General features: G+C 44.7%; 1 protein-coding gene across 1 annotated transcript; it reads right to left on the reverse strand.

Annotated features, from left to right (window-relative positions):
• Positions 1 to 16,504: 16,504 nt before the first annotated feature.
• LOC139264094 (sodium-dependent dopamine transporter-like) lies at positions 16,505 to 107,471 on the reverse strand. The gene is made up of 19 exons (XM_070880185.1): positions 107,174 to 107,471; positions 106,548 to 106,679; positions 102,638 to 102,869; positions 94,223 to 94,361; positions 93,001 to 93,135; positions 88,139 to 88,242; positions 82,644 to 82,768; positions 78,288 to 78,400; positions 70,566 to 70,694; positions 65,726 to 65,825; positions 63,608 to 63,708; positions 52,539 to 52,706; positions 46,210 to 46,281; positions 44,011 to 44,071; positions 41,463 to 41,485; positions 40,633 to 40,721; positions 35,015 to 35,034; positions 29,171 to 29,362; positions 16,505 to 16,533 (listed from the first exon to the last, which is right to left on the reverse strand). Exons 1-19 carry the CDS (start codon positions 107,469 to 107,471, stop codon positions 16,505 to 16,507), a joined length of 2,262 nt encoding a protein of 753 aa, XP_070736286.1.
• Between the last annotated feature and the right edge of the window lie 36,708 nt (positions 107,472 to 144,179).

The following is a 144,179-nucleotide window of genomic DNA, read 5'->3' on the forward strand; positions in this document are numbered from 1 at the left end:
GTGCACTCCCCAGATGGCAAAACACAAAAGTCTTTGGGGTGGTCTTCAGGTGGGGGGAGAAGATGTCTTCACCTGGGGTAGCTGGAGCCACCAGGCACTCCTAACGATCTTTAATTGGGTGAATAAGAAAAACAACAATCTTCAGCCTGGTAGCTCCAGCTATCCCAGGCTAGGCAAATGTGGGGGGTGGGGGAGGTTCCAATTGTGGGGGGGGGCCTAGTTGTAAGCACGGCCCCCACGCACACTACCACACACACACACACCCCCCCGCGATGTTCCGGCCCTCAGTGGTCTTCTTTCCTCCCCCCACCGATACAACAAAGTCTTTTTGGGGAAATGCACCCACACCCACCTGTTGAAATGGTAGAGTCTCCCTCCTTCCACACTGACTGGATGTTGTTGGTCTTTCCCCCTCTCTCCAACTCCTTGCAGAAATGATGAATTTGTTAAAGTTTTCTTTTTTTCTCCTCCTCTCCCTCTGGGTAAAGTTGAAGGTGAAGCCCCTTCCTTCCTTCTGTTCCTGGGCTGGTCTCAGGGCTCCCCAGGCAGGAGCTCAAGTTGCTAGCTGCTTCTCTCACTGCTCACAGCTCCTACTGTGCAGGACACGCCTCCACTGCTCCACGATTGATTCCTTGTGCATGAATCCCAAAAGGTTAGTTTGCAGGTGCAGCAGGTAATCAGGAAGGCAAATGGAATGTTGGTCTTCATTGCGAAAGGGATGGAGTACAAAAGCAGGGAGGTGTTGCTGCAACTGTATAAGGTATTGGTAAGGCCGCACCTGGAGTACTGCGTGCAGTTTTGGTCACCTTACTTAAGGAAGGATATACTAGCTTTGGAAGGGGTACAGAGACGATTCACTAGGCTGATTCGAGAAATGAGGGGGTTACCTTATGATGATAGATTGAGTAGACTGGGTCTTTACTCCTTGGAGTTCAGAAGGATGAGGGGTGATCTTATAGAAACATTTAAAATCATGAAAGGGATAGACAAGATAGAGGCAGAGAGGTTGTTTCCATTGGTGGGGGAGACTAGAACTAGGGGGCACAGCCTCAAAATACGGAGGAGCCAATTTAAAACCGAGTTGAGAAAGAATTTCTTCTCCCAGAGGGTTGTGAATCTGTGGAATTCTCTGCCCAAGGAAGCAGTTGAGGCTGGCTCATTGAATGCATTCAAGTCACAGATAGATAGATTTTTAAGCAATAAGGGAATTAAGGGTTACGGGGAGAGGGCGGGTAAGTGGAGCTGAGTCCACGGCCAGATCAGCCATGATCTTATTGAATGGCGGAGCAGGCTCGAGGGGCTAGATGGCCTACTCATGTTCCTAATTCTTATGTTCTTATGTTCTTATGTTATGTTCTTATACTCTATCCCCCTTGCAATAAAGGCCAACATTCCATTTGCCTTCCTGATTACTTGCTGTATCTGCATACTATCTTTTTGCGTTTCATGCACAAATACCCCCAAGTCCCTCTGTACTGCAGCATTGTGTAATCTCTCCCCATTTAAATAAAATTTGCATTTTTATTTTTCTTGCCAAAGTGGACACTTTCCCACATTATACTCCATCTGCCAAATGTTTGGCCACTCACTTAGCCTGTCTATATCCCTTTGCAGATTCTTTGTGATCGAGAATTCAAGCTCTGCAGCCCGGCTGCAGTTTTGAAAAAAACACAGACCAGATTGCATTAAGTCATCAATCAACTTGACATTTTAGGACCTTGGGTAGCGAGCCAATTAAAGGCTAAAAGACTATCAATTGAGCCAATAAGGTCAAAGAAGGCGAGTTCTTTTCTGTAAATTGAACCAGGTATAAGTACAGCCATTTTGGCCATGTGGTCTCAGAAGGACAAAGGCCTGGCTTAAAGCCAGAAGCTTGTTGCTGCTGCCAGAATAAAGTTACATTAAAACTACAATCGGAGTTCGTATTTCATTGGAAATTAAGAGATCTAACACTTTGTGTCCTCCTCACAACTTGCTTTCCCACCCATCTTTGTATCATCAGCAAACTTGGCTACATTACACTCGGTCCCTTCATCCATGTCATTAATATAGATTATAAATAGTTGAGGCCCAGCACTGATCCCTGATGCACCCCATTATTTACCGTTTGCCAACCAGATAATGACCCATTTATCCCGACTCTCTGTTTTCTGTTAGTTAGCCAATCTTCTATCCATGCGAATACATTACCCCCAACCCCATGAGCTCTTATGTGGCACCTTATCGAATGCCTTCTGGAAATCCAAATATACCACATCCACTGGTTCCCTCTTATCCACCCTGCTCGTTACATCCTCAAAGAATTCCAGCAATTTGTCAAACATGATTTCCCTTTCATAAAACCATGCTGACTCTGCTTGACTGCATTATGATTTTCCAAATGTCCTGCTACTGCTTCCTGAATAACGGACTCCAACATTTTCCCAACAACAGATGTTAGGCTAACTGGTCTATAGTTTCCTGCTTTCTGTCTCCCTCCTTTGTTAAATAGGGATGTTGCATTTGTAGTTTTTCAATCTGCCGGAACCTCTTCAGACTCTGAGGAATTTTGTAGATAGCCCCTTGATTATCTATTAGATATCTCTACAGCCACTTCTTTTAAGTCCCTAGGATGCAGGCCATCAAGTCCAGGGGACTTGTGAGGCTTTAGTCCCATTAGTTTGCCTAGTACTTTTTCTCTAGTGATAGTTTTAAGTTTCTCCCTCCCAATAGCCCCTTGATTATCGACTATTATTGGGATGTTTTTAGTATCTTCTACCATGAAGACTGATACAAAATATTTGTTCAAAGTCTCTGCCATTTTCCTGTTCCCCATTATTAATTCCCCAGTCTCATCCTCTAGGGGACCAACGTTTACTTTAGCTACCCTCTTCTTTTTTATATACCTGCAAAAGCTCTTACAATCTGTTTTTATATTTCTTGCTAGTTTACTCTCATAATCCATCTTCTCTCTCTATTATTTAATTGCCTGTGGACAGGTTTCACACAATTCGTAAAACCCGGCAGTTAAACCGAGGCGAGGACTGCTGGATCCAGGAGGTAAGTGGCTTTATACCTCCCTCCTGGTTCCAGGGTCCCTGCCTAACCTATCCCCCACGATCAGAGACCCCACCACGATGCCTCTGATCCCCACCATGAGGCAACCTCCCTGCCACCCCATCGATGATACTGAAGCCAGCCACAATCCTCCAGTGGCCGACCACGAACCCCAGCCAACCTTCTCCCTGCTGATCCCCCTAATCTCCGGCTGACACCCCCACACCAATTCCCGACCCCCGGCATCTCCGCTCCTCCACTCCCGCAATCTCCGATCTTACCCTGCTGATCCTGACATCTTCCAACGATCCCCGACTGAGCCAGTCAATCCCCGATCCCCTACCATCGATTTGCGACCGAGCAAGCTGATCCCTGACCACCCCCACCCCGCAACACTCCCTTGGACCGAACTCTCGCTCCCTCTCCACATCTGCAGGCCTACCTGTGCACAGCCACCCAACCTATCAATCTAGCTAGCTGCGGGCGGGAATCCAAGGCCTCACAGGCCCTGTCAAAGTTTTGCGCCTGTCTCGGAGGCCAACCTGCCTACCTGGTGAAAATTCCGGCCAAAAAGTTTACAATGAAGCCAGATTATTTGCTGCATGGCCTTTAAGTTGCTAACATTAGAAAAAAGTTGACTGAGGTCTCCACAGCTCATTTTCAGAATTACAGGATTTACTGACAGTTTGAGATTGATGAGCAGAGAGCAAATGTAAGTGTTTAAATAAAAGATTGGTAAAGAAATCTAATTATTGTAATTTAATTTCATGTAATATTGGCCTAAAAATTGGGCCTTATAGTGCATGTTTTTAGGGCGTTACAAAGCTGACTACGGCTCCTAAATGGCGGTCAGGAAGTCTGGACAAATGTTTGCTGACTGCCATATTGGGGTTAAGGACAAAATGTGGCTTCTTTTACCTATGCTTGAAGCAGGCATTAGGCTTAACACTTTTTTGAGGACCCCTTTTGTCCATAAATCCAGATTTATTTGCCATATGGCAACCTGTGCCATCGTAGGCTGCACTCATGGAAACCAGCCCTAAAGAGCATCTGAAACAAAGAAGGTAAGTAGCTTACTTGAATATAGAGCGGGGAGGAGCAGGAGTACTTCTCCAGACCCCACGTTAACGGACTCAAACACCGCTCCATACCTGTCCACCCCTGCCTCTCCTGACTTCAATCCTTCCCTACCCGGCTTCAATCCTCAATCTCCCACCCTTTTGGCCCTCTGACCCCGAGATTTCTGACCTTGATTTCCGTTCTCTGGCCCCTAGGATTCTAGATCCCCCGACTCAATCCCCAGCCTGATCCATGCTTCTGGGTTATCTCAACCACCACCCCTGTCATCCCTAACCTTACTTACTTGAGGGCCGCTGCGATTGAGTTTTTCCAGACTTCATCCATGTCTTTGCCGGTGACTTATCGGGAGCCTCGCACCTAATCATTCTTGCGTAGGATATTTACACATCACCAGAGGCCATCACAGTCCCCCCCGCCACTCCTCCTCCCCCCGCTCCCGAGCTCTCCCAAATTTCTGGGAAATTAAATCTGTTTCAAGTAGCAATATAAGAAATGTACCCACAATGAAGACATTTCTAAAAACACAAAGTATTTGCATCAATTATTATGACATTTTGGAGATCTTTTTAAGACCATAACTGTTTATTTTGAAGTTTCTTGTTGATTTTGGCCATTACAAGTTACCATTCTCTATTAGCTGGTAAATGAGACAACTTTTTATTTCAATACTGAAATTAAATACAAGAACTGAAAAGGAAACTGGACAGCACTTACTTTACAGGAAACATTATCAAGACACTGAAATCTGCAACATGTATTAGAATAACAGATAACGAATATACAGCACATAAAAATTACTGGATTATGTATACAATTCACATGTTAAACCAGAAGTACTATAAATAATTCATATACAACAATATCACATCAACAGTCTCCTAGGTTGGGCACTATCATCAAAACATTGGCAGTGCGTACATAAAAGTAAACTTGTTTGCTGCTTAATTAAACCAAAATTACTGTTGTTCAGATAAATCTGTATAGGGGCTATTCTTGAGACTGTCCCTTTATATTTTCTTAGATTATGCAAAGGGAACATAAACATATGTTCCTTAAGAATGTCTCTTTGTTTTCCATAATTATAATTTGAGTTTGAATTTAAAAAGATGGTTGAACTGAATCTTAAAAAATAAGCTACATAGCCTCTAATAAAAGGCTTTTGTTATATTATTCCTGAAGAAAGAGAATTGTGTTTTTTTATTTAGAATTGGTAACTGTGATTTCATGGCAGTTCTGCAATTGACAATGGGCATAACCTTTGATAAACTCTTGGGATGTTGAACAAAGATTAGTGTGGAGAAAGCATCTAAACTGAAATTATGTAAAATACTTGTTGAATATTAATAGAACAAGATGAAACAGGAAAAGTGAGTTAGTGTTGAAATTGCAGAAGATCTTAAATTGCTAGGGCTGCCCTGCATAATGGGCAAGACTTCAGACATGACCAGGCGACCACCGCAGTATTAGCTGTGACTCGAGCAGTTGAAAGACCATCTCATGACTCAAAACAAGGAGGCACTGGAGCACCAACATCCCAACCAGCACACATGGACCTCTTAAGGCATATGTACCACAGTTTCAGAAAGGGGAAGAATGGGGTAAGACACACCAGGGGGAATTTTAACCCCCAAAATTGGGTAGGTTTGGGTTGGGTGGGCGGTTAAAGTGTTAGAAATCTGAATCCAGACCCCCAACCCGCCTCAAACCCGCACACTTCCAGTTTTAACGCAGGCGGAGCGGGTGGCCAACACACTCCCAGGAGGCAGTTTGGAACTTTAAATATTATAATGAGACAGCGTGCCTCATTTTGAAGCATCATTTTAAATTTAACTCTGGGCAGCCAGGTTTCCCATGTCTCGGGGAACCTAGCAGCTAAAGGAAGGTGAGGACTCCTGAATCCAGGAGATAAGTGCCTTTCCAATTACCTGCTAGATACAGCATAATTGCGTTGCCAACACCCTGCGATTGGATCCTCCCCACAGACTCTTTCAATCTCCTATCGAACTCCACCACGAGGCCTCCAACTTCCCCCACGAGACCCACAATCTCACCACCCACCCCCGGCCTCCATCCCCGCCCTAGGCATCTGATCTCTCCCCTCTAGCCTCCAACCTCACCCCCCCCTGAACTCTTCCCCCTATCCGCCCCCCCGCCCCCAGCCCCAGATCTCCCACCGTCCCATTCAATCTTCTGATCTCCGACACCTGAATCCCCGATCTCCCCTCCGGCCTTCCTAATTCCGATCCCCAGTCCCCGACAGCCCCCCTCACCCCCGGCCTTCTGATCTCCAGCCCCCGACCCCCATCTCTGACCTTCCGATCTCTGGCCTCCAATCTCCGAATCCCAACTCCCCAGCCTTCTGATCTCCGATCCCCTCCAGGCCTTCAATTCCTCTCTCCCTCCTCTCTGCTCCCCAACTGCAGCCTTGTGGTGCAGGCCTACCCATCCGACAAGCAGCCAGCCTCGCAATCTGGCAGACTCGGGCGGGAAACAGAGAAAAAAAATGTAAATGAGGCCCTGCTGTTAAATTCGACCTGTCCTCCCTGACTTGCTTAAAAGCTGTTGCATGTCTAACATTTTCCAGCTCTGATGAAAGGTCATTGACCTGGAACGTGAACTTTGGTTCTCTCTCCACAGACACTGCCTGACCTGCTGAGTATTTCCAGCATTTTCTGTTTTTACTTAGCTGAAGGTCTTCAGGCAAGCCTTTAGGCCGAGTCAGTGGCTCTTCCGCCATTGTTGCACCAGCACCTCCTCGTCTATCTACCTCCTTGTATAGCAACGTTGTGCAATAGGCAACAAGTTACAATGATTTTTGAGATTTTAGTGGAGCTATGTGCAGTATCCCTCCTGATCTATCCAAACATCTGAAACTTTGTTTAAAATTCCAGTACAGCACAATCGTGGTGCCAGCTATTCTGCTCTTTTTTGTGGCTCTTATGGGAGTCACAAACCAAAGCTGAAAAGGATAAAGGATGGTTTCTGATTCTCCTATTGCCTCTTTGGTAAAGTGCACTCTTCTCATGGACAACTCCTCAGGAAAGTCTTCATACAACCTGTATGTTTAAGGTGGAGGATTGCATCTTCCTTAAATGCTGCCTAATTCTCCTTTGTTCCATCCCCCCCTCAATCAAAATGATAGAAAAGGGACTGCCAGACCTGGTCCTGAGATGCCCTCACTGTGGGTACGGCTGATATGGGGTAGGGGCCAATAATCTATCTGTAGTATGACACTATGAGAAGCGCTTGGAAACAAGTCAAGGTGTCTGTAGACAAAGTGGCAAAAATGGCTATAAAAAGCATTTACCAGCTGTATTCAAAATCTCCAGCCTCTTCTGTTTCAGAAACTCCTCACTTCCGCCTTGATCAGCTGATCCTGGCAGCTGGTTCACTTCATAAATCTCAGTCTTAGTTTTCCCAGAGTGTACTGGGATTGTGAAACCTGGCAGTGGGGCCACTGACCCTCACTTTGACGTATGCAAACCAGGTCAGTTATGACACAGCAGTCGGATTACGGAGAGGCTCAAAAAGTGTGAAGGAACTTGGGAGAAGCATTTTAATGTTTAAAACTGGGCAGTTTCCACATGATTTTCCAACCTAAAAAATTTCCTGTGCATTTCATACTTCACTAATGCACTGAAAAGGGCAAGAAATGTCACTCCAAGGTTTGTGGTTGAAGAGGGTAATTGTCCTGTTTCATGCTCCAGGTGAGGCTGCCTTCCAGGAGTACAAAATCAGAAAATGACTTCTTACGCATTATGACCTCTATACTGTATGTTTTCTACTTATATCGAATGCAGTGATCATAGTTGCTCTGATTTATCTGCAGATTGACTCAAACATTGAATAGAAATTATGATTTCTCTGATATGTTGACTATTAATCGAATACATCTGCAGCTAACAATTTATGATTATGGGTGACATTAATGTCGGATGTACTACTTTTCTCTACAATGAATTGTCCTGATGGTTCCTAAGAAAAACTGCAAAGAATTGAATACAATTTATAGTCATGGTACAGTCTCGTTAAACAGCTGCCAGAAATTCTGAGAAACAACAAATTTATAAAGCTAACAGTCTTGTTCAGCAGGCTGATGCTGATTCATGAATGAAAAATCTATATGTAAAGTAGGATACCCATTCATCTACTTCATTGTGAAAACATTAGATGTCTGGCTCAGACTGGTCTCAAATCCTTGTGACTTGTGATTTAACCATGCCTATATCTTTTATTACAGTGAAATCTCAATGTATTGAAACTCAAAAGATTGGCAAAAGACTTAGACACATTGATACTTTAAGATGTAACCAGACCTTGAGTTGGTGCCCTGTTGTTTCAGGCTGCTGCATGTAGGTGCACTATGTTTGAAATAAATACAACTCATTCGCTAGAAATGCTGTGGTCACCAACCCTCCCATTACTCTCTAGTGCTGCTCTCCCTCTCTACTGGTCTGCTCTCTCCAACCTCCAGTCAGTATGTGAAACAATCAGTGCAAAGTCGAGAAGTAGAACTGTTATGTTTTGAATAAAGAATCTGACCAAGTACTGTAAGCTTAAAGTAATGCGTGACCGTAGTCCTTTATTACAGGTCTCCAGAGTGCCTCTCCAGCCTGTGAGGCCTCCTTATGTACAGGTGCTCCCAAGGGATTTTGGGATCCCTTGGGACTCGACGGTATGTGTTCTCTGGTGGTTAAACAAGGTACATACATGTTTACATATATAACAACACTTCCCCCCCCCCCCCCCAAAGTCAATAGCGCAACTATTTACAATGTGAGTCGATCTGGGGCCTTCCTTTCCCTGGTTGATCGTCTCGGTGCAAATGCTGGTTTTGGTGAGTCGTTTTTTGGGCCCTCGCTGGGCTGCTGTATAGCTGGCCTTGCTGGTTCTGCTGGGTGTGGTGAGCCCTGCTGGGCTGTTGCAGGTGATGGGTTCTGCTTCGTGGTCAACCGCTGGGTCGGTTGCCACTTGTGTGTGTGTTGGAGGGTCGAAAAAGGTAGAGTCTATTGTGGGTTGTTCTGGATAGTCCGTGAATCTGAGTTTGGTTTGGTTCAAGGGTTTTCTGCAGGTGAGTCCATTTGAAAGTTTAACCTGAAACGCCCTACTCCCCTCTTTGGCCACGACAGTGCCGGGAAGCCACTTGGGACCTTGTCCATAGTTTAACACAAATCATTACAGGATCATTAATCTCGATTTCGCGTGACACATTTGCGCGATCATGATATGTATTCTGTTGAAGCCGCCTGCTCTCTACCTGTTCCTGCAGGTCAGGGTGGATTAACTAGAGCCTTGTCTTAAGTCCCCTTTTCATGAGCAGTTCAGCGGGGGGGACCCCAGTGAGCGAGTGGGGTCTTGTGCGGTAACTAAGCAGGACTCGGGATAGGCGAGTCTGTAGTGAGCCTTCAATTACCCTCTTCAAGCTCTGCTTGATTGTTTGCACTGCTCGTTCTGCCTGACCATTGGATGCTGGTTTAAACAGGGCAGATGTGACATGTTTGATCCCATTGCAGGCCATGAACTCTTTGAACTCGCCACTGGTGAAGCACGGCCCATTATCACTCACAAGGACATCGGGCAGGCCGTGCATGGCAAACATGGCCCGCAGACTTTCAATGGTGGCAGCGGACATGCTTGCCAACATTATCTCGCATACAATCCATTTGGAGTACGCATCTACAACCACAAGGAACATTTTTCCCAAGAATGAGTCTACATAGTCGACGTGGACGCTGGACCACGGTTTGGAGGGTCAGGACCATAAACTTAGTGGTGCCTCCCTGGGTACATTGCTTAACTGTGAACATGTGTTATATTTGTGCACGCAGGACTCTCAGTCTGCATCGATACCGGGCCACCACACGTGGGATCTGGCTATCGCTTTCATCATTACAATGCCTGGGTGGGTACTGTGGAGGTCACGAATGAAAGTGCCCCTGCCCTTTTTTGGCACCACTACCCGATTACCCCATAGGAGGGAGTCTGCCTGTATGGACATTTCATCTCTGCGCCGCTGGTACGGCTTTATTTCTTCCTGCATCTCTAACGGGATGCTAGATCAACTCCCGTGGAGCACACAGTTTTTTTTACTAAGGACAGTAAGGAGTCCTGGCTTGTCCAGATTTTAATCTGTCGGGCAGTAACAGGTAATTGCTCACTCTCGAATGCTTCCATTGCCATAACTAAATCTGCGGGCTGTGCTATCTCCACCCCAGTGGTGGGCAGTGGCAGCCTACTGAGAGCATCGGCACAGTTTTCTAATTTTCTCAAAGGCATTTTCTTGGCTTTTATCCCATACCCATTCATCTCCTTTATGCAGTAAAGAGTGCAGTGGTTCTAACAGTGTGCTAAGACCCGATAAGAAGTTACCAAAGTAGTTCAAGAGTCCTAAAAGTGACCGCAGCTCCGTCACGTTCTGTGGTCTTGGTGCGTTCTTGATTGCCTCTGTCTTCGAATCAGTGGGCCTGATGCCATCCGCCGCGATTCTTCTCCCCAGGAACTCCACTTCAGGCACCAGGAAAATGCACTTCGAGCATTTTAACCTGAGCCCCACATGATTAAGCTGACTAAGTACCTCCTCCAGGTGCTCGACGGTGTCCCGACCTGTAACCAAGATGTCATCCTGGAAGACCATGGTGCGTGGGACCGACTTCAGCAAGCTTTCCATGTTCCTCTGGAATATCGCCGCGGCTGAGCGAATCCCAAACGGACATCTGTTGTAAATGAAGAGACCTTTGAGCGTGTTGATGCAGGTGAGGCCCTTTGATGATTCCTCCAGCTCCTGTGTCATGTCGGCCGAGGTCAAGTCCAGCTTCGTGAACGTTTTTCCTCCCGCCAGCGTCCCAAAACGGTCGTCTGCTTTTGGTAGCGGGTATTGGTCTTTCAGGGAGAAACAATTGATAGTTACTTTGTAATCACCACAGATTCTGACGGTGCCATCTCCCTTGAGGACTGGAACAATCGGACTGACCCACTCATGAATTCAATCGGCAAAATGATGCCCTCTCGTTGCAGCCAGTCCAGCTCAATCTCCACCCTCTCTCATCATATACGGTACCACTCTCATCTTGTGATGGATCGGTCGTGCCCCTGGAGTCAAGTGGATCTGCTCCTTGGAACTTCCCGATGCCCAGTTCGAACAGCGAGGAGAACTTGTTTAAGACCTGGGCACATGAAGTGTCGTCGACGGACGAGAGCGCTCGGACGTCGTCCCAGTTCCAGCGAATCTTTCCCAGCCAGCTCCTGCCGAACAGCGTGAGGCCATCGCCCGGTACCACACAGAGTGGTAAATTGTGCACCGCTCCATCGTAGCACTGCCAATTACGGGAATCAGTTCCTTTGTGTACATTCACAGTTTAGTACGAATGGGAGTCAGGACTCGCCTTGAGGCCTTGCTGCACCACAATTTATCGAAAGTCTTTTTGCTCATTATGGACTGACTTGCGCCCGTGTCCAGCTCCATTGACACTGGGAGTCCATTTAATTAAACCTTCAGCATTATCGGGGGACACCTTGTGGTAAATATGTGCACTCCATATACCTCTGCCTCCTCTGTCTGATGCTCTGGTTCGTTGTGATCTATCGTGGATCTGTCCTCCTCTGCAACATGGTGGTTTGCAGGATTATCAGGGTTTGCAGCTCGCCTGCACATACGTTGAAGGTGTCCCACTGTTCCACAGCCCTTGCAAACATATCCTTTGAGCGGCATGAATGGAAACGATGATCACCGCCGCAGCGCCAACAAGGTGTTAATGGCCTTGCATTCACCACCCTTGATGGTGGACTCTGAGACATCCGCGGACATACACTTGCAGGCATGTGAGTCCTGCCCTGTACATTACGATTCGAAAACAACATTACTTTGTTCACAATACTCGCAGCAGCACTTGTGTGCTGAGAGATTTGTTTGGTATTGTCACTGGTGGCGATGACCGCCTGGGCTATCGCTATAGCTTTACTCAAGGTTGGGGTCTCTACAGTCAAAAGTTTGCGAAGAATTAATTCATGGCCAATGCCAAATACAAAGAAGTCCCTGAGCATGTGCTCCAAGTCCTTCAAATTCGCAATGTCCTGCAAGGCGCCTTAGCTCGGTGACGTAGCTCACCACTTCCTGGCCTTCAGACCTCTTGTACATATAGAACCGGTACCTTGCCATCAGAACACTTTCCTTCGGGTTTAGATGCTCCCGGACCAGTGTGCACAACTCATCGTACGACTTCTCTGTGGGTTTCGCTGGAGCGAGCAGATTTTTCATGAGGCCATATGTTGGTGAGGTGAGGAGGATCGCCCTTTGTTTGGCAGCGTTCGCTTCTCCTTCCAGCTCGTTGGCCATGAAGTACTGGTCGAGTCGCTCCACGAAGGTCTCCCAATCATCTTCCTCTGAAAATTTCTCCAGGATGCCCACAATTCTCTGCATTGTTGCGGTGGGATTCGTCATCTGTATCTCATCGCCAGTTGTTATGTCTTGAATAAAGAATCTTACCAGATACTGTAAGCTTAAAGTAGCGTGTGACCATAATCCTTTATTACAGGTCTCCAGAGTGCCTCTCCAGCCTGTGAGTCCTCCTTATATACAGGTACTCCCAAGGGATTGTGGGATCCCTTGGGACACCAGAGGATGAGCCCTCTGGTGGTTAAACAAGGTATTTACAGGTTTACATATATAACAAGAACAATCAACATTAATCTTTTCTAACTCATGGGGTTTGTCTGTTCCAATGTGGCAGCCTTTGTGCCATGGAAAATGGAGAAACCCACCAGTGAAGGAACAGCACTGAGACCTGAAGTTTCCAATGCTGCTGGGCTCACCAAATGGAAACAGATGAACCCAGCCATAGAGAGAATATTGGGCCAGATGTTGCTGACAAAATAATGGTGTGTGAACAACGCATGCTGTTATTAATGCACAAATTGGCCAGCAATTTGATGTGCGGAAAAAATATCCAATGAATTGTAAATCGGCATAAGTTGCTGGCCAATTTGTGCCGCTCTGCCATTAGCTTCACAAAAACGGCATCTTGCCCTTAACCGTCCCATGATTTTCATCAAGTTTGCATATTAATTACCCATTAAATGCATCACAGAAAGTCATGTCTAGCAATTAACAGTGTAAGTATCCTTTTAATGATGTGATAATTGTTCACGACTGCCAATCAACCATTCTTGCCCAGATAGTGAACAATTATAAGTGTGGAGTTTCATTGCTTCAGGTTTTAGGAGATTTTAAAAATGTCAAATTTTAAATTCAATATTTTGTTTACTTTTTCTTTGTCTCTTTTTTCCTCTCTCTCTTAATCCTATCTTTCCTTCCCTTTCTTTATTTCTCTTTCTGTACCTGATTTGACATTGAATGCACCCACTCTAATTCACTCTCCTTCTCAATCCTTCCTCTGTTTATTTCTCAATCCTTTAATCTAATTGGTTAAGGAGATACACAGTTGTCCCATTGTTCATCAAGGTCCCAGGTGCCCTGTTTCCCTCACCACGCCGTTATCAGCTCGCGCTTCCAGCAACTTTGTGGGCAAAATTTTTAAAACCTAAACGTGCACGAACAAGTTTAACTGGGCACTCCACAAGATGCCCCACTACAGCAAAATCTGGCCCAATGTTAGGACTCCTGATCTCACACTGACCAGGGGTTGAAGAAAGGAGAGAGCAAGACTGGTGCGGCAGAGTTTTTGTGGGATGGAAGGGATAAACCACCACAGAATTTATAACTGACAAATTGGGCGAGTTTTAAACACAGTATGTGTAGCAGCCTGGGATTGCAGGACAACAGGTGAACCTAATAGAGTAGAACCACAAAACTTCTTAAATATGCTATATTTTAGGGACAGTGAACCGGCCTAAACTCAACATATCAAGTTATTCAATGTATCCAAATTTAGCATACCAAGACTCCACTATATGTCTTTCGTGCAATTTAAACATCTACAATTTCTAAAGGAACTTGTTATTTTTAATCACCTACAAATTAATTAACATTAAATGTGTACTAACTATCAACAACACATATTTGTTGTTGTAACATATAAAAGTGTCTTTTAAGATGAATTCTTTAAAAACACCTAGATACAGCATATTATTTAATGGGCCAACCTTTAATTCAAAGGTGAAATAATCCAAGTGTCTCTTGAAACCAAAATGCAGAAAAATGACATCTCAACAATAGCAGTCCTTGAATTTGTATTGTATCTTAATACACTAGATAGAAAGAAAAATTGCACTTTAATATTCTGGATTATTAATAAATAAATGAAGTATTAAGTTTGCATTCAAGAGTTGAAATATAATCTTCTCTAAATAATCCTATTAATGTAAATTAAGCGTTCTTAAACTAAGTACCCAGCACTGTTTTAAACTCTTATTCTGATAGTGCTCATTCAACTTATAAGAATGGAACATCTTCCATTTACTTTTGACAGATGCAGCTTGCAGTGTCAAAGAAATGGCAGAATGTCCTGTGTCACAGTACGTGTAGCATCACTTACAGAACAAATTTCACGTTTTCACTTTTTTAAAGTATAACTTTCTGAGCTGTTTTGTCGTAATCCACTTGTGTTGAGGGAGCTGATATTTTCATTATAACCCCTTTCTGTCTGTATCTGCCAATTTCTTTCCTTTGTTCCATGTTTTCACACCATGAGCCAGTGGCGCAGCTGCAAATAGTAAGAAGTCAGTTTTTAATTTTGACACATTTAGGCTAAAATTCGATTGGGCACGAAATCGCGATGCATGATCAGCCTGCGCCCGTTCAAAATAATGCAAGCAGCACACGACCTTTGTGCTGCCTTCTAATTACTAGCTGAGCGCACTGCTGAATGGCTGAGTGCTCAGTAGGGGGCTGAAGTTCGTGCGAGGCTAGCTCTATTTAAAGCTAGTCTCCACTTCTTAAAGGCAGTCTGCACCTCTTGAAAAGTGAGGTGCATTCTGCCATCAGCAGCTGCTGGAACTACTTGTGAAGGCAACTGTGAGTTAATAATGGCTCAACAGGGCATAGAAAAAGGCACCAAGATTCTTGGACGCAGAACTAGAGGCCTTAGTGCAGGCGGTCGAAGGGAGGAGACTGGTCCTCTACCCCCAGGGAGCCAGGAGGCCCTCCATACACAGAATGAGTAGGCAGTGGAAGCAGAAAGCCGAAGATATCACTGCCGGCAGTGTTGCTCGAGGACCTGGATCCAGTGTTGAAAGAAGTTCAGTGACCTCACATGAGTGGTCAAGGCCAATGAATGCATCTTCAAAAGCTGTCTCCATCAACTGCACCACTAGTCTCACACACTGCTCAATGCAACACACCCCCATCACTCACCTACCAACAATCTCTATCAATCACAAATCATACCTCACATTTATAGTTTCACCTCACCCTCACACACTTACCACTGCTGCAAACCCCTCACTCAACCATAGCAGGCACATCACATAAACACATTGCACCCCACTCACTGACACACTTCCCTTTCTCTTGCAGGGAAAGGTGGCTCATAATGACAGGCAGCAGTAGCTAACCAGCGGGGGACAGGCAAGTCTGCATACCCTTACTCAGGTGGAGGAGACCGTGCTTGACATCATTGGCGGGGCTGTTACGGAAGCCGTGCCAAGCGCGAGGTTAAAAGCATTGTTGATAATGACCATATGCTCATGCCTAATCCTTCTTCTCACATCGCCAATACCCCCTCATCCCACAATCTTTTCTCACTTGCATACTACTGATGCTGTAAACATGCATATCTTACTTTCCCCCAGCCTCCCTTCATCACAACCCCTCCCCTGTACTTTATCCTTTCAGATACCCAAGAACTCCAACCTGGCGAGCCAGAGCAGGAAGAGGAGAGACACTGTCACTCGATCCGACACTCACAGGCACCAGCTCAGATACTGGCACAGAGCGGACCTTAGAGGATAGTATAGAGGCAGGATCTGCATGTGGTGAGTCATCGGGCATGAATGGGCTCCAGCCAGGGCAGCGGGAAAGGATAGCGCAGGTGCCAGCTCCCCATAGAGCAAGGTCGCACACGGGTTCTACTGCAGAGGACTCAGATGAGAACTTCAATGGGGCGTCCTGCAATGGAAGGCTGATGGCCATGCACACAGAACTGCTTGGTGCATTGGCAGGCCTGCCAGAAAGCCTGTTGTCACTGTCAAGGAACACGGAAGATTCCGGCACCAACTTTGCACAGGGCTTTGTGCACAGCTTGGAGCCCATGATTTCCAGGATGGAAGTATTGGCCAACTCCATTAGTGCTCTTGTGGACCCAACCATGATGCAGCATGTGATGGCCAATGTCTCAGCTTCCACTGCAGCACAAGTGGAAGCGACCTAACATCTGAGTGCTACAGTGTAAGCTCAGACTTCTGTCATGCAGGCTCAACTTGCTGCCACGCAAGCTCAGACTGCTGCCATCGTAGCTGTGTTTACTAATGTGGAAAAGGGCTTTCAGAATGTCACAGCAGTCCAGCAATTTGTCCTCCAACAGATTACTAGGATTACTGAGGCGCTGCCCAGGGGGAGTGGCAATTGTTCCATGGAGTGAGCACCTACAGCCCTCTCTCTGGATGACAGCGTTCGTTCTCCCAACGCTGCCACTCCACCAGTGCCGTTGCAGTAGCCTGTCAGCCAGCCAGCCCAGACTGCTGCAGCCCATACCTGGGTGGTGTAGTTTGCTGCTGGGTCTTCTAGGCTCAGAGCTGCTCGAGATCATCCTGCAAAACTATCTGTAGTCTCCTCCACTAAAATTCAGCAGCCTTCTCCCAGCCATGCTGCAGCCATTGGGGTAGCACTTCATAGGAACACTAGGACAGGCAAAGGTACATGCAAGACAGGCACTGAGGGAATGTACAAGGGTGATTAGTTGACTTTGTTTTGTAAGATTGGATTGATTGATTTTTAAATTTATCTTTAGAGGCTCTGATAATGACTCCACAAGGTAATGTGTTGTACTTGAACTGTAGTGACCTTAGTCCTTTATTGATAACTCCAGAATGAGGATCACACATGGTGGCTAGCCTTTTATACTAGGCCAGGCACACCTATACATGTAACCTGCAAATCTCCCACTGCGGTGCCCTCTGGTGGCAGACCTTGTAATAGTACAAGCAATAACCATGTAGGATACATGACATCACTCTCTCCCAAGCCTTTCGTGCAAATCGCCTCTGCAGTGACTGTGCTCTGGGCTTAGCTCTATCTGGTTGATCCTTGGTGGGTTGTTTCTATCTTGGGTGAGTGGTTGGTGTTTCGTTGGCAGTAGTGCTGGTGGTTTCTGTTTGTGTGTCCATGACCACTCCATTCTCTCCCCCCCACATATAGATTATGCCGGAGGCTCATTACATTCATTTACATTCAAGTCCAGAAAAAAATTTGCATTAACATCATTAAATTTGTGGTTCAGTTGTGAGGCAAGTACATTTGACTGGTGAGATACATTCTTGATACATACTTGGAATCAGTACTGGTGTCAGCACCGGTGTGTGAGAACAAGCTAGTTCCAGAACTGCTGGATGGTGTCCACGTAGTCTGGTGGCGGCGTGGTGCCCCGTGCTGGCAGCAGGAACCCGTTTGGCTCAAGTTGCCTGCTCTCTGGACCTTTGCCATTGCTCCTAGCGTCGGGCAGGTCCACAGATGCCTGTGTCCTCCCTGTCCTTTCTTTGCGCCCTGGTTCGCTGCTGCTCCCTCAGGAGCCGTCGTCTAGCAGTACACAGGGAACTGCTGACTCGATTGCCTGGGGGTCATTTGGATTGGGATCCTGGCTGGTCCCAGTCCCATTTGGGACAACTGTTGCGGGTGACCCTTCGTTCCCGGGTATGGCCTTGGTGACGATATGGTCTGGGGACTGCGCCTTCCCACAGTTTGCTCTTTCAGACTCATGGCAGTTGATGCCATCGGGTGCCTGAGAGGTGGAGCCGATCAGGGGCAGGGTATCGATACCGGTGCCATTGCCCTCCTCAGATCGCTTGCTCTGCAGCTTGTATATATTGATTGCTTGTGGCCACACTCCATGGTGCATAATTCTGATCCCAAGGACGCAGGCTACTTCAGTGGGTAGCTCGCTGGACCTGTGTGCTTCCGATTGGTGTCTGCCCACTGCATTGACTGAATGCAGTTGAAATCCTACATCGTACAACATTTCATTACTCATTGTAACTACCCTGTAGCTCCGATCGCAATCGCGCGCTTTTTCTTTGCTTATTGTATGTACACAATTCTGATCATCAATTGCACATTTTACATATAACTCTCAGTTGCTCTGACATTGATTGAAAATGTGGAACTGTCCCTTTAAGTGTGGTGGGTTGCAGGCCTCCTTTAAGAGAGCCTTGCCATCTTTACCCCAATCCTCGTCTCTGTTTGATGCCACGTGTTGCTCCATTAGCGCTGCACCTCGTGGTCTGGCCACCGCCATCTTTTTCTTCAGCGCATCACCTCGTGGTTTGGGCGCCATCTTTCCTCCATCCACGATGTCGACTGTGGTGATCCTTTTCCCCCAGGTTCTGCCACTGGAGCTGGGAAGTTGCCTTTGGATCAGATTGTTTTCCTCCGGAGTCCTGCCACTGGAGCCTGGAAGGTGCGTTCGGGTCGTCTCAGCTGGATCATCTCCACGCAGTCGTGCTGAGCGGTCTGTGCCTCAGGTGCTGTGCTGGTCTGCTCTCTGGTGTCGGGTTCACCCTCAGGTGAGGGCTTGCTTTGCCTCTGAGCGCGGAGGACATCGATTGCTGGAGAGATGAAGTCTTCCCAACTCCAATGGATCTTCTCCATCCACCTTCTTCCGAGTAGCGTTGGTCCATCACCTGCAACAATCCATAGAGGTAACTTGTGCACCGCGCCATCATGGAGTACCTTCACATCCGCACTACCAACGACTGGGATAAGTTCATCGGTGTAGGTGTGCAGCTTTGCCTCAACCGGGACCAACTTGGGTCATTCAGCTTGACTGTCCATAGCCTCTCAAAGGCTTCTTGATTCATTACTGACTGGCTCACCCCCGTGTCCACTTTCATGAAGACTGGAATGCCATTTATCTCGACTTCCATCTTCAACAGGGAACACCCGGTGGTGCAGGTAAACATGCTATATACCTGAGTTGCCTCTCTGTCTATCGTTTCATAATCCGCGCTGGATTCATGGCCATTTGCAGACTCTTCATCAACACAGTGAGTCATATTTCTTTTACACATTCGTTAGAGGTGGCCCTTTGTGCTGCAGCTTTTACACACATAGGGCCCAATTTTGGCCATGACTTGCATCAATTTTTTTGGAGTAAGTTGTTTTTTCTGGCGTAAGTTAAAAAATACCATTTTTCCCCAAAAATTTACTCCAGAGTAAGTCAGTTAGGTACGATTTTTTTTAGTTCAGTTTTTTTTTCAAAAGTTCCCAGACACTTACGCCAGTTTTGGCCATTTATTCCACTTTGGCCAGCTAAAACTTATTCCAAATCAACTTATGTCAGTGTATGTGGCCAGCTCTGAAATACCTTGCGGGAGCAGTTAAGAAATCGGCGCAGGCTAGTACATTTAAAGCACCAAGACTTACAAAGCACAAAACAAAGGCCAAAAAGTAATAAGCAATCAATCAATAACAAATAAAAAATAAAAGTCCTACCTTTATGCCAGAATCAAGTCCCCCCCTCCCAAAGCGCTTTCTCCCCCCCACCCCCCAAAACACTCTTTCTCCCCCCCAAAATACTCTTTCTCCCCCCCCAAAAAAACACTCTTTCTCACCCCCCCCTCAAAACTCTCCTCCTCCCCTCCCCCAAGCTGGACGGAGAAGGAAGCGCTGCAAAAAGGAGAGCAGTCCTCCTCATGGTGTGTGGGGCACCGACCTACAGCCTCATGAAGAATCTTCTGGCTCCGGTGAAACCCACAGATAAGTCGTATGAGGAGCTATGTACACTGGTTCGGGAGCATCTTAATCCGAGGGAGAGCGTGCTTATGGCGAGGTATCGGTTCTACACGTGTCAGCGATCTGAAGATCAGGAAGTGGTGAGCTACGTTGCCGAGCTAAGGTGACTTGCAGGACAATGTGAGTTTGATGGCTACCTGGAGCAAATGCTCAGTGACTTTTTTGTACTGGGCAATGGCCACGAGACCATCCTACGAAAACTTTTGACTGTAGAGACACCGACCCTCAGTAAGGCCATTGCAATAGCACAGGCGTTTATGTCCACCAGTGATAACACCAAACAAATCTCTCAGCATAAATTAACTGGAACTGTGTTTGCGAGCAGAAAGGTACAGGGCAGAAACCATGAGCCCGTAACTGCCAGCAGGCCTCAGGTTTCCCAGATGACTCAGAGTCCGCAACAAAGGATGAATGCAAGGCAATTCACATCTTGTTGGCGTTGTGAAGGCTTCCATTCAGCCTATTCATGCCGCTTCAAAGGGTATGTTTGCAAGAACTGTGGAACAATGGGGCACCTCCAACGAGCTTGCAGATGAGCTGCAAGCTCTGCAAAACCTGCTAACCACCACGTGGCAGAGGAAGATCAGTCCATGGTGGATCAAAGCAATTTTGAGCCTCAGAGAGAGGAGGCAGATGCTGAGGTACATGGGCCGCACACATTTGAGACGAAATGTCCACCTATAATGCTAAATGTAAAATTGAATGGCTTACCTGTAGCCATGGAACTGGACACTGGCGCTAGCCAATCCATCATGAGTAAAAAGATGTTTGAGAGACTGTGGTGCAACAAGGCACTCAGGCCAGCCCTGAGCCCCATCCACATGAAACTGAGAACATACACCAAAGAGCTTATCACTGTCCTGGGCAGCGCCACGGTCAAGGTCACCTATGAGGGCACGGTGTACGAACTGCCAATCTGGATTGTCCCGGGCGATGGCCCAACACTGCTTAGAAGGAGCTGGCTGGGTAAGATCCGCTGGAACAGTGATGACATCCGAGCACTATCACATGTCGATGAGGCCTCATGTACCCAGGTTCTGAACAAATTTCCTTCCCTTTTTGAGTCAGGCATTGGAAACCTTTCCGGGGTGAAGGTGCAGATCCACTTGGTCCCAGAGGCATGACCCATTCACCAGAAGGCGCGAGTGGTACCTCACATATAAGAACATAAGAATTAGGAACAGGAGTCGGCCATCTAGCTCCTCGAGCCTGCTCCGCCATTCAACAAGATCATAGCTGATCTGACCGTGGACTCAGCACCACTTACCCGCCCGCTCCCCATAACCCTTAATTCCCTTATTGGTTAAAAATCTATCTATCTGTGACTTGAATACATTCAATGAGCTAGCCTCAACTGCTTCCTTGGGCAGAGAATTCCACAGATTCACAACCCTCTGGGAGAAGAAATTCCTTCTCAACTCGGTTTTAAATTGGCTCCCCTGTATTTTGAGGCTGTGCCCCCTAGTTCTAGTCTCCCCGACCAGTGGAAACAACCTCTCTGCCTCTATCTTGTCTATCCCTTTCAGTATTTTAAATGTTTCTATAAGATCACCCCTCATCCTTCTGAACTCCAACGAGTAAAGACCCAGTCTACTCAATCTGTCATCATAAGGTAACCCCCTCATCTCCGGAATCAGCCTAGTGAATCGCCTCTGTACCCCCTCCAAAGCTAGTATATCCTTCCTTAAGTAAGGTGACCAAAACTGCACGCAGTACTCCAGGTGTGGCCTCACCAATACCCTGTACAGTTGCAGCAGGACGTCCCTGCTTTTGTACTCCATCCCTCTCGCAATGAAGGCCAACATTCCATTCGCCTTCCTGATTACCTGCTGCACCTGCAAACTAGCTTCTTGTGATTCATGCACAAGGACCCCCAGGTCCCTCTGCACCGCAGCATGTTGTAATTTCTCCCCATTCAAATAATATTCCCTTTTACTGTTTTTTTTTCCAAGGTGGATGACCTCACATTTTCTGACATTGTATTCCATCTGCCAAACCTTAGCCCATTCGCTTAACCTATCTAAATCTCTTTGCAGCCTCTCTGTGTCCTCTACACAACCCGCTTTCCCACTAATCTTTGTGTCATCTGCAAATTTTGTTACACTACACTCTGTCCCCTCTTCCAGGTCATCTATGTATACTGTAAACAGTTGTGGTCCCAGCACCGATCCCTGTGGCACACCACTAACCACCGATTTCCAACCCAAAAAGGACCCATTTATCCCGACTTTCTGCTTTCTGTTAGCCAGCCAATTCTCGATCCATGCTAATACATTTCCTCTGATGCTGCATACCTTTATCTTCTGCAGTAACCTTTTGTGTGGCACCTTATCGAATGCCTTTTGGAAATCTAAATACACCACATCCATCGGTACACCTCTATTCACCATGCTCGTTATATCCTCAAAGAATTACAGTAAATTAGTTAAACATGATTTCCCCTTCATGAATCCATGTTGCGTCTGCTTGATTGCACTATTCCTATCTAGATGTCCCGCTATTTCTTCCTTAATGATAGCTTCAAGCATTTTCCCCACGACAGATGTTAAACTAACCGGCCTATAATTACCTGCCTTTTGTCTGCCCCCTTTTTTAAACATAGAAACATAGAAACATAGAAAATAGGTGCAGGAGTAGGCCATTCAGCCCTTCTAGCCTGCACCGCCATTCAATGAGTTCATGGCTGAATATGTAACTTCAGTACCCCATTCCTGCTTTCTCACCATACCCCTTGATTCCCCTAGTAGTAAGGACTTCATCTAACTCCTTTTTGAATATATTTAGTGAATTGGCCTCAACAACTTTCTGTGGTAGAGAATTCCACAGGTTCACCACTCTCTGGGTGAAGAAATTCCTCCTCATCTCGGTCCTAAATGGCTAACCCCTTATCCTTAGACTGTGTCCCCTGGTTCTGGACTTCCCCAACATTGGGAACATTCTTCCTGCATCTACCTGTCTAACCCCGTCAGAATTTTAAACGTTTCTATGAGGTCCCCTCTCATTCTTCTGACCTCCAGAGAATACAAGCCCAGTTGATCCAGTCTTTCTTGATAGGTCAGTCCCGCCATCCCGGGAATCAGTCTGGTGAACCTTCGCTGCACTCTCTCAATAGCAAGAATGTCCTTCCTCAGGTTAGGAGACCAAAACTGTACACAATACTCCAGGTGTGGCCTCACCAAGGCCCTGTACAATTGTAGCAACACCTCCCTGCCCTTGTACTCAAATCCCCTCGCTATGAAGGCCAACATGCCATTTGCTTTCTTAACCGCCTGCTGTACCTGCATGCCAACCTTCAATGACTGATGTACCATGACACACAGGTCTCTTTGCACCTCCCCTTTTCCTAATCTGTCACCATTCAGATAATAGTCTGTCTCTCTGTTTTTACCACCAAAGTGGATAACCTCACATTTATCCACATTATACTTCATCTGCCATGCATTTGCCCACTCACCTAACCTATCCAAGTCGCTCTGCAGCCTCATAGAATCCTCCTTGCAGCTCACACTGCCACCCAACTTAGTGTCATCCGCAAATTTGGAGATACTACATTTAATCCCCTCGTCTAAATCATTAATGTACAATGTAAACAGCTGGGGCCCCAGCACAGAACCTTGCGGTACCCCACTAGTCACTGCCTGCCATTCTGAAAAGTCCCCATTTACTCCTACTCTTTGCTTCCTGTCTGACAACCAGTTCTCAATCCATGTCAGCACACTACCCCCAATCTCATGTGCTTTAAATTTGCACATTAATCTCTTGTGTGGGACCTTGTCGAAAGCCTTCTGAAAGTCCAAATATACCACATCAACTGGTTCTCCCTTGTCCACTCTACTGGAAACATCCTCAAAAAATTCCAGAAGATTTGTCAAGCATGATTTCCCTTTCACAAATCCATGCTGACTTGGACCTATCATATTACCTCTTTCCAAATGCACTGCTATGACATCCTTAATAATTGATTCCATCATTTTACCCACTACCGATGTCAGGCTGACCGGTCTGTAATTCCCTGTTTTCTCTCTCCCTTCTTTTTTAAAAAGTGGGGTTACATTGGCTACCCTCCACTCCATAGGAACTGATCCAGAGTCAATGGAATGTTGGAAAATGACTGTCAATTCATCCACTATTTCCAAGGCCACCTCCTTAAGTACTCTGGGATGCAGTCCATCAGGCCCTGGGGATTTATCGGCCTTCAATCCCATCAATTTCCCCAACACAATTTCCCGACTAATAAGGATTTCACTCAGTTCCTCCTCCTTACTAGACCCTCCGACCCCTTTTATATCCGGAAGGTTGTTTGTGTCCTCCTTAGTGAATACCGAACCAAAGTACTTGTTCAATTGGTCCGCCATTTCTTTGTTCCCCGTTATGACTTCCCCTGATTCTGACTGCAGGGGACCTACGTTTGTCTTTACTAACCTTTTTCTCTTTACATATCTATAGAAACTTTTGCAATCCGTCTTAATGTTCCCTGCAAGCTTCTTCTCGTACTCCATTTTCCCTGCCCTAATCAAACCCTTTGTCCTCCTCTGCTGAGTTCTAAATTTCTCCCAGTCCCTGGGTTCGCTGCTATTTCTGGCCAATTTGTATGCCACTTCCTTGGCTTTAATGCTATCCCTGATTTCCCTTGATAGCCACGGTTGAGCCACCTTCCCTTTTTTATTTTTACGCCAGACAGGAATGTACAATTGTTGTAGTTCATCCATGCGGTCTCTAAATGTCTGCCATTGCCCATCCACAGTCAACCCCTTCAGTATCATTCGCCAATCTATCCTAGCCAATTCACGCCTCATACCTTCAAAGTTACCCTTCTTTAAGTTCTGGACCATGGTCTCTGAATTAACTGTTTCATTCTCCATCCTAATGTAGAATTGCACCATATTATGGTCACTCTTCCCCAAGGGGCCTCGCACAACGAGATTTCTAATTAATCCTCTCTCATTACACAACACCCAGTCTAAGATGGCCTCCCCCCCTAGTTGGTTCCTCGACATATTGGTCTAAAAAACCATCCCTTATGCACTCCAGGAAATCCTCCTCCACCGTATTGCTTCCAGTTTGGTTAACCCAATCTATGTGCATATTAAAGTCACCCATTATAACTGCTGCACCTTTATTGCACGCACCCCTAATTTCATGTTTGATGCCCTCCCCCACATCACTACTACTGTTTGGAGGTCTGTACACAACTCCCACTAACATTTTTTGTCCTTTGGTATTCTGCAGCTCTACCCATATAGATTCCACATCATCCAAGCTAATGTCCTTCCGAACTATTGCCTTAATTTCCTCCTTAACCAGCAATGCTACCCCACCTCCTTTTCCTTTTATTCTATCTTTCTTGATTGTTGAATACCCCTGGATGTTGAGTTCCCAGCCCTGATCATCCTGGAGCCACGTCTCCGTAATCCCAATCACATCATATTTGTTAACATCTATTTGCACAGTTAATTCATCCACTTTATTGCGGATACTCCTTGCATTAAGACACAAAGCCTTCAGGCTTGTTCTTTTAACACCCTTTGTCCTTTTAGAATTTTGCTGTACAGTGGCCCTTTTTGTTCTTTGCCTTGGGTTTCTCTGCCCTCCACTTTTCCTCATCTCCTTTCTGTCTTTTGCTTTTGCCTCCTTTTTGTTTCCCTCTGTCTCCCTGCATTGGTTCCCATCCCCCTGCCATATCAGTTTAAATCCTCCCCAACAGCACTAGCAAACACTCCCCCTAGGACATTGGTTCCGGTCCTGCCCAGGTGCGGACCGTCTGGTTTGTACTGGTCCCACCTCCCCCAGAACCGGTTCCAATGCCCCAGGAATTTGAATCCCTCCCTGTTGCACCACTGCTCAAGCCACATATTCATCTGCGCTATCCTGCGATTCCTACTCTGACTATCACGTGGCACTGGTAGCAATCCCGAGATTATTACTTTTGAGGTCCTACTTTTTAACAGAGACGTTACATTAGCTGCTTTCCAATCCACTGGTACCTCTCCAGAGTCCAGAGAATTTTGGTAAATTATAACGAATGCATCTGCTATAACTTCTGCCATCTCTTTTAATACCCTGGGATGCATGAGGGAGAGAGTGCAAATCGAGCTGGACAGGCTGCAACGCGATGGCATCATCTCCCCAGTGGAATTCAGTGAGTGGGCCAGCCCGATTGTTCCAATACTCAAAAGGGATGGCATGGTCAGGATTTCAGGCGATTATAAAGTAACTATTAATCGTTTCTCGCTACAGGATCAATACCCGCTATCTAAGGCAGACGACCTATTTGCGAAGCTGGCAGGAGGCAAGATGTTCACCAAGCTCAACCTGACTTCGGCCTACATGACGCAGGAGCTGGAGGAGTCTTCGAAGGGCCTCACCTGCATCAACACACACAAGGGACTGTTCATCTACAACAGATGCTCGTTTGGAATTTGGTCGGCTGCAGCGATCTTCCAGAGAAACATGGAGAGCGTACTCAAGTCGATACCACACACGGTGGTCTTTCAGGACGACATATTGGTCACGGGTCGGGACACAGTTGAGCACCTACAAAACCTGGAGGAGGTCCTCCAGCGACTGGATCGAGTAGGGCTGTGGCTGAAGAGGTCGAAATGCGTCCTCATGGCAATAGAAGTGGAGTTTTTGGGGAGAAAGATCGCGGCGGACGACATTCGGCCCACAGACACCAAGACAGAGGCTATCGGGAATGCGCCCAGGCCACAGAACATCACGGAGCTGCGGTCGTTCCTGGGACTCCTCAACTATTTTGGTAACTTCCTACCTGGGTTAAGAACCCTCTTAGAGCTCCTACATGTGTTATTGCATAAAGGTGAGAACTGGGTATGGGGAAAAAAACAAGTAATTGCTTTTGAGAAAGCCAGATACATTTTATGCTCCAACAAGCTGCTTGTATTGTGTAACCCGTGTGAAAGACTTGTGCTAGCATGTGATGCATCGTCGTACGGATTCGGGTGTGTATTACAACAAGCTAACGTTGCGGGGAAGTTGCAACCTGTTGCCTATGCTTCCAGGAGCTTGTCTAAGGCCGAGAGGGCCTGCAGCATGATTGAGAAAGAGGCATTAGCGTGTGTATTTGGGGTAAAGAAAATGCATCAGTACCTGTTTGGTCTCAAATTTGATCTGGAAACCGATCACAAGCCCCTCATATCCCTGTTCGCCGAAACAAGGGGATAATTACTAATGCCTCAGCCCGCATACAAAGGTGGGCACTCACGCTATCAGCGTATAACTATACCATCCGCCACAGGCCAGGCACCGAGAACTGTGCGGATGCTCTCTGTCGGCTACCATTGCCCACCACGGGGGTGGAAATGGCGCATCCTGCAAACATGTTGATGGTGGCGCAGCCCGCAGACTTGTTGATGGTCATGGAAGTGTTTGAAAATGATAAATCACCTGTTATGGCCTGCCAGATTAGGACTTTGACCAGCCAAAATCCTCTGCTGTCCCTAGTAAAAAACTGTGTACTGCATGGGAGCTGGGCCAGCATCCCCGTGGAAATGCAAGAGCTAATCAAGCCGTTCCAACGGCGAAAGGACGAGCTGTCCATTCAGGCAGACTGCCTATTGTGGGGTAACCGCGTAGTGCTACCCAAAAAGGGCAGGGAGACGTTCATCTCGGATCTCCACAGCACACACCCGGGTATAGTAATGATGAAAGCGATAGCCAGATCCCACGTGTGGTGGCCCGGTATCGACTCTGACTTAGAGTCCTGTGTACGGCAATGCAGCGTGTGTGCTCAGTTGAGCAACGCGCCAAGAGAGGCACCGCTAAGTTTGTAGTCCTGGCCCTCCAGACCGTGGTCGAGGATCCATGTCGACTATGCGGGCCCGTTTCTCTGTAAAATGTTCCTGGTGGTGGTGGATGCTTTTTCAAAATGGATTGAATGTGAAATAATGTCGGGAAGCACCGCCACCATTGAAAGCCTGAGGGCCATGTTTGCCATCCACGGCCTGCCTGACATACTGGTCAGTGACAACGAGCCATGTTTCACCAGTGCCGAATTTAAAGAATTCATGACCCGCAATGGGATCAAACATGTCACCTCAGTCTCCAATGGGCAGGCAGAGCGGGCAGTACAAACAATCAAACAGAGCCTCAAACGAGTCACAGAAGGCTCACTCCAAACCAGCCTGTCCTGAGTACTGCTCAGCTACCGCACGAGACCCCACTCGATCACATGGGTGCCTCTGGCAGGGCTACTCATGAAAAGGACACTTAAAATCAGACTCTCGCTCGTTCACCCCAACCTGCATGATCAGGTAGAGAGCAGGCGGCAGCAACAAAATGTAAACGATGGTCGTGCCACTGTGTCATGGGAAATTGATCTGAATGACCCTGTGTATGTGCTAAACTATGGACATGGTCCCAAGTGGATCGCGGGCACGGTGATAGCTAAAGAAGGGAATAGGGTGTTTGTAGTCAAACTAGTCAATGGACAAATTTGCAGAAAGCACCTGGACCAAACGAGACTGCGGTTCACAGACTGCCCTGAAGAACCCACAGCAGACACCACCTTTTTCGAGCCCACAACACACACCCAAAGGATCAACGACACCACCCCGGACCAGGAAATCGAGCCCATCACGCCCAACAGCCCAGCAAGGCCAGGCTCACCGAGCAGCCCTGCAGGGCCAACAACACGCCAGCCCAGCGAGGGCACAGCCAAAACACCAGAACAGACATTTGTACCGAGGCGGTCCACCAGGGAAAGAAAGGCTCCCGACTGCCTCACCTTTGACTTTGGCGGGGGGGGGGGGGGGGGGGGGGAGTGATGTGTATCTGTAAAGCATGCACTCCCATGTTCCGCCACCAGGGCACGCATCCCCTGAAGTCCCAAGGGATCCCAGCATCTCTTGGGAGCACTGTATATAAGCCCCTAAGACTTGTTCCTGACTCTGGAGTGTCTTAATAAAGACTGAGGTCACTGTTTCTTTAACCTCCCTGTGCGCAGTCTCATCTGTGTTAGGAACACCATAGTAATCATGTAGGATACATGACATGTTTCGTGGTGGCTTTTATTTCAGTTTCATGGCCAACAAGATGCTGTGATGTTCCATGATAGAAGGATGGTAAGGTGGGGAAGTGTTGAGCAATGGGGATCTAGGGTTTCATTCAGGGGAATCGAGTCTGATGATACACTCATACACAGCCTGTCCGGAACGTGGATTGCAGGCTGCCTCCTCCCTTCCTCTTCCTCCTCTTCGTCCTCTTCATCCTCGTCCTCCTCCTCCTGAGGTGGTCTCGGAACCCATGGTGGCAAGGACTCCACCTCATGATCGCCAAGTTGTGGAGGATGCAGCAGACCACCATGAACCGAGTAAGTACTGAAGGGCTCCCCTGAGCGGTCAAGGCAGCAAAATCATTACTTCAGATCCCCGATGGTCTGCTCGATGATGGTCATCATGGCCATAGCCCTCATTATATGAGTGCTGGCCATGAGTGGTGAGGTTGCAGAGGATAGTCATTAACCAGGATAGCCCTTGTTGCTGAGCAGCCATCCTCAGATTCAATGTGGTGGTTGGAAGATTGCTGGCACAGCGGTTTGGTGCAGGACGAATGCATAATGACTGCTGCTGGGATAGCGGGCATCCATCAGCATGATATGCTGGGTGTGGTCGCACATCAACTGCTCATTAAGTGGTATCCCTTGGGGTTATGGTATATCTGACCATTAAGACTTGGCGCCTGCAAAGCCACATGTGTGCAATCGATGGTACCCTACATCATGGAGAAGCCCGCTATCCTGGCAAAGTCACGTGTGCACTCCTCCTGCTTCTCTGTTTACAGAGAAGACAATGAAGTCCCCTCTCCCAGTGTACCTGTGACTTCCTAGATGCAACAATGTACGGCGAACTGCGAGGTATTTGGTTCCAGCCTGGAAAGGATCCACTGCCAAAAAACATCCACCCATGGTCACCTTGAGGGCCACTGGCGGACTGTCATTGCCCAGCTCTGAGGCTGCAGGTCTGGCACCAAGAGGTGGCAGAATTCTGTGACCACCTCCTTGGTGAAGCGGAGCCAATGAACACACTGCTCCTGGCATAGGTGCAAAGAGAAGTGCTCCATGAAGATCCCAGGTGGGTCAGACCACCTACTGAAAGCCCTCCTTCTTCTCCTCCTCCTCCCTCTGTGAGCAGTTTGTATTCTTTGTTGCCTCTGCTCTATCTTCCTGTCACACTGCAGTTCAAGGGGGATTACAAGTAGAGCCCCCATGACTGGGAGCAAGTAATGTACTCAGAGGCCTTCCAGTGACACCAAATGTGCAGCAGCACTCCCTGAACACTTTCTGAAAGGGAAACCATGCTTGACGAATCTTTTGGAATTTTTTGAGGATGTAACTAGTAGAGTGGACAAGGGAGAACCAGTGGATGTGGTGTATTTGAACTTTCAAAAGGCTTTTGACAAGGTCCCGCACAAGAGATTGGTGTACAAAATCAAAGCACATGGTATTGGGGATAATGTACTGATGTGGATAGAGAACTGGTTGGCAGACGGGGAGCAGAGAGTCGGGATAAACGGGTCTTTTTCAGAATGGCAGGCAGTGACCAGTGGAGTGCCGCAGGGCTCAGTGCTGGGACCCCAGCTCTTTACAATATACATTAACGATTTAGATAAAGGAATTGAGTGTAATATCTCCAAGTTTGCAGATGACACTAAACTGGGTGGCGGTGTGAGCTGTGAGGAGGACGCTAAGAGGCTGCAGGGTGACTTGGACAGGTTAGGCGAGTGGGCAAATGCATGGCAGATGCAGTATAATGTGGATAAATGTGAGGTTATCCATTTTGGGGGCAAAAACACGAAGGCTGAATATTATCTGAATGGCGGCAGATTAGGAAAAGGGGAGGTGCAACGAGTCCTGGGTGTCATGGTTCATCAGTCATTGAAAGTTGGCATGCAGGTACAGCCAGCGGTAAAGAAGGCAAATGGTATGTTAGCCTTCATAGCTAGGGGATTTGAGTATAGGAGCAGGGAGGTCTTACTGCAGTTGTACAGGGCCTTGGTGAGACCTCACCTGGAATATTGTGTTCAGTTTTGGTCTCCTAATCTGAGGAAGGACGTTCTTGCTATTGAGGGAGTGCAGCGAAGGTTCACCAGACTGATTCCCGGGATGGCAGGACTGACATATGAGGAGAGACTGGATCAACTGGGCCTTTATTCACTGGAGTATAGAAGGATGAGAGGGGATCTCATAGAAACGTATAAGATTCTGACAGGACTGGAGAGGTTAGATGCGGGAAGAATGTTCCCGATGTTGGGGAAGTCCAGAACCAGAGGACATAGTCTTAGGATAAAGGGTAGGCCATTTAGGACTGAGATGAGGAGAAACTTCTTCACTCAGAGAGTTGTTAACCTGTGGAATTCCCTGCCGCGAGAGTTGTTGATGCCAGTTCACTGGATATATTCAAGAGGGAGTTAGATATGGCCCTTACGGCTAACGGGATCAAGGGGTATGGAGAGAAAGCAGGAAAGGGGTACTGAGGGAATGATCAGCCATGATCTTATTGAATGGCGGTGCAGGTTCGAAGGGCCAAATGGCCTACTCCTGCACCTATTTTCTATGTTTCTATGTTTCTAACATTTTTTGAAATCTCTTACAGTAACCCAGTACTCCTACAAACTCTGCAAGTGTTCAGGAGAGGGCATTGAACGGAGTGGCGATGTCGAAAATGCAAAGTCATGCCTCAAATCAGCATTACACGCTGACTGACATCACAACTTGCCTACTCTGCATACTGCTAGTGCAGCACATACCACCCACGCTATCGCCCTCACCAAGATGTTTATTGAATTGTGGTCTGCAGAAAAATGTTGATCTCCTTTGGTGTTGCTTATGGACAGTTTTCTTTTTACACACAGAGGAACATTCACAGGAAGAAAGATTTTCTTTCTACTTTTGTCCCATGCTTTTGCTCTCCCTCCCTCTCTGTATGCCTCACATACAGAGCTGTGAAGCTCGGAATTCGGCTCCGTAGCGCCCTATTTTTCGGAGCTGCGGGTGCCATTTGGTGCGTGCCATGCCAGATGCCACCTTGGTGAGTGCAATAGGACGGGCGTGAGGAACGTGCACCAGAAGTATGTTGACTGGGCAGATCGTGACATCAATCAGTGTGCAATGCTGATTTGATGCCAGCGATGCCAATTTTATCATCATCGTTGGAGCTGATGCCCTCTCCTAACCTCGCACAACTGAACATATGTTCAGCAGCAGCAAGGACCCTCCCACCAGTGCAGTTAAAGGGATTAGCAACCACTCTCAGGTTAGTTGCTGATTAATTTTTACTGGCTCAGTGTACGTTTGTAGAAGTGTTTGGTGCTTTCCAGAGTTGTTTAAAGTTGGTAAGGTGACAGGGAGTGGTGCTGCAAGAGGAGAAGGCCTTGCTTCTGACTTCAAGGTTTTGGTCAGACCACTGGCCATGGATGCTCTAGTTGTCATCCCTAGTTGGCCTGCATAGAAACATAGAAACATAGAAAATAGGTGCAGGAGTAGCCCATGCGACCTTCGAGCCTGCACCACCATTCAATATGATCATGGCTGATCATGCATTTCAGTACCCCATTCCTGCTTTCTTTCCATACCCCTTGATTCCTTTAGCCGTGAGGGCCACATCTAACTCCCTTTTGAATATATGCAGTACGACAGGGAGATGTAGCAGAGACAGCAATGAAGAGGACAAGCTGCTCACAGAGAGAAGAGGAGAAGGGGGAGCAGGGCTCTCAACAGGAGGCCTTACCCACCTACTGTCTTCAGAGAGCAATTAACTTATCTCCGCCTAAGCTGGGAGCAGTGTGTGAGGTGTCTGCGCTTTACGAAGGAGGTGCTCACAGATCTCTGCCACCTCTTACAACTCGGCCTGCAGCCTCACACCAGGGCAAGGACAGCTCTTTATGCCAGGAGAGGGAGTTCATTGTCTTTTCTCTCACCTGAGAGAAGCAGGTGGAGCGTGCACATGGCTTTGCCAGGATAGCAGGCTTCCCCATGGTGCAGCACTCCATCGACTGCACACACGTGGCTTTACGTGCACCGCATCTAAATGCTGAGATGTATCACAATCGCAAAGGTTACCACTCGCTGAATGTGCAGTTGGTGTGAAACCCATGCTCAGCCCATCATGATGGTGAATGTCTGGTATCCTGGCAGCAGTCATGATGCTTTTATTCTGTGCCAGTTCACCGTTCCCTCAGTCTTTGAGCCACCAAGGCAAACCAGGGGTTGGCTACTGGGCGATGAGGGCTATCCGTTTACCACCTGGCTCATGACTCCGCTCCGCAACTCACGAACATGTGGGCAGCATGCATATTACGAAAGCCATTTAAGAATAGCAATGTTTTTTGAAATTCTACATTTAAGAATAGCAATGTTTTTTGAAATTCTACATTTAAGAATAGCAATGTTTTTTGGCACTATTTGCGAACAACATCCGTTTTTTTAATGCCAAAATAACATCAAAAATTAAGGCCTAAGTTTCGCCAAAAGTTTTTAAAATTTTGCCGTAGCGTTAAAATGCCACCGTTTTTAAGGATGGAGATTAAAAAATTGCACTAAAAATAACGCCTAGTTTGCGCATGCGCAAAAAAAAAAGAAAATCATCCGTTTTTCATGTGACGGTGTGCTCACACATGCACAGTACACTTCATGGTCTGGATCAGCCATTTTTAGTTTCAGGAGATGTGTGAATACTTCCACACAGGAGCTGAAAAATGAAAAATAGAGTGTGACTTGGAAAGGAAAAGGACCAGGAAGTTTAACCGAGATGTCAATGAAGCCCTGGCAGGACCAGTGGAGAGAGGATGGCGCCAGATTGGCAAGAAAGCTCCTGGTAAACTTAAACCAGCAGCAATAGCTCAAACTTGGGAATGCTTTGCAGAGAAGGTTTTCTCAGTAGGGTCCATCAAAAGGACTGGCCAGCAGTACCAGAAGAAGTGACAGGACCTTTGTCAAGCAGGTAGAGTAAGTAATATTTTTATTTATGTACTACAATTACTTGAATTGGAAATGTGACGATCTGTGTGTCACAACAGCAGAAGGCCCCTTTACAGAAGGTGGCCGACAACCACCGAGAGCGGATGAAGACTGGTGGAGGTCTGCCAAGTCTACACCCACTAACAGCCTTGGAAAGTAGAAATGCAGGTATTATTGGTGAGTCCCAAAGATCGACTACCTGTGTGGATGCTGGACCCAGGTTGCAGAGAGGGTAAGGCCTGAAAAATCCAGTCTGGGTTGGCACAAGTGGGCTACGCTTCACTTTATGCGATGTAATATATCGCCTATTGTTAGATATTAGAAATTAGAATTAAGAAGCTTATTTTACACGTCTTTAATTAAAGAATAACCTTTAGGTTTGTAACTTCCTTTATATACATTGATTGTATGTAAAACTCGCTTATAAATGATAGAAAATGCCCGTATAACATAAAATGGGTTTTAAAATGGAGAAAGGCTAAGAAGAAAAGCTTTGATGGTAAATGAACCATCCTAAGTAACCAAAAGAATGTGTTGAACTTTAGTACACAATAACAAGATTCATCAGGTTCTGTGTAGCTCGACATACCTTATCAGTAGAAAGGCAGTGTATCTTGAGAATGTTTAGACTGGTGGGAGGTACAGAAGATGGAACGGACCCTTTTCAATGTTCAAAGCTCGGACATGGAAAACATGAGGTATCTTGCTAGCTTGCCACGTTGGCACAAAAAGGGTATAAAGAAAGCAACTCTTCTACCAGGAAGGCAGTCCGAATCAAAACAACAGGAGATAAGGAGTCGGCACCACGGTCAGCTCGAGAGGATGCTATCGAGATTCAGGCTGTGACTTTTTGTAACAGAATGTAATTTACTTGATACATCTGTTGTTTTTACTCAATATACCTGTATTAAAAGCATTTGTTATAATCTGAACAAGAGTCTCCTGGTTTGAATTAAATATAAACCGAGAATAGTTGAATTGCTATAATTAGCAAAGCGGCAAGAAGTTGCTAAGTATTTAAAAACTACATCTGGCGTCCACGAAGGGACTAAACAAAGAGATAAAAAATTTAGTCAACGTAAGAGACAGGCCATAGCACAAGCAATAGTTAAAACATTGAATAAAGGGAATATAGGCAGTCCGGTAGAAAGGACATATCTTGTATAACCTTGATGGGAAAGCTAACAGGGGGTCCTGCAGTTCGTGAAATAGCGCTACCCAAGCAAAAGGACAACCCTGGAGGCTCATCCATGAGGAATCTATTGGGAAATGGCCTATCTTGGGCATATAGCCAAGGGCCATAAGAGGGGATTGTAAGGGGTAAAGTATTGTCACCAAAGTGGAAATAGATAGGTGGTCACTAAAGTGGATACTGAAGGTAGTGAATTAATCGGACACATAAAATAGTCCAGATTAAAGGGCTTATCAATATTAGGAGGTTTTGAGGAGTCGGAAGTTCCTCCACCTCAAGGTAGGGATTGTAATATATCGCTTATTGACAGATATTAGAAGTTAGAATTAAGAAGCTTACTTTACACGTCTTTAATTAAAGAATAACCTTTATGTTTGTAACTTCCTTTATATTCATTGATTGTACATAAAACTAGCTTATAAATGATAAAAAATACCTGTATAACATAAAATGGGTTTTAAAATGGAGAAAGGCTAAGAAGCAAAGCTTGATGGTAAATGAACCATCCTAAGTAACCAAAAGAATGTGTTGAACTTTAGTACACAATAACAAGGTTCATCAGGTTCTGTGTAGCTCGACATACCTTATCAGTAGAAAGGCAGTGTATCTTGAGAATGTTTATACTGGTGGGAGGTACAGAAGATGGAACGGACCCTTTTCAATGTTCAAAGCTCGGACATGGAAAACATGAGATATTTTGCTAGCTTGCCACGTTGGCACAAAAAGGGTATAAAGAAAGCAACTCTTCAACCAGGAAGGCAGTCCGAATCAAGACAACAGGAGATAAGGAGTCGGCACCACGGTCAGCTCGAGAGGACGCTATCGAGATTCAGGCTGTGACAATATTTGTTAATTATTACGTTTTGTAACAGAATGTAATTTACTTGATAAATCTCTGTTGTTTTTACTCAATATACCTGTATTAAAAGCATTTGTTATAATCTGAACAAAAGTCTCCTAGTTTGAATTAAATATAAACCGGGAATAGTTGAATTGCTATAATTAGCAAAGCGGCAAAAAGCTGCTAAGTAGTTAAAAACTACAGCGATGTATTATCATTCATCGTGGTCCTTCAAATGAGCCTGTGATATATGTGCCTACTCATGTCACCCTGCCCCTCTCCGGCTGCTAATCATTCGTCTGTTCTGTTATATTTTGTAGATGTTTCACAGATATCCAATAATGAAGGAGAAGACCTTGCCACCTTACCACAAGCAGAAGTGGATGAGCCCGATGACTTCGGCCATACTGAACAAGTTCCACAGGGCAATCAGGAGGAGGATGAGGAGGATAATGAGGAGGAACAGGAGACCAACAATATTTTTCATGAGGGGGAGGGGGAGCCAGAGGAGGATGATCAGATGGTGCTATTCAATTGGAGGAGGTACAGGCCACGGATGTACCAAGCATTTTCAACAGCTCTATGTGCAAGGGGACATTTCTAGGTTGTCCATCCAACGAGGTCATGGGTCCCAGTGGGTTGCAGGAAAGCACACCCAGGGCAGCAGCAGGCCCTCTGTATGGGGAGGAGGAGACCTGAACAGTGCTCTCCTGAAATGCAGGCTCCACAGGAGGTGGTAGAGCTCATGGGACTGAGTGGGGAGAGAGTTCAGCTTACAAAATTGCTCCTTGAGGCCTTGGGTGGGATCAAGAGAGAAATAGCAGCACTATCTGCTGACATTAGAGAGGGCATGATGGGAGGAATAGCAGCACTATGCAGGCATGTCGGAGATAGTCGCTGCAATGCAGGAACACACCCAGGCTGTCATTGCCCAGCACCAATTGATGGTATCAAGTGATGCCACTCCCATTCCAATCCCCAGACCAACCTCAACAGGTAGTGTGCAGGTTGATCCACAGGCTGAAGGGGCCGAACCCAGGCCTTCCGGATTGCCGTCTCCTGGGTCTGTCCCCCAACAAGCGGAGCGCCGTACCCGAGACACGAACAAAAACTTTGGCCACATTGGGAAATGACCTAAGGCTAAGGAAACGACCAAAGCTGGCGGCAAGTCCAAGAAGGGCGAGGGCAAGAAGGGCACGCAGTGCGGCGGTTTATAAATAAGGGGGGGGCGGAGGGTGTGCTGGCAGCAGCTGAAGTTTGTTTGCTGCTGTTGTTGTTGTTATTTTGCTGTCCTTTTGTTCTTATATTGTTATTTAAGTGATGTTACTTTAAAAGTTTTAGTTTAATATCAATGTTTTTATTAAAGTTAAGTACAAGTGTACAAATGTTTAATAAACTACAAATTATTTTTCTACTAAACCAAACTTATGTAGTGTATCATTCGCAGAATAACAGGTGGAAATGAAGGAGAGTATCAAATTAAAAACCAATGCGTATAAGGTGGCCAAGGTTAGTGGGAAACTAGAAGATTGGGAAAATTTTAAGCGACAGCAAAGAATGACTAAGAAAGCAATAAAGAAAGGAAAGATAGATTACGAAAGTAAACTTGCGCAAAACATAAAAACAGATAGTAAAAGCTTTTACCGATATATAAAACGGAAGAGAGTGACTAAAGTAAATGTTGGTCCCTTAGAAGATGAGAAGTGGGATTTAATAATGGGAAATGTGGAAATGGCTGAGACCTTCAACAATTATTTTGCTTCGGTCTTCACAGTGGAAGACACAAAAACCATGCCAAAAATTGCTGGTCACGGGAATGTGGGAAGGGAGGACCTTGAGACAATCACTATCACTAGGGGGGTAGTGCTGGACAGGCTAATGGAACTTAAGGTAGACAAGTCCCCTGGTCCTGATGAAATGCATCCCAGGGTATTAAAAGAGATGGCGGAAGTTATAGCAGATGCATTCGTTATAATCTACCAAAATTCTATGGACTCTGGGGAGGTACCAGCGGATTGGAAAGCAGCTAATGTAACGCCTCTGTTTAAAAAAGGGGGCAGACAAAAGGCAGGTAACTATAGGCTGGTTAGTTTAACATCTGTCGTGAGGAAAATGCTTGAAGCTATCATTAAGGAAGAAATAGCGGGACATCTAGATAGGAATAGTGCAATCAAGCAGACGCAACATGGATTCATGAAGGGGAAATCATGTTTAACTAATTTACTGGAATTCTTTGAGGATATAACGAGCATGGTGGATAGAGGTGTACCGATGGATGTGGTGTATTTAGATTTCCAAAAGGCATTCGATAAGGTGCCACACAAAATGTTACTGCAGAAGATAAAGGTATGCGGAGTCAGAGGAAATGTATTAGCATGGATAGAGAACTGGCTGGCTAAAAGAAAGCAGAGAGTCGGGATAAATGGGTCCTTTTCGGGTTGGAAATTGGTGGTTAGTGGTGTGTCACCAGTATCGGTGCTGGGACCACAACTGTTTACAATATACATAGATGACCTGGAAGAGGGGACAGAGTGTAGTGTAACAAAATTTGCAAATGACACAAAGATTAGTGGGAAAGCGGGTTGTGTAGAGGACACAGAGAGGCTGCAAAGAGATTTAGATAGCTTAAGCGAATGGGCTAAGGTTTGGCAGATGGAATACAATGTCGGAAAATGTGAGGTCATCCACCTTGGGAAAAAAAACAGTAAAAGGGAATATTATTTGAATGGGGAGAAATTACAACATGCTGCGGTGCAGAGGGACCTGGGGGTCCTTGTGCATGAATCCCAAAAAGTTAGTTTGCAGATGCAGCAGGTAATCAGGAAGGCGAATAGAATGTTGGCCTTCATTGCGAGAGGGATGGCATACAAAAGCAGGGAGGTCCTTCTGCAACTGTACAGGGCATTGGTGAGGCCGCACCTGGAGTACTGCGTGCAGTTTTGGTCACCTTACTTAAGGAAGGATATATTAGCCTTAGAGGGGGTACAGAGACGATTCAGTCGGCTCATTCCGGAGATGAGGGGGTTACCTTATGATGATAGATTGAGTAGACTGGGTCTTTACTCGTTGGAGTTCAGAAGGATGAGGGGTGATCTTATAGAAACATTTAAAATAATGAAAGGGATAGACAAGATTGAGGCAGAGAGATTGTTTCCACTGGTCGGGGAGACTAGAACTAGGGGGCACAGCCTCAAAATACGGGGGAGCCAATTTAAAACTGAGTTGAGAAGGAATTTCTTCTCCCAGAGGGTTGTGAATCTGTGGAATTCTCTGCCCAAGGAAGCAGTTGAGGATAGCTCATTGAATGTATTCAAATCACAGATAGGTAGATTTTTAACCAATAAGGGAATTAAGGGTTATGGGGAGCGGGCAGGTAAGTGGAGCTGAGTCCACGGCCAGATCAGCCATGAACTTTTTGAACGGCGGAGCAGGCTCGAATGGCTAGATGGCCTACTCCTGTTCCTAATTCTTATGTTCTTAAATAGTCAACATGTTGGGATACAATGGTGAAACGTGCCGTTCAGCCTTCATGCAAAGCGGTGAAGTATCAGCTGCTGACGCCAGGCTCTTGCAATGGCGTAAGGTGCATGAGGTCTCCTCCCCCGTCGTCCTGCGGGTTGCAGTGATGCCATGGGTTTGTCATCCTTCTCCTCCTCCTCCCTAACCCCCTCTCTCCTGGGGTGGTTCTGCAATCCCTGTAAAGTCCTTACTCTACAGTATGAAACCACACGAGGCACATTCTGGGGACAAGGTCACTCTGTGACCTTAACTCTTTATTCACAGGACTCCAAAAATGATGACCCTGCATGGGACCTCCCTTTTTTTACCTGTGTGATCAGGTAAGGAGTGTCTCCCACAAGTTCACCCCTTGTGGCCAAGGTATGCATCTAGGTTGAGTGTATACAGTAATACAGTGGTGTTACATTGTGGTTACATACATGACAATCCCCAGTGGAAAATCCTGTTCCCTCATGATGGTTAAGTTGTGTAGCATGTAGCACACCACAGTGAACTCACCGACCTGCTAAGGGGAGTATTGCAGGCAGCCTCCAGAGTGCTCCAGGCATCGGAAGCGCTGCTTTAGCACTCCAATTGTCTTCTTGACGATGCTGCATGTGGCTATATGGCAGATATTATAGCGATGCTTGGCTTCTATCTGCGTTTTGCGGAGGGGGGTTAGGAGCCAGGTGGCCAGCCCATAACCTTTGTCCCCCAGTATCCAGCTCTGGTCTTCTGGCTGCTGCTCAAACATCTGTGAGACACTGCTCTTACGCAAGATGAAAGCATCATGGATACTCCCTGGATATTTTGCATCTACTGCCATGATACGCTGAGTATGGTCGCAGACGGTCTGTATGTTCAGCAAGTGGAATCCTTTTCGGTTTCGGTTTGCTGGTTCTCAAAAAAAATCGGCCATTATTTTTTAAGGATGGCATTAAACCACTGGCGAAACTAAATTTATTTAGCTCCCCAAAAACCTTTTAGCGACAAAAAATGGAGCTAAAGCGATCGTTACGTTGCCGAACTTCTTGCCCTAATACAGCAGACTATTAGCATCATTAAACAACACTTCCGCTGCCTGGACCACTCTGGAAGAGCCCTGCAGTACTCACCAGAGCATGTCACAAGATTCGTCGTGGTCTGCTGCATGCTCCACATCCGTGCCATTATGAGGACACAGTCCTTGGCATACGGTGACCAGCTGAAGAGGAAGAGGAGAAGGGAGAGGAGGAAGAAGAGAAGAGGAGGAAGCGGAAGAGGGGAGGCAACCCAGATAGCTCCTTTCTGCCCGCGCTGTCCATGATCGATTCATCTGACTATGGTACCAGTGCACACAACCCCAATTCCCCATTCAACAATACGTTTCCTCTGTTACTGACCATCACAGCGTCCTCTTTGCCACAGTACTGAAATAAAAGCCACCACAAAAGAAATATTCCAATCCAACTTTATCTCTCAATCCATTCAATATTTCATAACAATGTCAACTGATCACCCTTGTGCATTCCCTTGGTGCTGATCTTCAGTGTGCCTTTGCCTATCCTAGTGCTCCAACAAAATAGCAGTGGCTGCAGCATGGCTGGTGTAAGGCTGGTGACTTTCAGTGGGGGAGTCTGCAGATGGCCTTGCAGGACGACCTCGAGCAGCTCTGGGCCTAGAAGCCCTGGCTGCGAACTGCACCACCTCGGCATGGGCGGCAGTAGTCTGGGCTGGCTAGCTGACAGGCAACAGCAAGGGCACTGGTGGAGTGACAGGGGTGGGAGCTGAATGCTGTCATCCAGATTCGTGCTCTACGGAGCCATGGCCACTCCCCTATGGTGGCGCCTCAGCCACTTTGTAATCTGTTGGACTACTGTGACACCCTGCAAATCCTTTTCCACACTTGTAAACACAGCCACGAGGGCAGCAGTATGAGCTTGTGTGATAGCAGTCCTCGCCTTACTTTAGCTGGCAGTTTCACGAGGCCTGCAAAACCCAACCAGCTACAGTTAAATTCAAAACGGATATTAAAACAGAGGCTTTCAGCCTCATTATAATATTTAAATAGACGACCCGTCTCCTGGGAGTGGGTTAGCTGCCCACCCTCCCCCACCCCGCCCCCCCGCATCCCCGTTCCACCTCCGCTAAAACCCAAAGTGGGTGTTTTAGAGATGGGTCCTGGTCGGGATTGAGATTTTTAACACTTTAACCTCCCACCCGACCACAACCCACCCATTTTTTTAGGTTAAAATTCCCCCCATTAAGTCACACCATAATTACCCCATAAATATAATGGCCCAGAAATCGTGGCCTCCTCGGGTCCTTACGTAGTATGTACGGACCTGGGAAGGCATCGGAAAAGCTGGTTTTCGGCGTACAATGCACATTCGCTGAAAGCCGGCTTTTCCAATCTGTCAAGTTTCTGGCTTGACAGATCTCCCGCATATCGGGAGTGAGGACATTTCCACGGCGGAGATTGGGTTATTTGTCCATCTCTTGCCCAGCCAATGTCCTTAAAACTCTTGCGCTTAGTGAAAGCCTACTTTTACCAGTGTAAGAGTTTAAAAACATATCAAAAATATATTAAAATAAAATTAAAAAATACATATTTATGTTAAAAACCTTGCCCACTCAGGTAATTTTATTTTAAACCATAATTAAAGCTTTTTTTTAAAAATCGACAAATATTTTTTTTTCAAAAACATTTCTATCGACTTTAATTTCTAGAGTGAATTTATGTGAAGTGTTTTTTTAATTGGTTTATGTAATGTTTAGGTGTTTGGGGGTGTTTCTCATTCATAGTAATAGGAGTTTCGGACTTACGAAACTTCTACTACTAGAATGAGAATATATTATATCTGATTGGCTGCCCAGAGCCAATCCAGCTCCAGGCCTGCGCACGTCCAGACGTGCATGCACTGCAACGCGCAGTCAGGAGAGGCCTCCGGACCGGGGTCTCATGTGGGCGCAGCAGCTTCAGGTAGGTGCACTTAATACATCCACCCTTGTGAGCACTTCTGGTGACTGCCGGAAGTGACATTGCATGATGGATGTGAGCATACAATGGAGGAGGGAAACCAATGGAATGGACGCTCACTGAAGTTCTGTCCTGACCTGCTGCACATCACTGGCAAACCGGTGAATCGACAGCAGAAAATCTTTCCTCTATTCCCAAATCAAGGTCCTTTGGGCTCAAATTTCCCCAAGAGTTGCCCCGCTTTTTTTGGAGCAATTGTTTTTTTTTGGAGTAACTTAAAAATTGCAAATTTCCCCATTTAACTTGCTCCAGTGTAAGTCAGTTAGGTTTTGTTTTAATTTAGCTTTTTTTCTCCACACGGGGGCGAGACCAGCCACTTACACGTGTTTTGGCCATAGAAGCAAATTTGGCCAGCTGGAAGGTACTCCAAACTAACTTAGGTTAGTGTATGTGGCCACATTTGTAGCCACAGAAAAACCTTACCTACATTTAAGAAATCAGCGCAGGTAGCCAGAGATAGGTGGGGCGGGGGCAGAGGTGAGTTAGAGGATCCCAAAGCTCTAAAGACCTTCAGAACATCAGCACAACATTACAACATCTTCAGCATAACAGCTGCACAACATCACTACAAATAAATGAAAGATAAATCAGCTACAGAAAATAGAGCAGCCCTACCTTGCCGACTGCAGAACACACCGGCTAGCCCTCCCAGCAGGGCTAGGAGCGGTAGGCACGCATGACTGTAGGGGTGAGGGATTTTAACTTTTTACAGTTGACTCTAAATGTTGCGTGGTCCTAAAGGAGGATGATTCAGTTTGGATGCAAAATATCTTTTACTGTAAATTTTACAGTGCACTTCAACGATACAAACAACAACATCCAAAGCAGGAAAGAAAGTCTGCACCCATCCCTCACCCACATCTCGGGGAAAGTGCACTTCCTTATAGGGTCGGTGATGGTGGTGGGGGGGGAAGGGGGTTGGGGTCCCGGCTTGGGTCTGACCGGTGGCTGGTGCGTGGAGTGACGTGGGAGTGGCATTTGAGTCTCCGGCCTTTGTGCCCTTATTGCAAAAGCCAGCTCCCTCATGGCATCTGCCATCATCTGCACACCCTCTGCAATGCCCGCCCTCAGTTCCCGTCTTAGTGCAGAGATTTCACCCGATAGTGTGGCGACCTCATCACACACTCCTGTGACGGCCGCCACGTGTGATCTTGTGAGGGCATTGGTCTCCTCACCCAATGAAAAAACCTGATTAACTTCTGCTGAGGGCTGCCTCTCAGGAGAGGCCGTGGGTCGACCTAGTGGCACCCCTCCAGTGCGAGGCGCAGGCTGGGACGGTGGGGGACTGGGTGTCCCAAGATGTATTTCCCAACCGCCACTCGGACCCGCGACCTCGGAAGGTGTGAACCCATGGAAGGTTGCCAAGGAGCTAATGGAGGGTTCTGGCATTGTGATGCCCTGTGATATATCCTGATCGATATCGCTGTCAGCATTCTCCTGAGCACACATTTCCATGTACCCCTCCTCCCCCCACCTGCCTTGGTCTGGAGCACACGCATCTGGATCCTCAGGATCTTGAGGAGTGTTGTCTTCTTCTGCAAAAGACAGCACAAGAGTCAAATAGTTAGCAGCACAGGAGGGGACAGGATGGGTGGCATGAGTAGTCTCACGCGTAGCAGGCCAGTCAGCAGGTTGATTTGAAGGGCCACAATGCATTTTAATGACTCACCCTCACCCCAGCTTGTGCAGGGCTTATTCTTTTTCTGCCAGTGCGAGTCAGAAGGCAGAAACCCTCTGTTCTAGAGGTGTCAGTTGGTGCAGATTTGGTGGACCTCCTCCTGCTCTAGTTCTCTCCCTCTTGTTGTGGGCCAATTTCTTCTGCAAAGATGAAGATATAAATTGTCAGACATGGTGCGCTTCTGATAGGTCGGACACATACAGATGCTCACATTTTCCACTGCAATTCAAGTTAAAGATGAAGATATTACTTACACTCACTACTTGATCAATGTCCTGCCATTTCTTCTTGCACTAGCTTCGAGATTTTGCAGTGTTGACCCCAGCGGAGAATTCTTTGGCAACGAGGTTCCACCTTTTCCTCATTTCCTTGGGGGAGACCTTTGACGGACCACTCTTGTTTATATCTAGCCATTTCTCTTCAATAACCATTACTAATTTCTCCACTTCCTCATGGAGGAAATTCTTGGTTCTTCTTGCACGCTCTTGCGCCATTCGTCTATTGGACTTCAACGCAGGTAATGTTCAAAGATCACACTTACACCTCTCTTACACCTATCCAGCACTCCTTTCCATTCCCTCAGCCACACAAAAATCAATATTCAGACCTCACCTTTATATATACTCCATAGCCACTTATTCTGAGGACACTCTCCCTTTAATTGGCCGATTGCCAAGCTTCCTGTTACACTGCGCATGCGCACAGACTGGAGCACCCATTGCGCATGTGCGCACACTGAAACAGTCATGCGTGCCCCTGCCGGCACTGCATGACACGCTGGGCCCAAGCCCCGTCCCCCTGCCGGCCGTGCTGTACAAGCGCGGCCGAAGCTCTGCACCCCCCCCCCCCGACACTTTGCTGCGCAACGCCGATGGATGTGGACGACGAGGGAGCGGCCACATTCACAGGTCGATTTTTGCCGCTTTTTCTCCTCCAGGAAGTCGGCGCACCACATCGAGATACACCGCTCTAAGTGGCTGGGGAAATTTGGGGCCAATATATGTAGAGTAAAACACTATTAATGTTAAATTCACTGGCTTGTAGTTATTTGTTTTGTCCCTTCATGCCTTTTTCTCACATCTGATCTAAAAAAGTTATTTATATTTTTTTTTGTATCCACAGTAAAGACATAAATCATACTGGAAATCTAACATGCCCATCACAAGACATGCTTCATTAAACCATTTCTGATATATATTCCACGATATATATATTTTTTACATAATTTTGGTGGCACAGTATATGTAACAATAATGTGCCCTCCCACATTCTACCCTGCGTGAACTTGAGGTCATCCAAAACTCGGCTTCCCATGTCCCAACTTACACCAAGTCCCACTCACCCGTCACCCCTGTGCTCACTGACCTACAGTGGCTTCTGGTTGAGCAACGCCTTGATTTCAAAATTCTTATATTTTTTTTCCAAATCCCTCTATGGCCTCGCTCCTCCTTATCTCATGTATCTCCTTCAGCCCCACAATCCCCGAAATATCTGCGCTCCTCTAATTCTTCCCTCTTGAGCATCCCTGATTATAATCGCTCAACCATTGGTGGCCGTGCCTTCTGTTGCCAAGGCCCTAAACTCTGGAAGTCTCTCTCAAAACCTCTCCATCTCTCTACCTCTCTTTCCTCCTTTAAGATGCTCCTTAAAACCTATCTCTTTGACCAAGCTTTTGGTCACCTATCCTAATTTCTCCTTATGTGGCTCGGTGTCAATTTTTTAATGTCTTATAATACTTCTGTGAATTGCCTAGGGACGTTTTACTACATTAAAGGCAAAATATAAAGACAAGTTGTTGTTGTTACAGGCTAACTGATCCAACTAGTTTCTGCTGTGCTATTTCATTTTTAAAGCATTTAATATTTCAGGTAAATACAAAGAAATAGCTGTATGTTTTATAAATTCTGCTCTTTCTAGTAGCATTTATTGTTTTCAAAGATGTTTTGTTTCAGTTACCATCAATACAAGATAAGACCACTGAGGTCCATTACTCACAGTAAACTGCCGAACCTCTCCATTTTCCACCAGATGATGGTCCTTCTCAGGTGTCATTGCATTAGCTAACCTCTGAAATGATAAACAAGATTCCATGCATTATTATCTAACAGGAATTTTATTACATCATATGAAAGACATGAAAGCAACTGGCATAATTACTACTGAAAATATATTTTTCCCATTCCTCTGGCTTTTTCGCCACATTTGAATATTCTGCCTCTTCTTTCGCTATTTCAGAATCCTCCTCATTGTCTTCCTCAATGAATTCTCCTCTCAGACATCTACCCTCTGTCTCTGTACTTTATCCTCAATAATTGAGCAGTATGTAATGGAACCAACCAGGGGGCAGGCTATCTTAGATCTGGTCCTGTGTAATGAGACAGGATTAATAAACACCCTAGTAAAGGATCCCCTTGGAATGAGTGATCATAACATGATTGAATTTCAAATTCAGATGGAGGATGAGAAAGTTGGATCTCTAACCAACGTACTAAGCTTAAATAAAGGAGACTATGAGGTATGAGAGCTGAGTTGGCTAAAGTGGACTTGGAAAATAGATTAAAATGTAGGATGGTTGATAAACAGTGGTGTACATTTAAGGAGATATTTCACAACTCTCAAGAAAAATATATTCCAGTGAGGAGGAAAGGGCATAAGAGAAAAGATAGCCATCTATCGAAATAAAGGACGGTATCCAATTAAAAACAAGGGCATACAATGTGGCCAAAGCTAGTGGGAGGACAGAAGATTGGGAAGCTTTTAAAAGCCAACAAAGAATGACTAAAAAAATGATTAAGAAAGGGAAGATAGACTATGAAAGTAAACTAGCACGAAATATAAAAACAGATAGCAAGAGTTTCTATAGGTATATAAAAAGGAAAAGAGTGGCTAAAATAAATGTTGGTCCCTTAGAGGACGAGACCGGGGAATTAGTGATGGGGAACATGGAGATGGCAGAAACTCTGAACAAATATTTTGTATCAGTCTTTACAGTAGAGGACACTAACAATATTCCAACAGTGGATAGTCAAGGGGCTATAGGGGGGGTGGAACTTAACACAATAACAATCACTAAGGAGTTGGTACTCAGTAAGATAATGGGACTAAAGGCGAATAAATCCCCTGGACCTGATGGCTTTCATCCTAGGGTCTTAAGAGAAGTAATGGCAGGGATTGTGGATGCATTGGTTTTAATTTAGCAAAATTTCCTGGATTCTGGGGAGGTCCCAGCAGATTGGAAAACTGCAAATGTAACGCCCTATTTAAAAAAGGAGGCAGACAAAAAGCAGGAAATTATAGACCAGTTAGCCTAACATCTGTGGTTGGGAAGAAAAATGTTGGAGTCCATTATTAAAGAAGCAGTAGCAGGACATTTGGAAAAGCAAAATTCGGTCAGGCAGAGTCAGCATGGATTTATGAAGGGGAAGTCATGTTTGACAAATTTGGTTGAATTCTTTGAGGAGGTAACGAACAGGGTAGATAAAGGGGAACCAGTGGATGTGGTGTATTTGGACTTCCAGAAGGCATTTGACAAAGTGCCTCATAAAAGGTTACTGCACAAGATAAAAGTTCACAGGGTTGGGGGTAATAAATTAGCATGGATAGAGGATTGGCTAACGAACAGAAAACAGAGAATAAGGATAAATGGTTCATTCTCGGGTTGGCAATCAGTAATCAGTGGGATGCTGCAAGGATCAGTGCTGGGATCCCAACTATTTACAATCTATATTAACGACTTGGAGGAAAGGACCAAGTGTAATGTAGCCAAGTTTGCTGACGATACAAAGATGGGAGGAAAAGCAATGTGTGAGGAGGACACAAAAAATCTACAAAAGGACTCAGACAGGTTAAGTGAGTGGGCAAAAATGTTGGAAAGTGTGAGGTCATGCACTTTGGCAGAAAAAATAAAAGAGCAAGTTATTATTTAAATGGAGAAAGATTGCAAAGTGCTGCAGTACAGAGGGACCTGGGGTACATGTGTATGAAACACAAAAGGTTAGTGTGCAGGTACAGCAAGTGATCAGGAAGGCCAATGGAATCTTGGCCTTTATTGCAAAGGGGATGGAGTATAAAGGCAAGGAAGTCTTGCTACAGTTGTACAGGGTATTGGTGAGGCCACACCTGGAATACTGTGTGCAGTTTTGGTTTCCATATTTCAGAAAGGATATATTTGCTTTGGAGACAGTTCAGAGAAGGTTCACGAAGTTGATTCCGAAGATGAGGGGTTGACTTATGAGGAAAGGTTGAGTAGGTTGGGCCTCTACTCATTGGAATTCAGAAGAATGAGAGGTGATCTTATCGAAACGTGTAAGATTATGAGGGGGCTTGACAAGGTGGGTGCAGAGAGGATGTTTCCACTAATAGGGGAGACTAGAACTAGGGGGCATAATCTTAGAATAAGGGGCCACCCATTTAAAACTGAGATGAGAAGAAATGTCTTCTCTCAGAGGGTTGTGGATCTGTGGAATTCGCTGCCTCAGAGAGCTGTGTAAGCTGGGAAATTGAATACATTTAAGACAGAAATAGACAGTTTCTTAAAGGATAAGGGAATAAGGGGCTATGGAGAGCGGGCAGGGAAGTGGACCTGATTCCATGATTGGATTCAGCCATGATCGTATTAAATGGCGGAGCAGGCTCCAGGGGCCGTATGGCCTACTCCTGCTCCTATTTCTTATCTTCTTATTTCAATCTCTTTCTTAACTTCCCTTCCCCTACTTTAGCCAGCTTCCTTGCCATCTACCTCCCTTAACCTACTTTCCACACAGACCTTGCTCACGCCCCTCCCCACATACACATGGCCACCCCAGACCTTATCCTCACATTTAGCTTCAAAACCTCACCATTTTCTCACCTCTGTTATCCTGCAAATCCATGTGCCTGTCGCAAACCATCCATTATTAACTTCTGCCCTGTGAATAATCAACACCAAATTCCTTCACATATACCCTCTCACATTCCAACTTTTCCTGACTTTGTGATATTTTTGTCAATCTCTTCGGAAACTATCTTACGTCTTCCTGTGACACCTATGCACCACCAGCTCTGAACTTCATCAACTTCCCCGACTGTCCAGCTGCTCTACTGCATAAACCTAATCTTAGTTTCCTCCATACTACATGCAACCCATCACCAAGACTGCTTTCTTTCACCTCTGTAAAATCATTTGTCTCGATACTAGCTCTTCTTCCGTGGTATTCAAGCTATGCCGTTGTTACCTCAGCTCTACAACAAATCCAAAATGCTGGAGCTTGCATCTTCACCTGCACCAAGACGGCAAACCCCCGCTACCCCCGCTCCAACAGCTCTCCGTACTCAATGAATTGACTCGTTTCTCATCCTGTGTTCAAATCTTTCCAAGACCTCAACCCATCCTACCCAAGGAATCTTCTTCAGCCATGTTTCCCTTCATGCACCATCTGCTCTTCTGATACAATTTATTTCTTGTTCCATGCTCCCTCCCAATCACCATTGGTGGCCATTGCCTCAGTCACAATGCTCAACCATTAGAATTCTCTCCTGGCATTTTACCCAGTCACCTCCTTCCCTGTTTTCAAAAAACTTGCTTAAGATCTTTTTTTTTAAAGGTGCTTTCATCCTAACTCTTTTCCTTTCCTCTTATGCTTGACGTTTATTCTTTGTCTACTACCTTGTCAAGTGCTTTTAGACATTTCTGTATATGTAGGAAGCCCCAAAAAAGTGCAAATTCTTCTCTTACTGTTCAGTAAAATGTAATTCTACGATTATTTCTGAAAATTCTTAATACATTGGAATGCTATTCAATAATACAAATACATTGCTAATGATATTCTTTCTTGAGATATTTAAGACAATTTCCTTTGAGATTATAGATTAAATGTGTGGCTGTAACACTAGCAGTGCATGTCCAGAATTTGGGCACAAAAATAAAAGGACTAGCATTAAAAAAGTGCACTGAGAAATTTTGTACATGTTAATTGTTCATTATAGATCAGAAAATGTACCATAATAAATAACATTTGCATTTATATAAACTTATCATATTGGAACATTTCAAAATGTTTCACATCACAAATTAATGTTAAAGTGCAGTGACTATTGTATTGCCGAATAGTTGCAGTTCTTCTGCAATACTTTCAGAACCTTATTTTTAACTAACCTGCCACTTTTTCATTATTTCTCTCTCCATCATTGGGAGCATCCATCATTCTCTCGTCAGCAGATACCAACTCATCTACTCCCAGGCACCCACCAATGCTACTTTTCAACTGGCTGCTATGAAATGTGCATGAATTACCGGGGGTGATTTTCTCTCAATTGTGCTTTGGGTGCAGACCTTTGTCAGAAGACAGTTTTGGTGGGGTGGGATGTGGAGGAGTGTCTGCTTTTTATTTAGGATAAGCAAATTTACTGAGGGCTGGATATTCCTTTTAAATCGTCTCCGTCTCTTTCAACCGCCGGAATGCCACTGGTGCGCGCTCTCGCGGTTTTCGGGTGCTCCATGTTGGCGGTGGTGAAGCAGTGCGAGAGCGAAGTGCAGCGGGCGGTGTGCAGCAGAGGAGGCCGATCGACTCGGGAATCTTCGGCTCCCAAGTCGTGCGCATGCGCGCGCAGCTGTCAAGCTCTACCCCACCGAGAGGCCAGACAGATGGCCTGAGATCGCTGTGGTGGGGGCGGGGGGGGGGAGGGGAGGGGAAGAGTGAGAGCTGTGGGGGGTGGGGAGGGGGGGAGAGAGTGAGATCGCTGTGTGGGTGGAGAGTTAGTGAGATCGCTGTGGGGGGGGGGTTGGGATCACTGTAGGGGATGAGACAGACTGTGAGGTGAGGTAGACTGGGGGGGCGGTGAGGGAGACTGGGGGGAGGGGATACTGGGGGGAGGAGAGACTGGGGGGGGAGGAGAAACTGGGGGTGAGAGAGACTGGGGGTGAAAGTGACTGGGGGGAGAAGAGACTGAGGGGAGTGAGAGACTGCGGGGGGGGGGAGAGAGACTGCGGGGGGGGGGAGAGAGACTGCGGGGGGGGGAGAGAGACTGCGGGGTGAGAGAGACTGTGGGGGGGAGAGAGACGGTGGGTGAGAGAGTTTGGGGGGGTGAGAGAGACTGGGGGGGGGTGGAAGAGACTGGGGGGGAGTGAGTGAGACTGTGGGGGGTGAGTGAGACTAATCTGACTGAGACTAGTGAGTGAGAGAGACTAAAGGAGTAAATAAGGCTTTGTTAGACTATTTATATTATTGCCTAACACTAGAAAATTCTAAAAATACATGAAACTGTGGAGAACTATAAAGATCTGTGTAATATCAAACAAACCTGTCAGATCTGTGTCCATACCGCCCACTTAAGATCCACTTAAGATCCAATGAGTCATGCTTTTTCAGGACAGTATTAAGGTCTGGTGGTAAATGGATCTTAATGATGTAACTTCCATTTTGGGCGGCAATATATGAGTGAACAATATCAAATACCACACGGCAGTAATGACTAGTGAATTTATCGCCGGGCGGTATCTGGATGGTAAATGGGCGATTTGAGAGGAAACTTGTATTTCTGGGCGGTAACTGGGTGGCAAATGGGCGATTTGAGAGGAAATTCTAATCCTGAGTGTTTCCAGCATTTTTTATTTTATTCCCCCCATTTCAGACCTTTGTGCCTGCTTTCCCCCCTCCCTAATTTCATCTATCTACTTGCCATTTCCTTTGTGGACATCTCCCATGCTTTTCACCAACTCAACTATTTTCACATTTCTTTAATGCCTTTCCATTGCCAAACTGAAATGATATTTATATCATCTAATTGTTTTCTCTTAAAGCACTTGCAGGTCATTTAATCAATCTGTTTGCTCCCTGTGATTAGAGTAGTTGTAGTTTCTTCCCTCTTGCCTTTCTCTTTTACTTTTCCAACCATACTAAGGGACTTAATTAGCTTTCAATTTTCAGTTCTGATGAAGGATTATTGCTGAAATATTAACCTGTCTTTTATGTTTGCAGATTCTGGCTGACCTGTTGCATATTTCTAGCATTTTCTATTTTTGTACCAAATTATTGCAAACAGATGTGATGCAGCAAACACCTAATTTATGTTCGAAGGTAAAATTCACTCCAAGGACCTACAGGACTTGTCTTGCCATCAACCCTTTTCGTTATAACGGAATTTATCAAATTTGGTGAGACTTTTGAAATAGGATCCATTAATGTCAATAAATGGCCTTTGGGATGCTTGTTATCATGGCTGAAGCATGAAAGCTATTCTCTGGGTTTCAGAGATGAAAGACATTAACATCCTTCAAGTCGATAAAAAAGAATAAAAAGAAATCTGAAAACAACTACTAATTAATGAAACCTCACAGATGTACTCACCTCACGCAGGGGCCCACGCAGACTGATACATTTGTACACTGCATAAATGGGTACGATTGCCATTGAAGATATAGCAATACACCATCCAATTACATTGGCCCAGTCTGGAAAGATGTAATTGTCATATTCTGGGGCTTTAAATGTTGAAATGCTGACGATCACAACAAACTTCATTTAACAAGCAGACAGGAAAGATGGAAAGAGATAAAGCAGATGTTAAGTACAGACTAAAACAATTTTTTTATTTTGAGAAACAGAAACATAGAAAATAGGTGCAAGGCAGGAATAGGCAATTCGACCCTTCGAGCCTGCACCACCATTCAATATGATCATGGCTGATCATGCAACTTCAGTACCCCATTCCTGCTTTCTCTCCATACCCCTTGAATCCTTTAGTCGTAAGGGTCACATCTAACTCCCTTTTGAATACATCTAACAAACTGGCCTCAACAACTTTCTGTGGTAGAGAATTCCACAGGTTCACAATTCTCTGAGTGAAGAAGTTTCTTCTCATTCCAGTCCTAACTGGCTTACCCCTTATCCTTAGACTGTGACCCCTGGTTCCGGATTTCCCAATATCGGGAACATTCTTCCTGCATCTAATCTGTCCAATCCCGTCAGAATTTTATATGTTTCTATGAGATCCCCTCTCATTCTTCTAAATTCCAGTGAATATAAGCCTAGTCGATCCAGTCTTTCTTCATATGTCAGTCCTGCCATCCCGGGAATTAGTCTGGCGAACCTTCGCTGCACTCCCTCAATAGCAAGAATGTCCTTCCTCAGATTAGGAGACCAAAACTGCACACAATATTCAAGGTATGACCTCACCAAGGCCCTGTGCAACTGCAGTAAGACCTCCCTGCTCCTATACTCAAATCCTCTCGCTATGAAGGTCAACATGCCATTTGCCTTCTTCACCGCCTGCTGTACTTGCATGCCTACTTTCAATGACTGATGTACCATGAACACCCGGATCTCGTTGCACCTCCCCTTTTCCTAATCTGCCGCCATTCAGATAATATTCTGCCTTCTTGTTTTTGCCACCAAAGTGGATAACCTCACATTTATCTACATTATACTGCAGCTGCCATGGATTTGTCCAGTCACCTAACCTGTCTAAGTCACCCTGCAGCCTCTTAGCATCCTCCTCACAGCTCACACTGCCACCCAGCTTAGTGTCATCTGCAAACTTGGAGGTATTATATTCAATTCCTTCGTCTAAATCATTAATATATATTGTAAATAGCTGGGGTCCCAGCACTGAACCCTGCGGCACCCCACTAGTCACTGCCTGCCATTCTGAAAAGGACCCGTTTATTCCTACTCTTTGCTTCCTGTCTGCCAACCAGTTCTCTATCCACGTCAAATAAATTACTCCCAATACCATATGCTTTAATTTTGCACACTAATCTCTTGTGTGGGACCTTGTCAAAAGCCTTTTGAAAGTCCAAATACACCACATCCGCTGGTTCTCCCTTGTCCACTCTACTAGTTACATCCTCAAAAAATTCTAGAAGATTTGTCAAGCATGATTTCCCTTTCATAAATCCATGCTGACTTGGACCGATCCTGTCACTGCTTTCCAAATGCGTTGCTATTTACATCTTTAATACTTGATTCCAACATTTTCCCCACTGCCGATGTCAGGCTAACCGGTCTATAATTCCCTGTTTTCTCTCTCCCTCCTTTTTTAAAAAGTGCGTTTACATTAGCTACCCTCCAATCCATAGGTACTGATCCAGAATCTATAGAATGTTGGAAAATGACTACCAATGCATCCATTATTTCTAGGGCCACTTCCTTAAGTACTCTGGGATACAGACTAACAGGCCCTGGGGATTTATCGGCCTTCAATCCCATCAATTTCCCTAACACAATTTCCTGATTAATAAGGATATCCTTCAGTTCCTCATTCTCGTTAGACTCTTGGTCCCCTATTATTTTCGGGAGTTATTCATGTCTTCCTTAGTGGAGACAGAACCAAAGTATTTGTTCAACTGGTCTGCCATTTCTTTGTTCCCCATTATAAATTCGCCTGATTCTGACTGCAAGGGACCTACATTTGTCTTCACTAATCTTTTTCTCCTTACATATCTATAGAAGCTTTTGCAGTCACTTTTTATGTTCCCTGCAAGCTTACTCTCATATTCTATTTTGCCCCTCCTAATTAAACCCTAAGTCTTCCTCCGTTGGATTCTAAATTTCTCCCAGTCCTCAGGTTTGCTGCTTTTTCTGGCCAATTTATATGCCTCTTCCTTGTACTTAACACTATCCCTAATTTCCCTTGTTAGCCACGGTTGAGCCACCTTCCCCGTTTTATTTTTATGCCAGACAGGGATGTACAATTGTTGTAGTTCATCCACGTGATCTTTAAATGTCTGCCATTGCCTATCCACCGTCAGCCCTTTAAGTATCATTCACCAGTCTATCCTAGCCAATTCACATCTCATACCATCGAAGTTACCTTTCTTTAAGTTCAGGACCCTAGCCTCTGAATTAACTGTGTCACTCTCCATCTTAATGAAGAATTCTACCATATTATGGTCACTCTTCCCCAAGGGGCCTAGCACGACCAGATTGCTAATTAATCCTCTCTCATTACACAAGACCCAGTCTAGGATAGCCTGCTCTCTACTTGGTTCCTTGACATATTGGTCTAGAAAACCATCCCTTTGATAAATAACTCAACAGAGATTCTTCACATTTTAAGCCACTGATTGCTGCAAATGAAATTCCATTTGTGATATACTGTAATATTTAACCTGTTTTGTGTTACAATGGTGTTGAAATTTCCCAGCTCATATTTAATTCAGTCCTACATTTCAATTTAGTTTTCCTTCTCTAAGGATTTCTGGAAAAAAATGTGGTTCCGTTTTGTGACAAAAATGGCGTCTGCACTGCGCGTGCATTTCTGGTACTTGCCGCGCCGGAGGGCATCTTGGTGAGGGAGATAGCATCGGCGCTGGGAGCGTACGCTGCAAGATCATGATTTGACAGCAGCAATGCCAATTCCGTCCTCAATGCTGGAACAAACACCCTGGTTTAACCTCTCATATGCGTTCAGCTACAGCAAGGACCCCGTACCAGCAATATTTAAAGGTGGGGGGGGGGGAGGCTGGTGGGTACTTGATAGACCTGTGAGGGAATAGGCAACATTAGCTTTATGCACATGATGACATCTCATTGACTGCTGACATCAGTCATCACATGGGTGACCGTTGTATGCCATGTGGCTGTAAGAGATTTAATTCTGTCACCAGGTTGCTGGGAGGTCTCCCTCTCTCTGTCTCCCACCTCTAGCAGCTCTGCAACTCCCTCGATCTCCAGGGCCTCCTCCCCTGCTGGAGTCAATTGAGTGAAGACTGGAGGACCACCTCCGGTTCTCTACCTCTCCCGATTGTTGTGGACTCTCTTCTCCTGCAAGGAGGGAAAGAGAACTTTGAGTGAGATTGATGGAATGAGTCTAATGAATGGATGGGCTACATCTGTAGAGGCTGACTATGAGAGAGTGTGTCAGTGAGTGTGGAGCAATGTGTTTGGGTGATGTGCCTGTCATTTATGAATAGCTGGCAATGTGTGCAAGCTGTAAGATGTGGGTGCGAGGCTTGCAGCAGTGGTAAGTGTGTGAAGGTGAGGTGAAGCTTTGAATGTGAGGTATGAGTTGTGTTTGGTAGAGATTGTTGGTAGCTGAGTGTGGTGCATTGAGCAGTGTGTGAGGCTAGTGATGCAGATGTTGCGATATGGCATTTGAAGATGAATTCACTCACCTTGACTACTCGTGTGAGGTCATTGAACTTCTTCCTGCACTGTGTTCCTGTCCTTGGGGCAACACTGCTGGCATTGACCACAGCGGCTATCTGCTCCCACTGCACTTTGGTCTGTTGCCTGGAAGACCTCCTGGCCCCTGTGAAAAAAGTACCTCTCTCCTCCTGCACCGAAGCCTCCAGGCCAATCATTTCAGCTGCAGGACATCACTGCAGGAGATCCTTAGGGCAGTGCCCTAGGACCAACCATCTTTAGCTGCTTTATCAATTACCTTCCCTCCATCTTAGGGTCAGGGTGGGGTTATTCGCTGATGTTTGCACAGTGTTCAGTTCCATTCACAACTCCTCAGATAATGAAGCAGTCCATACCTGCATGCAGCAAGACCCGGACAACACTCACACTTGGGCTGATAAGTGGCAAGTAACATTTGTGCCACACAAGTCCCAGGCAATGGCTATCTCCAACAAGAGAGAGTCTAACCACAGCTCCTTAACATTCAATGGCATTACCATTGACAAATCACCCACCATTAACATCCTGGGGTCACCATTGACCAGAAACTTAACTGGACCAGCCACATAAATACTGTGGCTATTAGAGCATGTTAGAGGCTAGGTATTCTGTGGTGACTGACTTACCCCCCGAGTCCCCAAAGCCTTTCCTCCATCTATAAAGCACAAGTCAGGATTGTGATGAAATACTCTCCACTTGCGTGGATGAGTGCAGCTGCAACAACATTCAAGAAGAACACTATCCAGGACAAAGCAACTTGTTTGATTGGCACCCCATCCACTACCTTAAACATTCACTCCCTCTACCATCGGTGCACCGTGGCTGCAGTGTGTACCATCTACAAGCAACTCACCAAGGCTTCTTCGGCAGCACTTTCAAAACCTCGACACATCATCATCATCATAGGCGATCTCTTGAATCGAGGATGACTTGCTTCCACGCCAAAAAGTTCACAGGTGTTTCAATGAAGGACCTAATATTCCAGGTCCAGAACCACATCCTGAAGGGTGGAAGATGCCTGTGCATGGATTTTTTAACGTATGGTGACGGTTGCATACCAGCCACCACACGAGCTTGACAGAGCCAGGTCTTGGTCCAGTGGCAAGCATTACCCAAGACGACTGGAGACCAGCTCTGCTGCACGGACCTAGTGTGCACACATATCGTAGTGTGGGCTGGCCTGTGCTGCCCCTGGGCCCTCGCTTCTTCTGGCTCCGAACTCTCGCCTCTCCCGGGCTCCGTGATAAATTACCAGATTATCTGTTTTTGTGATGTCAATCCCGGGATAAATATTGCCCAGGACACCAGAAGAACTCCCCAGCTCTTCTTCCAATCAAGCCATGGGATCTTATACTTTCACCTGAGGGGGCAGATGGGGCTTCGGTTTCACATCTCATACAAAAAATGGCACCTCTATAGTACTGCACCTTGCGTGTCAGTTGTGGCTCAGTGGGCAGCACTTTCGTCTCAGAGTCAGAAAGTTGTGGGTTCAAGTCCCAGTCCAGAGACTGGGTCACAAAATTCTAGGCTGCACTTCCAGGCCACGACTGAGCGAGTGCTGCACTGTCAGAGATAATGAACCGATAATCTGTTTTTGTGGTGTTGGTTGAGGAATAAATATTGGCCAGGAGAATGGAGAGAACTCCCCAGCTCTTCTTCAAAGTGGGATCTTCTACATCCACCCGAGAGGGCAGACCGGGCATGTTGAACTAACTACAAACTTACCTTCTTTAAAAGGAGAGTTCTAAAAAGAAACACTCAGTTGGGTCTGCAGTGGGTTATTTAGAAGGGGTACACTATTGGGGTCAAATTATACTCTTAGACAAAGGTGTCCTTTCCATACAGATCAGAAAGCGTGAAGAGTCAGTCCCCAGAATATACAGCACAGAAACAGTCCCCTCCACACAAGTCTCCGACCTCGCTCCGTCATAGCCCATCAGCCCATCCTGCTATTCCTTTCGCCCTTACGTTAGCTGCTTTGTACTATAGAAGCAAAATACTGCGGATGCTGGAAGTCTAAAATAAGAACAGGAATTGCTGGAAATACTCTCTGGGTCAGGCAGCTTCTATGGAGAGAGAAACAGAGTTAGTGTTTCAGGTCGATGATCCTGGGTCAGAACTGGAAATAGTTAAAGATGGACTACAATTGGTCTCAGCACCCAAGGCTAAAGTGGGGGGGGGGGGGGGGGGCAGTGAAATACACAGAGGAGGCACCATGAAGCAGACCTCAGTTATCTGCTTGGGCCAGTGACACTGAGGGTCAGACTTCTCCCAAGCCACCCCGTAACAGGCCACTGGAGCAAGGGCCTCCTGCATCAGGCTGGTCACTGGAGGGTGACAGCTCAACATATGGGGGGCGGGGGTGATGCTGGGGGCTGTGGCTCGCTGGGGGGGGGGGGTGGTGTCTGGGGTCCACGGCTCACTGGGGCGGGGGGAGTGTCTAGGGTCCATGGCTCACTGAGGGGGGGGGGTGTCTGGGGTCCACGGCTCACTGGGGCGGGGGGAGTGTCTAGGGTCCATAGCTCACTGAGGGGGGGGAGGGTGTCTGGGGTCCACGGCTCACTGGGGCGGGGGGAGTGTCTAGGGTCCATGGCTCGCTGGGGAGGGGGGGGGGAAGAGTCCCGCAGACAGCACTCCTCCCACTCCGCTGGCAAAATTGTTACAGTCATAATTGTTACTTTGTGTCAATCCTGGTTGTTTCCCCACCCCCCGGTGCACACTTCCCGGTCCTTCTCTCCCCCCGGGGCACACTCCCCCCTCCCCCGCCCCTGGGGACACACTCCCTGGTCTCCCTTTCTCTCCCCAGGCACCCCCCCCAGAGCACACTTCCCAGTCCCTCTCCCCCCCCCGGCCCCCGGGGCACACTCCCCCCTCTCCCCCCCGGGGGCACACTCCCTGGTCTCCTTCTCTCCCCCTCCCCCCGGGGACACACTCCCTGGTCCCTCTCCCCCCAACTCTTTGTTGGCCAACCCGGACATGATGGACCGAAAGGCCTCCTTCTGTGCGGGGTATAAAAGGGTTGTCCGGCCTAAACCGCCTTGTTCCTGCTGCTCAGGCTAGGTTAAAGTCGGAATTCGTAGCTAGCTATTGCTGTCCTTAACATTGATGGGTACAAACCCAGAAACACGCAATATTAAGAGAAATTAAAATGATTTCAAAACCTCGACATTGCAAGCGGGAAATACCCAGAATACTAGGCGCCTGCATGTTAACTATGCATAAGGTGTATCAAGCTCCTGTTAAGCAGCTGGTGCACCTGAGAAACATACCCAGCTGCTCATCACCTGTTGCAAATGGGCACTTCAAAGGAGGGCAGTAGGAGAAGGTTATTTTTCTTCGGCTCTGACCTTCCTCTGAGGTAGGGTGAATAGATCATATGTCTCCGTTTTCCAGGGCACAGTCCCTGGATTAGGTACTATGTCCCCGGGCAAATAATGTCCCCGGAAGCATCTCCAGTTCAGGAAACTTGTCCCCGAATAAAATGTTCAGTGACCATAATTAGTTATTGCAAGTATGGTCTGATGTTTACAATCAACAACCTTGGTCATCACATGTTGGTGGCGCCGCCCACCATGTCATCAAACCATGGTAACTGATGATTGATGGCAGAACTGACCAGTCAAAGCAAGTGGAATTTGAGCTGCATCTACATTGTAAATAAATTGGACGAGTAAAGTGCGGGCAGAGGCGGGATTATCTGGGGAAAGATGAAGGGCTAGTGGGTGGTGTATTTGTGAAAGAGCAGAGTAAGAATGGAGCAAAGAAAGCACGCCAAATTTTAAAAAGTATGTTTATTTAAGCAGTATCTTTTAAGTACTTGGATATGTTGTGTTCTTATTAATTGAGGTTATTCAACCCTAGTGCTAAAGAACTCTGGTCTCCCAAAAATTATTTATTTTCATAGATGCTGATTGAGCTGTTTGTTTTTACTCCAAATTTCTAGCACATCGTTTTTTTTATTTTATCTAATCAAGCTTTACCGCCCTCAGATTTATTTTTTAGATCCTTTTGTCTTTGTTTTTAGCTCGTGTATAGTGATACTGAAATAAACTAGTAGTACATTAGTGACCAACAGTTTAGTGGGAATGGGGTCAAGGAAGCTAAGAAGTGGGTCTCATTCACATAGAAAGAGCAGGGGGTGAGGGAGAAACTAGAGAAATGCATGAGTTCAGGGCTAGGGCACAGGGGAGCATTGGTAGAGGTTTGGCTTGGTGGACAAGGGGATTGGGGTGTGTGGCAGAGGCAGATCAACAGGATGGTCTTAATCTTTGTGACAAACAAGTCTGTGAGCTCCTTCCACGTGTTATTGGCGAGAACATTGGAATTTCCATAATACGTACACTGAGTAAAATTCTGAAAGCTGTTTTAAAAAAAAACTCAGCTAGAGGAGGGAAGGTGGGCTGTAGCAGGAGCAGAGATGAGCAATGTTACGGAGGTGGAGGTGGGAGAGGATTATGGAGTGGGAATCTCAGTTCAGGGATGCTGCAGTGGCAAACCATTTGGTTGAACCTGAGATAGTTGCCAGGGATTACATAAGGAATCTGTCGCCAATGAACATAGTTCTTGTGGGGCTGAAAACAATGGCTTATGTGTTCCCAATGTTTAACTGAATGAATTTTTCGCTCATCTACAATTGTATGTCAGACGAGCAATCAGACAACACAAAGACAGTGGAAGTGTTGAGAGAGGCAGTGGAGAGGTAGAGCTGCGTGTCCGTCAGTGTACAGAAAGCTTGGATGCTGTTTGGTTGTACTTTGTGGCATCAATGTGCAAACTAAAAATAGGAGCATGGGCAAACCGTCAGAGACTATTGATGGTTGATGGAGGTTAATCTACGCGTATTCCACCAGCAGAAGCAACAAAATCGTCATGCCGGTTTTCTTTAGCCGTGGAGATCATTAATAAATCTGTGAAAAATAAATGACATGGGCAGTAATATGAAGAAAGATTTTCTGAATAGGTCATACTGGCATTCCTGAAGAGTGTTATTGTATTATTTATAACCAGTGTCTGAATGAGCTCAATAGTGTGACATCACATCCGTAGTAATTAAATGCACATTTGTAGTGTGTATGTACAACTGTTAAAATAGAGGCTGTTAAAACATTTTGCCTTGCTATGCTGCGCAATCTACATTTTCCATCCGGGCTGCTTTGCTGTGCTCCCACCCTGTGGATTCGGTTGAGAAAATATGGTCACCCTACTCTAAGGCCACCCAGCTTACCTGCTCCTGTGCAGTTTTGCCTCAATCATTCCCCTCCCCCCACCAAAAGATGGTGCAGTCAAAGCAGCAGCAGCTTATCAGGGAACTGCTGCCGCAGGAAACACCGCCCCTGCATATCTGACCATCTCTGAGCACATCATGAACGATGTGCGATGGGAGCAACACTTGAAGATTTTTTACTGGCCTTACGTTAACGTGCAAGCAAAGTTTATTTGGAGTAGTGCTCCCAGTGTTGGGCTGTCAGGGCCTAGCAGTCCCATGTTTTGCAAGGCCACAAAGAATTGTCACAATGACAACTGATTTGAATCTGTATGGGACCACTCCAAATCAGTGGCTATGCATATCCATATAGAAAGTTGTATGGATGGGCACTCAACTTTAAAAATTGATTGATGAAAAATGTCTTCTCTATAATGAAAGCACTGAGAAGTAACAGCATAATCATTGTATAAATTACACACCCCAAGGTTATTATTTCAATACAAAACATGCAACTCATTGACTGAGACATAATAGCTTCATTCCTTATGGTTGTTGACCTTGTATGTCTTTATGAATAAAGCATTACAAGTGGTGGTTGTAATGTATGCACCTGTGAGTATGCTCACAGGTTTAGAGCTGTTGCGCAGGTCGGAAGGCCTCCTCATAGGACTGCTCTTGGACATGGCCAAGGCGGCCATTAGCCGGTCCAGGCAGCGGGCGGTCGAGGGGGTCGTTCAGCCCAACTGCCTGCCTCTCTTCCGTGGTTACATCCGAGCCAGGGTATCCTTGGAGATGGAGCACGTGGTGTCTATCGGTACGCTGGCGTCCTTCCGTGAGAGGTGGGCGCCAGAGGGACTGGAGTACATCGTCACCCCCGGCAACCAAATTTTAATTTGATGTTTTGTCTAAAGTTTAATTTGTTTATTGTGACAGTTTTAGTGCCCCCTCCCCACCCCCCACCCCCACCCCCCACTTTTAGCCAGGGGGCACTTGTATAATTTGTGTTTTTGTGCCCTAAAAAATAACAAGGGGGAACTCGAAAAGTGTTTGGAGTGTGCACCCCCCCCCCTTTAATCAGGGGGCACTTCATTAAAGTGCACAACTAAAATAGTTGTAGAGCTGTTGCATTGTGAGTGACTTAGCCAGTCATGTGATATTCACAAGACTCAATAAAACCACAGTTAGTTGTGTTTAGGTCATCCACAATGAGGTATGCAATCATGAGCCTGTAGTTGCAACTAGTAATGTGTAGTGTGATTGTTAAACCTTTGTTAATAAACCAAATAGTTTTTAATAGCAATTTGTTACTATGAATTCTTAAGCAAAGAACCCATGAAGCAAATACATTACAGTGGTGATGGGAAATCCTGCATTATCAGTGGCTCCATCTATTATTTTAGCCTAAGCAGCTACAAGTACTAGGATGATAGAATCTGAAATAGAAGTTGAACAAAGAGAAGGTGGAAACTGTAAATTGATAAAGGCTATCTGTCACCTTTAAGAATCCAATTATTTGAAATTAAGGCATTTTCGCAATTTCATCTGAATCAATATAAAAATGTTTGCCAATATATATCCCATCTGTTTCAAGAAAGAGCTGCAGCAATCAAATGAATGGATTAGAATAAATTACACACACAGCATGTGCAGTAATTCTAACAGAAGCACAGATAGAAAGACTGCATTCTACACTATATTGAAATGGCCTCATTGCATTGGTTGAACATCTATAAACAACCATTTATCTTCATAAAACAGTCCCAGGGTAATATAATCCACGCTTATGGTCCAGTTTCTAATGAAGTTGTCAGATTGATTTGATTTGATTTTTCTTGTAAAAATCCAACTGGTTCTTTATTGTCCATTAGCGAAAGAGACCTGCCAGCCTTACCTGGTCTAGCCTTTAAGCGACTCCAGTCCCACACCAACATGGTTGACTCTTAATTGCCCTTTGAAATGACCTGGAAAACCTTCAGTTGTAACACCACCTTCTCGGGGCAACTGGGATGGGCAATAAATGCTGGCCTTGCCAACAATACACACATCCTAAAATTATTTTTTTTTAAATACACTTCTTTTGACTCACCAGAAGGAAACAGGGGCTGACGAACTTCCAGCATAGCCTCCAGTATAAACCAGGTCTTTTGCCTATCATTTTCTCAATGTCATCGCTGAAACGGTCAACTCCTAGAAAATAAATTTATGCTCAATCTATGATGTAAAGATTGATTTATTTGTCAGGTTTATCAAGTATGTCACATAATGTTTTCTCTTTGGAGGGAAGGAACACCAGCAACTGATATATAAACATCAGGCAGAAGACATGGCTTGCACAATCCAAGTATTTGTATACGAGCAAATTATCTAATATGGACTTTAGACTAGGAAATGTACGTGCCCAGTATTCCAGGAAACATATCCACCCAGGACCTCTGATCCTGAACCTGCAAAGCCCACATGGTCAGGGGAATTCTCTTAGGAACATAAGGACAGGAGTAGGCCATTCAGCCCCTCAAGCTTTTTTCCAATTCAATTAGATCATGGCTGATCTGTATTTTAACTCCATCCACCGCCTTGGTTTCGTAACTCTTAATACTCTTTCCTACCAAGAATCTATCAATCTCTTAATTTACACATCTCACGTGGGTGCCTGTATCTCAAGCTGCATACTGCAGTCGAAGTGTGCTGGGCAGAGACGGTGCGTGTTGGGGCCCCCGGAGAATCAGACACAAGTGCCGCCTTTGGAAGAGAGCTGAGGCAAAATAAATTGGCTGCTGTCTCTGGGGACAAAGCCATAACCCAGGCCTGGAACCTACATAGGCCTCACATCTGCTAATTGAGCAGGCATTATGCCTGATCTCACTCAGTGAACTGGGCATCCATAGCTCACTCGACATATGATAGTTAGAGGATGTTGGAACTCCCAGGCCAGGAGTCCTTGACCCTGGCCCCAGCTCTCCTTTGCATGGGCAGACGCCCTGCCCCACCATGCCAAACAGGAGCTCCATCAGAAGGATGGGACCCAACATAGCCCAGTCTCAGCCTAATTTATGTCACTTTTAACAGAGTTACTCTGAGAATGCACCAGAAGGTCCATGGGTTATCAGCCCCAGGTGAATAGACACAGCACCTGTATATCTCCAAACATCTCCTCACATAGGAACGGCATATCAAAAAGTGATGCCTGTTATTAGACTCTCACATGTAAATATGTCCAATACACACTGGCTAAAATGCTTATTCCTGTCTTACTGTCAAGACCTGTATAAGAATCCTGTAGATATAGTTTCCCAGATATTCCTCTGCATTGCCACTGGGGATTGCTCAGTACCCAGATGCAAAGGAGAGGAAATTGAGACGGAGTGCAATGAAGGTTCACCAGACTGATTCCTGGGATGGGGAATTGTCCTATGAGGAGAGATTGAGTAGACTACACCTATATTCTCTAGAGTTTAGAAGAATGAAAGGTGATCTCATTGAAACATACAAAATTCTTATAGGGCTTGACAGGGTAGGTGCAGGGAGGGTGGGGAATCGAGAACCAGGGGTCACAGTCTCAGAATAAAGGTTGGCCATTTAGGACTGAGATGAGGAGAAATTTCTTCACTCAGAAGGTGGTGAATCTTTGGAATTCTCTACCCTAGAGGGCTGTGGAGGTTCAGTCATTGAGTATATTCAAGTCAGAGATTGACAGATTTTTGGATTTAAGGGAATAAGGGGATAGTGCAGGAAAGTGTAGTTGAGGTAGAAGATCAGCCATGATCTTATTGAATGACAGAGCAGGCTTGAGGGGCCGAATGGCCTACTCCTGCTCCTATTGCTTATGTTTTTATGTTCTTATAAACTGATTTTAAACAGCTCTATATCGCTTGTTCAGCAACCACAGTTGTGATAATCTAATGATACTGGGGATTCTAATGAAAAGATTGCAGAAAAAAAGACATTATTCTCAGTGGGGAGGGGACGTTACACAGAACTTGGTGGGCGACTTGCTGTTCCACTCTGCTGACTATCGAATGATCTTTAGCCCAGCAGTGTGTTATCAGACTTATATTTAACAAAGAATGACAGATAGCTGTCAATAAACCACAACTGCCCTACATTGTAACACTTATATTATCAATCAAAAATTAGACTAATTGACAAAAAATTCAGCTGTGTAGGTTAAAGAGAAAGCTGATTGTCCCAGTCAACATTAACTTACCATAAAACCAGGAGACTCCAATGGTTTCTATAAGAACTCCGAACAAAATGGATGTTTCTGCTGCAAACTTGTCAAGTAAAGTAAACACATAGATGCCGCCCTAGGAACAAAAATATTCCAGCAGAGGTGACAACAGAATGAACAACAAAAACTTACATTTATACAGTGCCTTTATCAGAATAAAGCATCCCAAGGCACTTGTCAAGAGCATTAACAAAAAACTAATTTGACACTGTTATGTATGCTGAGTACTGTTTAACTAAGCAAGGTACAACCTTGGCTCTGCTTTATTTAGGCCCAAAGTGCCTGACTCTCAAAATGACTGGCCTTTTATACCTGAGTAGCACCATGTGCGTGCTGTTCAGTGGCCTCCAACAATGACGCGGTCTGGTGGCTACAAACAGAATGTACATACATGACAATACCCCCCTCTGAGATCTTATCACAATCTTTCACAGGTTGAGATGGTCCGGTGCTTTGCGCTCCCGGGTTGACCATCTCAGTTCAATTCCAGCCTTGGGTGAGTGTGTGGAGTCTCTTGTGGCTGATGGCTGGATGACTTACTTGTTGGGGGTGGCAGTGGCCATGTCAGGAATTACAAGTCCATTTTTATTGAACAAGTCCGTGATGGAAATTCCGGATCCACTGATGACCCTTGAGTCCTCTGAAGGCTGCTGGTAGGTTGGTTGGTTGTCGATGGTTTCTTCGTCTGACTGTTCTGGCTCGTCTGTGTGCCTCAGCTTTGTCTGATCCATGTGTTGCCTGCAAGTTTGCCCATTCTTGATCTTAATAACGAATACTCTGATGCCCTCCTTGGCCATGACCGTACCAGTGATCCATTTGGGACCCTGACTATAGTTCAACACACATTCAGGATCATTAATAGAAATCTCGCGTGACACAGTTGCGCAATCGTGGTACCCTTGTTGACTTTGTCTTCTGTATTCAACATGATTATTTAAATCCGGGTGTACCAGAGATAGCTTGGTCTTAAGACCCTTGTGAGTGTGTGGGGTCTTGTCTTGTAACTCAGCAGTATGCAGGACAAGCGGGTCTGCAGTGACCCTTGGGTACTCTCCCCATGCTTTGCTTGATAATTTGTACTGGATGCATGTTTTATGCCATTAAGTTTCACAAACTCCTGAAACTCCTGACTGGTGAAGCACGACCCATTGTCGCTCACCACTATGTCAAGCAGACCAGGCGTCACGAATATGACATTGAGATTCTCTATGGTTGCCGTGGACATGCTGGATGACATGATTATGCATTCTATTCACTTCGAATAAGCATCCACCACCACTAAAAACATCTTGCCCAGGAAAGGACCTGCAAAATCTGCATGGATCCTGAACCAAGATTTGGATGGCCACGACCACAGACTCAGTGGCGATTCCGCTGGTACTTTGCTGAACTGCATGCAAGTATGCTTCCAGCATGCTTCCAGCTCAGAATCAATTTCTGGCCACCATACATAAGACCTGGCGATGGCCTTCATCATCACTATACCAGGATGTGTGCTGTGTAACTCATGCACGAACTTCTCTCTCCCTTTCTTGGGCATTACAACGCAATTACCCCGCAATAAGCAATCTGCTTGAATAGACAGTTCGTCCTTGCGACAAATGTATGGTTTGGCCTCCTCGCACATTTGCTTAGGTATGGCAGTCCAATCCTCTTTGAGGATGCAACCCTTTACCACCGATAAAATCGGGTCCTGGCTGGTCCAGGTCTTAACTTGTTGAGCCGTGACAGGGGTTCCTTCACTCTCAAAAGCATCCATAACTAATATTAGATCCACCGGTTGTGGCGTTTCCACCTCCGGTGTGGGCAACGGCAACTGGCTCAAAACATCGTCACAATTCTCTGTGCCAGGTCTGTGGCAAATGACATAATCAGATGCAGATAATGTCAGCACCCACCTTTGGATGCGGGATGAAGCATTGGCATTGATACCTTTGCTCTCGGAAAACAATGAAATGAGCGGCTTGTGATCAGTCTCTAATTTGAACCTCAGACCGAACAGCTTTTGATGCATCTTTTTAACACTGTACACACACGCTAAAGCTTCTTTTTCTACCATGCTGTAGGCTCTTTCTGCTTTAGACAAACTTTTGGATTCATACGCGACAGGTTGAAGTTTCTCCAACTCATTTGCTTTTTGGAGTACGCAACCAATTCCATATGACGATGCGTCACAGGCCAAAATTAAATGTTTACATGGGTCATAATGTACCAGCAGCTTGTTCGAGCAAAGCAGATTGGTGGCTTTCTCGAAAGCTCTGTCTTGTGATGCGCCCTACACCCAGTTGTTGCCCTTTCTCAATAGCATGTGCAGTGGTTCGAGTAAGGTGCTCAATTTAGGTAGGAAGTTTCCAAAGGAGTTGAGTAGACCCAGGAACGATCGCAGCTCCGTCACATTCTGTGGCTTGGGTGCATTCTTGATGGCCTTGGTTTTCACATCAGTAGGTCTGATGCCGTCAGCAGCAAATTTCCTCCTGAGGAATTCGACCTCCGGTGCCATGAAGACGCACTTCGAACGTTTCACTCTGAGTCCCATTCTATCCAAACGCAGTAGAACCTCTTCCAGATATTCCTTGGAGTCATGACCGGTGATCAAAATGTCATCTTGGAACACAACGGTTCTGGGAACAGACTTCAGTAGACTCTCCATATTCCTCTGGAATATTGTTGCAGCCGAGCGAATTCCGAAAGTGCACCTGTGGTAAATAAACAGTCCTTCGTGCGTGTTAATGCGCGTATGTCTCTTCGATGTCTCGACCAACTCCTGTGTCATATAGGCCAATGTCAAGTCCAGTTTTGGGAATGACTTCCCTTAAGCTAGCGTCACAAAAAAGTCAGCAGCCTTCGGTAACGGGTACTGATCTTGTTTCGAAACCCTGTTGATCGTAGCCTTGTTGTCTCCACAGATTCTGACTGTGCCTTCACTTTTCAGCACAGGAACAATGGGGCTGGCCCATTCATTAAATTCGACCGGTGGTATGATCCCTTCACGCTGGAGTCTCTCCAGTTCAATTTCGACCTTCTCCCTCATCATATACGGCACTGCCCGAGCTTTATGATGGACGGGTCTTGCTTCTGAGTCCACGTGGATCTGCACCTTGGCTCCCGTGAAGTTGCCGATACCTGGTTCGAACAGTGAGGGGAACTTGCTCAATACTTGGACACATATATCTTCCTCCGATGACAATGCCTTTATGTTGTTCCAGTCTCATCTGATTTTCTCCAACCAGCTCCTGCCAAGCAGCGTTGGGCCATTGCCTGGAACAATCCACAGTGGTAACTCACGAACCGCACCATTATATGACACATTAATTTGTGCACTGCCAATCATCTTTATCAGTTCTTTGGTGTATGTACACAGATTGGCATTAACAGGGCTCAGCCTGGGCCTCACAGTTTTAGTATCCCACAGCTTATTAAATGCCCTCTCGTTCATCATCGATTGACTCGCCCCCATGTCCAGTTCCATCGATACCGGTATCCTGTTAAACTTCACATTAATCAAAATTGGTTTACTCTTGGTTATGAAGGAGTACAGTCCATACACTTCCTCCTCTAGCATCTCGGATTCCGTATCCGTATCCGCGCTAGTCTGAATCTCATCCTCCACGTGGTGTGTCGCAGCTCGCTTGCTCATCTGCGGACACTTACGCTGGAGATGCCCCACTCTCAGACAGCCTTTGCAACTATATTGCTTAAATCAGCTTCCCCCATAATGCCAATACGGAGAAGTCAGATACATTCCCGCTGGCAGACTTTGGGCAGCCACAGGTTTCGCAAATGCTGCCAGATAGGCCCTGCCATGTGCCGCTCTGCCGAATGCCGAATCAATCGCATTTACAGTACTTGCCGAGGTTCGAACTTGCACGGTCCCACTAGACATCTCAGGTTGGCAACGAATTCCGCCGCTCTCTGGCTCTCCGATCGAACGTGTCTATAAAACCTGTATCTCGAGATGATGATGCCGTCATCTGGCTTGAGGTGCTCCCGTACCAATGTACACAATTCCTCGTACGTTTTCTCTGTTGGATCACTAGGTATGAGTAGATTCTTTATCAGACCGTAGATCTTTGAACCGCACACAGTGAGGAACACGGCCCGGCGCTGATCTGCATCGTCGACCCTCTTCATTTTGTTGGCCACGAAGTACTGGTTCAAACAGCTCACAAAGTCTGCCCAATCTTCTCCCTGCAAGAATTGCTCTAAAAAACCAATCGTGCTCATTTTGCAAACAAAGGTTCTTGTATTCTCGTTGCCAAATGTTATGTATGCAATAAAGGTTCAAACTGAGTACTGTTTAACTAAGCAAGGTAAAACCTTGGCTCTGCTTTATTTAGGCCCAAAGTGCCTGACTCTCAAAATGGCTGGCCTTTTATATCTGAGCAGCAACATGTGCATGCTGCTCAGTGGCCTCTAACAATGATGCCACCTGGTGGCTACAAACAGAATGTACATACATGGCAGACACCGAGCCATATAAGATGTTCGGGCAGATAACCAAAAGCTTGGTCAAAGAGGTAGGTTTTCAGGGATGCCTTAAAGGAGAAAAGAGAAGTAGAGAGGCAGGGAGATTTAAGGAGGGAATTCCAGAGTAATACTGCCAAAAGTTTAAAAAAGTCCAATTTGGAGTCAAGGATCAAACTGTTCACTCTCAGATCAGGTAAAGTTTAGGGCCACAGTGACACCATAATTCACTGTTCCATTCTTCCAATACTTTCAGAGTCTATCTTTCTGAAACAATAGGTAATACATTTACCATCAGAGGAGCTCCAGTAAACCCTTATTTTTAAAATTACTCTTATACAAATTGACTTACGTTAGTTACACAGAAGAGAGACACCAGAAAGGTAATTGCAATGATGAAGAGTGTGAAGATCTCTCTATGGTTACGCAGGAGTTTGAATTCATCAATCAGCCCTGTGATGACCGATTCCATGCCACCCATCTGTAGACACAAGGAGAACAAACAGGTCAGAAAGCAGAAGGTTCTGAAAAATACGGCATTTTCCATGCACCACTAATTATTATTATAACATTCCTACATTACAACAGTGACTACACTCCAAAAAACCACTTCATCGCTGTAAAGCGTTTGAGATGTCCAGTGGTCATGAAAGGCGCTATATAAATGCAATCTTTCTTTATATATATATTATTTATTTACTAATAAAATTGTTGCAGGCCCAACATGTGTTTACAGCTGCAACCCAGATCCACTTCCAAATGCTTAAACTTGACCATTACACGGCTGAGACCCTGACTATTTCAATGACCTGCACTTTTCCTAGACCACCCCCCACTATCAGGCAGCATAAGAACATAAGAAATAGGAACAGGAGTAAGCCATAGGGCCCCTCGAGTCTGCTCCGCCATTCAATAAGATCATGGCTGATCAATAAGATCATGGCTGATCATGTTCGGTATAAGACAATGATGAACAAAGGAGGATAGGTTGAGGCTGCAAAAAAAAGGAAAAGGAAGAGAAAAAAGTAAAGCTATCCTAAATAAAAAGATTGGGAGAAGAAAGCTGCAGGAGAGAGTGGATAAATGACAGCTAAAGGAATTTTTTTTTAAATGGAGAGGGAAAACTGCAGAAAGATGACTGCAAAGCGAGACAAAGGAAATTAGTTGCAGGTGAGAAAAAAAATGAAGGAGAAAGAATAAAGAAGTCAAGGAGAGAAAATGAAAAAGTACCTGTGAAATAATAAGAAAATTGAAGGGTGAAAAAAAGGCAAGCGAGAAGTCAAAGGAAAACAAAAGAGAAGGGATGAAAGGAGACTCTAAAAGACCCTGACCTAGAAATTGGCCTTCTTAGCGCCTCCTGTAATCGCCTCCGTGGGGGGGGGCGGGGGCAATAATGGGCCACTAATGACTTACCGACCAGACGCAGTGAGAAGATTGACTCCCGCCATATTCGGCGAGAGGTTTGTGGCGGTGGTACGGAGTTATGCCCTGATCTCCTTCGCATGGGGATCGTGATGTCATCGCCATGCGCATCGCCCCGGTAACACCTTGGACCCAAACTTGGATTCCGCCCACTGCAGCATCGCCAGGCGAAAACACTGACAACTGCAGGAGGCGTTGATCCTCCCGGGAGGTTGGGTGCTTCGGGGGCAATGCTTAAAGGCAAGATGGCCAAGGTAAGTTAAAAAGAATTTGAATCCTCTGTTTGATTTTTTTTCCGTTTGTTGCCTGCGATTATTCACCCTGGCACTCTCGTCGCCAAGAGCAAGCAGAAACCAAGCGCAGACAGCGGAAGGAGCATGCGGTAAACCAGACTCCCCAGCCACCCTTTCGTTCAACGACTGTCTGTCCCACCTGTGACAGAGACTGTAATTCCTGTATTGGACTGTTCAGTCACCTGAGAACTCACTTTTAGAGTGGAAGCAAGTCTTCCTCGATTTTGAGGGACGGCCTATGATGATGACTCTTCTGCAGTGCATCGGGCTGATGGGGCCGGATCGCGGCTGCTGTCGAGGAGAGCTTTTGTAGAACCTGCAGTGATGGCCCTTCCCTTTAAGGGAAGGAAGGAGCCTTCCAATGCGGCAGCGCTTGATTTAGCGCTCTACTTCCTTCCTGGAGTGCAATCATTGAATTTTTTAACATTTGAAAATATTATCGCTTTTCACTAATTTTTCAAATTTTTTAAAATTAATGCCCCAAACGGGATGTTCCCAAATTTCTCCTCCCTCTTACTGAAGCCATGAATCTGGAATTATTCCTGGCATGTTTCCCATAGTTTTACCCAATGGACAGAAAGTATAGGGGGTTTTATCACGGAGTATTTCTATTGCTCAACTCCATCAGATCAAACAGTTCATAGGATCATAGGAATATAGGAATTCACAGGATGCCTATGTAATTTATGAGATAGCTGTCAGCACACTATGGGACAGAATTATATTAATAGCTCTACTCAACAGATATTAACATATTAAACCCTCTTTTTTTTTACAGGGAAACATTACAGATATGTATTAATACCTTTGGAATGCCAGACCATAATGAAAATTATCTGCAGCTTGAAACAAGCAGCTAGAAGCAACCAAGTTTAAATCTGCATGTACCATGGCCAAGAAAAAGGAATAAAATAACACACCATACATAAAAATGCTTAATTTTTGTTAAGCAGGCATTTGTGCTAAAAGTCCTTTAAAATTGGCTTTAGCCAACACGGTAACATTGCAGAGCAAATTTCTTGATCCAATGGATTCAACTTCAAAGAGGGAGGGACTGGACCTATGGGCTTGTTCCCAGGATGTCTGGTGCAATAAACTCAAAGTTAGTAGATGGGCATATAAGTGAATATATCTGAATACTGGATGGAAAGGAGGGTCACAGCAATCCATCAATCTGTTCTCCAACAGATCAGTAGGATTGCTGAAGTGCTGCCCCGGGAAAGTGGCAGTGGCTCCATGGAGCACGAACCTGCTGTTCTCTCTCAGAATGACAGAATTCCTACTCGCATCCCTACCACTCGGACAATGCCCTTGCCTGTCAGCCTGCCAGCTCAGACTGCTGCAGCCCAGACCGAGATGATGCAGTCTGAAGCTGGGCCTTCTAGGCCCAGTGATACTCAAGATGGCCCTCCAAGGCTATCTGCAGTCACCTCAATTGGAGGTCAGCAGCCTTCCACCAGCTTTGATGCAGCCATTTGGGAAACACCTTGAAGGAGCCCTAGGATAGTCACAGGCATGCGGAAGACAGGCAATAAGTGAATGCAGATGGGTGAGTAGTTATTTTTTGAATGTATTATGTCATGATTGAATTTATAAATTTCAATTGCAATGTGCATTTTCTGTTTTTTTTATTTTTATTTTGTTGGAAAGAGAATAATGTGATGGTCAGTGATAGAGGAATGGTAAGGAGCGCGGGACTATTGGTGAATAAGGAGGTGTGGTTGAGATTACTCGTATTGCTCATTAATTATTTAATCAGATAGAGCCTGGACAGAAAGGGGCTGTCCACGTTGTAGCCTCCCTTCCTCTTCCTATTCCTTCTCCGCTTCCTCCTCCTCTTCCTCGTGCTTCTGGTCCTCAGCTTCTTGCCAAATAGGTGGTGACAAGTTCTATTCCCTCATTATAGCCAGGTTGTGCAACATGCATCATACTGCCACAAATCTTGATAAGCACATAAGAATTAGGAGCAAGAGTAGGCCCTAGGTCCCCTTGAGCCTGCTCCACCATTCAATACATCATGGCTGATCTTCGACATCAACTCTGCTTTCCCGCCCGATCTCCATATCCCTTGAAGCCCCTTGAGTCCAAAAATCTATCTATTTCAACCTTGAATATACTCAACAGCCCTTTGGGGTAGAGAATTCCACAGATTCATATCCCTTTGAGTGAAGAAATTCCTTCTCATCTCAGTCTTAAATGGCTGACCCCTTACCCTGACTGCAAAAGCTTCTATAGATATGTGAAGAGAAAAAGATTAGTGAAGACAAACGTAGGTCCCTTTCAGTTGGATTCGGGTGAATTTATAATGGGGAACAAAGAAATGGCAGACCAATTCAACAAGTACTTTGGTTCTGTCTTCACAAAGGAAGACACAAATAACCTTCTGGATGTACTAGGGGACCGAGGGTGTAGTGAGAAGGAGGAATTGAAGGATATCCTTATTAGGCGTGAAATTGTGTTACGGAAATTGACGGGATTGAAGGCCGATAAATCCCCAGGGCCTGATAGTCTGCATCCCAAAATACTTAAGGAAGTGACCCTAGAAATAATGGATGCATTGGTGATAATTTTCCAGCAGTCTATCGACTCTGGATCAGTTCCCATGGACTGGAGGTAGCTAATGTAACATCACTTTTTAAAAAAGGAGGGAGAGAGAAAACGGGTAATTATAGACCGGTTAGCCTGACATCAGTAGTGGGGAAAATGTTGGAATCAATCATTAAGGATGAAATAGCAGCGCATTTGGAAAGCAGTGATAGGATTGGTCCAAGTCAGCATGAATTTATGAAAAGGAAATCATGCTTGACAAATCTTCTGGAATTTTTTGAGGATGTAACTAGTAGAGTGGACAGGGGAGAATTGGTGGATGTGGTGTATTTGGACTTTCAAAAGGCTTTTGACAAGGTCCCACACAAGAGATTGGTGTGCAAAATCAAAGCACATGGTATTGGGGGTAATATACTGACATGGATAGAGAACTGGCTGGCAGACAGGAAGCAGAGAGTCGGGATAAACGGGTCCTTTTCAGAATGGCAGGCAGTGACTAGTGGAGTGCCACAGGGCTCGGTGCTGGGACCCAAGCTCTTTACAATATATATTAATGATTTAGACAATGGAATTGATTGTAATATCTCCAAGTTTGCAGATGACACTAAACTGGGTGGCGGTGTGAGCTGTAAGGAGGACGCTAAGAGGCTGCAGGGTGACTTAGACAGTTAGGCGAATGGGCAAATGCGTGGCAGATGCAGTATAATGTGGATAAATGTGAGGTTATCCACTTTGGGGGCAAAAACACGAAGGCAGAATATTATCTAAATGGTGGCAGATTAGGAAAAGGCGAGGTGCAGCGGGACCTGGTTCATCAGTCATTGAAGGTTGGCATGCAGGTACAGCAGGCGGTGAAGAAGACAAATGGTATGTTGGCCTTCACAGCTAGGGGATTTGAGTATAGGAGCAGGAAAGTCTTACTGCAGTTGTACAGGGCCTTGGTGAGGCCCCACCTGGAATATTGTGTTCAGTTTTGGTCTCCTAACCTGAGGAAGGACATTCTTGCTATTGAGGGAGTGCAGCGAAGGTTCACCAGACTGATTCCAGGGATGGCAGGACTGACATATGAGGAGAGACTGGAGCAACTTTATACACTGGAGTTTAGAAGGATGAGAGGGGATCTCATAGAAACATATAAAATTCTGACGGGACTGGACAGGTTAGATGTGGGAAGAATGTTCCCGATGTTGGGTAAGTCCAGAACCAGGGGACACAGTCTTAGGATAAGGGGCAAGCCATTTAGGACCGAGATGAGGAGAAACTCCTTCACTCAGAGAGTTGTTAACTAGTGGAATTCCCTGCCGCAGAGAGTTGTTGATGTGAGTTCATTGGATATATTCAAGCGGGAGTTAGATATGGCCCTTATGGCTAAAGGGATCAAGGGGTATGGAGAGAAAGCAGGAAAGGGGTACTGAAGGAACGATCAGCCATAATCTTATTGAATGATGGTGCAGGCTCGAAGGGCCGAATGGCCTACTCCTGCACCTATTTTCTATGTTTCTATGTTTTTATGCCCACTAGTTCTAGTCTCTCCAGCTAGGGGAAATAAACTCCTAGCATCTACCCAGTCAATCCCCCTAAGAATCTTATAGGTTTCAATGAGATCACCTCTTATTCTTCTAAATGGCAGAGAGTATAGGCCCACTTAGTTGTGTACTGCAAGGCTCCTCCAGAGCAGTCCAGGCAGCAGAAGTGTTGCTTGAAGATGCCGATGGTGTATAATGTTTCTTGTGGGAGCATGGTTCTCATTGTAAGCCTGCTGTGCCCATGTGCGTGAGTTCCGGACCAGAGTCATGAGCTATGTCATGAGTGGGTAACCTTTGTCACCCAGTAGCTAGCCTTTGACTTGCCATGGTGGGTCAAATACAGGTGGCACAGAGGGCTGCTGCAGAATGAAGGAATCGTGACTACTGCCAGGATAATGGGAATGTACCTGCATGCTGAGCTGCCTGTGGTCGCACACCAGCTGCACACTGACGGAGTGGAGTCTCTTTTGGTTCATGAAAATGGCCGAGTTCAGATGAGGCACACGCAAGGTAATGTGCGTGCAATCAATGACATCCTGCACCATGGGGAAGCCTGCAATCCATGCAAAACTTTGTGCTCGCTCTGCCTGCTTGTCTCTGGAAATGAGATGAAGCTGCTTCTCTGTGGCTAGAGAGCCTCAGTGACCTACCTTATGCAGCAGTGTACTGCAAATTGCGAGATGTTGCTTATATTTCCAGCAGCAACCTTGAAGGAGCCAGATGCCTGAAAGTTAACAGCTGCAGTCACCTTCACAGCTATTGGCAATACAGTCCTTGCCCTGCGTTGAGGTTGCAGTTGTGGCTGTAGCTGTTGGCAGATTTCAGTCACAACCTCTTTAATGAAGCAAAGACATCTCAAGGTTTGGTCCTCACTGAGGTTGAGGTAAGAGAATTGCTCCCTAAAGACCCTGGGCAGATATGGCGTCCTACTGAGAGCCCTTCTCCTCCTACTACTTCTCCCTCTTCTAGTTGGTTGCCCTACTCTGTGTGGCCTCTCTTCATTCTCCCAGTTATGCTCAATTCTAAGAGGAAGCCCTGCCAGGCCACCCATGTTTGGAGGCAACTTGTTAAAACACAAGCTTTTAAATGAACAAAAAAAGTACTTTAGCACCAGCCAGACCACTCACAGACTATCCAAACTTTAGAGAAGTATAGAAAAGCTCCAAAAATGCATGCAATTGCACCAGTAGCCAGAAGAAGTAATCTAGCAACTAAGTAGTTGATGATCCCTTTAAATAGTGCCGTTGAGGGGTTTATTATACCTTTTTTCATTATGATCAGCTGTGCAAGGTTAAACTGGAGCATAGCATTCAAAAATAGCAGCATGGCATCAAATCAGCATTGCATACTGATTGACGTCATAATCTGCCTGCTCTACAGCTACCGGTGGTTGTTAGGTGCACGTGCAAACCACTTTAACAAGCTGGCATCTGGCTCGATTCCTGTTGGAATTGTGCGCATGCATCTCGGAGCCCATCTTCCACCATTAAGAATCTGAATAGCGCCTAAAAAAGACGCTTCATAGCCCAATTTCTCCCCCATAATGAGTAAGTACTCCAACTTCACGCCATTGCATGTTTTTGAATGCTGAGTCTCTTGGTGAGGTATCGGTGTAGTGAAGCTTGTGGAGGAGCAGAGCAACACAGACAGCAATGTCCTGATTTCCGCATTTAAGTGCGCATGTGCAAATGCTGGAAGTTGCTGCTATTCTTTCTGCAAAAACCGGGCCAATGCCTCAGATAAGAAAAAAAGAACTTATTTAATGCGTCTGTGTCCCTGGCAAGAAGCCTTGCACACCGACATTGCTTATTTTGAACATACACTGCCCATGATTTTCCAAATGGTCGGAATATCATGATCAGTGTGTTCTTGAAATTCTGACTTGAGCTCTGAGCAGTTACGACTCCCTAAAATGTCTTGAATAAAAGTATGAGGGAAATGGTATCAGTCAGAATTTTTGCCACACATGCGGTGAAGTTACGACAGCAAAGTGGGAGCAGCTCTGATGAAATTCTGGGTTAATTCTTCTTCCCTTATTAAAGAATACCTGTGAGATTCATATGCACAGCAGACACCATGTATGACTATTTTACGACTGGGACACTGGACTTGAATTTAGTTCCTGTTGCTCATGTATCTCTGACATGTTCTGCAGGTCATAGAGGGTACAAACTTTGAGAACCTATCCCTAGTATCACTGTTAAGCTTGCTCTTACGGTACTGATTAATAAAATTACAATCGATTTGTTTCATTGAGCTCTAACATATAACATTGAATGCACTCACTGCGCTGTCAAGTCCCAGTGTCAGAAGCATGATGAAAAAGATGACCGACCAAACTGATGAACCAGGAAGAGTGGCAATAGCTTCTGGGTAAATGATGAAGACCAATCCAGCTTCTGCAAACATAAAAAAAGTAGTTATTCCATTAAAAGTATTTACAGTTACATTTGTCAGATTTAAAGCTGTTTGCAGGGGTGCATGAGGTAACATGCTGATCTTCCACCTGTGGGACTTGACAGGGATCTAATCTAGGAAGGTGGGATGAAAATTTTCCCTGACAGATGGCTGTAAACCAATGTAAAATAACTTCCAGCAGTTTTAAGTAAGATCCTATTGAGCATGAGCCCATGGTACAGAACAATTTTTACTTTGGCACTAATTTACTAACCTTAGAACTCTCTTCCCCCGCGCCCCCCCCGCAACCACCCCCCCCCCCCCCCCCGCCCCTGCTCGACTGCACCAATGCGGCATTTTTCAATTTCCCATTTTTGTTGCCTTTCCGAGTGTGATGGTTACGATAGGAAATTAGAAAATGCTACAGTGGTTAAGTTGGAGTTGGTCTTATGAAGTTACCGTGTCATATATTTGGGGAAGACCTTAGGGGAGATTAACCTGTGCCTGTGCCCTGGCATACTGGATCACCTGGGTGGAGCAAATATTAGAAGAGGCACTCATTGCATGCCTGTAAAGGAACTGTCTGGTTGTCCTTCATTCATTGAAATGGTAGGAAAATCAAGCAGTTCCTTTACAAGTGTGCGAGCTGAGCTGCCTGATTTTCCAATATTCACTGTGGCCAGGTGATCCAGTGCATCTCAGTACAGACCCAGAAAAATCTCCCCTTTGTCTCTGTGCTCTTATGTAATATCATGACTATTTATTAACAGGTTTACAATTTTGACACACATAGTGCAGATGGAATCTCCCTCTTTGTTCTATCGGGGTAGAAGAAGCTTTACTCTGCTTTTTATGGCCTGACACTGAATGGGTGAAATAGAGAACTATTCTATTCCCAGCATGAACAAATTAGAGAAAAAACATTTTGAAAGAAAGGGCCCTTTTATTGTCAAGATGAAAGTTATTTTGCACTAATCAAACTTCAGAATAGTCCTGCTCATATTTTCTGATTGGTCTCCACATCTTCTCCCACCACACTGAATAGTGCAAACACCAGACTTCTCCATGATTGTTTCCGGCGCTGCTTTGTGACGATGTAAAGTTCAAGTGGAAGGAGATGGATATCAGGTTTAAGAATGAATCAAACTATATATATTGAGACCCAAACCAGCTTGATGCTAACCATTCTAGATTCTGAGTTTCCTTCAGAGGGGAATGGGAGGAGGATGGCAGTATTTTCAGCATGCTACGATTGTCACATACACCTGCAAAGTGGTATTTTGTCCAACTTCTGGGTGCAGCAATGTTGTACATATGTTCTCAGTGTCATAGCAAGTGATTGGAGGCTCGTCATTGATAGTACTGGAACCTCAACAACAAAGCAATAAAAAATATATATACTAAGAATCTAGTGGAGGGAAACAAATTCAATCCTGGCTGGTCTAAGGGACCAATAACCATTTAACCTTCGCACCCTATTCAACCCCGAGTTCAGTTTCATCCTTCACAGTGGAAGAGAGCACAGACAGTCACTGTCTAGACTCGCACATGATGGTTAGTTCATTGGGTGTTGCTGCTATAGCCCAGTATAAGTCAGCACCTTCATTAGAGCAAATTGTAAAAAAAAACAAAGAGAAAGGATGTTCTTGCTATTGAGGGAGTGCAGCGAAGGTTCACCAGACTGAGTCCCGGGATGGCAGGACTGACATATGAGGAGAGACTGGATCGACTGGGCCTGTATTCACTGGAGTTCAGAAGAATGAGAGGGGATCTCATAGAAACATATAAAATTCTGACGGGACTGGACAGGTTAGATGCAGGAAGAATGTTCCCGATGTTGGGGAAGTCCAGAACCAGGGGACATAGTCTAAGGATAAGGGGTAAGCCATTTAGGATTGAGATGAGGAGGAACTTCTTCACTCAGAGAGTTGTTAACCTGTGGAATTCCCTACTGCAGAGAGTTGTGATGCCAGTTCATTGGATATATTCAAGAGGGAATTAGATATGGCCCTTGCGGCTAAAGGGATCAAGGGGTATGGAGAGAAAGCAGGAACGAGGTACTGAAGGAATGATCAGCCATGATCTTATTGAATGATGGTGCAGGCTCGAAGGGCCAGATGGCCTACTCCTGCACCTATTTTCTATGTTTCTATGTTTCTATGAATCAAGATTTTCTAACTTCATGAAAAATTAATTGTGCAATGAAAAAATGGTGTGTAATCATTCTAGTGGTTTGTGGATTAGAGCTCCTTAAAACAAACATTGGTGGATTTGTTTTTATGATTTAATCATCTGTAAATTGTGATCTTATTCTCATTCATTTCATAAATAGAATTTCTCACAGATTAACATTATAAGATTCTTCACCTGCAAAGAAAATGGTGAAGCTAAACTGCACTGATCCAAGTGTTTATTTTGTTGCACACAAAATGGGGAACAAAGAAATGGCAGACCAATTGAACAAATACTTTAGTTCTGTCTTCATGAAGGAAGACACAAATAACATTTCGGAAATACTAGGGGACCGAACGAGAAGGAAGAACTGAAGGAAATCCTTATTAGTCAGGAAATTGTGTTAAGGAAATTGATGGGATTGAAGGCTGATAAATCCCTGGGGCCTGATTGTCTGCATCCCAGAGTACTTAAGGAACTGGCCCTAGAAATAGTGGATGCATTTGTGATCACTTTCCAACAATCTATTGACACTGGATCAGTTCCTATGGACTGGAGGGTAGCTAATGTAATACCACTTTTTAAAAAAGGAGGGAGAGAGAAAAGGGAAATTATAGACCAGTTAGCCTGACATCAGTAGTGGGGAAAATGTTGGAATCAATTATTAAAGATGAAATAGCTGCACATTTGGAAAGCAGTGACAGGATCAGTCCAAGTCAGCATGGATTTATGAAAGGGAAATCATGTTTGACAAATCTTCTAGAATTCTTTGAGGATGTAACTAGTAGAGTGGGCAAGGGAGAACCAGTGGATGTGGTGTATTTGGACTTTCAAAAGGCTTTTGACAAGGTCTCGCACAAGAGATTGTTGTGCAAAATTAAAGTACATGGTATTGGGAGTAATGTATTGACGTGGATAGAGAACTGGTTGGCAGACAGGAAGCAGAGAGTCGGGATAAACAGGTATTTTTCAGAATGGCAGGCAGTGACTAGTGGGGTGCTGCAGGGCTCAGTGCTGGGACCCCAGCTATTTACAATATACATCAATGATTTAGATGAAGGAACTGAGAGTAATATCTCCAAGTTTGCAGATGACACTAAGCTGGATGGTGGTGTGAGCTGTGAGGAGGATGCTAAGAGGCTGTAGGGTGACTTGGACAGGTTAGGTGAGTGGGCAAATATAAGGCAGATGCAGTATAATGTGGATAAATGTGAGGTTATCCACTTTGGTGGCAAAAACACATAGGCAGAATATTATCTGAATGGCGGCATATTAGGAAAAGGGGAGTTGCAACGAGACCTGGGTGTCATTGTACATCAGTCATTGAAGGTTGGCATGCAGGTACAGCAGGCGGTGAAGAAGGCAAATGGCATGTTGGCCTTCATAGCTAGGGGATTTGAGTATAGAAGCAGGGAGGTCTTGCTGCAGCTGTACAGGGCCTTGGTGAGACCACACCTTGAGTATTGTGTTCAGTTTTGGTCTCCTAATCTGAGGAAGGACATTCTTGCTATTGAGAGAGTGCAGCGAAGGTTCACCAGACTGATTTCCGGAATGGCAGGACTGACATATGGGGAAAGACTGGATCGACTGGGCCTGTATTCACTAGAGTTTAGAAGAAAGAGAGGGGATCTCGTAGAAACATATAAAATGGGACTGGACAGGTTCGATGCAGGAAGAATGTTCCCGATGTTGGGGGAGTCCAGAACCAGGGGTCACAATCTAAGGATAAGGGGTAAGCCATTTAGGACCGAGATGAGGAGAAACTTCTTCATTCAGAGAGTTGTTAACTTGTGGAATTCTCTGCCGCAGAAAGTTGTTAATGCCAGTTCGTTAGATATATTTAAGAGGGAGTTAGATGTGGCCCTTACGGCTAAAGAGATCAAGGGTATGGAGAGAAAGCAGGAAAGGGGTACTGAGGTCAATGATCAGCCATGATCTTATTGAATGGTGGTGCAGGCTCGAAGGGCCGAATGGTCTAATCTTGCACCTATTTTCTATGTTTCTATGGTTCTATTTGGTGTACTCTATGATAAACGACGTTGCAGACTGGCAAAATTAGCTCTATGACCTCACCTCCAGTGGCCACATCCTCCAGAGCCACTCCATGTCGCTTTGACATGTAGCCCAAGAAAGAGAAGACAACAAAACCAGAGAAGAAGCTTGTCACGGAGTTGACGAAACTTGTAATGATGGCATCCCTGAAAACAAAAAGGGAGAGTCAAATGTAATTTGAATCTTGCGGGGAAGGGAGGAATTGAGGGCCATCTATGATGTGTAGCACAGACTTTGCAGATGCAGCATCGAAAATCCAGAGTTCTGAAGTCCGGAAAAATGCAGAATCCGGAACGGCCTCGATCCCGAGGGTTCCGGATTTTGAACGCTGCATCTGTAGTGGTGAGAAGAAACATCCTCCCGATATGTTTAAAAACTCCCAAACATGCAAAGTAAGTATCTGTGTGGGACATGTCAGTTACAGCAAACGATGCATGGCTTCCGTCTAAGGCTGTAAAAGTAACAAGCAGTTTGGATCTCTAGGCAAGACACCTTCACTAATTCCACCACTCACTCCACAAAGTAACAGATACAAGAAAGAAGATGGGGGTACACCAAACCCACTCTAGGTGCCATAAAAATAGCAACTCAAAACAGCAGTGCCCAGACTAGGTGGCATGGCCCCTTTGGTCCTCCTTCCCTCTCTTCCCAGCCACTGCACTGATTCACGTCGGGCATCGCCTTCTGTTATTGAGCACAGAGGTCTGAGGCCTCGCCTGCACCTGATGGCAACTTTATTCAGAGAGCCCAGAAAGATGGCTCATGAGGGGTAGAAAAGATGATATACAGAAGAAGAACAGCAACTTGCATTTACATAACCCCTTTTATGTACTCAGGATGTCCCAAAGTGCTTCACAACCAATGAATTACTTCTAAAATGTAGTTACCGTTGCTCTGTAAATAAACACTTAAGGCGTGTTCTTCTGAGGTTGAGGTTAAGATATATTTTGGAAAGAAATCTTTTGGCTGCAACGTGTAACAATATTGCAAATGTGTTCATGAAGATTTCTTCTGGTCAGTTTTTCTAGTTAAATGTAAAAACAATGGACCTAAAATCGAGGTTGGAGGTTTCCTTCGTACAAATGCCTCCAACCTGAAAAAAATCTATGAATCTATGAATCTGTTGGTCCCGGAGAGACATAAGATCCCGGTCAGAGACCTAGATTTGCTGCGCAGCGCATGGACACCTGTCTTCGAGGTACGCAAGTCCAAGCTGCAGTCACGTGGGCCTGGACAACCAATCACAATGCCATATTCTCATTGTTAATAAAGGGAACTCCGTTTGTGCGAGTCCGTGAGTTCGGGAGAGTCCGAGTGCGGGAGTGTCCGTGAGTACGGGAGAGTCCGAGAGCGGGAGTGTCCGTGAGTACGGGAGAGTCCGAGAGCGGGAGTGTCCGTGAGTTCGGGAGAATCCGAGAGCGGGAGTGTCCGTGAGTTCGGGAGAATCCGAGAGCGAGAGAATCTGTGAGTTCAGGAGAATCCAAGAGCGGGAGAGTCCATGAGTTCGGGAGAGTCTGAGAGCAGGAGATTCCATGTGCTTGGGGAGTCCGAGAGCGAGAGAGTCCGTGAGTTCGGGAGAGTCTGAGAGCGGGAGAATCCATGTGCTTGGGGAGTCCGAGAGTGGGAGAGTCCGTGAGTTCAGGAGGTCGGGAGTTCGGAGATCCGAGAGGTCGGGAGTTCGGAGGTCCAAGAGGTCTGAGAGGTCGGTGAGTTCAGGAGGCCAGGAGTCCGAGACTTTGGGAGGCCACAGAGATCGGTGAGTTCGGGAGGCCAGAGGTCGGTGAGTTGGTAAATATCTCTCTTTGCTCTATTTCTTTTTAATTAGATTTTAAACTAGATGAGTCTAACTAGAGGGATGGTAGGGCAGCTCAGTCAAGTGGAGTGCACATCCTGCGGCATGTGGCAAGTCCTGGACGCTTCGCACGGCCTAGACAACCATGTGTGCAGGAGGCGTCCCCAGCTTCAACTACTCGGGCTCTGCGTATCAGAGCTTGAGCAGCAGCTGGAGTCAATACGGTGCATCCGCGAGGCTGAGAGCTACATGGATAGCACATTTCAGGAGATGGTCACCCCGCAGCTTAAACGCATGCCTAAATGCCTAAATCTAGCCACTTTATTATATATAAAATATGGTGTGTGGTTGCAACAATGTAATGGTATTGCCACTGTAGGTGGTGCTGTGAGTATAACACAACGTGACTCGATATCGTAAGTGTGGCGCCCCATGACATTAGAAGACTCATTAATCAACTGCCATTAATATCTGCTTATTTTAACTTTTGCTGATTACTAATATCTGACAGTGTGTGACGCTGCACCAATGCAATTGCTGGAGCATCACGGATATCTTGGTAAAGGTGAATAAAGTGCTTTTTACTTTGTTCCTGGCCAAGCTGTCTAACCTGCTATCTAAAATAATTATGGCCTCCGCTTTCACTTAAATTTTCTGATCAACAGCTGAATTCTGACCCTCCAGCACTTTAGCCCAATTGCTCAGCTACATTTTGTATACATTCACCTCCCCTCCTCTCTCTGCTTCCCCTTCTTCCTGTAACCCCTTTCCCCATCTCAGCCCCCTCTTTTTCTTTATCCCTTCCCATTCTTATCTCCCTCCTTCCTCCCTCTTCCATCCCTCAGGCATTCAGCCTCAGGCCATCTGTCTAACTTGTTCCCCTCATATCCTGCTGATTCCACATTCCAGTCCTTCAGCAAAGATTTCTGGCTTCCTAGCCTGCGGGCCTCCAAACCCCAAGACTTCTGTCACCACTTCCTTAGGTAGAAGATGTTTAACCTTGGGTTATCCACCTGTGTAAATTGCTCTCTCGCTTCTCGATAGCACAATTTGTGACCTCAACCATTGGGCATCTGGCCACCAGCTGACCTCCACTCTCCACTGCCAAAAACATGTTGGCACAATTCAGGCATCAGACTTCTACCCACCTCCTCGCCCCACCCAACCAACTTCTCCAAAACACACCTTTGTCCTCTGCTGCCAGTGTCCTAACAAAATTGGCACTTTTCTCTTTTAAAGTGCTTGTCCTATTGGAATTGCACTTTAAGGGGGAGAAATTCAGTTGGATAGCGCCCCTTAAAGGGTTTGCAGCCATGAGCGCTAGCATTAGCGGCGCTCAGCAAATTCAGTGTGCCAGTACCAGCAGTGCTGAGGAGTATCGCCCGGGAGCGTAGTGCCGATGTGCAACACCCTCAGTGTGGATGCAAAATTTGACTTGTGTTGCACCCGTAGTACCCCAGAGTGACACTGCCATAAATTGCTGGCGTGCAGAGCTGTCCCGGGGCGCTAAGATAAGGAATGACTGCATGAGGTTGATTTTATTTTGCGATTTAATTTTATTTAGTGTGAGTAACGTATAGGGAATGTTTTTTGTGTTTTTTGTTCCGATTCTTTTTTTGCAGGGAAGCTATGAAGCCAACTCTTTAGCATGGGATATTCAGATGCTCACCCGGCCTAGCACTCTAAGAGAAGTGTGGAATGCTTCCCTTAGTGTTCCACTCCACTGTCAGGGCACAACAACTGAATTTTATGGCTCCCGTCGCGAACCATTTTCTGGTACTAAATTTAGCGACCGCCTGATATTAGCGTCTTAAGAATTCTCCAATCAAATTTCCAGCCCAAATGTGTTTCTCAGCTCTATACTAGAAAAGAGACTGTTTTTCAAAGTTTCAGTTACTGCAGATGGATGGACAACCTGAACAGGAGAGATGTGAACACAAGAACTCAACCCCGTTCATTGAGAAACAGGCAGAACAAACAGTGATAGTGCTATAGGATGGCAAGCATACAGCGGTGCACAGGCAGAGGGCAAGAGACAGACAGACCACAATACTGAGCGAACACACAGTGACGATGACAAGTAGGAGCTAGACTGTCTAAAAGGATATAACCATGAGGTACACAGCATGAATACAACAAGCTGATACATGTTCTACAATGAGTGCAGATTGCTTATATTTCCATGGAATGCTATAGAATACAGGAAAGGAGAACACACAAATGGCAATGTGTTACGGGTGACCCTTATAGTCCATGTATGTTTTACAGCCATGATGGGCACAAGACAAAGGAGCAGCCATGGGTAGACACAACTAGAGAGTGTATTAGTAATTGTACACTAACAGGTGTAATACTTTTCACTATAATGGATCGACAAACTACAAGAACATTCCAAGTGCTATAAGCCCATGACCCACATGCACCACTTAGCACCTAATATTATAGAAAAAACAGACATACACAGAAAATAACACCGAAACAAGCAGAAGAGGAAAGAAAAAGACAAAAGGAACATGAAAATAGAACAGATGCAGATGAAAGAAATGTCTCTTCAACTTGCATTGATTAATGCGATGAGAGATCTACTTATAAAAATGTTAAATGATTAAACCATCTGCTTCCTCCTTTCCTCCTATGGGTATTCTTTCTTCAGCTTCTTCATTTTAGCTTTGATTTTATCTTATTTCTTATCTATTTTCATCTAGAATCTCCTGATTTCCCACCATACATTTAGTGGAAGATTGTTAGAAACCCTGGAGAAATGACCGTTTGCGTGTTTCGGTGACGGTCTCCATCCATCTTCTACCAAATTTATGGGGCGTGGGATCAGGAGAACTCTGCAGAAATTCTACCCATTTCTTTTTATCTGATAAAGTTGCCTGCCTCTAACGTCCTCCTATTTTTGATCTGAGATCCATATTATTCCAAATCTTTCTTTGCTTGGCTGAAATCTAATCTAAAGGTCAACTTTTCAGCCTATTAGAAGACACATCGTTGAAGTTTGACCCAATTGGATCATTGCAGGGAAAGTTTACGTGAATTTTCAGTTGACCCAGGGAGCACAAAATACTCAACATAACAATTTGATAACCCAGGTAAGTAGACATACCAAAATAATTTACCTCCACAAGGCACCTATTGGTAAAACACATAGCAGAATACAATATTGTATATTCAAAATATAAATGTATTATCTACAAGATAGTGAATTCTCCTGTAATTTATTACAAATCTTGTCATGTGATCCCATATCTTTAATATATCATAAATGTAATGTGCCTTTTGATTAACAATAATAAAATACAATATATTGTTTCTCAAATGACATTATATTCATCTCCAAATGGCATCAGAAAAAATTCACAACGAAGAAAACAATGTATCAGCTAAGAGAACGGAGATTGCCATAATTTCCTGATCTAGAGCAGGGATCAATTCCCTAACTGTGCAGAAGCAACAAAATAAACATCCCTCCTCCCAGTCAGGAGGTTATTTCAAAGTCTGTGGGGGTTAAATCGAGCCATGTAGTGCCCAGTTTTGAAGTCACAAAAAGTGCCCAAAATAGCAGAGAGGGAATCAGTTTTGGCTCTTGATAAGATAACTGGAAGAGAACAACCCTGATGGTGTTAACTAATAGACAGCCAATCTTTAGGCAAGCTTTTGAATACTCCATAAGGTATAAGAAGCATTAAACAAAGAAACCAAAGCTAGCAACATAGCCTACCTGTAGCAATTGTTATTAAATGTGTTATAGCTTGCAAATGCTATTAGTACACCAAAACCCACTCCAAGCGAGAAACATATCTGTGTGGCTGCATCTATCCAAACCTAAGAACAAAACAGATACACAAAGGAGAGAAAAAGAGCTGTTATTAGAGATAATTGCAGGAACCTATTCAGTACAGAGATGAAAGACAATATTAAAATAAGGGCAATTTTGTAAATTGTCGCGGTGTGCATCTGTACAATCTGTTTTGTAGGTTACTGCTCCATGTTTAGTTATTGGCAATCAGGGAAAGGATGCATAAATTGCCATCTTTTATATGCGTTTGCTTGCACAAGTTCAACAGATTAGTATGAACACAACTGTGGAGTAAAGCACTACGTGCAGGCAGTCAATAAATTTACAGAAATACCTTACTGAAAATGGATTGAATTATTCAATATTGATCAGCTATTGACATTGAAAACATAAAGCTGGTATCGATGCTATTGAAGAGTCAGGATACATTTCCATGGCAACTTCTCCAAGAAAATAAAGTAATTAAAGCAAATGTCACCTTTCTCAGGAATATCATTTTAAAGTAGCTGTAAAATGTCTCCTTTCCACAATAATTAACATCATGGTTATTGGAAATAACAAGCTATCTATGTATTAATTTTCCTTCTATATAATGAGGGTCGATGAGGGAAGTATATTTGATGTAGTGTATTTGGATTTCAGCAAGGTTTTTGATAAGGTCCCATATGGCAGACTGGTCACATGGCAGACTGGTCATGAAAGTAAAAGCCCATGGTGTCCAGGGCAAAGTGGTGCAAAGGCAGGAAGCAGAGAGTAATAGTTGATGGATGTTTTTGTGACTGGAAGGCTGTTTCCAGTGGGTTTCCGCATGGCTCAGTACTAGGTCCCTTGCTTTTTGTAGTAAACATCAATGATCTAGATTTAAATATAGGAGGTATGATTTTGCAGATGATACTAAAATCGGCTGTGTGGTTGATAATGAAGAAGAAAGCTATAGTCAGCAGGAAGATATCAATCAACTGGTCAGGTGAGCAGAACAGTGGCAAATGGAATGTAATCCGGAGAAGTTTGAAGTAATGCATTTGGGGAAGGCTAACAAGGAAAGGGAATACACATTAAATGGTAGGGTACTGAGAAGTGTAGAGGAACAAAGGGGCCTTGGAGTGCATATCCACAGATCCCTGAAGGTAGCAGGCCAGGTAGATAAGGTGGTTATCTAGGGCATATGGAATGCCTGCCTTTATTAGCCAAGGCATGAAATACAAGAGCAGGGAGGTTATGCTTGAACTGTATAAAACACTAGTTAGGCCACAGCTAGAGCACTGCGTGTAGTTCTGGTCACCGTATTACAGGAAGGATGTGATTGCACTGGATAGGGTACAAACGAGATTTACGAGGATGTTGCCGGGAGTGGATAATCTTAGCTATGAGGACAGATTGGATAGGCTGGGTTTGTTTTTCTTGGAACAGAGGAGGCTGAGGGGAGACCTCATTGAAGTGTATAAAATTATGAGGGACCTAGATAGAGTGGATAGAAAGGGCCTATTTCCCTTCGCAGAGGGGTCAACAACCAAGGGGCATAGATTTAAAGTAATTGGTAGAAGGTTTAGAGGGGATTTGAAGGGAAATTTCTTCACTCAGAGGGTTGTGGGGGTCTGGAACTCACTGCCTGAAAGTGTGGTAGAGGCAGAAACCCTCACCACATTTGAAAAGTACTTGGATATGCACTTAAAGTGCTGTAACCTGCAGGGCTACGGACCTAGAGCTGGAAAGTGGGATTGGACTGGATAGCCTCTTGTTGGCTGGCATGGACACAATGGGCCGAAATGCCCTCCTTCCGTGCTGTAAATTTCTATGATATAATTCCTTTCATAAAGTAAACAAGAATCTACCTCTTTTCATACAAATTACTAAGACAACTAATCCACTGTCTAAAATGTTTTATACGTTAGCATCTGCATAGAATCATTGAATCATAGAATGTTACAGCACAGAAGGAGGCCATTTGGCCCATTGAGCCCATGCCGGCTCTCTGCAAGAGTGCTTTAGCTAGTCCCACTCCCGCGTCCTTTCCCTGTAGCCCTGCAATTACTTTTCCTTCAGGTACTTATCCAATTCCCTTTTCAAAGCCGTGATTGAATCTGCCTCCACCGCCCTTTCAGGCAGTGCATTTCAGATCCTAACCATTTGCTGCGTAAAAAGGTTTTCCCTCATGTTGCCTTTGGTTCTTCTGCCAATCACCTTAAATCTGTGTCCTCTGGTTCGTGACTCTTCCACCAATGGGAACAGTTTCTCTCTATCTACTCTGTTTAGACCCCTCATGATTTTGAACACCTCTTTCAAATCTCCCAGCCTATCCATGTAACTGAAGTCCCTCATCCCTGGAACTATTCTTATAAATCTTTTCTGCACCCTCTCGAAGGCCTCCACATCCTTCCAAAGTGTGGTGCCCAGAATTCCACATAATATTCCAGTTGAGGCCGAACCAGTGTTTTATAAAGGTGGTTCATAACTTCCTTGCTTTTGTATTATATGCCTCTATTTAAAAGCCCAGGATCCCATATGCTTTTTAACCACTTTCTTAACCTGCCCTGCCACCTACAATAATTTGTACAGCTAAAGCCCCAGGTCTCTCTGTTCCTGCACCCCCTTTAGAATTGTACCCTTTAGTTTATATTGCCTCTCCTCATTCTTCCTACCAAAATGTATCACTTTGCACTTTTCAGCGTTAAATTTCACCTGTCACGTGTGTTCTCCTTCCACCAGCCTGTCTATTTCTTCTTGAAGTCTTCACTAACCTCCTCACTGTTCACTATACTTCCAAGATTTGTGTCATCTGCTAATTTTTAAATTGGGCCCTGTACACCCATATCCAAGTCATTAAAAAATATCAAGAAAAGGAGTGGTCCTAGTACCGACCCCTGAGGAATACCACTGTATACCTTCGTCCAGTCCGAAAAACAACCGTTGACCACTATTCTCTGTATTAAAGAATCAAAAAGGTTAGAAACTAATTCTTTACACAATCAGTGATTAGGATGTGAACATTTCTATCACAAACCATTGTTGAAACAGAGTCCATAAATTCTTTAATTTATTTGAAAAACTGGAATATTAAAGGGTATGGAGAGTGATCTGATTAAATGGGTCATATGGAGAAAAACACTGGAGCGGACTTAGTGAGCCTGTTTCTGTGCTGTAACATTATGATTCTAGTTGTTTTTCCACCACACAGTACATGCTCAGAATTTCTTCTCTAGCATATGTGCCACAGACTGTGATATGTTATCTATGTTTAAACAGCTCAAAGTCTGATTATTATTCTAGCATTTTGCCAAGTCAATCAACAGTCTAATGAATTTGATGCCTCTAATTGCCTGCATACAGCTCAATTTTGATAACTAATTTTATTGAGCTATTCTTGAGCTGGCAAAATATTTGAAAAGAAACAAAATGTAAGAGGAGTCATATAAAAGAGGTTCTTCCATTCTTCCCTGAATAGCTGATCAAACTGCTCCGATGGAACATTGGTTACCATCAGCTTCCATTGTCTGCTTCGGGTTTCCTCTATCATGTTGCATAATCAATGTTTTATTGTAGAATTGTCCTTTCAGTACAGAGAAAAGTGACAACTTATGCCTGAGTTACAAATGATGAGATTTGCCTATTTCAAAACAATTGCATAGGCTTTTGGAAGTTTCATTTTTCTGACATCTTAAATAACAACAATAATTGACATTTATATAACATCCTGAATGCAAAAAAACATTCCAAGGTATTTCACAAATAGGAGTTAGGAGACGGATACTGTTTCAGCAAGGGAAACATTGGGGGATAATCGAAAGTTAGGTTGAAGAAATGGATTTTGAGAAGGTTTTTGAAAGTGAAGGGAAGACAGAAAGGTTTGCAGAGAAAGTTCCAGAGAGTACTGGCTGTCTGCCTGTGTATCATTATGTCTACAATAGTTTCAAATGACTTCTGTATTAAAATGGATGAAAAAGTGCATTAGCGTTGGTAATGCAAAATAAAAATCTGATATTTAATATATAGCTTGATGCTATCAACAACCAGTTTAATATTGCTAGAGGTATTCACCTCCATTACTTTTATAATCTAAACAACAGAAGATCCAAAACAAAATACCGTGTGCCTCCATGAATAATGTTAGTCAGATTAAACAATTTAAACTCAAAATAATAAAGGTTTAGACTCAATTTAAAATAAAGTAGATTTAAAATAAATTTATTCTGAAGAAAGGCCCATTGGCAAAACATTAACTTGTCTAGATGTTGACCTGCTGTATGTTTCCAGCTTTTTATGTTTTTTTTCAGATCTTCTTCTTTTACAGTATTTTATTTATTACTGAAATAAATTGTGTGTTTCCATCTAAATTTTTACCTTTTGTTTCTTTTTCTCCAAGTTAATTTTCTAATTGTGTTTTTTTAACCTGCTGGGTATTTAAAATGTATGAAAAGCAAAACTATATTACCTTAATACCAAATCTCTCAAATCTCTCCTGCCTTCCACCCTATCACAGACCTTCCCTTTTGTTCTTTCCTCCCCTCCCCCTTTCAGTGCTTCTTAAGAATCTGTTCATTTCGAACATTCGCCAGTTCTGACGAAGGGTCAACGACCCGAAACATTAACTCTGTTTCTCTCCACAGATGCTGCCTGACCCGCTGAGATTTCCAGCATTTTCTGTTTTTATTACCTTAATACCATATGTGTTCATTACTGTATACATAAATTACATGCAGCCATATTTTAACAAAGGAAAAAAAAACAATGCCTATTTTATAACTGGACACAACAGAAGTATTAAGACACTGATCTTAAAGACTTACTGAGGCTTTACGGAGACGTAAGAAGTCAACACTTAGATATGCTTTGATTCCATCTATCGCTCCAGGGAGAGTGACTCCACGAAGTAGGAGGATAGTAAGAACCACGTATGGCATAGTAGCAGTAACCCAGACAACCTGTTGCATATAAGGTTAAACAAATTGAATCTTAAGACTTTTTCACACTTTATTGATTTCTTTTAAACTGGGTTTCATCTACATTGAAGCTTCATAGCATTTAAAACAAGAATAAATTAAATATTACATTTATTATTTCCTTCACTAAATAAACACAAGACAGCTCCAAAATAAATTAGATGTACAAGTACATATAAAGATGATGAAACATGAACAGAAAAAAATAGTTAAGAGATGATGTAGCAGTTTTCTACATATGCTATAGATGTAATTGTTAATTTAACTTCCCGCAACACTGATTTTTCATACTACACTCATGCAAGCTCACCCATGTAAAATAATATTTAATGGTGGTGGAATCATTTCAGAATTAATTTAGAAATACAGATAAAGTTTTGCAAGGAGCACAGACTATGTTGTGCAATGGATTTGCATACTTCCTTTCATCTCTATAACCTGTGTTCAAATGCAGTCCATACTAATGGGATGAAAATCTGAAATAGTAGTTGGGTGAGCTACCGGCATCTGTTAGGCAGTTCGCCTATTTTAAATAGATGAATTTTGGTTAACTTGCCTCGATGGTAGTGCCCTGAAGGTAAGTCACTGGAGGGGGTGCAGTTGCAGGAAGGGGGTGGCCGATCAGGATTCTGTGGAGTCAGGGGAAGTACTCCTGCTCCTCCTGGCTCCATAGCAACATCTTTTTAACATTTCTTTTTCTTCAAATCTAACCTTTTGCTGGTGGCCACTGAAGAATCCGAACTAGAGCAGGCCCGGCTCCTGCTCCACTTTGCGATGTCCCATACCCAAGAGGGGACTTAAAACAAGTGCAAGGACCCTCATTTCTCTATTTAAGGCTCTAACACCTGTTTTAGGCAGCATCCAGGGACATCCTGAAAAATGGCCTGACATAATATCAGGTTGGATGTGTTGAAAGCGTCCTTCAGGCATGGGACATTGATATCCAAAATTGGTCTAGTTATGCCCATGTTAAGACTATGAAACGAGTGCAACGAGGTCCAATTTCTATCCAATCGTCTGTACGATGTACATTCATTGATGTTAGAATGTAACAGAATAGTGGGATCACCTTGCCAGAAGTTCGAACTCCCTTCCACAGGCTGAAGTAAAGGGTGACAATAACCACAAATAAGCAGCAGGTGAGTTGCCACCTGGGCTTGCCAATGTCATGGATCCCTGTACTTTCATGAAGATGAAGAACACCACGTCTGTTTAGAAACAAAAATATAAATATATTTATTGAGACAAGAATGGTTTTGTAACTTTGCTGCACACTAATAAACCTCATAAAACCACAGATTTACTTTACATTATACTTTAAATTATTATTGCAGTACCAGTATATGTACAAAGATTACTATTGTCCTCTGTAATGAAGCAGGATACTACTGATAAGCTTGCATGGAAATTTACCAGGTTATTTTTCTATGGTAACTAATATAGGTTCTGTTTAACCTAATAATCTAGTGAAACTATCAATACCTTTTAATCTGTGGGCTTCCAACCCTACATATTGTCTATTTCCACCTCCACAATATCTCTTGTCTCTTCCCATACCTCATATCTTTGTCATTTCCAGACCCAACTTCTTCAATGCACTTCTTGTTAGCTCCTGAACTTTATGCTGCTTTGATTCTGGAGTAGCACTGTCACCTCTAAGTCAGAAGGTTGCGGGTTCAAGTCACACACTATACACTTAGGAGCTGAAATTGCCCCTTTGCACAGGACCAGTTAGCACTGCTGGTCAGCGCTAATGGAGCACTAATGAGTTAGTGCGTGGGCACAGCGGCCACATCGACCAGCGTGGAATGTCCCCCGGAGTTCCCTGGCGAAAAGTGGTTTGCGCTGCACCCCGCGATTAGTGCATCGGCACAGCGCACAGATAGCGATGACGACATCGGTGTGTGTGCCGACCCCTTATCACCTTGCGCCGACCCCTTTGCGCTCCTTGGGGGAAATAGCCCGCCGGGGCGCAAGGTTGGCATAGGGCGATGCCATCGACAGCAAGAATCTGTGGTGGCTATGGCGCCCCGGCCGCCCTTAAAGGGGAGGTGGCAGTGCAGCGACCACCATCTTTTTTCTGTCGGTCAACTTTTCAATCGGCCTGACAATAGCGGCCGCTGGTGTGGCCAGGCCGCCAGCATGCAGACTGGCAACCCCTCTGGGGTGCCAGGCCACCGGCCCAGCCGACACCCTCCCTGGTGGCCCAGTCGGCGCTACTAAAGAGGCGGCTGAGTTTGCAGCGGCCCTTCCCTTTAAAAGGGGAGGGATGTTGTGACACGTCAGTGTGACACTGACATCATCAGCGTTGCGCTGATGTGCTGAGCGCCGCACCCCATGAGCACCATGCGACCGTCGTGAGAACACTCCATTAGCACAACAAACATTTTTTTTCCTCAAGGAGGCCAATTCTGCACTAGCGCAAAAAAAACATCCAATTCGAATGATGTACTCCAAACCCAGCGAGGGGCAATTTTGGCCCCTTAAGCACATAACCCAAGTTGACACTTCAGTGGAGTATTGATAGAGTGCTACATTATTAGATGTGCATTTCAGGTGAGAAGTGCAATCGAGGCCCCATCTGCCTCTTAGGTGGATGTAAAAGATCCCATGGCACTACTCAAATAACAGGGGAGTTCTTCCTGTGAGCAGGCCAACACCAAGGAAAAAATAAAGAAAGATTTTGTAGTCATTCATCTCATTGCTGTTTGTGGGACCTTGCTGTGTGCAAATTAGTTGCCATGTTTGCCTACATTACAACAGTGACTACACTTCAATAGTACTTCATTGGCTGGGATGTGCTTTGGGACATCCAAAGGATATAAATATTCTTTTTATTTCTTGCATTAATTCATTGCAGTCAGCCAGTTTAGGCAGGAAGCCATTAAGTCCCCCATGCTATTTTAATTGCCTCCCCACCTGATTTGTTCGGGGGGGAGAGGAGGAAATGAGTTAAACTTCCCCTTCACTTTATACATTATTTGCTAACACTTTAGGAGCACTAAATGAGTGAGCCTGTTTCTCTATTGGAGCCATTTTATCATTTGTCTTTCTAATGTATTTTCACAGGAGTTCCTTGTATAGCATCCAATATTTTTCACTTCTTTCAAACATTTTATAATCTGTTTGTATACTATTATATCCAAAAGCTGATTCTTTGTGAAAGTAATTTGCATCTCGATACTCTTCACTTTTATCTGCTTTTCTTGCCTTCCCCTTTGTTTTGTTCAGCCTTATAAATTCTGCCTGTTCTGATGAAAGGCTTTCAAACAAAATACTTCTTCGCTTTTTGATGCTGGTGGATCTATTGTGGACTTCCAGCAATTCTATGTTATTCCAGAATTTTGCCTCTTGAAATCTTAATGGGAATTGTATTCAATAATTTGCTCATTGGTGCAATTCTAAATACCGAACAACAACAAAAACTTACATTTATAGAGCGCCTTTAACATAGTAAAAGCATTTGTCAGAGATAGGATGTAAGGAGCATCTTAAAGGAAGAGAAAGAGATGGAGAGGCGATAAAGTTTAGGGAGAGAATTCAAATGATTAGGGTCTAGGCAGCTGAAGGCACGGCTGCCAAAGATGGAGCAAAAAAAATTGGGGATGTGCAAGAGGCCAGAATTGGACGAGCGCAGTGATGTTGCAGGGTTGAAGGGCTGGAAATATTATCTATGCACCTGAATCAAAAATGTTTATGCATCTCAATCACAAGATTCTATCACAAGCCTTTTTTTAATGTTACGCTCGTAAGTTTCTGGACCATAAGACCAATTTTATGAATGTGTGTTATTGGCAGGGAATCATATATGCAAGCCCTTCAATTTTCTGTTCATTAAAATGAAAATCATGGGTAGTGCACCCAAGATTGCATGATATCTGCAGCCAAAGTGTGATGTTCATGCGCATTCATAAAATCAGCTCTCAAATGCCAAAATAATACAAGACAATTTTCTTTAGTGTATGTTACAGTGATATGCTCTTTACATATTAGCCCCAAAATTGCAAGACTCCACTCCCAGCATTGAGGCTTGTTTGATGGAATATCTATTAATTACCCATTAATTGGAAAATCAGGCACAGAGATCAGCATGTCCGATTCACAGCGCTCCTGATTTTGCTATAAATCAATGATGTATGGAAAATTGTGAGCATCAGAAATTGGCTGCTCTGACCTGCACTCTGTTCAAGTGAGTCTTGCAATTTTGGGCCTATTAATTTTCCCCTAAAAAACAGGTGGGTTTGGAGCATGGGGCAATTAAATTGTTAAAAATGGAACTCCGAATCTCATCCTCCCTCCAACCCGCCCACGCCCGGTAGTAAGTAGTTAGCGCTCTGTTATCGCCCCCTGGAGGAAATAACAGGAGGCGCTAAGGCAGCCAATTTCTAGGCCAGGCTTAGAAATTAGCCTCCTGTTGTGTGGCGGCGGTAGAACGTTGTACCCCGATCTCCTTTGCCCTGAGATCACGACATCATCGCTGTGCACATCACTCTGGTAACGCCCCGGACCCGAAATTCGGTTCAGTCTACTGCAGCATCGCCAGACGAAAACACCGGTAGCTGCAGGAGGTGTTGATTGGGAGGCCAGGCGCTTCGGGTGCAAAAGTTAAAGGCGAGGTGGCCGAGGTAAGTAAAAAAAAATTCAAAAATGGTGTTGCTCATTTTTTTAGATTTCTCTTCGGCTGCAATAGATCAGCCCAGCACCCTGCTGCAGTGTATCGGTCAGATCGGGCCAGATCACGGTTGCTTTTGGGGCCCAGGTAAGTGTTTTCAATGCAGAGCCTGCAGCGATGACCCTTCCCTTTAAGCGAGGGAAGGAGCCTTCAAATGCGGCAGAGCTGCATGGCCCAATGTGCAGCGCTGCACACCTACTGCCCCGCCTGCATCCTGTTGCGCCCCAGGAAGGAAGTGGAGCACTTGATTAAGGGAATCAAGGGATATGAGCACAGTGCTGGAAAGTGGAGTTGAGGTAGAAAATCAGCCATGGGGATACTCCTGTTCCAAATTTTTATGTTCTTATGTTCTTATTTAGCGCTCCACTTCCTTCCTGGAGCGCAAACCCCGAATTTCTTTAAAGCTGAAAATCATTAGCGTCTGGTGATAATTTTTTTAACTTTTAAAGTTAACGCACCAAACGGAGCACTCCCGAATTTCTCCCCTATGTGTCCTTGTACAGAAAGCACAGAGAGTTAGTATGCAGCAAAGCAAGCAATTTGGATGGCAAATGACATATTGGCCTTTATTGCAAGGGGGATGGATTACAAGAAGTTGTGCAACAGTTGTATAGGGTTTTGGTGAGACACACCTCGAGTACTGTGTACAGTTTTGGTCTCCTTTTATGTGGAAGGCTATATTTGCCTTAGAGGTGGTGCAACAGAGGTTCAGTAGATTGATCCCTAGGATGAAAGGGTTGTGCTATGAGAAGAGATTGAATAGATTGGGCAGCCTAAAACATTGGTCAGAATTTTCAGAGGTGAGAACGGGTGGGTTGGAGATGTGAGGGGAAGTGTAAGTTGAAAAAATGTGGACCCTGACCCCAACTCCCCAAGGCTTCTTCGGCAGCACCTCTCGAACCCGTGACCTCTACCACCTAGAAGGACAAAGGCAGCAGGCACATGGGAACACCAACAAGTTCCCCCCCCAAGTCACATACTATCCTTACTTGGAAATACATCGCCATTCCTTCATCGGCGCTGTGTCAAAATCCTGGAACTTCCTCTCTAATAGCACTGAGGGAGTATCTTCACCACACGGACTGCAGCGGTTCAAGAAGGCCGCTCACCACCACTTTCACAAGGGCAATGAGGGATGGGCAATAAATGATGGCTTTGCCAGCGATGCTCACATCCCATGAACGAATAACCCCATCTGCAACATGGAGGGACGGGAAGGGTGAGCGGGGGGCGGAGATGGGCTGCCAACCTGCTGCCAGGTGGTGGGTAGGCAATTAAAATATTATAAGGCCCAAGTTTCCACATGATTTGCGCTTGATTTTTAGGAGCAACTGGTGGAGAATGGACTATCTTAGAAATCACAATTCTCCACATTTTTTTTTCTGCAGTTCTAGTCAGGTAGAACAGTTCTACTTTGGAACACAATTTTTTCTTCAAAAGGGGGCGTGTCCGGCCACTGACGCCTGATTTGAAAGTTTCCACAGTGAAAACGTACTCCAAACTAACTTAGAATGGAGTAAGTGAAGATTTTTGTAGAACTGAAAAAACCTGTTCTACACATTAAAAAATCAGGCGCAGATTACAAATTAGGCGTCCAGAACGAGGTGGGGGGGGAGGGGGGGAAGGGAAGTCATTAAATTCTACAATAAATCCTTATTTATACTTCTACAAATATTATACAAATAAATCCAACCTGAATAAACATTTATAAGCAAAGAAAAGCTTAAATAAACCATCTTCCTATCTGTGTGAAAGTGCTTCAGCCAGGGCTCACAAGTTCGTTCGTTCGTTCCCGACGGCGAGCGGGCACGACCGGAGCGGGGGGAGGGGGCAGGAAGACGTTCCCGACGGCGTGCGGGCCCGAACTCAGCGGTGTGGGGAGGAAGACGTTCCAGACGGCGGGCGGGAAGGAGACAGTGAGAAGGCTGCAAGTGCTGATGTGCTGATGGCAATGTGCTTTTATTAAAAAATGTTCAAAAATTAAACAGCTACAAAGAACTACAAAAATGGCCGAGTGCCAATGTTTCCTTCATACTGCACGTGCGCGAACGCTCCAACGCGCACGCGCAGCATTGCCGGCAGGAAAAAAACTAATTTAAATAGTACCCGCCCCCTCCCACTTACAAAATCGGCGCGAGTGTAGGCTCCGCCCCCCTGGGCGCCGCGCCAAACAGACAAGGAGCTGCAGGGCTCTCCAGAATCGCAAGGTTTTTTTCAGGCGCCGTTTTAGGCGCGAAAAACGGGCGCCCAGCTCGGAGGGGCGCCCGTTTTTTATCGTGTGGAAACTTGGGCCCTAATAATGAGGCCAGAAACCTGTACTTAAACTTGCTTTGCTGGTTTCACTGCAGGCGGCCGAGGATCCTGGGGCTCAGGGAGCAATCCTAGTGGACCAGGAGGAGCAGAAGTGCTTTATCCAAGCCCCCTAAGCTCCACCACCATCAGACTGCGTCGGACTGCCAACAACCCCGCCCCCCCCCCCACCCCCCCCCCCGGGATCAGACTACCACCTCCCCATGGGCCTGCAACACCCTCCCCCCCACCCACGGGATCGTGATTCGGCCCTGGGGTCGGGGATTAGACCCCTCCCAGGAATCAAGCTCACCCATCCCCCCCCCCCCCCAGGATTGGGGATTGGATGCCTTCCCGATGATCAGACCTGGCTTGGATTCCCCTCCACACCAACCTGGGCCCAGCACTTACCTTGTCCTGTGGTCTCCTGCTCCGTGTTTCTCGCTCGACTGGAAGCCAGCCTATCAAAACTTCACAGTGTGTTGGTAAACCCGGCCGTCTGGGTTTCCCGCCGTCTCCCGAGTCCCTCCACACCGTGTGGCGGGGGCGGGGGAGGTGGGAACCAGCAAAATCCAACACTTTAACTCTGTTTCTCTCTCCACAGATGCTGCCTGACCTGCTGAGTATTTCCAAAATGTTCTGTTTTTATTTCAGTTTTCCAGCATCCGCAATATTTTTGCTTTTCAGTCGACTGGGCCTATACTCTCTCGAGTTTAGAAGAATGAAAAGTGATCTCATTAAAACATACAAGATTCTGAGGGGGTTTGACAGGGTAGATGCTGAGAGGTTGTATCCCCTGGCAGGAGAATCTAGAACTGGGGAGCACAGTCTCAGAATAAAGGGTCGGCCATTTAAGACAGAGATGAGGAGGAATATCTTCACTCAAAGGTTGAGAATCTTTGGAATTCTTTACCACAAAGGGCTGTGGATTCTGAGTCATTGAGTATATTCAACGCTGAGATCAATAAAATCTTCCTTCCTGGGTCGGTTCTTACTCGTAAAATAACTGTGTGTTAATGATGCACTTCGTTATTAATTGAAAATTGGTCAGCAAGTTCAAAGGATTAAGACATATGCATGAGTTGTGAATCTCCAGAACTTGCTGGTCGATTTACGCTGCTCCACCTTCGCACAAACGGCATCTCATCCTTAGCCTTCCCATTGTTTTTAAGAACTTACTGGATTTGCATATTAATTGTCCGTTAAACACGCCACAGAAATTTAAGTCTGGTAATTAACAGCTTTAGTACCTTTTTAATGACGTGATAATTGTTAATGCACTGCCAATCAACCTCTCTGAACAATTTAATTTGTGGAGTTTCATTCCATCAGGTGGTACTAGTTCTTAGAGATTTACAAATTATTATTTAATTTTTTTTCTTTCTTTTCTTTACTGTCTCCATTTTTTTCTCTCTTAATCCAATCTTTCTTTCCCTCTCTTTATTTCTCTCTCTGTACTTTATTTGACACCAATTCACATTCCTTCTCAGTCACTCATCTGTTTCTTTCACAACCCTTAAATCTCATTAGTTAAGAAGGTACAGTGTTAGTCCCGACTTTCAGTGAGGTACCAGATGTCCTTGTATGCCGTTATCAGCTCACATTTCCAGCAAGTTATGGCAAAAAAACGTTTGACTTGAATGGTGCAGAAAAAAGACCGACTAACAAGGCGTGCCAAGAGATGCTCCACTCCAGCATGATCTGGTCCAATTTTGTTTGTCATATTCTTTCAAGCAAATACGGTAGGAGGTTTAAAAACATTCACATTTCAACTGGCCTAAATGAAACAATGAGAACAGTTTGATTGACAATTTAAAACCACAGGATTTTTTTTTCTGATCAGATATTTGGCAAATCTGTGAGTTAGAGTTAGAAATTATGTGACGTTTGGTTACAGGAAGAAGGGTGAGTAGAATTATGTATTTAAAATTTAGAAGGAACATGAAAGTAAAGTACAGAGGAGCAAATTACTAATAAAATAGAGTGAGAGAGGCAGGAAGAGAAAGTGAAAGAGAAGGGTGTGTAGCATGGTGTATTTAAAGTCTAGAAGGAACAAGAAAGTAAAGTACAAGGGTAAAATTATCACAAAAATATTAATAAAACAGGGATCAAAAGAGAAAGGGAGAGAGAAAAAGAAAGGGAGTAAAAGAGAAAAAGTGAGAGAAAGAGAAAGTGAGAGAGAAAGAGAAAAAAATAGAGAGAAAAGAAAAATTGTGATAGAGAGAGAGACAGAGAGAGATCACCTATCAGACAACAATCCTTTTCATAATGTGCAGTGTCAGGTAGAAGGGAGTGTATTTCTTGCCAACTTTCAATTACCTCAAACCTGGGACTTGCATTCCCTATCCAACCTGCCCTGTAACAAAAGTTAAAGAGTCGCAAAAGCTATAACCTTAACTATTCCAACCAACATCAGAATCAGTGTTACAACATAAAAGGATAATAGTGTCTTTAGCAAATGGTAATGCTATGAAAGGTACCACCTAATCCTAGGAGCGACTATGATAATACTCTTCTACTTACTCGTAGTATTCAGCTGCAGGATTGGTTTTGTACTCATAATACTTTGTGGCGGTGTTTTGCTGCGTAAAGTTGCTGAATTCAGAACAATTGGGGCTGTTCCAGCTGTTGTTGCAATGGATCCAGGGCAGCTCCGTGGTAAAGGATGAGAACAGGTAATATAGAGCCCATGCGATGATTACATTGTAGTAGAAACCAACATAAAGTGCAATCAGTATAACTGTGAAGCCAACGCCTAAAACAATAATGCAGATAACAGAGAATCAGTGTCTGGAATAACTCTTCATTGTTATTTTAAAAGTAGAATCAAGTACAATTCTTATAAAAATGAAATTATGATGATTACCACTCATTGTACTGTAGAAAAAAAGTGACTCTGAAAGTTGATTATATGAAGAATACAAGGGGGTAATAGTAATTATAAGGGTGTAATCTAACTGAGGATTTGAAACATGTCAAGAATTACAAGTGCATCGCTCAAGTATTTTATAAGTAGCACCTGATGCCTGAGATCAGATTGCTGTCTAGAACTCACACCAAGATATCCAGTGCATATATTTTTATAATAATATCTAAACCGTCAATTTTATGGTGATTTTATTCTATTTGGGGCCTGTTCAATGCTAACAGCAACCTCTCAGTGCAGACACTGACTGCTGATAAACTGCATGAATGATGACACACACCAGAGAATTAACAAATGCAACAGCATTGCTGCAAGTTTATCAAGAAATAATTTGCCGTTGATTGCCAGGAATATTGTCAGTCACTATTGCTATCACATATCAGTACATTTGTGTTGCTGAAGTTGATATTGCTTCTGATGGGGCATGAGCGTATAATTGATTTGTGTTTCGGCCGATATATGGCACATCAACAATATCATTTCTACCACCACAAGGATATTACTCAAACTGCACAATGTCTCAGAAAAGCTTTCTTTTTGGCTCAGGGCTAGCCTGGAATGGACTGAAATTATTTATCATTTTTTATTTATCATCTTTTCTTTCTGCTCAATCTTCTATACCAGGTCAACGGTTGCAGAAGTGCATCTAAATATGAACGTTGGCTGTGGTGAATCAAAACTCTTTTATTAAACAGTGTTAAATTATGACAATCTATGTGATACTCAATGTAGCATAAGAACTGTAAATATTTGAGTGATTTAAATCTAAAGACACATGTGTCCATTCAATGTTGTCACTCTGCAGAACTTTGACTATAATGTCTAAATCTATTAAATTATATAACACAATAGGTTAACAAATGTAATATTCTCCAACTTAACTTTAATTTGAATAAATCTATACATTTCTTTTACAGCAATGTCAATAATAAATGCTATTATGTTCATTATTAGGAAGTAATACATTGTAATATCATAGGGCAGGTCAAAATGAATGGACTGGCATTACAAGAAGGCATTTTGATGTTGATTCCAATACCCTCTAATAAAGCCAACTAAACAGATTTGCATCTGGTATTTATCAAAACAGGTACACACAAAAATTGAAACAAAAGCTTTGTAGATGTTTCTAGAGAACTAAACCTGCAAGCACAGAAAGATAGTAATAAATATTGAATATACCTTTTCTGACAGTGAATATTTTGCACACTGACATTTTTGTAGGACATCGTTATAGTCTCCCTTTGCAGGGCTTCCTGTACTGAAGAGTGCAACACAAATGGAGTGTGCACCTGCACCATGAAACAGTGGATGCATTGGCTGTCTCACGTAAAAAATAGAGAAGGATGACAATGGGTGTAGACAATTCTTCAGAGAAACATGTAGGATATTTCTAACAGATTCATGCTCTGAACCAAAGTTTCTTCAGTGAGTCTTGCATTTCCACTGTCTGATCTATTCATAAACTGGCACACAGGATAAACTGCTCTGAAATAACTGTCTCATTTAGAGTCTAGAACAAAGGGACACAGTCTTAGGATTTAAGACTGAGATAAGGGGAATTTCTTCACTCAGAGGGTTGTGAATCTTTGGAATTCTCTACTCCAAATGGCTGTGGATCCTGAATCCTTTAGTCTATTCAAGGCTGAGATAGACAGATTTTTGGACTCTAGCAGAGTCAAGGGATATGGAGATTGGGCAGGAAAGTGGAGTTGAGGTCGAAGATCAGCCATGATCTTACTGAATGATGGAGCAGGCTTGAGGGGCTGTATGGCACACTCTTGTTCCTAATTCTTATGTTCTTATGCTCTTATGTTATAAACTAAAAACACTGAGAAAATGTGCATGTTTTTGAAACATTGAAGCTGAAGAAATATTGTGAGAGACCATATAACAGTCCAAATCGACATTAATAATAGATAGATTTCAACACTGAGAATTGTTCAGTTATCAGCTGCTGGTATTGAGATTAGCACGGAGAAACATTCTGTTTTAACATTGTCCATCAGAATCTTTCAAATGGCGAAACAATAGTAGCATAATTAATAAGAACATAAGAACTAAGAAATAGGAGCAGGAGTACGCCATAAGGCCCCTCGAGCCTGCTCCGCCATTCAATAAGATCATGGTTGATCTGATCATGGACTCAGCTCCACTTCCCTGCCTGCTCCCCATATCCCCTTATTGTTTAAGAAACTGTTGATTTCTGTCTTAAATTTATTTAATGTCCCAGCTTCCACAGCTCTCTGAGACAACCCTCTGAGAGAAGAAATTTCTCCTCATCTCAGTTCTAAATGGTTGGCCCCCTTATTCGAAGATCTTGCCCTCTAGTTCTAGTATTCCCCTTCAGTGGAAACATCCTCTCTGCATCCACTTTGTCAAGCCCCCTCATAATCTTATACGTTTCGATAAGATCACCTCTCATTCTTCTGAGTTCCAATGAGTAGAGGCCCAACCTACTCAACCTTTCCTCATAAGTCAACCCCCTCATCCCTGGGATCAACCTAGTGAACCTTCTCTGAACCACCTCCACAGCAAGTATATCCTTTCGTAAATATGGAAACCAAAACTGCACGCAGTATTCCAGGTGTGGCCTCACCAATACCCTGTACAGCTGTAACAAGACGTCCCTGCTTTTATACTCCATCCCCTTTGCAATAAAGGCCAAGATTCCATTGGCCTTCCTGATCACTTGCTGTACCTGCATACTATCCTTTTGTGTTCCATGCACAGGTAACCCCAGGTCTCGTTGTACTGTAGCACTTTGCAATCTTTTTCCATTTAAATAATAACTTGCTCTTTGATTTTTTTCTGCCAAAGTGCATGACCTCACACTTTCCAACATCATACTCCATCTGCTAAATTCTTGCCCACTCACTTAGCCTGTCTATGTCCTCCTGCAGCCTCTTTATGTCCTCCTCACACATTACCCTTCCTCCCATCTTTGTATCGTCAGAAAATTTGGCTACGTTACAATCAGTCCCCTCTTCCAAGTTGTTAATATAGATTGTAAATAGTTGGGGTCCCAGCACTGATCCCTGCGGCACCCCACTCTGATTGCCAACCAGAGAATGAACCATTTATCCGGACTCTCTGTTTTCTGTTTGTCAGCCAATCTTCTATCCATGCTAATATATTACCCCAAACCCCCAATGTGTTGGTAATAATAGGACTGTAAAAACCTTCTTTCAGATTTTGGAACTATACACAGCCCAGCAAATGAAACGCTGCAGCGTTATTTGTATCCAGTTTTCTTCACTCCTTTTCTGAATGTACTGACTCACGCTAATTTGTAATTCCAGTTCGAGCTATCTCGCCCATTCTTTAAGTGTGGACAGTTTTGTTTCTGAGAGCATCAAAGGCACGCCTCATGCCATGCTATCCTTACTCCACACGTACATTTGCTCTCACAGCCCAACAAGTAGTGATCGGAAGTGGAAATTTTAGCTGACATTTTCTCCATCTCCTTTAAAAGGCCCCACTAATGAATGCAAAGGAGATGTTTACCTTTAAATATGGGGCAGATCTTCCAAACTCCTGCTGCCCCTTCTCTGTTGAACTGTCCCAGTGCTAACTCCATATAAAACAGTGGCATTCCAGCAATCAACATAAAGAACAAATAAGGAACGAGAAATGCTCCTGTAGGAAACAAAGAACCTTTTAGTATTCTTACGGCAGCGGCGAGACTCGAGCTGTATATGTACACTTACACATATTAGCCTATTGTCTTCAGGGTCTGGCCACAGAGTAACGATTGCATTGGGGTAAATGGAGAGATATGCGTTCTGTACCAAGCGACAGGGTTTCACGAGCACATAAGGGGACTTCAAACAGAACAGCAATTAGTGTATTTTCACTTCGCTCACTCACTACTTTAAGTTACAAATACTTCGCGATTATTTAATATATCAATGAAATACTTCGCCATATGTCCAATTACTAACTTTAAATCATCAAACGATCATTACCACTATAGTCCATTCAGTATGCGGTCAAAACACACATCTATCCGAGATATTCTTAACATTTATAAACGTTTTCTTAGGAGATTAGGAAAGAATATGCGGACAAAACTGTTAACAGCAAGGGGAAAGCAGCAAGAGGAATTACTGATGATGCTGAAGGTTTCCTACCTCCGCCGTTGCGATAACACAGGTAAGGGAATCTCCAGACATTGGCCAAGTCCACGGCAAAGCCAACAACTGAGAGCAGGAAATCGATCTTCTTGGCCCAGGTCTCCCTGTTCTCGGTCTCACGATCTCCTTCTCCAGAAGGCTGGGGAGAGCTGATCAGAGTCGAATTGGTAAACTGAACGCCATTCTGTTCCTTTACCAGAATCAGCTCTACCTTCTTGGTCTCCATCCTGTTGAACTCTTGGGCTGGAGCCACAACTGAAGACATTTGAAGGTTAGGGAGTCTGCCTTTGATCATGGGAGCCCGAAGCTCTTCAGATCGTCAACCACCTCAAGGCACGAATACTCGTCAATTCGTGTTAATGGCAATAACAACAGAAGATGTCAATAAACGTCACCGATCCAACCTAGAAAACAGGAGAACACGCAACCATTAAAAAAATACATTTACCGAGTCAAAAAAATAATAAAACGAACACATCAAGAAACAAGAAAAAGTATGAACCTTACATTTGAAACAGCTGCCGTTAATTGTATTGATCAGGTTCTCGTATGACATTCGATAACTTGCTTTGATGAGATTAATCTTTATATGTTGGATATATGTGGAGTAGTTCCTGTACTATATTGTGGGCAGTACTTTTCTACGTGATTTTGATAATATAACATATAGTAAATATAGATTTTAATTTTGTTTTTCTAAGTTAACGACTCAATTACCATTTTGTTAAACTATAATAGCCTTAAATATTAACAATACTTTGAAAAACACGTTACAATGTTTACAAATATATATCCCATCCAAATACGCATGCATAAATGCGCAGTTTTACCTGATATAAATTCTACTTTCAAGGAAGGTTGTAACATCAATATTGCAATATACCTTAAAAGTTCTTTCCGGCAAGCCCGGTCTTTAGCTGCCAAACAAATACGCAGATATTCTTTACAATATCCGGAAATCTAGTACCATCTAACAGCTGAAATAGAATATCAAGCTCACCATGGTTGACAACAGCAAATGCTTTTTGTTCTATGAAATAAACACTTTTACCAAAAAGATTGTTTTTTAAAGGATAATAAACTTCCAATATATTTTGTTCCCGTGTATCCATCTTGCCTTTTTGGAATTTAAACAGTCAAAACAGAATTGATTGTGACTCTGCTACACCAACACATTGCGTTATCAAGATGAAATAAAATAAAATAAAAATTGGAGAATGACAAAAAAGAATGGTAGATAATCGGCTTTACCTGTTTTAAAACATAGAACTGATTGCAATTACTGCAATATCATCCTCATCTCAGAGTTCAGTAACTACACAACAAACTAGTTAGCAGAGGAGGTAAAACGAAATCTAGAGGAACTACTGTCAATTAGATTCTGGACAGGAGATACCAGCGAGCTCGTCACTGGAAGACTGAAGGCAATAATAAAACAGGATGGTTTCCAAACCTCCCGGTTCTGCTTTCAGATCCACGGGATTGCACTTACGCCGTCGGAGAATGAGAGCTGGATCTTGATGGACTGCTGACCGCACCGGCAAAGGATGAACTCTCAATAAGACACAGAGCAATTGGAAGAAAGCCCCCAAAAGGCAGCTTTACGCAACGGAGGGAGGTGGAATCAGAAATTCAGCATCGCTCAATCTTTCCATTAGGGCAGCGTTTAACACAAGTTAATTCCCTCCTTTGATGCACCCCAGCATCGCATGATCATTTGTCAGATCTGTCAGATGGGAATCAAATCAAAGCACTGTGTTTTCCGTTAGTGTCTTACTATTAGCTGTTAGGTAAAGTATATATAAGGTCACATTTAACCCTATTCTATTTATTTTAAAGGCAATATGCGATACACAATTAGAATATTAAAAGAAAACAAAATACTGCAGGCAGTGGAAATCTGAAACAAGGACAGAAAACGCTGGAAATACTCAGCAAGTCAGACAGCAGAAAGGAAAATCGTTGACGTTTCAGAACTGAGAACAATTCATGGTGGATCAAAAGGCATAATCCCATGATAATTTACCTTATATGTATATATGAAATTAATGAAAGGAGTTGCAGTTTACACAGAATATAGAATGATATATTTATATTGTTTTCATTTTTAATCAATGCACTGTATCATTAACGAAATCCTTATCGTTCTGGAGATCCAATTCGGAGTGAATGTTGTGTCAGGGAAAGGCAGGCCATGGATAAAACGAAGCGATTGGAGCAGGGGCTCTCCGGTCACCTTTACAATCTGCATGTCTTTAAATGTTTAGAACAGTTGACTCAGAATGGGAATTATGTATTAATAAATGGCCATCTTTATTATTTCAGACCTCGACTAGTTCATGTTTCAAGCGGAATTTCGGTTTGTATTTGACAGCTCAGTTAACATAAACGAAGAAAAGACGTTTAAAATAGTGCATGAGGTAAAACTATTGTTTTTTTCTGCAAATTTTCGTTCATATTAATTAATATCAGCGAATTAATAAATACATTTTGTCCTAGCGTAACACTTCGTTTTATTGCACTACAGTTAACCACAATACGTAATGGTGTTATAAAGCCTTGAAATCGTCCCGAACAGGAAAACGACCTATTTGATTCTGACGAAGGGTCACAGACCTGAAACGTCTGTTTCTCTCTACATATGCTGCTGAGATTTCCTGCATTTTCTGTTTTTATTTATGTTTGATTCAGGTGGTTCACAGTAAGCCGCAAATACAATTTTGTGATAAGTTTCCACCTTATATCGAACTTATATGTTATATGTATATATTGAACTTATATGTACACATTAGCAAGGATATTTTAGAATTATAATTTAGGATTTATTTTGTGACTTATTGTAAGTCCACCTTTTTGGGGTTTCACATTCCTGCCCTATAATCCTTTTTCCTGCAATATGTGTGCCAATGCTTCGCTCCTGAGAACAACATTTATTTGGCACGAAATATTCGCGCGTACCGACACGGAATATAACCACTTGATTAACTGACATTTTCGTAATCATGTTTTTCGAACGTTCTACCGATATAGGATAATTATTTTACAGCGAACATACTTAGTGTTACATGAATTTAGACCGTGGCTTCTTGTGCAATCATTGGCAGATGGATGATAGCTGTTCGTGTGACAGTCAGCGGGGGCATGGCTCACTGACAATACCAGAACAGAAAGGAACCCAAAAATTGCCAAAACAGTCCTTCTCCTGCCTCGCCAAGACAAGGTTTTGCTCTGCACAAAACATATCTCACTTCAAAAAACTCCATAATAAGTATTAATTAGTATTAAATATGAATAGTATTGTATCTTATTTGTGTAATATGACTATACAGAAAGCTTTTGAAGTATGTAACTTGTATATATGAATTTTAAAAGTTATAATGCCATTTCAGTTTCTGCACCATACGAATTGAAAAGCCTTTCATGATGTAGAAACTCAAAAGTTATCGGACGGGAGGAAAGCAATCCTGGGCGTGTTCTAAGAGTGTATTGTCATTGATACTGTTTGCAGACCAGGCCCTCAAATCTACCACCAAGCTCATGGTCTACAGGGCTGTAGTAATACCTGCCCTTCTGTATGGATCCGAGGCAGGGACAATGTACAGAAGACACCTCAAGTCGCTGGAGATATATCACCAACGATGTCTCCGCAAGATCCTGCAAATCCCCTGGGAGGACAGGCGGACCAACATCAGTGTCCTCGACCAGGCTAACATCCCCAGTATTGAAGCACTGACCACACTCGATCAGCTTCGCTGGGCAGGCCACATAGTACGCATGCCAGATACGAGACTCCCAAAGCAAATGCTTTATGTGGAGCTCCTTCGTGGTAAACGAGCCAAAGGAGGACAGCGAAAACGTTATAAGGACACCCTCAAAGCCTCCCTGGTAAAGTGCGACATCACCACTGACACCTGGGAGACCCTGGCTGAAGACCGCCCGAGGTGGAGAAACTGCTTCCGGGAGGGCGTTGAGCTCTTCGAGTCTCAACGCAAAGAACGTGAAGAGACCAAGCGCAGGCAGCGGAAGGAGCGCAGCAAACCAGCCCCACCGACTCCTTCCCTCGACGAATGTCTGTCCCACCTGTGACAGGGTTTGTGGCTCTCGTATTGGACTGTTCAGCCATCAAAGAACTCACTTCGGGAGTGGAAGCAAGTCTTTCTCGATTCCAAGGACTGCCTTGCAATGGTATTAAGACCCAATCTTGGATAATTATTCAGGATAAAGGGAAAAATTCTCTGTAGGATGCAGTGACTCGTGGAGGCTGTGGCCTCTTTCAGGTTTGCTGTTGTTTGCTCTATTCATATAATATGTAAATATGATAATATTTGCTGCCTTTACTAAGCTGTGTGGGCGCAAGATGAGTATGAGATTAATCATAAGATAATTACAGATGAGAAAAGCCATTTGGTCCACTTTAAGCTCATCCATCTCGAAAAACCCTGCAGTCAGTCCATTGTAGTATCCAAGTCTTTCTTAAATAATTCCAGGGATTATGTCCTCACTACTCTAGTGCATTCCATATGTTGATCAGTATTTGTGGAGGAAAACTTCCTGATATCAATACTAAATTTGCCTTTTACTAGTTTGAAGCAGTAACATTTTGTTCTACTCTTCTCCACACTTAACATTTCCATGTTGTTTACTATCATATATCTTTATAAGACCACCTCTCATGCATTTCTTTCTGAGGCTGACTATCCAACACTGACGCTGACCCTCATCCTAATACAATCATAGAAAATAATGCCACAGAGTGGGCTATTTGGCAATGTCACGCCACTCGCTCATAGTCACCCTCTACAGACGAAGCCCATCCATCCCTTACACTCATTCCATGACTCTCACTCTAAGTTCTCTTGTTTCCATCCTTTGCAGGAGAAGAGAGCGCAGAACACCAGGGACAGGCAGAGAACCAGAGGTGGCCCTTCAATTACCACTCAATTGACGGCCGCAAAGGAGAAGGTGCTGGACATAAGTTGAGTTGCGGAGCTGTTGACTGTGGGAGATGGAGAGAAGGGGACATCTCTGCAACCTGGTGACAGAATTACATATCATAAAGCCACATGGCATACAATAGTCACTCATGATGACTTGATGTCAGCAGTCAATGAAATATGAACATGTGCATAATGGTGACTTAAAGCATTCTTATCATAACAGCTTTAATTCATATCTTTACTCTCCGATAGGTCTATCAAATGCCACCCCCAGAGGAGAAGGACGACTCCTCAGAGGAAGCTGCAGTCTCTGAGGTTGTAAGGTCACACGACCCATGCGCACCCAGCACAGATACGCACATGTCAGTAGGTCCTGTAAGAGAGACAGTAGTGTTGTCACCTGGTGTCTCACACATCACAAGTGAGCGAGTGCAGATGGTGGAGACAGGGACAGCAGTGTAGCCTCCTCGCTGGAGGGTGCAGGATGCTTCCAGCTCTGCTCAGCTGGATGTAGATGCTGAACCTCGGGAGCCATCAAGAAAGAGGATAATCTTGGAGGAGCAGCAAAAAATGCGGGAGGCTCTGGCAGCTTTTCCAGGTGCAGTGTGCTCGATTGTAGTGCGAATGGAGGAGTCCATCTCCAACATGAGCAGCACCATCTCACAAGCGATGCCGATGATATGCTCTTCAATGAAAAGGGTGACCAACTGCATGGAGCATCAAATGCGCCTGTCAAACAAGTGCAGGCTTGCTTTGAACAGCAGATCTGATTGCAGTCATATCTAGGAGGGATACAAACTTAGACTTGAGCCTTCATTGCCCCACTGATGTGCAACAAGGTGCTCTCCAGCTCCTTGCTAACAGGGAAATGTGGGTGGCCCATGAGAGGGCTGATGGTGAGATGGGACATGGAAGTGGGGACTCTGCTTAAAGCACTCCCACTTCTCCCCCATTGCCTCCCCCTCAGTCAGAGCCCCACATGCTGCCCCATATCCCAATGGCCGAGTCTGCCCCTGCACAGGTGCAGGAGGAGCACTCTTTGGCGGGGCCCTGACAGGCACCAAATGCCAAAAGTGTCTAAGCAGTTGCTGCAGGAAATCCACTACCTCTGCTGAAGCAATTGTAGAAGCACACGGGTATGCACATGGGTATGTTCCAAAATGTTAGAGGGTTATATATTAGGTGTATTTATAAGCCATGTAAAATCATTTATTTGCAGCACTTTCCCATCATGTCCATTTTTGCCTGCTACCTAGAATATGGCCTTGTCAATGGTGAATGGTGAGACATTGGTGAGGCCTCACCTGGAATATTGTGTTCAGTTTTGGTCTCCTAATCTGAGGAAGGACGTTCTTGCTATTGAGGGAGTGCAGCGAAGGTTCACCAGACTGATTTCCGGGATGGCAGGACTGACATATGAGGAGAGACTGGATCAACTGGACCTTTATACACTGGAGTTTAGAAGGATGAGAGGGGATCTCATAGAAACATATAAGATTCTGACGGGACTGGACAGGTTAGATACGGATAGATTGTTCCCGATGTTGGGGAAGTCCAGAACCAGGGGACACAGTCTCAGGATAAGGGGTAGGCCATTTTACACTGAGATGAGGAGAAATTTCTTCATTCAGAGAGTTGTTAACCTGTGGAATTCCCTGCCGCAGAGAGTTGTTGATGCCAGTTCATTGGATATATTCAAGAGGGAGTTAGATATGGCCCTTATGGCTAAAGGGATCAAGGGGTATGGAGAGAAAGCAGGAAAGGGGTACTGAGGGAATGATCAGCCATGATCTTATTGAATGGGGGTGCAGGCTCGAAGGGCCAAATGGCCTACTCCTGCACCTATTTTCTATGTTTCTATGTTTCTATTACTTAACCTCGAGCCATGAGTATGTGACAGGAATGGTTTGGTCATTTTAGGTTTATTCTGAGGCTTTGGAGATGGTGTGGGAGAGTTGGTTCAGCATCTGGGAGCCATATGGGTACACTGGGGCAAGTTAGCAAATTGTGCCATTATGATGCCATCCCGGGCCTCCTGGGCAGCAATGTGCACTGCTGCTGGTGCTATCTCCTTCTCAGGTTCCTCCCCCTCCTCCTCCTCATGTTCCACCTCGCCATCCTCTGAAAAGGCTCTACATTCTGCGCCTTGCTCTGCCTGCAGCTCCAATCCACGCTGCTGCTCTATATATTGTGCAGTGCACAGCATACGGTGATAATTCTGGAGACCCTTGCTGGTGCATACTGAAGGGCTGCTCCAGATCTATCCAAGTGCATCTTCAGCATTCTGACTGTTTGCTCTATTATACATCTGGTCGTCATGTGGCTTTCATTATAGCGTTCCTTAGCCTCATTGCTTGGCCTCCTCAAGGGTGTCATCAGCCACATTTTCAGTGGATAGCCCTGGTCTCCAAGCAGCCAGCTGGTAAGTCTGGTCGGAGGTGTGAGTCTGGTCAGAGGTGTGAAGAGCTGAGGGATTGTGGACTGGAGCAGGATGAAAGAATCATGGCAGCACCCTGGGAATCTGGCCTATACATTCATAATGATCTTTTTGTGGTTGCAGACGAGCTGTATATTGAGGTAGTAGAACCCTTCCTGTTCACAAATACTCCTGGGTGTGCTTTGATGGGCATATGTGTGCAGTCGATGATGCCCTGCACCTGTGGGAAGCCAGCCAGAGCTGCAAAGCCAAGCACCCACTTAGTCACACTGGCTTTATCAGTGGCAAAGTTTACATAAGTGCCTGACTTGTGAAACATGGCATCAATCACCTGGGTGAGGCATCTGTGGGCAACCGACTGCCCACACCTGGAAGTGCCTGCTGCATAGCCCTGGAAGGAGCCTGAGGTGAAGATGTTGAAGGCATTGATGATTTTGACAGCCACTGGTCACATTTGTCCACCAGGTCCACTTGGCAGCAGGTCTTCTTCCAGAAAGCTACAAATGTCTGTCATGACCTGACGCAATAGTCTGAGTCTCCTGAGGCACTGCTGTTCAATCATGTCCAGGAAGCTCATCCTCTGCCTCTTTACCTTGTGTTGGGACTATCGCCTCCAGCAAGGTGCACCCCTGTGCTCATCCCCTCTCTCCCGTGGAGCAGCAGGTCGGTGATGCTGCTGGTTTTGTTGGTGTTGTTGATGCTGGGGCTCATCTTGGTCCAAATCAGGTCGAAGGTAAACAGCATTAGTGGCACTCATGCTGATCTAATAGATGCCAGGTAAAGTGGAGATCAGAGGCTCAAACCTCCAATATAGTGAGAGTGACTTGCAATGTGGCAAATGTAGCTACAGAGGTTGTAGAAATCACCGGCAAACTCTTGAAAGCAAAATCTCTGTACAAATGGTGTCAGCAAGAGCCTTTCCCTTAGGCAAGGAAGCAGGTGTAAGGTGTGAGATTTATGTGACTTTTTTCAACTGTCAGTTGTTCAACTTGCACAATGGCCGCTCAGCTCTTGCTTTGCTTTCACAGGCGAGGTTCAGGAAGCCCGTGCACAGCCAGTAAAATCTGCAAAAATTTGTTTAAAAAAAACCTGTTAATAATCTGTCAATGAGCTCTTAAATTCTTGAATTTGGTCCCCTGCCTCTCCCAAGCGGGTCTCTGGCGCGCTGAGAAATGTGTCGGAGTAAAAGGCAGAAGTCAGCAGGATGAAGGCGGCTTACAAATGCATTGTCAAATTCAGCGCTTTTAACTGGCCACCCGCTCGCAAACCCGCAATCTCTTCAAAGTGAATATTCCGGCCAATGTATTAAGTTCTGCCCACTTACAATTTTGTCTAATTCATTTTGGTATTTTCTGAGTTGCATCATTAGAATTGATTGTACTTTTCATTTGGCATTAGAAAAAGTAGCAATCCCACTCAGTAACCCCCCCCCCCCACCCCCAAGCTGGACATAACTCTTCCAACAGGTACCCATTATTTTCTACCCTTCAGTCATTTTCTTAACCATTTCCAAGATTTAGCCTGAATTCTTACAGTTTTGAGCTTACCTAAAAGCCTTTTCCTCGCATTGACTCCTTCATAATGATCATCACATATCCTTTCCCTAATCTCTCCTCGTACTCTGGAATAAGTACCATCTGCTCCTGGGGTTTTATTTGTTTTGCATCCTTTTAGCCTGCATAAGACCTACCTCATTTATATCAAAGTCATTAATTGTACTTATGGAGGATTTATTGCTTATGTCATCCCTTGTGATGGAGGAAGTATTCTTTCGGATATTCACTATTTTACATGTAATGTGAATGAATTTACAGCGAACTTTAATCTATTTCATAATAGTGGGCATATGGCAGAAGGGCCCAGATTTTTGTTGGGCCCTGACTAATGCACAGAATTCCTACTAGACTTTGTAAGGTTGTATTCTGTGCCCAACCTTTGCAAGGACAGTAATGCCAGGAGCTCTGGTGCCATGGCCCTGAGTCAGCACCATGTATACCTACTCAATGAAGCTCACCTGGAGGTCCAGGCATTGGACTCCCCTAAAGATGAAGAATCTAAAATATTTTGCAAGGGGGGAGGGTTGAAGTAGCCCTCAATGTTCAACTGGAAGAGGGGTTAAGCACTGTCCAGGTACCTGCCAGGTAGTCTTTTCCAGCTGGCATTTCCAAGGACACTGGGGGAAAGTGGGGGGGGGGGGCAGAGGTTGGTGGGGCATTCTGCAAATGCATCACCGCAATGTTGCAGGCCCACTTCTCAGGCCCCGCCCCACTGACTCTTTAAACTTTGGGGAGCTCAGTGATGGAGTTCTGCAGTGGATGTGATCCCAGAATAATGACCTGGATCATATCCCCATGAATTCTCCAGGGCACCTAGATAGATGCCTGCTACACTCAAGGGAATAAGGTTATTCCAACAAATTATATCCAATTTCCTCTCTAAATTGTGTTAACAAACCTAATTGTCTCTAACTGATGCAGGAGAAACACCATCCAGGATTGATGGCTTGATTGGCTCGAATTCACATTCCCAGAATATGTGTTCTGAGAACAGATTTAATTTAATAGCAACATCTTAACATAAATCATTCAATATTCCTCCTAGGTTAAATGGTCAAAAATAGTAGTATTGATTGAGGGATGAATGTTGGCCAGGGCACCAAGAAAATTGATCTGATGAAGTAGGTGTTTGTGCTGGTATATACTGGAAATCTGTTTTCAGATAATGTTTGGAAATATAAAGATTAGCATAGACTATATTTTCATGTTTCAGCTGTTCGTACAATTACTTGTTCAAAAGGGTACAAGAGTAAATCTGTATCATAAATACCTTTAAAGCCATGATTACTTTTACCATGAGTGAGGACATATAGCCTCTGAGTTAGATGGTCGTGGGTTCAAGTTCCACTCCAGAGACTTGAGCACACTCCACTGAGAGTTCCTGTCTGCTCTCTCAGGTGGACATAAAAGATCCTTTGGCACTATTTCGAAGAAGAACAGGGCACTTCTCCTTCGTGTCCTGCCCAATATTTATCCCTCAACCAACATTACCAAAATGGATTATCTGGCTATTATCACATTACTATATGTGGTACTTTGCTGTGCGCAAATCGTGACTGCATTTCAATAGTACTTCATTGGCTGAAAATTGCTTTGGGATGTCCTGAGGTCATGGAAGTCAATATATAAATTCAAGTCTTTCTTTCTTTAAGACCCTAAAAAGTCAAGAATGATAAAAGGCTTTTTTAGCCACTGAAGTTCATCTCTCTAGTACTGTAACTGTCATGTATTAAACTATCATTGTAACCCATATAGAAGCTGACCTAAGTTGTACACCTTGAGAACATTGACCACAAGGGGGTGAACTTGTGAGAGACACTCCTAACCTGGACTTTCAGGTATAAAAGGGGAAGCTCCATCCACCTTCATCACTTGAGGTCTTGGTAATAAAGGTAACTGGTCACAGAGTGACCTTCTCTCAAGTATGGGCCTTGTGTGCATTTATACTGTATAGTAAGGAAATATCATTGGCGACGAGAAACTGGGATTTAAACCACGTGAGCATGGCCACTAGCAGCACAGAAGAAAGGTACTCTGTTGGTGATGATTGGGACGACTTTATTGACAGACTACAGCAAAGTTTTGTCACTAAGGAATGATTGGGACAGGATTCGGCCGACAAACGCAGGGCTCATCTCCTGACAGTTTGTGGCTCCAGAACGTACTCCCTGATGAAGGACCTTCTAGCGCCAGAGAAGCCAGCGGACAAGACATTCGAAGAGCTCAGTATGTTGATCGGGGAACACCTTAAACCGACGAGCAGCATGCACATGGCGAGACACCGGTTTTACATGCACCGGCGGCGAGAAGGGCAAAGCGTTCCAGACTTCGTGGCAGACCTCCGGCGACTGGCGAGCCTATGTAAGTTCCCAGATGCATGCAGAGCGGAGATGCTGCTAGACTTTTTTATTGAGGGCATTGGGCAAGCTGGGGTTTTCAGGAAACTGATTGAGACCAAAGACTTGACCTTGGAAGCGGCGGCTCTGATAGCCCAGACATTTATCTCAGGGGAGGAAGAGACCAAAATGATGTATGACAAAAATCTTGGCTCAAATGTGGCAAATGACCAGCGAGTCAACATTGTTAACGCAGCACACAGTTCTCTAGGCAGACAAGGGCAATCGGACATGCCTCAGCATGTAGTCGAACCCAATGGGGGAATTCAACAGAGACAATGGCTAGCTGAACGGCGATTCATGCCATCGCAATGGACAATGCGACCAGTAATGGGGCCATCAACAGCTGTTAATGGTGCGCTTAAGGACAGTTACAGAGACAGTCAGAGATGATCGACTGGTAATGGACCTTTTGTTTCCAACAACGGGGCCTCCAGCTCATGCTGGAGGTGTGGAGGCAAACACCCAGCCAGAGCTTGCCGGTATCAGCAATATACCTGCAGAAACTGCAACGTCAGCGGTCACTTGGCGCGTATGTGCAGGAAGCCTGCAGCCAGGTTGATGTACGAGGAGGACAGCCCGATGTAAGCCCTACGAGGCCAAATGAATACTGGGGGAAATCACTGGAAGCTGAAGTTCAGCGAGTTCATGTGGAGCACATATACAGTTCATATACCAGGACGCCACCGATAATAATGAAAGTGCTCCTCAATGGCATCCCAGTATTAATGGAGCTAGACATGGGGGGCAGCCAGTCCCTGATGAGTATCAAACAGTTCGAAAGGTTGTGGGTGTTCAAGGCCAGGAGGCCAAAATTATTGCCGATTGACACACAGCTACGGACATATACAAAGGAGATCATTCCGGTGCTAGGCAGCGCCACGGTAGTCATGACCCACAAAGATTCGGAGAACAGGTTACCACTCTGGATTGTCCCGGGGGATGGTCCCGCACTACTGGGGAGGAGTTGGCTTGCTGTCATGAACTGGAAATGGAGCGATGTCAATGCAATTTCTTCTGTGGAGCGAGTATCATGCTTACAGGCCCTGGACAAATTTGACTCATTATTTCAACCCGGCATCGGCACTTACATGGGGGCCAAGGTAGTGATTCACATAAACCCGGATGCCAGGCCAGAACACCACAAAGCCAGAGCGGTGCCGTATGTGATGCGGGAAAAGATAGAATGCGAATTGGACCGCCTGCTGAGGGAAGGCATCATCTTGCCAGTCGAATTCAATGACTGGGCGAGCCCGATCGTGCTGGTGCTCAAGGCGGATGGGTTGGTCAGGATATGTGGCGATTACAAGGCCACCATCAATTGGGTGTCACTCCAAGACCAGTATCCGCTACTGAGAGTGGAGGACTCTTTGCGACGCTATCCGGTGGCAAACTTTTTTCAAAATTGGATCTGACCTCAGCTTACATGACCCAGGAGCTGGCGAGTGAGTCGAAGAAGCTGACCACCATCATGACACACAAGGTGTCCGTTCGGGATTTGTTCGGCCGCCGCGATCTTTCAGCGAAATATGGAAAGCCTCCTCAAGTCGATTCCAAGGACAGTAGTTTTTCAAGACGACATCCTCGTCACGGGTCACGATACTGAAGAACACCTCCTCAACCTTGAGGAGGTCCTACGCAGACTGGACTGGGTAGGTCTGCGACTGAAAAAGGCGAAGTGCGTCTTCTTAGCTCCAGAAGTAGAATTCCTGGGGAGGAGGGTAGCAGCAGACGGGATCAGACCTACTGCGTCCAAAACGGAAGCGATCCAGAGAGCACCCAGACCCCGTAACACAACAGAGCTGCGTTAGTTACTGGGGCTCCTGAACTATTTGTTAACTTTCTTCCCAAATTGAGCACGCTGTTAGAGCCGCTACATGTGCTCCTACGCAAAGGTCGCGATTGGGTCTGGGGGGACAGACAGGAAAGGGCTTTTGATAGAGCACGCAACTTGTTATGCTCCAGCAAACTGTTAACTTTATATGACCCATGTAAGAAACTTGTTCTAATGTGCGATGCGTCGTCCTATGGGGTCGGGTGTGTGTTGCAGCATGTTAATGCCAAGGGTCAGTTACAGCCGGTAGCTTATGCTTCCAGAAGTCTGTCCCAGGCAGAAAGGGGCTATGGGATGGTAGAAAAGGAAGCGCTAGCATGTGTATATGCAGTAAAAAAAATGCACCAGCACCTGTTTGGCAGGAAATTTGAGCTGGAGACAGATCACAAACCTCTAACGTCCCTTTTGGCTGACAACAAGGCCATAAATGCGAATGCATCGGCTCGCATACAGAGGTGGGCACTTACGTTGGCCACCTATGACTACACAATTTGGCACAGACCGGGCACTGAAAACTGTGCCGATGCACTCAGCAGGCTCCCACTAGCCACCACTGAGGGGGCAACTGAGCATGATGCTGAGATGGTCATGGCTGTTGAAGCTTTCGAAAGCGAAGGCTCACCTGTGACAGCCCATCAGATTAAAGTCTGGACAAATAAAGACCCGCTACTGTCTTTAGTTAAGAAATGTGTCCTGAGTGGAGACTGGGCAGCCATGTACGGGGCATGCCCTGAGGAATTTAAACCGTTTCATAGGCGCAAGGATGAACTCTCGATTCAGGCCGATTGTCTACTGTGGGGAAACCGATTAGTCATGTCCCAGAGGGGCAGAGAGGTGTTTATCAGTGAACTTCACAATGAGCACCCGGGCATTGTCATGATGAAGGCAATTGCCAGGTCACACGTTTGGTGGCCAGGGATAGATACAGACCTAGAACTTTGTGTTCGCAGGTGCAACACATGTGCTCAACTGGGCAATGCACCCAGGGAAGCCCCCCTTAGCCCCTGGTCCTGGCCCGCCAAGCCATGGTCACACATCCATGTGGACTACGCAGGTCCTTTCATGGGAAAAATGTTTTTGGTTGTAGTAGACGCCTACTCCAAATGGATTGAGTGTGTCATTTTAAATTCCAGCGCATCCTCTGCCACGGTAGAAAGTCTACGGGCAATGTTCGCCGCCCATGGCCCGTGCTTCACAAGTACTGAATTCCAGGACTTCATGGCAGGCAATGGAATCAACCATGTCAGAACGGCACCGTTCAAGCCGGTCTCAAACGGCCAGGCGGAATGAGCAGTGCAGATAAGCAAACAGGGGATGCTCAGAATCCAAGGGGGTTCCCTACAAAGCTGCTTATCACGCCTCCTGTTGGCCAATAGATCCCGACTACACTCGCTCACAAGGGTTCCACCCGCAGAGCTGCTAATGAAAAGGGTGCTCAAAACCAGGACACATTTCTTAACTAGACCCTACTATGAAAGAAATTGTTGAGAGCAGGCATCAGTCACAATGTGACTACCATGACAGGAATGCGAGGGCGCGATGTATTGATGTTAATGACCCTGTTTTTGTCCTTAATTATGCTGCAGGGCCCAAATGGCTTGCAGGCACTGTGATTGCCAAAGAGGGGAATAGGGTTTTGATAGTTAAACTTACCAGTGGACACATCTGCCGCAAACACGTGGATCAAACTAAAAGGAGGTTCAGCAACCCCATAGAAGAAGCAGAGGAAGAACACGACGTAGAGTTTACTCCACCACAGATGACCGAACATCGAAACCAAGTGGTGGAGAGCCCAGTCACTGTGGGCAGTCTGGACAGGCCTGAGGCACTGCAAACAGCAAACACTCAGGCCAGCACCCAACAACCGGAGCCCCAACTCAGGCGCTCTACAAGGGAGCGTAAACCACCAGAGAGACTTAACCTGTGATCCCAATAAGACTTTGGGGGGGAGGTGATATCATTTATTCAACTATCATTGTAACCCATGTATAAACTGACCTAAGTTGTACACCTTGAGAACATTGACCACAAGCGGGTGAACTTGTGGGAGACACTCCTAACCTGGACTTTCAGGTATAAAAGGGGAAGCTCCACCCACCTTCATCACTTGAGGTCTTGGTAATAAAGGTAACTGGTCACAGAGTGACCTTCTCTCAAGTATGGGCCTCGTGTGCATTTATACTGTACAGTAAGGACATATCAGTAACTCTGCACCTTTTTTTCAACATCAAGTTATATTTTTGTTGCTATTATATATGGTTGTCAGATTATTTCAAGCATTTGTCGAAATCTCGACTCTCAATTTAACTAAAAATATGAAACTCTGACACAAACAGCTCCGGTAGATGTACCTTTAATAGTTTTACTTGCTGCAAGGAAAAGTCTCACTAAGCCAAAGGCTCAGCGAAGACTTCTGCAGTGGTACAAAATCACATTATCTTTATACAGAAGAACAAGCAAATTATGGTTCCATCACATGTATCAGTTCTGCCCTTGCGGTCAGCAAATATAGATAAGGAGTTCTTCAATCACTTAATTAACACCACATCCTTGTTTTAGTCTATATCTATACAACCTTTATCTCGTACTTCTAAGGATTAGCATAGCAACAGTTATTAATCGGGAGTATAATTCTAACAGGACATTTTTTCTGTTAGGGAGGGTAAATTCAAGGTTCCCTCACTCACACAGATGGCTCCTGCTTTTCTAAATTAGTCGGCTATCAGTCAAGGTTAGTATGTTTATGCAGAAACAGGCTGTCTGCTGCAGGGGCTTCTGGGAGAACCGAGACTCCATTTTGTTTTATTACAAAAGGGTACATTTAACAGAAAGTGTAACTTTAAAAGTAAATTTACACACATTGATCATTCTTCGGTGATGGAAAATTATGAGGGGTGTGTCCCTGAATTCCTGACACACCTTCCGATGTGAAAAGCTCTGTGTTGGGAGCACAAAGTGTGAAAATTTACCACTTTGAATAAAGACATTCTTCCTAATATCAGTTTTAAATTGACCTGTCTCACTAATTTAAACTTACATCTTCTGATGCTACTTTCTTGACTTATAGCCCTGAGAATAGATTCAGTAGGGAGAGAAGCAAAGCTGGAATTGGAACACAAAAAAGTAGAAAGTGAATTTGGAAGACAGAGGCTAGAAAATAGACAACAAGGAAGTTTGGCAATGCTTAATGGTATATACTTCAATGCAAGGAGTATAGGGAATAAGGCCGATGAGCTGAGAGCACAGATAGACATTTGGGAGTAGGATATTATAGCTATTACTGAGACATGGCTGAAAGAAGGGCAGGTATGGCAGTGCAACATTCCTGGTTACAGGATTTCCAGATGGGATAGAGAGAGGGGTAAAAAAGGAGGGGAGGGATGCAGTATTAATTAAAGAAACAATTACAACTGTGAGGAGGGATGATATATTGGAAGGATCATCAAATTAGGCCATATGGGTCGAATTGAAAAACAAGAAAGGGGTGATCACACTGCTGAGAGTGTACTAAAGACCCCAAACAGTCAGAAGGAGATAGAAGAGCAAATATGCTGGAAAATTTCTGAGAAGTACAAAAACTATAGGGCAGTAATAGTAGGGGATTTCAACTACCCTAATATTAACTGGGATAAAATTAGTGTGAAAGGTGTAGAGGGTGCGGAATTCCTAAAATGCATTCAGGAGAACTTTTTTAGCCAATATGTAGCAAGCCCAACAAGGGAGGGGGCAGTTCTGGATTTAGTTTTAGGGAATGAAGCTGGGCAGGTGGAAGGGTTTTCAGTGGGAGAGCATTTTGATGATGGTGATCATAATTCAGTTAGATTTAGGGTAGTTATAGAAAAGGACAAAGCTAGATCAAGTGTAAAAGTTTTCAATTGGGGAAAAAACAATTTTGATAAGCTAAGAGGTGATTTAGCCATAGTGGACTGGAAGCAGCTACTTGAAGGTAAATCAGTGTCAGAGCAGTGGGAGGCATTCAAGAAGGAGATCCAGAGGGTTCAGAGCAATATGTTCCCTTAAAGAAAAAGGGTGGGTCTAACAAATCTAGAGCCCCCTGGAGTATAGGGCATTAGTGAGGCCTCACCTGAAATATTGTGCTTAGTTTTGGTCCCCTAATCTGAGGAAGGACGTTCTTGCTATTGAGGGAGTGCAGCAAAGGTTCACCAGACTGATTCCCAGGATGGCAGGACTGACATATGAGTAGAGACTGGATCGACTGGGCCTGTATTCACTGGAGTTTAGAAGGATGAGAGGGGATCTTATAGAAACTTCTAAAATTCTGACGGGACTGGACTGGTTAGATGCAGGAAGAATGTTTCTGATGTTGGGGAAGTCCAGAACCAGGGGACATAGTCTAAGAATAAGGGGTAAGCCATTTAGGACCGAGATGAGGAGAAACTTCTGGTTTCCACAGCTGCAATCAAGGTCTCATTTGCTTCATAGCTAAACTGTTGAGCTCTCTGCCTGCCATGGTGGCTGCTTGGTCTGTGAAAAGTACCTGCTTCAGCTCTGGATGTACTGCGCATGTACAGACGCACCCTGACAGCTGACCAGAATCGTGGGAAGAAAAAAAAAAATTTGAGAAAAAAAATCTTCGGAAAAAATAAATTTGCCATGCACAGAAGATCCATATTTTTTTCATTGCAAGTTTCGGCTCCGGCACACAAATTTCATTGTGCAAGGCCGGATTTAGCGCTATCGCTATAGCCGGTCGGCGTTTGCCGAATTTTGCAACTTCTAGCGATAACGCTAACCCGGCACTAAAAAAAAACGGACAAAATTGCTAATAGTCGACTTTCTAGCCCATGATTATATAAATTGAAGTCATTTGTGATGAAGATGACAGCAATTATTTAAATAGATACTTCTTTTCCCACACAACTTCATATGTATGGTCCGATTGTAAATAGGAACTTTTATTTTAAAAGGAAAACTCCACTGAACCACTGAGTGTTCACAAATAATATCAAGGATGCCATAGTGTATTGCTTTATAGTCACAATATTACCCCTACTTAATTCAGAATTGATTCAGTACATGAATGGATACACTGTTATGTATAAACCTTTGATGTTTATGCATATTTGTTTCAGAAAACATGACTAACATAATGTAAGATCCTTTTTCTATTTCTACATTAATTCTGATTAATACTGCAATTAAAATGACTGTTTACTTTGAGGTTATGAAAGTCGTGTTTACCAAGTACAGAATCAAACTTACAAGGCTTATTCACATGGAACATAGAAACAGTAGTAGGCCATTCAGCCCCTTGAGCCTGTTCCACCATTCAATTATATCATGAATGATCTGTATCCTAGCTCCATCCACCTGCTTTGGCTCCATATCCCTTAATACCCTTGGCTAGCAAAAATTAATTGATCTGAGATTTAGAATTATTAATTGGCTAGTATCTAATACATGTTGTGGAAGGAAGTCCCATCCTTCTACCACCCTTTCCGTGAAGAAGCATTTCCTAATATCTCTTCTGACTGGTCTAGCTTTCATTTTAAGGTTATGTCCCCTTGTCCCAGACTCCCCCAGCAGTGGAAGAAGTTTCTCTCCATCTACCTGATCAGTTTCTTTCAAAATCCTAAAGACCACAATCAAAAATCACCCCATAACTGTCTACATTCCGGAGAATACAAGCCTAGTTTATGTAATATTTCCTCAGAATTTAACCCTTGGAGCCCTGGTTATGTTCTGGTGAATCTGCGCTGCACTTCTTCCACGAACAAAAAAATCCTTTTTAAGGTATGGTGCCCAGAACTGTACACAATACTCCAGATGTGGTCTAACCAGGGTTTCGTATGACTGCAGCAAAATGTTGTTCCTTTATATTGTAGCCCTCTAGTTATAAAGGATAATATTCAATTAGCCTTTTTGATCATTTTTTGTAGCTGACGACTAATCTTCCCTTTAATTTGTGGGGGGCCATACGGCCCCTTTAAAACCACGCATGCACATTTTTTGCATTTAAATTCGGTGAGCTGACTGCGCGGGAGCTCCAGACAGCTGCACAACTGTGCAGCTTAAAGGGATCGTTGCTGTGGTGTTCCTGCACCTTATACAAACTCACACGAGGCATGTACAGCAGACACAATCACTACGTGACCTTAACCTTTATTCCCAGGACCAAGGAGTGCTGACCCTGGGTGGGACCTCCCCTTTTATACCTGGAAACCCAGGTGAGCAGTGTCTCCCACAAGTTCACCCCCTGTGGTCAGGTGTGCATTCTAGAGTATAAGTACAGTGTACAGGAGTTGCATGAAGGTTACAGTTACATGAAGATTACTGTTGCATGATGGTTACATACATGACAGTTGCTGGTGACCAATGTTCCATATAATTTGTATTTTGATTTGCACGGCTTGTTTCCTTTTTGCACAGTCCCTTTAAATTTCTGCGCATATGTGATATTTGCAATGTAAAAGCCGGTGAGCGGCCTATGTTGGAACTTTCTGATTACTGTGTGGCCACATGCCTGCATCTTAGCGAGAACATTGCTGGTGACTACATTTTACTGGTCTGTGTACATGGACCCCTAAAAATTATAATCGAGAATAAGGAAATGGCAGAGAAATTAAACAAATATTTTGTGTCTGTCTTCATGGAAGAAGACTCAAAAAAACCTCCCGGAAATTGTGGAGAACCAAGTGACTAGCAAGAATGATGAATTAAAAGAAATTAGTATTAGTAAAAAAAATGCTACTGGGGAAATTAATGGGACTAAAAGCCAATAAATCCCCTGGACCAGATGGCCCACATCCTAGGGTTTTGAAAGAGGTAGCTATAGAAAGAATGGATGCATTGGTTGTCATCCTCCAAAATTCCATAAATTCTAGCATGGCTCCTGCAGAGTGAAAGATAGTAAATGTAACCCCACTATTTAAGAAAGGAGGGAGTGAGAAAATGGAGAATGACAGACCAGTTAGCCTGACATTAATGGCAGGGAAAATGCTAGAATCTATTATTATTAAGGACGTGGTAACAGAAAATAATAATAACATTGGGCATAGTCAACACGGATTTATGAAAAGGAAACCATGTTTGACAAATCTGTTAAGAGTTTCTTGAGGTTGTAGCTAGCAGAATGGATAAGGGGGGAACCAGTGGATGTGGTATATTTGGATTTTTAGAAAGCATTCGATAAGGTGCCACACAAAAGCTTATTAAACAAAATTAGAGCTTATGGGATTGGCGGTAGCATGGATTGTGGATTGGTTAAAGGACAGAGAGTAGGAATAAACAGGTCATTTTTGGGTTGGCAGGCTGTAACTAGTGGGGTACCACAAGAATCGATGCTTGGGCCTTAGCTATTCACAATATATATCAATGATTAGGATGAGGGGACCAAATGTAATATATCCAAGTTTGTTGATGATATATAGAAACATAGAAACATAGAAAATAGGTGCAGGAGTAGGCCATTTGGTCCTTCGAGCCTGCACCGCTATTCAATAAGGTCATGGCTGATCATTCCCTCAGTACCCTTTGTCTACTTTCTCTCCATACCCCTTGATCCCCTTAGCCATAAGGGCCACATCTAACTCCCTCTTGAATATATCCACAAAGCTAGGTGGGAATGTAAGTTGTGAGGAGGATGCAAAAAGGCTTCAAGGGGATATAGACAGGCTAAGTGAGTGGGCAAGAAGATGGCAAATGGAATATAATGTGGAGAAATGTAAATTTATTCGCTTTGGTAGGAAAAAAAGAAAAGCAGAGTATTTTTTTAAATGATGAGCGATTGAGAAATGTTGGTGTTCCGAGGGACCTGGATGTCCTTATACATAAATCACTGAAAGTTAACATGCAGGTACAATAAGCAATTAAGAAGCAAATGGTGTGTTGGCCTTTATTACAAGAGGATTTATGAAGTGGGATGTTTAGAAACCCACCGTAGTGATATAAGTGATGCAGTCTGGGAATTGTTTTCAGAAATGGACAAGTAGTAATGTAGAGTTACAGGCTGGGAAAACATGTTAAGTCGTTTTGCCGAGCAACAACTAAGTAGGTCACTTACAAGAGGATGTTGTGGCAAGCTTAACAAAGATAGACATAGAATAACAGGAAACATGGCTTGTGCTTCATTGCGAAAGTAACAGAATATGACTTGCGGTTGGACTAGGTATTGAATAACAGGAAACATGGCTTGTGCTTCTTAGCAAAAATGTAAAAAGCCCCCAATATAATGGAATTGATAACACATTGCGCTTTTCGGCTTTATATTCTGTACTACTGGAAGCCAAAGTCGAGACGGCAAGGTACGAGTTGCATGATCTTTACCATATTGCTGCTCTCCCTTGGCCAAGTGAATAGATATTTGCAAATAAACATTAATTTTGATTGTTTATCAGACTTGTGTGTTGAGTCTTATTTTGGTTACACATCAAATTTGGTGACGAGGATGGGATATGCCAGGCGATGGACAGACGATCGTTGATAGAACATGTCAGAGTGAGTAAGTTTAAAGTACCATTCCAAAATTGCATGATTTCTGCCATGACAAGACTGTCTGTCAACTGGGTATTCCGAACTGTAAAAGTCTGGTAAAGAACAAATTTATTGGCACGTGAGCATGATAAGTTAGTTTAAAGTCATTGATTTAGTTTAAAGTCATTGATAAAAACTGTGTTGTGCAAGAAGTATACCAGTGAAATAAGGCTCAGAGTTAACATAGAGGTTGGATTAAACTACCGATTGGAGAGACGTGAAGTCATCAAACAGGTGACGGACAGTTCCCTTACTAAATTCTATGCAGATCACCGAAAGAGGTTAATCGACAAAATGTTAAAAGACGGGTGGGACCTGTCAAAAGAACCAGATGATCAAAAGGCTTGGTGGGAAAAGGAGAAAACTAAGAGAGCCCAGAAAGCCAGTATAATTATAGTGCGACAGTTTTTACAATTTTGTGACAAGATGAAACACAAAATCGAGGAATTAAGGCAAACAAGGGAAGAAGTAAAGAAACTAAGAGAAGCTAATGAACGTCGTTGTATGTCCGGGCTCTTTGGGAGACCCAGAGACTATGACAGGGATGAAGGTGGGGAGCCGGAGACACTCCATTCTTATGAAAAAGCGGGAGCTAAAGCACCCGAATATGACCTAGAAACATAGAAACATAGAAAATAAGTGCAGGAGTAGGCCATTCGGCCCTTCAAGCCTGCACTACCATTCAATAAGATCATGGTTGATCTTTCACCTCAGTACCTCTTTCCTGCTTTCTCTCCATACCCCTTGATCCCTTTAGCCATAAGGGCCACATCTAACTCCCTCTTGAATAAATCCAACAAACTGACCTCAACAACTCTCTGCGGTAGAGAATTCCACAGGTTAACAACTCTCTAAGTGAAGACGTTTCTCCTCATCTCAGTCCTAAATGGCTTACCCCTTATCCTTAGACTGTGTTCCCTGGTTCTGGACTTCCCCAACATTGGGAACATTCTTCCTGCATCTAACCTGTCCAATCCCATCAGAATTTTATACGTTTCTATGAAATCCCCTCTCATCCTTCTAAACTCCAGTGAATACAGGCCCAGTCGATCCAATCTCTCCTCATATGTCAGACCAGCCATCCCGGGAATCAGTCTGGTGAATCTTCGCTGCACTCCCTCAATAGCAAGAACGTCCTTCCTCAGATTAGACCAAAACTGAACACAATATTCCAGGTGAGGCCTCGCCAAGGCCCTGTACAACTGCAGTAAGACCTCCCTGCTCGAGGATGATACTAAGATTCCTGCAGCCCCGTTGCGATCGTTTGGCACAGGACATGGAGCTGGTCATAAAGTAACAGTGAAATACATACCGTTTACCCCTTTGAAGAAACACGGGATCCTCAAGGATCTACCTTCTCTGAAGGAAAAACACGGCAATTCTGAATTTTGGAGATTATTAAGGGAAATGTATGACATCCATGAGATGCATGAGAGGCGTGTACATCAGATAGTGAGGGCTAAATGCCCATGGCCTAAATGGGAGACATTAAGACAGGATTATAGAAATGATGAATGGACTCCTTTTAACAATGCCCCTCAGGCAGTCCGACAGACAGCATACGATGATTTCACCCGGCCGGTCCAAGCCGCCTTGGGAACTCCCGCTCCCAACTGGGGACTAATTCTGTTAGTCCGCCAGAAGAAAGATGAAAACAGCAGTGAGTATGGTCATAGACCGTGGACTGCGTATCAAGAATACTCGGGTCAGGCAGCCCCAGACAAGGCTGATCAGGCATTTTTAAAGATGTATAAAGACGGCCTGTCAGTCGACCATCAGAAAATACTTAAGATGGGGGTAGTCGGCGGAGATACCTATGACGGACTGGTGAGCTGGGCATGCCAAGTGGATAATGAAGTCAGCCAACACCAGAAACCAATCAAAGTAGAAATATAAGCGACATCTAGCAAAAGACCCAGTGGGGTTTGCTACAATTGTGGAAAACCCAGACACATGTCCAAGGACTGTAGGAGTCCACGTCCCAAGTGCACCAACTGCCAGAAAATGGGGCACAACAAAAACCAGTGTTGGGTGCCAGGCGGGGGCGGGAAAAGACCCACCCTGCAGGGTAGTCCACTCAAATCCCAGAACATGACCAAGGAGCAGCTCCTTCAGGCCCTCAAGGATCTGGCAAGTGACTGAAAGCCAGCGGCTCCCGCTCAGAGCGAAGGCGACCCTCGGATCCACATTACAGCATTGTTAGGAGGCCAGCAGTGCGACATGTTGGTGGATACAGGCGCCTCTGTCTCAATGACACATATCCCACCTACCCACAACCAAACGGACAGTTTTAATCACAGGGGTTGGGGGATCTGCCACAAGGGCACACCTAAGCAAAGTAATATTATTGGACATGGCAGGGATTCTAATCCCCGCACAATTTTATGTTTGTCCCAATAATGAGGGTACAATATTAGGAATCAATCTCTAGAATAATTAGGAGCATTGATTGATCCACAGGGAAAGAAAATAGTTTGGAGAAGCCCAAATGGGCGCAAAACTACTACCTTCGGGGAACAAAATAAATTGGACAACCATGCGAAGGTAGGGAGCGTACAACTCCTAACCAGGGATTGGGATGGTCCCATGTGTCTGCAGATTGATGGAGTGTGGGCACGGTCCAAGCAAGATTGTGGACTGATAGAAACCGACCCAATCATTGTCCCAGGACCCAAGCACACCCCTCAAAATAATATCAAATCAAACCTGAAGCCATGGAGGCAGTCAAACAAATTGTGCAAGATCTGCTGGACAGTGGCATACTCCGGGAAGCTGAGAGCACCACTAATTTACCCATGTGGCCGGTAAAGAAGTCGGACGGCTCATACCAGCTGACTAACCTGAGGAAGGACATTCTTGCTATTGAGGGAGTGCAGCGAAGGTTCACCAGACTGATTCCCGGGATGGCGGGACTGACCTATCAAGAAAGACTGGATCAACTGGGCTTGTATTCACTGGAGTTCAGAAGAATGAGAGGGGACCTCATAGAAACGTTTAAAATTCTGACGGGTTTAGACAGGTTAGATGCAGGAAGAATGTTCCCAATGTTGGGGAAGTCCAGAACCAGGGGACACAGTCTAAGGATAAGGGGTAAGCCATTTAGGACCGAGATGAGGAGGAATTTCTTCACCCAAAGAGTGGTGAACCTGTGGAATTCTCTACCACAGAAAGTTGTTGAGGCCAGTTCACTGAATATATTCAAAAAGGAGTTAGATGAAGTCCTTACTACTAGGGGAATCAAGGGGTATGGTGAGAAAGCAGGAATGGGGTACTGAAGTTGCATGTTCAGCCATGAACTCATTGAATGGCAGTGCAGGCTAGAAGGGCCGAATGGCCTACTCCTGCACCTATTTTCTATGTTTCTATGTTTCTAGGACATGCGCCCTCCCGACGGGACCTGGGATGACCAGACTCCCATCACCGCAGAAGGACAGCAGGGAGACCCTGCAGCCCTCAAAGGAGGACAGGGAGGCCACACATTCCTGTGGCTCTGCCCACCATTAGCCAACGGCAAAGGCCCTGAGACACAGCCAGGTGAGCAAACCGAGCCCACGCAGCTGGCAGAGGGCACAGTCCAGTTGCTCCGGAACAAGCCTCCTCACCCACCTGCACCCACACCCCAGGGACAAGACTGTAATACCACGTATGTACCTTACCTGTAATATGTACTTGTTCCACTACTGCTGAACCCAAAAACAGTGATATAACTAATCCTATTCTTTATTCTCTGTATATGTACGCCAATGCAGATGTCGAGCCACACACACACACGGTGGGAGAGAGGAAATGGATGGATGTAGTCATGGACACAATGGATCACACCCAGAACCCACAAAACCCTCACTACAACCTCCAACCGTCCACTGCTGACCATTTCCCAATGTCGTGGCAATAAGGACTTGGGGGGGTCTACAGGGAGAGAGCCATTCCCAGGCACAGATGAAGTGCAAGGGCTTTGGGCACTCAAGTCGACGGCCAGGGCACACAGTGCAAAAGCCAGTGGCACAAGACTTAGGGGAGAGTGATGTTGTGTGTGTATAATGTATGTACTGTAACATTAGACCACTGAATATATCTTCACACTGTATACACTATACCTGTACCACCGGAGGGTGCTACTGGTGGAAACCTAAGGGTCACCTGCACACTATAGGTAACCAAGTATGAAAGGGAGCTCACCTCACTGTATCCTCACTCAGGAGCTGCAATAAATGGACTCTAGTCACAACAGTTCAAGTACAATACCTTACCTCGTGGAGTCATTACTAGAGTGCTTACACACATAACAAATACTATGACATCGATTCACATGTTAGAAATCATAGGCCTAATGTCATTATGGTATGCGTCATGGCAGAACGAACATTCCGACCCAGATATTACAATTGCATTTATTAAGACGGGTCTTGTCCCTCCCCAATAATACGGGTAAGATGGGCAGATGAGTGGCCACTAACGATGGCACCGCCCACCTCGTCTACACCACCGAAACCGTTAGAATGTCCCATACATACCGCAGGATCCACAAGCGGGATGGTCCTGAGAATGGAGGGAATCCAACTGTATGAAAATGTACACCATGAGATATTATCTGTAATAGTAAACCTGACAGAAATGGGTCTACCAGAAAAATGTGACGTTAAAGTATAGACATTGTAGAAACATAGAAACATAGAAAATAGGTGCAGGAGTAGGCCATTCAGCCCTTCGAGCCTGCACCACCATTCAATAAGATCATGGCTGATCATTCACCTCAGTACCCCTTTCCTGCTTTCTCTCCATACCCCTTGATCCCTTTAGCCGTAAGGGCCATATCCAACTCCCTCTTGAATATATCCAATGAACTGGCATCAACAACTCTCTGCGGTAGGGAATTCCACAGGTTAACAATTCTCTCAGTGAATAAATTCCTTCTCATCTCAGTCAAAAATGGCTTACCCCTTATCCTTATTCTGTGTCGCCTGGTTCTGGACTTACCCAACATCGGGAACATTCTTCCTGCATCTAACCTGTCCAGTCCCGTCAGAATTTTATATGTTTCTATGAGATTCCCTCTCAGACTTCTAAACTCCAGTGTATAAAGGCCCAGTTGCTCCAGTCTCTCCTCATATGTCAGTCCAGTCATCCCGGGAATCAGTCTGGTGAACCTTCGCTGCACTCCCTCAATAGCAAGAATGTCCTTCCTCAGATTAGGAGACCAAAACTGAACACAATATTCCAGTTGAGGCCTCACCAAGGCCCGGTACAACTGCAGTAATACCTCACTGCTCCTATACTCGAAACCCCTAGCTATGAAGGCCAACATACCATTTGCCTTCTTCACCACCTGCTGTACCTGCATGCCAACTTTCAATGACTGATGTACCATGACACCCATTGGTCTCATTGCATCCCCCCTTTTCCTAATCTGCCGCCATTCAGATAATATTCTGCCTTCGTGTTTTTGCCCCCAAAGTGGATAACCTCACATTTATCCACATTATACTGCATCTGCCATGCATTTGCCCACTCACCTAACCTGTCCAAGTTACCCTGCAGCCTTTTAGCGTCCTCCTCACAGCTCACACCGCCACCCAGTTTAGTGTCATCTGCAAACTTGGAGATATTACACTCAATTTCTTCATCCAAATCACAAATGTATATTGTAAATAGCTGGAGTCCCAGCACTGAACCCTGCGGCACCCTACTAGTCACTGCCTGCCATTCTGAAAAGGACCCATTTATCCCAACTCTCTACTTCCTGTTTGCCAACCAGTTCTCTATCCGCGTCAGTACGTTACCCCCAACACCATGTGCTCTAATTTTGCACAGCAATCTCTTGTGTGGGACCTTGTCAAAAGCCTTTGAAAGTCCAAATACACCACATCCACTGGTTCTCCCTTGTCCACTCTACTAGTTACATTCTCAAAAAATTCCACAAGATTTGTCAAACCTGATTTCCCTTTCATAAATCCATGTTGAATTGGACTGATCCTGTCACTGCGCTGTTATTTCATCTTTAATAATTGAGTCCAGCATTTTCCCCACTACTGATGTCAGGCTAACCGGTCTATAATTATGCATTTTCTCTCTCCCTTCTTTGTTAAAAAGTGGTGTTACATTAGCTACCCTCCAGTCCATAGGAACTGATCCAGAGTCTATAGACTGTTGGAAAATGATCACCAAAGCATCCACTATTTCGAGGGCCACTTCCTTAAGTATTCTGGGATGCAGATTTATTGGCCTTAAATCCCATCAATTTCCCGAACACAATTTCCCGCCTAATAAGGATATCCTACAGATCACTAGAACCTTGGTCCCCTAACACTTCCGGAAGGTTATTTTTGTCTTCCTTCGTGAAGACAGAACCAAAGTATTTGTTCAACTGGTCTGCCATTTCTTTGTTCCCCATTATAAATTCACCTGAATTTGACTGCAAGGGACCTACATTTGTCTTCACTAATCTTTTTCTCTTCACATATCTATAGAAGCTTTTGAAGTCAGTTTTTATTTTCCCGGCAAGCTTCCTCTCATACTCTATTTTCCCCCTCTTAATTAAACCCTTTGTCCTTCTCTGCTGAATTCTAAATTTCTACCAGTCCTCGGGTTTGCTGCTTTTTCTGGCCAATTAATATGCCTCTTCCTTGCATTTAACACTATCCTTAATTTCTCTTGTTAGCCACGGTTGAGCCACCTTCCCCGTTTTACTTTTACTCCAGACAGGGATGTACAATTGTTGAAGTTCATCCATGTGATCTTTAAATGTTTGCCATTACCTATCCACTTTCAACTTTTGAAGTATCATTTGCCAATCTATTCTAGCCAATTCACGTCTCATACCATCAAAGTTACCTTTCCTTAAGTTCAGGACCCTAGTCTCTGAATTAACTGTGTCACTCTCCATCTGAATAAAGAATTCTACCATATTATGGTCACTCTTTCCCAAGGGGCCTCACACAACAAGATTGCTAATTAGTCCTTTCTCTTTACACATCACCCAGTTTAGGGGATGGCCAGCCCTCTAGTTGGTTCCTCGACATATTGATCCAGAAAACCATCCCTAATACACTCCAGGAAATCCTCCTCCACCATATTGCTACCAGTTTGGTTAGCCCAATCTATATGTAGATTAAAGTCACCCATGATAACTGCTGTACCTTTATTGCACACATCCTTAATTTCTTGTCTGATGCTGTCCCCAACCTCACTACTCCTGTTTGGTGATCTGTACACAACTCCCACTAACGTTTTCTGCTTTTTGGTATTCCGCAGCTCCACCCATACAGATTCCACATCATCCAAACTCATGTCCTTCCTTACTATTGCGTTAATTTCCTCTTTAGCCAGTAACGCTACCCAACCTCCTTTTCCTTTCTGTCTATCCTTCCTGAATGTTGAATACCCCTGGATGTTGAGTTCCCAGCCTTGGTCACCCTGGAGCCATGTCTCTGTGATGCCAATTATATTATATTCATTAATTGCTGCCTGTGCAGTTAATTCGTCCACCTTATTACGAATACGCTTTGCATTGAGGCACAGAGCCTTCAGGCTTGTCTTTTTAACATACTTTGCCCTTTTAGAATTTTTCTGCAATGTGACCCTTTTTGATTTTTGCCTTGGGTTTCTCTGCCCTCCACTTTTACTTTTCTCCTTTCTATCTTTTGCTTCTGCCCCCATTCTACTTCCCTCTCTCTCCCTGCATAGATTCCCATCCGTCTGCCATATTAGTTTAACCCCTCCCCAACAGCACTAGCAAACACTCCCCCTCGGACATTGGTTCCGGTCCTGCCCAGGTGCAGACTGTCCGGTTTGTACTGGTCCCACCTTCCCCAGAACCGATTCCAATGTCCCAGGAATTTGAATCCCTCCCTCCTGCACCATTCCTCAAGCCACGTATTCATCTGAGCTATCCTGCGATTCCTACTCTGACTAGCACTCTGTACACCCGAATGCTTAAGATAGTGTTGAAAGAATCCCGGGACGCCTCAGAGGCATCCAGATACCGGAGCCCTCTGAAAGCGGGTCAGACCCACAGACTGAAACGGGGTCTGATCAATGACGTCTTAACAGGGGTCAACACGGGAACCTTATCTATGAATGCCCTAGACATACAAGCTATAGAGGAACATCAGAAAACCTTAAAGACACAGTCAGGAAGTTGCTGCAGAGGTAGACAGACGCAGCCAGAGGGGCTGCTCAGGAAGGCGATGGGGCAGCAGGGAGCTTAGTCAAAGGGATTACAGAGCTAGAGGGTCATCTGCCACCATTAATTGCCTGATTGACTGAGAATTTAATGCAGAAAAGGCAGAGGTTCAACGAGACCTCTGCTACGCTTATGAGGGATGGATGATTGGGCGGGTCAGGGAGACCCTGGACCAAATACACATGGGTGAAGTTCCGGACTGGATTAACAGCACCCACCTATTCCGCCGAGCACAGCTCCCAGGGTCACTGGGCGTGTGCACCATGAAAGGAATGAGAAGAGTCTTTCTGTTGACAGGCGGATGCACAGATTCACATTCTGCCCTGGTGGGGATGGTCCTAATGATTCTGGTAATGGCAAAGGGGGAGTCTGGATAACACCCCCAGTATGAGGTAGAAAACTTGGGGCTAATCCGGGGTGAGAACTACATGTGGTACTACCCAATGGATCAATATGCGATCACATGGAACAGAACCATGAGAGGGGTCTCGTTATCAGGGTGCCGCAGGATAGGAAGCATAACTCTATGTCCACATCCAGTAGGCTGGGGAAGCAAGGATGGGTGTGGATTTAATCAAACCATTGGGTGTGTCTTAGAAATAAGCCCATCAGAATCCGAATACACCCACTAAGCCTACCGCGGAAAGGGGGAATGCTGTGTGGTAACCAACCAATCAACTTATGACTATGGTATTTATCAATGTAGTATCACTAACCCCAACTTCTGCTTCACCCCGAGGCTACTGGTAACAATCGGACGAGTACGAATGACGTATATCCATGCTCGAGAAACTATCACCCTGAATCTGACTATTGAAATTAAACAAGATTTGTACCAATATGAAAGTGAACTGGCTGCACCAATACCCCACCTGCCCGAGGACCTGAAAGACATAAAGGATTCTCTGCTGGCAAGCATAAAACAAAATCATGTGCTCAAACAGGAGCTGCGCGAACTGGGCAAGGACATTGCAAAAGACCTTCAACGTACCCCCTGGTACAAGAAGGCATGGAACTGGGGACTGAACGTTAATATCCATCCATGGATACGTATCATTTCTTACATATTGATGGCAGTTCAACTGATTTTGGCACTTTGCTGGCTGATAATAACATGCAGTTTGTAGGAAGCGTAGACATAGACAGCAGGCTAAAGCAATCACTCGTATGCAAGAGAAAGATAGACTGTTGATGCATGGGGGAATTTAAAGCCCGGTTAAACGATAGTCCTCCCAAAGTTGGCAGCAGATATCACTGCAAGCAGGGCGGGAAGTCTAAAGCATTAGGTAACTTAGCTCTAGTGGTCTTATGGGCTGGCATTAGCTAGGGACCAAAGGGGGGATTGAAGTAGGATTTTTAGAAACCCACCGTAGTGATATAAGTGTTGCAGTCTGGGAAATATGTTCGGAAATGGACAAGTAGTAATGTAGAGTTGCAGGCTGGGAAAACATGTTAAGTCGTTTTTGCCTAGCATCAACTAAGTAGGCCACTTGCAAGAGGGTGTGGTGGCAAGTTTAACAAAGAATAACAGAAACATGGCTTGTGCTTCATAGCGAAAGTAACAGAATATGACTTGCGGTTAGGCTAGGTGTTGAATAACAGGAAACATGGCTTGTGCTTCATAGCGAAAATGTAAAAAGCCCCCAATGTAATGGAATTGAGATGTTGCGGTTTTCGGCTTTATATTCTGAACTACTGGAAGCCAAAGTCGAGACGGCAAGGTACGAGTTGTGTGAACTCTACCATACTGCTGTTCTCCCTTGGCCAAGCGATAGGTATTTGCAAATAAACATTAATTTTGATTCTTTATGTGTGTTGAGCCTTATTTTGGTTCCACATCAATTTGAGTATAAAGAGTAAAGACATTTTACTATAATTATATAAGGCCCTGGTGAGACCACACCTGGAGTATTGTGTACAGTTTTGGTCTCCTTACCTAAGGAAGGATATACTTGCAATCAAGGGAGTGCAACGAAGGTTCACCAGACTGATTCCTGGGATGGGGGGATTGTCCTATGATGAAAGATTGAGTAGAGTAAGTCTATATTTTCTAGAGTTTAGAAGAATAAGAGGTGATCTCATTGAAACATACATAATTCTTACAGGGCTTGACAGGATAGATGCAGGGAGGATGTTTCCCCTGGCTGGCGTGTCTCGAACCTAGGGTCCCAGTCTCAGAATAAGGGGTCGGCCATTTAGGACTGAGATGAGGAGAAATTTATTCACTCAGAGGGTTGTGAATCTTTGAAAATCTCTAACCCAGAGGGCCGTGGAAGCTCAGTCACTGAGTATAGTCAAGACAGAGATTGATAGATTTTTGGATATTAAGGAATCAAGGGATATGGGAATAGTGCAGGGAAGTGGAGATGAGATAGAAGATCAGCCATGATCTCATTGAATGGCGGAGCAGGCTCGAAGGGCCAAATGGTTTACTCCTGCTCCTATTTCTTATGTTCTTAGGTTCTCATCTCTTTGTACCTCCACCATTTAAAAAAATACTCGGATCTATTCTCTTTTGGTCCAAAATGGATGACATCACACTTTCCTGCATTGAAATCCATCTGCCATAGTTTTGCCCACTCACTTAATTTATCATTGTCTTTTTGTAATTTTATGTTCCAATCTATACTACATATTATGGCACCAATCTTTGTATCATTGGTAAGCTTGGCTATATGGTTCTCTCTGTTATGTTAGCTAAGTCATTAATAAATATAGTGAATAGTTGAAGCCCCAGCACAGATCCTTGTGGGACACTGTTTTCGATCGATAATAATAGATCCAGGTTCGGGATCTGGATGAATGTTAAATAAGAAACAAGACAAATGAAGTAAAGAATAAAATACCGTTTACTGAGAGAAAAGAAACATAATAATACAGTTTACGAAGAAAAGAGAAGTATGATAAGATGCAACAATGCTCATGGCCTTCAGCCCTTCAGGAACTCCACAACGACGGCTGGTCTGGAGCATTGGGGGTCCCGGCACCACTCGCGAATCACGGTCCAAGGTGAAGTTCGAAGAGCTACTGGACAGTGCCGCTCCTTTATACTATTAAACAAACATACTATTGAACAAAATATGGGTTCATGTGACTTATGGCCAAATCCTAATCTGTAAGGCCCCAGCTGCTTGTCCACAAAGCATGAGATCTCGAGGCGCCGACCGTATCATAACAAGCTGGTGTGTGTCCCAAGGTCGCTTCCCTCTCTATAGCAAAAACATTCCACGGGGCATGGGACAGAGACACACTGTAAATGTCTAAATATCATAATTAACAGTGTGTGATTAACCCCATACAATACAACACACCTTTGACATTTAGACATTCTAAGTAGTATAATCAAATTGAAGGTATAATGCATCAGTTACACGTTGAGTATGCGCAAGCAACACGCGCAATCTACACCTAAGAATACATACAAGCAATAATAACAGTAATGACGCGACGAGTAAAACAATGATAGGATGTATTATCAGCTTCAAAGCGGCGGATGTTTTTGGGGACCATCCATAAAAGATGTCTCACCAATACAATCCACCCTTGATTGTCTTGCGTACGATCAGTGTTAGCTAACCGCCACCCTATACGGCCATCCCATGCTGTGTTTGAAGATGGATAACGAGACACAGAGACTTGCCAGCACGAGTTGGTAAATCACCATTTTGGGCCGAATTCCTGTGGGAGGAAACATAAGTGTATTAATTTCAGCCTCATTTAGTCAATTTACTCTTGTCAACACAGAGAGGAATATCTTGACCAATCAGGAGCACCCAATAAGTGTTTCCTTCTCCTTTCGCTAAGATTTCCCCTGCTTGTGAGGGTTTCTGGGGGTACTGCACCCACACTTTTCCTCCTTCACAAACTGTGTCCTGAGTCTGATTTTCTTTTTTAATAGTAGGGACACTAACTTTGCCTAACATGTGGCTTATGGGAGTTCCCCTCCGCAATGGTTGGTGATTCAGATTGCGCACTGCTTGTGGTAAGACCTTTAACCACCTTTGCAATGTGTTAGTGGGAGTTAATATTTTAATCTGTTGCTTAAGTAGTCCATTCTTGCATTCTTTTAACCCTGCAGCTTGCGGATAGTAAGGTACGTGAAACATCCAATAGATCCCGTTGTCTACCGCCCACTGTTGCACTGTTTGACCTGTGAAGTGCGACCCATTATCGGACTGTATTTCTGCTGTCTCACCGTAGTATGTGATTAAATTCTCCAATCCTTTAATCGTACTTTGTTGATTTGCTTTAGTCACTGGATAAGCTATCAAAAATCCAGAATAGGCATCAACAGCAGTGAGCAAATATTGGAACCGTTGTTGCAATGGTAAAGGTCCTACATAATCAATTTGCCATATTTGTGCTGGTTGAGTCCCTCTCTTAATATGGGCACCTGTTGTCATTGTAGGGAAAATGCTTCATCTTTTGACAAATTTCACGGGTGTTTATGATCTGTTTAACACTGTCCATAGTCAAATGTAACCCCCTATTTCGTGCCCATTGTATCGTAACCCGAATGCCCAAATGTCCAAGATTTGAGGTGGGCCCACTTGCCTATGCCATATTCTTCCTCTTCTGCCTCTTTGACAGCCCGTACCCAGGCTATATTATCAACAGTGTTATTATTTGTTCCCATAGGTGCTTTCCCCACAAGTCTTTCCAGTTATTTGCCAGTTATGTTCATGCCAGTTTCACATCCAGCTCGCCATGCCATTGGCTACTGCCCATGAGTCAGTATATATGTGTACTTGTTGCTGTTCTTCTTCTAATGCAAGGACTACAGCTGCTAGTTCTGCTAGCTGGCTGGAGCCTCCCATGCCCTCATCATGCACAATTGTCTGGGTTTTTGGATTGAAGTTAGCGGCTCGCCATTGCCGAAGGCTGTTTCGCCAGACCGCTGAGCCATCTGTGAACCAGGCATGGCTACGTTCTTCAGGTGTTAACTGTTCAAAAGTCACACCCCAGGAGATCGGTGACTCCTGGGTTAAACTGACAGACGACTGCATAAGTTCACCCTCAGCTGTTTGTGGGTATTCAGCCACATGCTCATGTAGTCAGGTGATTCCTTCTTTTCCTTTACCTGCTCTGTCTGCGATATACCATTTCCAGCGCACTATGGAGCTTTGTTGTGCTCGCCCGACCTTGTGTGTTTCATTTACTGAGAGAGCCCAGGATAATATGGGTAGGTCTGGTCTTAAACTGACTTTGTCGTCCCCTGTCTGTCCTTCTGTTTCTGTTAGAGCCCAATAACATGCTAGTAATTGGTTCTCAAATGGAGTGTAACAAGTAGCGGCATCTGTCAATTTTCTAGACCAGAACCCTAACGGTATACGAGTGCCATGTTGAACCTGCCACAAACTCCATACTGCAGTATCATTGGTAACAGATACCTGTAGCTCAAAAGGCTGCCCAGGCACTCGTGGAGCTAGGGGTAAAGCTTGAATTACGGCTTCTTTGGCTACATCAAAAGCCACCTGCTGTTCCTTTCCCCACTCGAAGTGGGCCTTTTTTCGTGTTACGGCATACAGCGGTTTTAATAGCATCGTGAGGTGAGGTATGTGTCTCCTCCAGTAACCCAGTAGTCCCACAAACCGTTGTGTCTCAGTTTTATTCGTGGGGGTGGCCATTTCTTGAATTTTATTCTTCACAGGTTCGGGTATGATGCGCTCACCCCGAGACCATTGGACCCCCAGAAACTGGACAGTCTGGCTAGGGCCCTGCACCTTCTTCGGATTTATCTCCCAGCCCCTGTCTCGCATGTGTTGACTAAAGTAGCTTGGGCTTCTGACACCACTGCCTCGGTGGGACCCCTTATTAGTACATCATCGATGTAGCGTGCCAGTGAGACATTAGGAGCCAACGTGCACATGTCCAGGTCCCGGGTCATCAATCCGTGGCATAGGGTGGGGGCTATGTAGGTAACCTTGAGGTAGGCGTTTAAATGTGTATTGCCTCCCTTCCCAAGTGAATGCAACTGGTCCTGGGATTCTTCCGCTATTGGAATGGAGAAAAGGCATTGGCCAGGTCGATTACCACATACCACTCCGCACCTTCTTCAGACAGCCACTCTGTTATAGAGTTACTACATCTGGGACAGCGGTTGCCAAGGGAAAGGCAAATTTGTTCCGTTGTCGGTAGTCCACAGTTATCCTTCAACTTTTGTCGGGTTTCTGCACAGGCCAAACAGGGCTATTGTAGGGGGGCACCGCATGTCTAATGATACCTGCCTCCAAGAGCCCTTGTATGGTTTCTCCTATTTCTTTGTGTCCTCCAGGTATTCAGTACTATTTCATAGTCACTATACGCGATGGCCGTGGTATTACCACTGGTTCCCACTTTGCTTCCCCTGCAATCACTGTGATCGCCCAAACGAGGTGTTGTGTGTGGTTCCCTTTAAAAGGTCCATCCCAATGATATGTTCCTTTACTGCCGATATTAAGATTGTTACCCAGCACAGAGGCCCATTTTCCAACGCCATTCTGATAGTTGTTCGGACAGCGGGCGTTTCTACCCCTCTGAACCCATTAATCATCATACGGGTCCCTGTGTGTTTCCTAATATTTCCATGGATAATAGTAACTTCTGCCCCTGTGTCTCGTAAAGCCACATCTCTTTGGATGTTCCCCCCCCCCGCCAATGTATCGTAATCGGAATGTGTGGCCTCAAATCCCCGGGAGCTTGGGTTGATGTGGTTCTAACGGGGAGTACTCCCGGATCCCAGCCACACCCCTAGTCGAGGGGATTACTAGCCTTCCACAGCTCTTCTACGTTGGGACATAGGCTAACGGGAGATGGTTTCTCCGCATCCGCAGACTTATCGCTATCCGACTTAGTCTCCCTTACCTCCCTCCTTTTGCCCTTCCCTGTTCCCGGGACGCAGTTTTGCTTCCACATAGAATACATCGCTCCTTTTGGGATTCCATCAATTTTTCCCTTGGGGACACCTGTCTTCAGTAAAGTCACGAACATGTCCCTCCGCGTAATTCTTTTTTTGTCTTTCCTGACCCTGTACCTTTTCCAGAGGTCGAACCTTGTTGCTGGTCCCGATCCCCCTCTAAATTAGCCGTTCTCGACTCTCGCACACTATCTTCTGCATCCTCTAACTGTCCTAACAATAGGCAAGCGTGCCCAACCTGCTGCCCTTGGGCTGGTCCCAATAATGCGAGTA

This window comes from Pristiophorus japonicus, chromosome 5 (genome assembly GCF_044704955.1).
Source record: "Pristiophorus japonicus isolate sPriJap1 chromosome 5, sPriJap1.hap1, whole genome shotgun sequence".
Classification (NCBI taxonomy): domain Eukaryota; kingdom Metazoa; phylum Chordata; class Chondrichthyes; family Pristiophoridae; genus Pristiophorus; species Pristiophorus japonicus.

What these genes read in the sequence shown, in the direction of transcription:
- LOC139264094 (XM_070880185.1), bottom strand. Translation starts at nt 107,471, where the DNA reads ATGATCAAAGGCAGACTCCCTAACCTTCAAATGTCTTCAGTTGTGGCT. An exon ending in GATCTGCCCCATATTTAAAG is followed by an intron (nt 102,870 to 106,547) that starts GTAAACATCTCC and finishes TTATTGTTTTAG; the next exon opens with GCGTTGGCTTCACAGTTATA. An exon ending in GAATCTTGTGACATGCTCTG is followed by an intron (nt 35,035 to 40,632) that starts GTGAGTACTGCA and finishes CTCTTTGTTTAG; the next exon opens with TCCCTTCGTGGACGCCAGAT.